Source organism: Oncorhynchus masou, chromosome 27 (genome assembly GCF_036934945.1).
Source record: "Oncorhynchus masou masou isolate Uvic2021 chromosome 27, UVic_Omas_1.1, whole genome shotgun sequence".
Taxonomy (NCBI): domain Eukaryota; kingdom Metazoa; phylum Chordata; class Actinopteri; order Salmoniformes; family Salmonidae; genus Oncorhynchus; species Oncorhynchus masou.
The window spans coordinates 39,468,969-39,613,147 of record NC_088238.1 but is presented as its reverse complement, the minus strand read 5'-3'; the positions used below and the strand labels follow the sequence as shown (position 1 = coordinate 39,613,147).

Genomic DNA, 144,179 nt, shown 5'->3' with positions numbered 1-144,179 from the left:
TTGCAAACCGTAGTCTGGCTTTTTTTATGGTGGTTTGGAGCAGTGTTTTCTTCCTTGCTGAGTGGCCTTTCAGGTTATGTCGATATAGGACTCGTTTTACTGTGGATGAAGATACATTTGTATCTGTTGATTTTCCCATGATGTCAAGCAAAGAGGCACTGAGTTTGAAGGTAGTCCTTGAAATACATCCACAGGTACACCTCCAATTGACTCAAATTATGTCAATTAGCCTATCAGAAGCTTCTAAAGCCATGAAGTTTTTTTGTCCAAGCTGTTTAAAGGCACAGTTAACTTAGTGTATGTAAACTTCTGACCCACTGGAATTGAGATACGGTGAATTATTAGTGAAATAATCTGTCTGTAAACAGTTGTTGGAAAAATGACTTGTGTCATGCACAAAGTAGATGTCCTAATCGACTTGCCAAAACCATAGTTTGTTAACAAGAAATTTGTGGAGTGGTTGAAAAACATGTTTTAATGACTCCAACCTAAGTGTATGTAAACTTCAGACTTCAACTGTATGTTACGAATTACAATTCGCATGATATGTTCTGAATTATGATTCGTACAATATGGTACATATTTGCCATATGTATGATATGTTACAAATTCCAATTTGTTGTTGCTAATGTTAGCTAGGTGGCTAGGTGCCTAACGCTAACGTTAACTAAGTAAGCTAGGCTAGGGGTTAGGGTTAGAGGTTAGGTTTAGGTTTAGGTTTAGGTTTAGGTTTAGGTTAGGGTTAGGGGTTAAGGTCAAGGTGAGGGCTGAGGTTAGAGTTAATGTTAAGGTTAGGAGTTAGGTTAACTAGATACAGCCGCTGGCTGAGCCCAATCAGACATAATATTTGACTAAAACATAATAATTTCCATCCTTGCTTACATTTGTATAGAATCACATACAGAACAAGTCAAAAGTTTGGACACCGACTCATTCAATGGTTTTTCTCTATTTTTACTATTTTCTACATTGTAGAATAATAGTGAAGATATCACAAATTGCAAATGACACATATGGAATCATGTAGTAACCAAAAATTGTTAAACAAATCAAAATACATTTTATATTTGAGATTCAACCACCCTTTGTCTTGATGACAGCTTTGCACACTCTTGGCATTCTCTCAACCAGCTTCATGAGGTAATCACCTGGAATGCATTTCAATTAACAGGTGGGCCTTGTTAATAAACGTTAATTTGTGGAATTTCTTTCCTTCTTAATGCGTTTTAGCCAATCAGTTGTGCTGTGACAAGGTAGGGGTGGTATACAGAAGATAGCTCTGTTAGGTAAAAGACCAAGTCCATATTATTTCAAGAACAGCTCAAATAAGTAAAGAGAAACGACAGTCCTTCATTACTTTAAGACATGAAGGTATTTCAATCATGAAAGTTTCTTCAAGTGCAGTCACAAAAACCATCAAGCACTATGATGAAACTGGCTCTCATGAGATCCTCTACAGGAAAGAAAGAGCCGGAGTTACCTCTGCTGCAGAGGATAAGTTCATTAGAGTTACCACCCTCAGAAATTGCAGCCCAAATAAATGCTTCACAGACAAGTAACAGACACATCTCAACATCAACTGTTCAAAGGAGATTGTGTGAATCAGGCCTTCATGGTCAAATTGCTGCAAAGAAACCACTACTAAAGGACACCAATAATAAGAAGAGGCTTGCTTGGGCCAAGAAACACGAGCAATGGACATTAGACCAGTGGAAATCTGTCCTTTGATCTGATGAGTCCAAATTTGAGATTTTTGGTTCCAACCGCCGTGTCTTTGTGAGACGCTGAGCAGGTGAATGGATTATCTCTGTGTGTGGAGTTCCCACCGTGATGCATGGAGGAGGAGGTGTGATGGTGTGGGGGTGCTTTGCTAGTGACACTGTGATTTATTTCGAATTCAAGGCACACTTAACCAGCATGGCTACCACAGCAATCTTCAGTAATATGCCATAACATTTGGTTTGCGCTTAGTGGGACAGTAATTTGTTTTTCAACAGGACAATGACCCTCATGGCTGTGTAAGGGCTATTTGACTAAGAAGGAGAGTGATGGAGTGCTGCATCAGATTACCTGGCCTCCACAATCAACCAACCTCAACCCAACTGAGATGGTTTTCAATGAGTTGGACCGCAGAGTGAAGGAAAAGCAGCCAACAAGTGCTCAGCATATGCAGGAACTCCTTCAAGACTGTTTGAAAAGCATTCCAGGTGAAGCTGGTTGAGAGAATTCCAAGAGTGTTCAAAGCTGTCATCAAGGCAAAGAGTGGCTACTTTGAAGAATATAAAATATATTTTGATTTGATTTGATTAACCCATTTAGGTTGATACATGATTTCATATGTGGTACTTGATATTTTTGATGTCTGCATTATTATTCTACAATGTAGAAAATAGTAAAAATAAATAAAAACCATTGAATGAGTAGATGTGTCCAAACTTTTGATTGGTGCTGTATATTTCTCTATGCGTGGGAATGCTTCCTAATTTGAAATCACTTGGAGCTGATTTGCTGGTGTTTTAAAGTCTTTGCTAGTGTTTTTACAGCCTTTGACGGGCCACCAGTTGGGGAACTCTGGGTTAAAGGGATTTATGGTTAGGATTAGGGGGTTAGCTAAACTTGGCTTTAGGGGTTAAGGTTAGGTTAGCTAACATGCTAATTATTTGCAAAGTAGCTAAAAAGTAGTAAGTAATTGCTGAAGTTGCTAATTAGCTGAAATGCTAAAGTTGTCCGTGATGAGAGTTGAACACACAACCTTTGGGTTGCTTGACATTCGCGTTACTTGCCTTAAGTAACCATCTGTCTTATGCAACCATACCAAATGTAACATCTCATCGGCCCCTAGTAATTTGAGTGTCCCCGCTTTTCATTTAGTATGTTACATTTTGTCTGTGAGACTAGGCTGTCTAATAACATCAGGAAGGGATTGAACTTTAGTCCCAATTGTGGCCTTCTGTGTAACCGTTATAAAAGTTGACTTTTCACCTGGACTTGGACCGGAAATGTCAGAAACCTGTACTGCAATATAGGTCATTGTAGCAAGCGCCACATGTGCCATTGTAGGCTACTGCTATTCCCGATTTAGGCTAGCCTATTTGTTTTGACTTATTTTCAAATGGTTTCTGGAAGAACTACAGTATCTAGTATCCATAATTAATATTATTTGCCTCTTTACACATTATTTTACAGGCATTAGTCTATCAGAACCACGTGAGTCTGCTGAGGGGAGAAAAACTCATAATAATGTCTGGAGCAGAACATATGGAATGGCATCAAACACCTGCAAACACTGACTGTCACGCCCTGGTCGAAGTATATTGTGTTTGTCTTCATTTATTTGGTCAGGCCAGGGTGTGACATGGGTTTATTGTGGTGTGTTTTGTCTTGGGGTTTTGTTAGGTATTCGGATTGTGGCTTAGTGGGGTTATCTAGCATAGTCTATGGCTGTCTGGAGTGGTTCTCAATCAGAGGCAGGTGTTTATCGTTGTCTCTGATTGGGAACCATATTTAGGCAGCCATATTCTTTGAGTGTTTCGTGGGTGATTGTTCCTGTCTCTGTGTTTGTTTGCACCAAAATAGGCTCGGTCACTTTGGTTTTTCTTTTTTCCTTGTTTTGGAAGAGAAGAGAAGAGAAGAGAAGAGAAGGGAAGGGAAGGGAAGGGAAGAGAAGGGAAGAGAAGGGAAGAGAACGTAAGACGGGTGCGCCATTCTCCTTGCGGAGATGGTGCAAAATACATCAACATGGGATTGGGCTGGCCAACACGATTCGGTTTGCTTGAAAGGAGAAGGAGTTGGAGCCTTTAGGACGGGAAACTTTTGGAAGGACAATCTTGATGGGGATTCTAAAGCTGACGGTGAAGGACGTATTTTGTTTCCAAGGCAACTCATTGGAGGGAGCATACGACGTGGCACTAAATACAGAGGAGAAACATGATGATATCCTGAGAAGAGCAAGAGCAATGGGAGGTGAGAGGCCGATGAGCCATTATGAAATAACAAGCCTGGCGAGGAACAACTTTAGGGTTGTAACTGTCAACATGTACAACCCATACGTTAAGGACGAAGAGGTGAGGGCCTTTCTGGGGAGATACATGGATAACGTCTCCTCAGCAAGGCACCTCGGGTTTTGGAATGGGAGGAGAGGCTTCCAGGCCCTCCTCAAGGAGGACCCAAAGGGACATGGTGGCTACCTCCATCCTCCTGCTATGTTCTCCCTAGGGGCTGACAGGGGGACGTTGTTTTATGCACGTCAGCCCCCATTTTGCAGGCGCTGTATGGCCTACGGCCACATCTTCGCCTCGTGCAGCACAAGAAAATGCAGATTTTGTGGATCTGGGGAGCACGAGGCGAAGGATTGTGACGAGCCTAAGACGTGCTATGGGTGTGGCTCGTCAGCACACCTGTGGCGGGGTTGCCCGGCTCGTCAGAGGTCATACGCGTCTGCGGCTGGTGGGGGAGCAGGAGCGGGGGATGGGGGAAGAAGAGGAGGGGAAGGAAGCACGCCTCATGACCAGAGTACAGGTCCAGAGGGGAAGGCGGCAAGGAAGGAGGAGGAGCAAGAAGCGGAGGATGGAAGAGAGAAGGAAACGGAAGGCACGGGAGTAGAAGAACCAGGAAAAGCGGTGGAAGAAGGCAACTGAGTGGAGGAGCATGAGAGAGAAGAAAGCGAGGGAGGGATGGTGGAGAAGGAGACGGCGGAAAAGCAAGTGGAGTGGGGGAAAGTGCCCTGGTGGAAGAGGGGTATGAGGGGTATGGTGGAGGAGCTGGCGGGGGGGAGGGTGGTATCTCTCCACTGCCGCCATCACCAAAGAAGAGAGTGAAGAGGAGGGTGCGATTGGCCGACAGTGAGAGAGAGGGGATGGCCAAGAGAGCGATGGGGGTGGGAGAAACCTCTGGGTTGCTGCTGGTTTCCCCAGGCCCTCAACTTCTGTTGGGTGGGGACACACCTAACAAGTCCCAGGACTGGGTACAGGAGGAGGTGGGGAGTTTTTTGTTTGGGGACTCAGCCTCCCCTATTTTTTTCCAAACTAGCTGCAGCGCTGGGGAGGGGGAGGGGTGTGGGAGTAGACCCAGGGTGCAGGGCACCCCGGGGCCAAAGACTATTCCTGCATCCTGGGTTGGCGAGATGCAGGAAGAGACATCGGGAGTACGGATGGTGTTATCACCGGTAGATATGGAGCAGAGGAGCATCGGGTGAGTCTCCTGGTTTTGTTTTTTTCTGTCTGGGTTTAGTATTTGAGTGTATTACATGTTTTTATTTTATTCTTTCATGGGGTCTAATTTTACTTTTGTTAGTTTAAATGTAAGGGGTTTAAGGGATTTTGTTAAGAGGAGGGCGGTTTTTAGTTATCTGGAGGGTGTGGGGTTTGATTTTTGTTTTTTTTACAGGAGGTTCACCTGAGGGATGGAGGGGATGTAGTAGGTTTAAGAGGGAGTGGGACAAGGGGGAGTCGGTTTGGGGTATTGGGGGGTGCACTCATCGGGCGTAGGGATTTTGTGTGGGCACAGGGAGGTAAAAGTGGAGGGTTCTTTTGTGGTGATGCAGGGGAGGGTTATAGGGGTGGATGTCACGATAAGGGATTGTAAATTTAGATTAGAGGTGGTGTATGGGCCACAGGTGGTGGCAGACAGGAGGGAGATGGTGGACTGTCTGGCGCCCCTGTGTGTCACAAATAGGAGATTAGTGATAGGGGGGACTTTAATACAGATTTAGGAATAGGGGGGATAGCAGTACAGGCGCCATCACCGGGCTAATGGCTTGCCATGGTCTGGTTGATGGTGGCCTGCACACTACTCCGAAAATGGCCGGTCCTACATGGCGCAACTCCAGGGGGGTTGCGCGGAGGCTCGACTATATTTTTGTATCCAGGTCTTTGGATAAGTTGTCTGGGCAGCTGTTGCCTGTTTTCTTTTCGGATCACGACGGGGTGCTCCTGCAGGTGGGTTCGCCAGTCTGCCTCTTTGGTAGGGGGTACTGGAAGTTAGATCAGGATGTACTGGAGGAGCAGGCTTTTGTTGACGGGTTTTTTGGTTTCTTTTGGAGGCTTGAAGGCCTCCGGTCCATGTGCGAGGGGGTGTTAGAGTGGTGGGAATTAGTTAAGGTGAGGATTAGGCCTTTTATAATAGGGTATTGCAAGAGGAAAAAAAGGGAGGAGAGGAGGGAGGTGGATCGTATCCAAAGGTTAATTAATATATAATAATAATAATATATCCCATTTAGCAGACGCTTTTGTCCAAAGCGACTTACAAGTCGGCTGGGGCCACTACTTTTTACATATGGGTGGCCCCAGCGGGAATCGAACCCACGACGCTTGGCGTTGCAAGCGCCATGCTCTACCGACTGAGCCACACAGGACCCAGGCAGGCAGGCAAGCTCGGCGGGTCGTTTGACAGGGAGAGATCCGCAACCCTAAAGGCGCAGCTCAGGGAGTTGCAGGAGCGGAAGGCTCGAGCTTTCCTGGAGCGTGTGCATAGTGGCTTTCTAGAACACAATGAGACTTGTTCTGCTATGTTCTTTAAGTCGGTTAGGGCCAGACAGAGTAGGAAGGTAATGCATGGTGTTAGGGAAGAAAATGGTAGTATAGTTAGAGAACCAGAGGATATGGTCAGGGTGACAACTGATCATTTCCAAGGTTTATTTAAGGAAAGGGAAATAGATGTAAAGCAGGGAAATGTGTTTTTAGAACACTTGTCCAGGCGGTTGACGGAGGACATTAGAGAAGTGATGAGGCCCAGATCTCACTAGAAGAGGTTGAGAGCGCTCTTAGGAGGATGGGAAAATGGAAGGTGCCTGGTATGGATGGGCTGCCGGCTGAGTTTTATCTCGAGTTTTGGGGTATACTTGGACCAGTGGACCTCGAAGTCTTGAAGGCCATCCTTGAGACGGGGGTCCCGGGGGGATCAATGGCTGTTGGTGTGCTGTCGCTTTTATATAAGAAGGGGGAAGTAACAGACCTTGGCAACTGGCGGCCGTTGACCATGCTGTGTGTAGATTACAAGCTACTTGCAAAGGTTTTAGCAGACCGGTTGCGCACAGCCCTTCCCTACGTCGTCCATGAGGATTAGACGTGCGGGGTAGAGGGCCGCTCTATTAGATGGAACCTACAGTTAATCAGGGACTCCATCGCTTGTGTTGAAGATAGAGGACTGCCTTTAATGGTAGCAGCGCTAGATCAGGCGAAAGCCTTTGATCGCGTGAATAGATCCTTTTTATTCAGAGTGTTAGGTCGATTAGGATTTGGGGAGAAGTTCATAGGATGGATTCGTACATTATATGTCGGAGCGGGGTGCCGAGTTAGTGTAAATAGTCACTTGGGTGACGTTTTTGACCTCTCGTCTGGGGTCAGGCAGGGGTGCCCACTCTCGGCTCTCCTTTTCGTTCTGTACATGGAGCCTCTGGGGGCTGCGATTAGGGCAGACACAGGGGTGGAAAGCTTGTTGATCCCTGGAAGTGGTGGGCTGCGTGTTAAGATGACGCAGTACGCCGACGACACTTCCTTGCTGCTGTGCAAGGACTCGTGCCTGACAAGGTCCCTTGCCATCTTTGGGGATTTCACCCGAGCGTCGGGAGCGGTTCTGAACCATGCAAAGCCTTCCGTCAAGTTTTTCGGAAGATGGCACGGTGGAACGGATGTGCCCGGGGGGTTATCTCTCTGTGAGGGGGCCCTGAGGATTCTCGGGGTCCATTTTGAGACCTCCAGCTCAGCGACGCTAAACTGGAACATGCGTATCGCAGTGGTACAGAGGAAGCTAGCAATGTGGAAGGCTACCTCCTGCGGGTGTTCTTCTCATATCAGGCGAGAAACGTAATGGTGTGGTCTAACACGGGTCCTCGGGCGGAACAGCTGCCGTGGCACTTTGGTCATGCGGCCAAGTGGCTGCGTGCGCACCCTTAGGTTGAAGTATGGCGAAGCCAGGTAGGAGACCTGCGTCAACTTCCTGTGGTTACCGGGGGGCTAGAGAGACCGGGCAGGCACCATGTTATGCTGTGGTGCGCACGGTGTCTCCAGTGCGGGTGCATAGCCCGGTGCGGTATATTCCAGCTCGGCGTATCGGCCGGGCTAGATTGAGCGTCGAGCCAAATGCCATGAAGCCGGCTCTACGCATCTGGTCCCCAGTGCATCTCCTTGGGCCGGCTTACATGGCACCAGCCTTGCGCTCGGTGTCTCCGGTTCACCTGCATAGCCCAGTGCGGGCTATTCCACCTCGCCGCACTGGCAGAGCGACCGGGAGTATTCAACCAGGGAAGTTTGGGCAGACTCGGTGCTCAAGAGCTCCAGTGCGCCTGCACGGTCCGGTCTACCCAGTACCACCTCCACGCACCAGCCCTCCGGTGGCAGCTCCCCGCACCAGGCTTCCTGTGCGTGTCCTCGGCCCAGTATCACCAGTGCCAGCACCACGCATCAGGCCTACAGTGCGCCTCACCTCTCCAGCTCTGCCCGAGCCTTCCTCTCCTGCGCTGCTGGAATCTCCCGCCTGTTTAGCGCTGTCAGAGCCTTCCTCCTCTCCTGCTCTGCCGGAGTCTCCCGCCTGTTTAGCGCTGCCAGAGCCTTCCTCCTCTACAGCGCTGCCGGAGTCTCCTGCCTGTTTAGCACAGCCAGAGCAGCCAGCCTGCATGGAGCAGCCAGAGCTGCCAGTCTGCATGGAGCAGCCAGAGCTGCCAGTCTGCATGGAGCAGCCAGAGCTGCCATTCTGCATGGAGCAGCCAGAGCTGCCAGTCTGCATGGAGCAGCCAGAGATGCCAGTCTGCATGGAGCAGCCAGAGCTGCCAATCTGCATGGAGCAGCTAGAGCTGCCAGTCTGCATGGAGGAGCCAGAGCTGTCCAGTCTGCATGGAGCAGCTAGAGCTGCCAGTCTGCATGGAGGAGCCAGAGCTGTCCGTCTGCATGGAGCAGCTAGAGCTGTCAATCTGCAAGGAGCTGCCAGTCTGCAAGGAGCTGCCAGTCTGCAAGGAGCTGCCAGTCTGCAAGGAGCTGCCAGAGCTGCCAGTCTGCATGGAGCTGCCAGAGCTGCCAGTCTGCATGGAGCAGCCAGAGCTGCCAGTCTGCATGGAGCAGCCAGAGCCGCCAGTCAGCATGGAGCAGCCAGAGCCGCCAGTCAGCATGGAGCAGCCAGAGCCGCCAGTCAGCATGGAGCAGCCAGAGCCGCCAGTCAGCATGGAGCAGCCAGAGCCGCCAGTCAGCATGGAGCAGCCAGAGCCGCCAGTTTGCCAGGATCCGCCAGTCGGCCAGACTCTTCCAGATCTGCCAGTTGGCCAGACTCTTCCAGATCTGCCAGTCGGCCAGACTCTTCCAGATCTGCCAGTCGGCCAGACTCAGATTCCAGTCGGCCAGACTCTTCCAGATCTGCCAGTCGGCCAGACTCAGATTCCAGATCAGATGCCAGTCAGCCAGGGACAGTCGGCCAGACTCTTCCAGATCCGCCAGTCAGCCAGACTCTTCCAGATCCGCCAGTCAGCCAGGATCCGCCAGTCAGCCAGACTCTTCCAGATCCGCCAGTCAGCCAGACTCTTCCAGACTCGCCAGTCAGCATGGAGCAGCCAGATCCGTCAGTCTGCCAGGATCCGTCAGTCTTCCAGATCCGCCAGTCAGCCAGACTCTTCCAGATCTGCCAGTCAGCCAGACTCTTCCAGATCTGCCAGTCGGCCAGACTCTTCCAGATCCAGCCAGATCCGTCGGCCAGACAGTCTTCCAGATCCAGCCAGACTCTTCCAGTCAGCCAGACTCTTCCTGCCAGTCGGCCAGACTCTTCCAGATCCGCCAGTCGGCCAGACTCTTCCAGACTCTTCCAGATCCGCCAGTCGGCCAGACTCTTCCAGATCCGCCAGCCGGCCAGACTCTTCCAGATCCGCCAGCCGGCCAGACTCTTCCAGATCCGCCAGCCGGCCAGGATCTGCCAGAACCGCCAGCCAGCCAGGATCTGCCAGATCCAACCACCTGCCTTAGCTTCCCCTCAGTTCCGAGCTTCCCCTCAGTTCCGAGCTACCCCTCAGTCCCGAGCTACCCCTCAGTCCCGAGCTGCCTCAGTCCCGAGCTGCCCCTCAGTCCCGAGCTGCCCCTCAGTCCAGTGGGGTTCTGGGTGAGGACTACTAGGCCATGGTCGATGGCGAGGGTGTACTATCCAAGGACGCGAGGAGGAGGGACTAAGACTTTGATAGAGTGGGGTCCACGTCCCGCGCCGGAGCCGCCACCATGGACAGATGCCCACCCGGACCCTCCCCTATGGTTTTTGGTTTGCGTCCGGGAGTCCGCACCTTAGGGGGGGGTTCTGACACGCCCTGGTCGAAGTATATTGTGTTTGTCTTCATTTATTTGGTCAGGCCAGGGTGTGACATGGGTTTATTGTGGTGTGTTTTGTCTTGGGGTTTTGTTAGGTATTGGGTTTGTGGCTTAGTGGGGGTGTCTGGCATAGTCTATGGCTGTCTGGAGTGGTTCTCAATCAGAGGCAGGTGTTTATCGTTGTCTCTGATTGGGAACCATATTTAGGCAGCCATATTCTTTGAGTGTTTTGTGGGTGATTGTTCCTGTCTCTGTGTTTGTTGTCATCAGATAGGCTGTTTAGGTTTTCACGTTACATTTGTTGTTTTGTATTATTCGTGTTTATTCGTTCATTAAACATGTATGAAAATTACCACGCCGCATGGTCCGATCCTTGCTAAGAAGAAAACCGTAACACTGACGTATTTGATACTATTCCACTGATTCCACTCCAGCCATTACCACAAGCCCGTTCTCCCCAATTAAGGTACCACTAACCTCCTGTGGTTAGAACTATCCCAACTTTACCCAGTTAGGTCACTCCCATAGAATTCTATGGTCACTCCCACTAAGGCCAACTATGAATCGTTGACGTATGCGTTGTGCTAAATTTCCTGGGACCGAGGTTAGTGAATAAATGGTCTTGTGTCGTCCCCCAGAGGCCCCCCCAAAAAAGCAGGCATATTCTAGATATCAAGTGTAGGACTCAAACACTTTTGCTCGTCTGATTTTTAATTGAAACAAAGGAATAAACATTATATACAGAAATTGCAATCATAAAACCAGATACACAAAATATAAATCACTCACTGTCTTGCCCCTTACAATAACAGATCAGTTGGCTATAACAGATCTTTTTTAGAATCTAAAGGTCATGCAACCCATTACTATATTTAAAAGCATAATGTTCTATTTACATCGCACATCATACAGTTACTGTATGCCACACTGTTGTGAGCTCAAATGTGAGAAACAGCTGAGCGATGGCCGAGACTTCAAACCCCATTGACCATTGTGTGTGTGGTGTGTGGTGTGCAGTATATACAGTCGGTCTGTCTCTTGTCTGTCTGTGTGTGTGTGTGTGTGTGTGTGTGTGAGAGAGAGAGAGAGAGAGAGAGAGAGAGAGAGAGAGAGAGAAACGTCTGAGTGATGGCCGAGACGTCTAACCACATGTACGATGTTCACAGTAAACGAAAAACCATGGCATTTCCCTGTGAGTTTAATTTTCACTACAAATTTCCCACTGGGGCAATAATTATTAATCGTATTGATTGACAGCTAACCTTAGGAGGTCAGGGTTATTCACCCAATGTCAACAGTGCATTATTCCTCCCAACACACACGTACACACGCACGGCCCGCACACACACACAACAACACAACACACCTTCCCTTCATGAACCTCCTCGCTGAAGGGTTAGTCTCTAGTTTCTTCAATTTCCTCTTTCTCTGTTCCTATGTCTGATTCCAGTTCCTCCCTCTGTGCAGAAAGGGTTGATGGGAAGTTGGGTTCTAGTTCTAAATTACATTCTGGTTCTTGAACCTCCATCTGTGTTCCAGGTTCCAGGGCTAATGGTTCAGGCTCAGTCTGTGGTTCCACGGTTCCTTCAAGGGTTGGTTGAGGGTCTTGTTCTTGTTCTAGATTAGGTTCTAGTTCTGGTTCTTCTGGTTCCTCTCTCTGTGACACCCGATGATCCCCCAGAAGAAAATAGACCTGATGACGATGATGACGTTATCAAATACTCTACAGTATGTGTGTGATTTCTGTGTTATTTGGCATGAGGGACAGGCTTCAACAAACATTACATAATCTTTTTCAATTTATTTGTTTTCAATTGACTGTTTTGTAAGGCAATGTGTCCTTGTGCTTATGCATATTCACTTTAAAAAACTTTCGAAAGAAAGATGTACCTTTTGTGGCCCTAGTTCTGCCCCTTGTTGTGGCCCTTGCTGGTGTGGTCCCTGCTGTGTTGTGGGGTTCCAGGCCTTAGCTGTCCCCTGGTAGGCCTTCCACAGTCGTCCATACAGCAGGTCCTGCTTGATCTTAGTGTACAGCTTAGAGGGGTCAAAACCCTGGAGCTGGAGGGGAGAAGGTGAGGGAAGTGGGGGTTGATGGGGTGGCTCCTCTGTGACCTCCTGGATGGTATATAGAGAGAGAGGGGGTGGGGCAAGAGAGACTAGGTCATATGCATGTTGTTTTGAAAATAATTGGTAAGTAATGTTTCAGTTGTCCTTTTATCCTATTCTATCATGTGTAAACACTATTCAAAATAATTGGTCCTGTCGTCCGGACCTCTGGCAGTCTCTATGGGGGTGCCACAGGATTCAATTCTCGGGCCGACTCTTTTCTCTGTACACATCAATGATGACGCTCTTGCGGCTGGTGATTCTCTGATCCACCTCTACACAGATGACACCATTCTATATACCTCTGGCCCTTCGATAGACACTGTGCTAACTAACCTCCAGACGAGCTTCAATGCCATACAACACTCCTTCCGTGGCCTCCAACTGCTCTTAAATGCAAGTAAAACTAAATGCATACTCTTCAACCGATCGCTGCCCGCACCTGCCACCCGTCCAGCATCACTACTCTGGACAGTTCTGACTTAGAATATGTGGACAACTACAAATATCTAGGTGTCTGGTTAGACTGTAAACTCTCCTTCCAGACTCAAATCTAGAATTGGCTTCCTATTTCGCAACAAAGCATCCTTCACTCATGCTGCCAAACATACCTTCGTAAAACTTACTATCCTACCGATCCTTAACTCCGGTGATGTCATTTACAAAATAGCCTCCAACACTCTACTCAACAAATTGGATGCAGTCTATCACAGTGCCATCCTTTTTGTCAACAAAGCCCCATATACTACCCACCACTGTGACCTGTATGCTCTCGTTGGCTGGCCCTCGCTTCATATTCGTCGCCAAACCCACTGGCTCCAGGTCATCTATAAGTCTTTGCTAGGTAAAGCCCCGCCTTATCTCAGCTCACTGGTCACCATAGCAGCACAAACCCGTAGCACGCACTCCAACAGGTATATTTCACTGGTCACCCCCAAAGCCAATTCCTCCTTTGGCTGACTTTCCTTCCAGTTCTCTGCTGCCAATGACTGGAACGAATTGCAAAAATCACTGAAGCTGGAGACTCATATCTCCCTCACTAACTTTAAACATCAGCTATCAGAGCAGCTTACAGATCATTGCATCTGTACATAGCCCATCTGTAAATAGCCCATCTAACTACCTCATCCCTATATTGTTATTTATTTTATTTATATATATATATTGTTGCTCCTTTGCACCCAAGTATCTCTACTTGCACTTTCATCTTCTGCACATCTATCACTCCAGTGTTTAATTGCTAAATTGTAATTATTTCGCCACTACGGCCTAATCTTACTTCATTTGCACACACTGTATATAGACTTTTCTATTGTGTTATTGACTGTACGTTTGTTTATTTAATTTGTAACTCTGTGTTGTTGTTTGTGTCGCACTGCTTTGCTTTATCTTAGCCAGGTTGCTGTTGTAAATGAGAACTTGTACTCAACTGGCCTACCTGGTTAAATAAAGGTGAAATAAAAATAAAATAAAAAATAAAACGTGTGGGAAACTTATGAGCCGAGACGTCAAACCACATTTACCAGTGTGTATTTGTGTGTGTGTGTGAGAGAGAGAAACGGCAGAGCGATGACCGAGACGTCTAACCACATGTACGTCATTTACAGTGAACAACAGGAAACCATGGCGATAACCGTGGTGGCAGTGCCCTGTGGGTTTTCATGGTAACGTAGGTTGCTATAGTTACAGGGGTCACTCTAGCCATAGAGAGAGGACATGCTTTATCTCTATGACTCTAGAAAGGCTTGTGATTAGGCAGCCTACATTAGATGAAGTTAGGCCAATGTATTTTGGCAATGGTCCAAGGTAGCCTACTTTCAGTTACATCAATGGCGTTAGAATTGCCTTGTGATACTTCATTTATTTTCCATTGTGTCAAAAAGGTATGTAGGGGATGTTGAGCTGGAAGAATAGCTGACAGAATAACTTTACCTCTGAGTCTGTGTGCTGGTCTGTCAGATAAGTCTCCACCTCGAACACTCGCCTCCTGGGAAAATAATAATATATATATATAACAGCAGATATCTGAGATCTGATGACTTTTGGTGTTATAGTCAGTGCTACTGGAAACTTTACTGAGAGACAGAGGCCCGTCGTTCCATGTGAGTGTGGGACAAAATAAGAGCGAAAAAGAAGAAGAAGAAGAAGAAGATAAAGCAAATGATATAGAGAGAGAGAGTGAGATGGAGATTTTTTTGAAAGGAAAATGGATTGCGAGAGAGAGTTATCTTGATAAAGAGACACAAAGAAGAGAGAGATACAGAGATGAATGATATTTATAGACATATATATATATATATATATATATATATATATATATATATATATATATATATATATACTGTATATATACTGTATATACAGTATATACACTGAGTGAACAAAACTAATATAGAGTTGCCGCCCCCTTTTGCCCTCAGAACAGCCCTGATTCGTTGAGGCATGGACTCTACAAGGTGTTGAAAGCGTTCCACAGGAATGCTGGCCCATGCTGACTCAAATGCTTCCCTCAGTTGTGTCAAGTTGGCAGGATGTCTTTTGGGTGGTGGACCATTCTTGATACACACAGGAAACTGTTGAGTGTGAAAAACCCTGCAGGGTTGCAGTTCTTGATGCACTCAAACCTGTGCGCCTGGCACTTACTACCATTCCCCATTCAAAGGCACTTCAAGCAATAAGGGATCATAGCTTTCACCTGGATTCACCTGGTCACTATGTGTCATGAAAATAGCATGTTTTTCACCTAATGTTTTGTACATTTATATACCAATCAAAAGTTTGGGCACACCTACTCATATAAGGGTTTTTCTTTATTTGTACTATTTGCTACATGGTGGAATAATAGTGAAGACATAAAAACGATGAAATAGCACATATGCAATCATAAAGTAACCAAAAAAGTATTAAGCAAATCAAAATATATTTATATTATATATCCTTAAATGTCGCCACCCTTTGCCTTGATGACAGCTTTGCACTCTCTTGGCATTCTCTCAACCAGCTTCACCTGGAATGCTTTTCCAACAGCCTTGAAGGAGTTCCCACATCTGCTGAGCACTTTTGGCTGCTTTTCCTTCACTCTGCAGTCCAACTCATTCCAAACCCTCTCAATTGGGTGGAGGTCGGATGATTGTGGAGGCCAGGTCATCTGATGCAGCGCTCCATCACTCTCCTTCTTGGTCAAATAGCCCTTACACAGCCTAGAGGTGTGCAGAGGAAACTCTGGGTCTTCATTTTCCTGTAGTGGTCCTCATGAGAGCCAGTTTCATCATAGCGCTTGATGGTTTTTGCTACTGCGCTTAAAGAAACGTTCAACGTTTTTGAAATCTTCAGTATTGACTGACATTCATGTCTTAAAGTAATGATGGACTGTTGTTTCTCATTGCTTATTTGAGCTGTTCCTGCCATAATATGGACTTGGTCTTTTACCAAATAGGGCTATATTCTGTATACCAACCCTACCTTGTCACAACACAAATGATAGACTCAAACGCATTAAGGAAAGAAATTCCACAAATGACCTTTTAAAAAGGCATGCCTGGAATGAGTAGGTGTGTCCAAACTTTTGAGAGAGAGAGAGAGAGAGAGAGAGAGAGAGAGAGAGAGAGAGAGAGAGAGAGAATGGGTTTGGTTGACGAGTAGGTACCTGCGGCAGCAGTGTCTGCAGCAATACTTCAAGCAGTAGTAGAGAGAGATTGCGATACTGAGGAGACAGATGGTAGGTCCCATTACTAGCAGAGCCCACTGCTCCACTTGTCTCTCCTCTAGTAAACCCTGTGGGCCTTCTGACACCTGGGCCTCCTCTGTGAGTAGACCATAGATAGACACACATTTAAACATGCTCACATAAATTCACACAAAATTGTGCATACAAGCACTACCTAACCCAAGTGGGTTGTAATGGCAAGGTTGAACTTGTGTTTTGGTAAATGTTGTGAAATAATATAATTTTAATGTTTTTTTTTATGGATAGTTGTGATCAAAAAAGAACAGGAACAGAAAATGAAAGAGGGGAAATACCAGGATGTGTGGGGATAGGAGAGAGAGAAACAGAGAGAGACAGACAAACAAGATAAAGGTACCTGTGCTTTCATTAATCCTGGTATTTGTACACTGCTCCAGCCCTCCAGAGGGAAAGGTCATGAACTTACAGCAGAACTGACTCTCCTCCAACACAGTGCTACCTCTCAGCCTGAGCGTGTAATGGCCGCTGGAGGCGTTACCCTGGATCTCCACAGTATCGTTGTACTCCGGGACCACGTAGGTACCTTAATGGCAAAATATTCTATTATTCATATATATTATATTATATATCTAAGTGTGTTATTCTTGTGGCATTTTGTGTTATGCAAATTCTGCCTTTCTTCAGTTTGTAAACTGGGACCAATAATCAATAGTCAAAGTAAAAGCGAGTAATATGCATTATTATGTATTACGTATTAATATGTATTATTATATTAAGTACCAAACACGGGGTGGAAGATGCCCAGTTTCAATCTGGTGGTGGTGTGGTTCGAACTGCCGGTCATCTCCCAGTTGATCTGAGAAACAGTGTCTTTGTCCCCCATGAGACGACAGGTGATAGATAGGTAATCTCCATGCCATTTGTGAGATACAGAAATCCCACTGTCTGTCATGCCTGTGGGAAGTAAGAAAGAAGACGTTGTTGCGGCAAGTTGTATCGGTGCTAGTAAAAACTAGCAGTGAAACTTCCAGTGAAATAAATGCTGAAACCATGTTTTTGTGGATCATACACTTAAAGACACTAGAACATGTATTCAGACAGTGGTGTAAAGTACTTAGGTAAAAAAGTACTGCTTAAGTAGTTTTTTTGAGGTATTTGTACTTTACTATTTATATTTTTGACAACTTTTACCTTTACCTCCACTACTTTCCCAAAAATACACTTGAGTATACAAAACATTAAGAACACCGTCCTAATATTGAAAGCGTTCCACAGGGATGCTGGCCCATGTTGATTCCAATGCTTTCCATGGTTGTGTCAAGTTGGCTGGATGTCCTTTGTGTGCTGGACCGTTCTTGATACACGCGGGAAACTGTTGAACTGAAGTGTTGCAGTTGTTGACACAAACCTGTGTGCCTGCCACCTACTACAATATCCTGTTCAAAGGCACTTCAATCTTTAGTCTTGCCCATTCACCCTCTGAATGGCACACACACACAATGAATGTCTCAATTGTCTCAAGGCTTAGCAATCCTTCTTTAACCTGTCTCTTCCCCTTCATCAACACTGATTGAAGTGGATTTAACAAGTGACATAAATAAGGGATCATAGCTTTCACCTGGATTTGCCTGGCCAGTCTACAGTATATCATGTAAAGTGTATGTATCCATAATGTTTTGTACACTCAGTGTATGTACTTTTTACTCCCATACATTTTCCTTGGCACCCAAAAGTACTTGTTACATTTCAAATGCTCAGGCAGGACCGCAACATGGTCCAATTCACGCATCTATCAGGTTAATGCGTTGTTATTCATAATGCCTCTGATCTGGCGGACTCAATAAACACAAATGCTGCATTTGTAAATTATGTCTGAGTGTTGGTGTGTGTAAATAAAATAAAACATTTAAAGAAAAGTGTGGCGTCTGGTTAGCGCAATATAAGGAATTTGATGTATAGCATTTACTTTTACCTTGTACTTTTACTCAATTATGACAATTGAGTACTTTCTCTACCTCTGTACTTAACTACATTTAAAACTAGATACTTTTGGACTTTTAATCACGTAGTATTTTATTGGGTGACTTTCATTTTTACTTGAGTCATTTTCTATTACGGTGTCTTTACTTTTACTCAAGTATGACAATTGAGTACTTTTCCCACAACTGCATTCAGACATGCATGCACACACACGCACAAACACAACGGTCAAAACCAGCAACATACTTTTCTTTTTGTCGAAACCTTGCACTTTTTAAATCAGCTGGATGTGTATTACCCTACATTCAACTGTTAAAATAGGTTTTAGTACTGCATAACCATAACAATGCAATATAATGAAACTTGGTTTTTGAAGACCACAACGGAAATATGTATTTTTTTTTTACATGCTCAATTAGTATGTTAATTCAGTTTTTGCTAAACTAAAACTTGAATCTTGTTCTAGACGAGTTAGTCTAACCAACCTGTCTGTATCAGCATGAGGACCAGAAGAGTGCCGACACAGCCTTTTCTCATATCCGACTCTGTCATCTGCCGCAATGTTCAGCCTTCTCCTTTCCTCTTCACTTGTTGTCTTTTTGTTGTGTTTTCCAGTTCAGTTTCATCCGTTGTTTTTTTTTATTTTTACCTCTGTCCTTTTTTCCACTCCACCATACTTACTCTAATTTGTTCATGCCTTGTTTCTCTGAGTGGATCTCTGTCTTCACACCAATTTCTTGTCTCTGACTCACAACTCTCAACTTCCTCTTTCCGAACACTTCCGGCCTTAGCACCTTTCATATGATTTTGCTGTATGTATCGCTGTATCTCCCCCTCTCTCTCTCCCTCGCTCTCTCTCTCTCTCACTCACTCGAAAGGACGAGGAAGAGGAAGTGAACAGAGTCACGATACAGCTTCTGACATGTTCATGGGTTACTTTGGTTTTCCCATTCTGCTTTCATTTGAACTACACACACACACACACACACACACTGACAACCACACACACACTGACTCAATGAAGCCTGAAACACAGACATTATAGAACCGTGAGGTTGGTGTGGTTGAATAGACAGTACCCTAAAGAACCCAGAACCCAATAACATATCCCATCACTAATATTAGGATGCAGCTTTGGATCTCTTGATGTGGTTTGCACAGCAGTCATGAGGCCTAATCTGTCATAAAGCCTAATCAGTCATCCCGGGGAAGGCCTAATCTGTCATAATGACCTAATCTGTCAGAAGGCCTAATCAGTCATAATGCCTAATCTGTCATAAGGCCTAATCCAGTCATAATGCCTAATCTGTCAGAAGGCCTAATCAGTCATAATGTCCTAATCTGTCAGAAGGCTGGGCTAATCAGTCATAATGCCTAATCTTTCAGAAGGCCTAATCAGTCATAAGGCCTAATCTGTCTCCACTGGCCTAATCAGTCATAATGCCTAATCTGTCAGAAGGCCTAATACCTAAAACAGTCATAATGCCTAATCTGTCAGAAGGCCTAATCAGTCATAATGCCTAATCTGTCATAAGGCCTAATCAGTCATAATGACACCTAATCTGTCTAGGAAGGCCTAATCAGTCATAATGCTGTTAATCTGTCAGAAGGCCTAATCAGTCATAATGCCTAATCTGTAAATGAAGGCCTAATCAGTCATAATGCCTAATCTGTCATAAAGCCTAATCAGTCATAAGGCCTAATCTGTCATAAAGCCTAATCAGTCATAATGCCTAATCTGTCATAAGGCCTAATCAGTCATAATGCCTAATCTGTCATAAGGCCTAATCAGTCATAATGCCTAATCTTTCAGAAGGCCTAATCAGTCATAATGCCTAATCTGTCAGAAGGCCTAATCAGTCATAATGCCTAATCTGTCAGAAGGCCTAATCAGTCATAATGCCTAATCTGTCAGAAGGCCTAATCAGTCATAATGCCTAATCTGTCAGAAGGCCTAATCAGTGATAATGCCTAATCTGTCAGAAGGCCTAATCAGTCATAATGCCTAATCTGTCATAAGGCCTAATCAGTCATAAGGCCTAATCTGGGATCTTTCCTGCTGTTCATGGTCATTTCAATTGTGACACTTACAGGGCCAGTTCCAAGCATAACCAACATAATTTTTGTGTGTGTGTGTGTGGGGGGGGGGGGCAGGACTCAGTCGGGGTCTCAACTTTCTATTGAGAGTAAGGACATTAGAATACACCAGGTACAATTTTGAAATCGGGTTGTGCATCAGCAGTTTTTCTCTTGTTATGTCAGTCACTGACAGTCACTCAATAAAAAATGTCAGCTAATCATTTTTAGATTATGACCTCAAAGAAATAGAGGACAAAACTCATTTTATCCTCTATTGCCCTTTCTACCGCGATATACACTTGCTCTTATTCCAGAAAGCACACCCTGGCATTATGTGGCTTAGTGATGAGGAGAAGTTGAAATGTTTTTTTTGGTCCATTGTGTATTTACGTTTGCGGAATATTTACATAAAGCCTGGAATAAAAGAAAAAGGGCTTCCTATAATTAAATAGTACAAATATGTATCTCCTTTCTGGTAAATGGTGTGTGTATATAGATTGTGTGTGGGCTTGTAAACTGTATGAATCTTCTCTTTGTGTCAGACGGGGCTCAAGTGACTTCTGTCAAAAACACTTTTTTTCAATTATTATTTTCTTTTCTTGTGTCTTTATTTATTTCATTTCTGTATTTATTTGTCTATTTATGGTATGTATGTATGTATGTACGTATGTCAAATCAAATCAAATTTTATTTGTCACATACACATGGTTAGCAGATGTTAATGCGAGTGTAGCGAAATGCTTGTGCTTCTTGTTCCGACAATGCAGTAATAACCAACAAGTAATCTAACTAACAGTGTAAGGGGATAAAGAATATGTACATAAAGATATGAATGAGTGATGGTGCAGAGCAGCATAGGCAAGATACAGTAGATGGTATCGAGTACAGTATATACATATGAGATGAGTATGTAAACAAAGTGGCATAGTTAAAGTGGCTAGTGATACATGTATTACATAAGGATGCAGTAGATGATAGAGTACAGTATATACGTATACATATGAGATGAATAATGTAGGGTATGTAAACATTATATTAGGTAGCATTGTTTAAAGTGGCTAGTGATATATTTTACATCATTTCCCATCAATTCCCATTATTAAAGTGGCTGGAGTTGAGTCAGTGTGTTGGCAGCAGCCACTCAATGTTAGTGGTTGCTGTTTAACAGTCTGATGGCCTTGAGATAGAAGCTGTTTTTCAGTCTCTCGGTCCCAGCTTTGATGCACCTGTACTGACCTCGCCTTCTGGATGATAGCGGGGTGAACAGGCAGTGGCTCGGGTGGGTGTTGTCCTTGATGATCTTTATGGCCTTCCTGTAACATGGTGTAGGTGTCCTGGAGGGCAGGTAGTTTGCCCCCGGTGATGCGTTGTGCAGACCTCACTACCCTCTGGAGAGCCTTACGGTTGTGGGCGTAGCAGTTGACGTACCAGGCGGTGATACAGCCCGCCAGGATGCTCTCGATTGTGCATCTGTAGAAGTTTGTGAGTGCTTTTGGTGACAAGCCAAATTTCTTCAGCCTCCTGAGGTTGAAGAGGCGCTGCTGCGTCTTCTTCACGATGCTGTCTGTGTGAGTGGACCAATTCAGTTTGTCTGTGATGTGTATGCCGAGGAACTTAAAACTTGCTACCCTCTCCACTACTGTTCCATCGATGTGGATAGGGGGGTGTTCCCTCTGCTGTTTCCGGAAGTCCACAATCATCTCCTTAGTTTTGTTGACGTTGAGTGTGAGGTTATTGTCCTGACACCACACTCCGAGGGCCCTCACCTCCTCCCTGTAGGCCGTCTCGTCGTTGTTGGTAATCAAGCCTACCACTGTTGTGTCGTCCGCAAACTTGATGATTGAGTTGGAGGCGTGCGTGGCCACGCAGTCGTGGGTGAACAGGGAGTACAGGAGAGGGCTCAGAACGCACCCTTGTGGGGCCCCAGTGTTGAGGATCAGCGGGGTGGAGATGTTGTTGCCTACCCTCACCACCTGGGGAGGCCCGTCAGGAAGTCCAGTACCCAGTTGCACAGGGCGGGGTCGAGACCCAGGGTTTCGAGCTTTATGATGAGCTTGGAGGGTACTATGGTGTTAAATGCCGAGCTGTAGTCGATGAACAGCATTCTCACATAGGTATTCCTCTTGTCCAGATGGGTTAGGGCAGTGTGCAGTGTGGTTGAGATTGCGTCGTCTGTGGACCTATTTGGGCGGTAAGCAAATTGGAGTGGGTCTGGGGTGTCAGGTAGAGTGGAGGTGATATGGTCCTTGACTAGTCTCTCAAAGCACTTCATGATGACAGAAGTGAGTGCTACGGGGCGGTAGTCGTTTAGCTCAGTTACCTTAGCTTTCTTGGGAACAGGAACAATGGTGGCCCTCTTGAAGCATGTGGGAACAGCAGACTGGTATAGGGATTGATTGAATATGTCCGTAAACACACCAGCCAGCTGGTCTGCGCATGCTCTGAGGGCGCGGCTGGGGATGCCGTCTGGGCCTGCAGCCTTGTGAGGGTTAACACGTTTAAATGTTTTACTCACCTCGGCTGCAGTGAAGGAGAGACCGCATGTTTTCGTTGCAGGCCGTGTCAGTGGCACTGTATTGTCCTCAAAGCGGGCAAAAAAGTTATTTAGTCTGCCTGGGAGCAAGACATCCTGGTCCGTGACTGGGCTGGATTTCTTCTTGTAGTCCGTGATTGACTGTAGACCCTGCCACATGCCTCTTGTGTCTGAGCCGTTGAATTGAGATTCTACTTTGTCTCTATACTGACGCTTAGCTTGTTTGATAGCCTTACGGAGGGAATAGCTGCACTGTTTGTATTCGGTCATGTTACCAGTCACCTTGCCCTGATTAAAAGCAGTGGTTCGCGCTTTCAGTTTCACGCGAATGCTGCCATCAATCCACGGTTTCTGCTTAGGGAATATTTTAATCGTTGCTATGGGAACAACATCTTCAATGCACGTTCTAATGAACTTGCACACCGAATCAGCGTATTCGTCAATGTTGTTGCCTGACGCAATACGAAACATGTCCCAGTCCACGTGATGGAAGCAGTCTTGGAGTGTGGAATCAGCTTGGTCAGACCAGCGTTGGACAGACCTCAGCGTAGGAGCTTCTTGTTTTAGTTTCTGTCTGTAGGCAGGGATCAGCAAAATGGAGTCGTGGTCAGCTTTTCCGAAAGGGGGGCGGGGCATGTATGTACTGTATGTATGTATGTATGTATGTATGTATGTATGTATGTATACTACCATTCAAAAGTTTGGGGTCACTTAGAAATGTCCTTGTTATTGGAAGAACATTTTAAAAAATGTGTCCATTAAAATAATATCAAATTGATCAGAAATAGAGATATTGTTAATGTTGTAATTGTCATGCCCTGGTCGAAATATATTATATTTATCTTCATTTATTTGGTCAGGCCAGGGTGTGACATGGGTTATTGTGGTGTGTTTTTGTCTTGGGGTTTTTGTGGGGCGTATTGTATAGTCTATGGCTGCCTGAGGCGGTTCTCAATCAGAGTCAGGTGATTATCGTTGTCTCTGATTGGGAACCATATTTAGGCAGCCATATTCTGTGAGTGTTTTCGTGGGTGATTGTTCCTGTCTCTGTGTCTTCACCAGATAGGACTGTTTAGGTTTTTTCATGTTCCGTTTGTTGTTTTTGTATTGTTCGTGTTTTTTTCGTCATTCAATAAATATGTCTCAAAAGTACCACGCTGCATTTTGGTCCGCTCCTCCTTCAACAGAAGAAAGCCGTTACAGTAATGTTGTAAATGACTATTGTAGCTGGAAACTGCTGATTTTTTTATGGAGTATCTAAATAGGCATAGAGGCCCATTATCAATAACCATCACTCCTGTGTTCCAAATGGCATGTTGTGTTAACTAATCCAAGTTTATAATTTTAAATGGCTAATTGATCATTAGAAAAACCTTTTGCAATTATGTTAGCACAGCTGAAAAATGTTGTTCTGATTAAAGAAGCAAAACAACTGGCCTTCTTTAGACTAGTTGAGTATCTGGAGCATCAGCATTTGTGGGTTCGATTGCAGGCTCAAAATGGCCAGAAACAAATATATTTTTCTGAAACTCATCAGTCTATTCTTGTTATGAGAAATGAAGGCTATGCGAGAAATTGCCAAGAAACTGAAGATCTTGTGAACACTGAACACTGTGTACTACTCCCTTCACAGAACTGTGCAAACTGGCTATAACCAGAATAGAAAGAGGAGTGGGAGGCCCCGGTGCACAACTGAGAAAGAGGACAAGTACATTAGAGTGTCTAGTTTGAGAAACAGATGCCTCACAAGTCCTCAACTGGCAGCTTCATTAAATAGTACCCGCAAAACACCCGTCTCAACGTCAACAGTGAAGAGGTGACTCCCAGATGCTGGCCTTCTAGGTAGAGTTGAAAAGAAAAATCCATAACTCAGACTGGCCGATACAAATAAAAAATTAAGATGGGCAAAAGAACACAGACACTGGACAGAGGAAGATAGGAAAAAGGTGTTATGAACAGACAAATCTAAGTTTGAGGTGTTCAGATCACAACGAAGAACATTCATGAGCCGCAGAAAAAATGGAAACATGCTGGAGGCCATCTGTCAAGCATGGTGGAGTCAATGTGATGGTCTGGGGGTGCTTTGGTGGTGGTAAAGTGGGAGATTTGTACAAGGTGAAAGGGATCTTGAAGAAGGAAGGCTATCGCTCCATTTTGCAACGCCATGCCATACCCTGTGGACGGTGCTTAATTGAAGACAATTTCCTCCTACAACAGGACAATGACCCAAAGAACAGCTCCAAACTATGCAATAACTATTTCGGGAAGAAGCAGTCAGCTGGCGTTCTGTCTATAATGGAGTGGCCAGCACAGGGTTGAGCTGTGTTGGCCACTCCATTTTGGGAGAAGCTTGACTGTATGGTACGTAAGAAGTGCCCATCAAGCCAATCCAACTTGTGGGAGGTGCTTCAGGAAGCATGGGGTGAAATCTATTTATGTATTTAATTTTTTTCACTCTTTATGTGATGCGCAATGCAGAGAAAGCCGGAAGAATTATTATAATTTACTTACCGTAGTGAATTATTGCAATGTTTGTTAATGCGTCAATTATTCCCATATGGGATAGGTTGCCAATTGTCAATTTGACACAAAAATAAAAGTTCATTAATTCTTTCAAATTTCATTCGGTAGCTAGTCTAGCCAGCTTTCTAAACTTTTAGTAATCACGGTTGAATACCGACCGGGGCACGTGCCTAGGTGCCCTGACGTCCAGGGGGCCCATTGACTTTTTTTGTGGCATAAGTAATTACAAATTTGCAGGAAATGAGTGGAGATAGAAAATGTTTCTCCACACCATAGCGACATGGATAGAATTGCATTAAATGTTTTTATAAAATTGCAACATTTTCTCTCCGCCTCATGGCAAAATGTGCTGAATTGCAGAACTGCAAACATTTTTTATCTCAATATCAAATAATTCCTGAGTAACAATTAAGTACCTTATGTGATTGTTTTCAATTAAAATTACAAAAAAAAAGAAACAAAAATAGCGTCTTGGCAAAGAGCCATTTCTCAAGCAAGAATTCTGCAAGGACTGTCTTAGAATGGTCTCAGTGGGGAGGGGGAAAATTAAAGTGAGCTGTTATTGGCAGAGAGGGTTGGAACTCTCTTTCTTAGTGGTCTATTACAGGACACACCAGTGAGTATAAACGAGTCAACAGTTGAGTCGTCTACTTCATGAAATTACAGCCTGATGCGCTGGCATCTGTGAATTCAACTTCAATTGCACTGCTTCCGTGTGTCCCGCGGCAGTGGAGGGAAAGTGTACAGACGCATGCCACAGTCCTAGCTTGGCTACTAAAATGTTGCAGTCTGGCTTTGATTTTTAAAGCTTGTCAATGAATAACCAAAAAACTAAACCTGCATCAAAACACCATCTAACGGAGAAACATGTAGAGCTATTAAAGTCATATTTGAGCAGTGGCCTCCGCTGGGCTACCCAACTCCAATGCATTTTGAGTGCACCATACATCAATACTGCGTTCACCTGCATCGGTGATCCATGCCGCGCAACAACAAAAAAACACGTTGAAAGTTTTAGAGGTTAAGTGTTACAACAACACACGGCTTCGTCTTTGTTATTTGGAGTTATTAAATACTTTTTGATCAGGGCTGCAGCATATAATGCACATCTGCGAGCAGCAAAGGCTGGTCACATTATTTATCTCTTATTTTGTTTTAATATGTTAACATGCTATATACGGCATCCTATGTACATACGTACATGTCTTTTTTTCTGATAAAAAACAATTGCCAGATTGGGTCGCAGTCGCAAGTTATTATTTTTTAAACAAGTAGGCTGTGTCTGGCCCAGCGAATTCATTGTGTCTTTTTTCAATGTGGTCCATGCCCTGATTTAGTTTGACACCCTTGTAGCTACCTATTTATTTAGCAAGCTAAAAACACGGAGCCTAGCATTAGCTAGCTGCTGGGAGGATGTCATGTCATTGGAGGACGGACTTTTTTTAAACCTCATATCATTTCTTTCGGTGGCTACAGCTAGAGGTGCAGGTGTCATTTAGTTAGACAGCAGAAATGTGAATTTTTTTATTTTACTAGGCAAGTCAGTTAAGAACAAATTCTTATTTTCAATGACGGCCTAGGAACAGTGGGTTAATTGCCTGTTCATGGGCAGATCGACAGATTTGTAACCTTGTCAGCTCAGGGGTTTGAACTTGCAACCTTCCGGTTACTAGTCCAACGCTCTAACCACTAGGCTACCCTGCCTAGTTAGTTAGTTCCCCTTCAGTTGTCTAAACGTGGAAAAGCATGCATTCGCAGGCAAGTTGCAAGAAGGACACGCTGGCGACCATCCCCCATTGTTTATCAGTGCAATTTCAACGTCCACCGAGCTGGAAAAGTTTCAGAGGGTTTATCTAATGTTCCCTCGTTAGATTTTAGCTCATCTCACTCTGGCTAGCATTCGTTGTTGACCTTGTTGTTGTTGATGTGCATAAGCACATTGAGGGAGAGATAGTCGACCTTTTCATGGTTGTTTGATCAATAGGACTCTGAAGTTCCAAAATGTAAGATGACTCCCGTGGTATTAACGTATTTGCAGAAATCCATTCGGGTGGATTTTGGCGAATGCGTTGTCATGATCTAAAATCGCGCTGTTGCTGCTGCCTGTAGACACACAGTCCAGTTCAAAGTGAATGGTGGCAGGCCAGTGTGGCAAATCGCTTATTTGCATATAGGCTTGGTGGTGCTCTGATTTTCTATGGCGCACCAGTCTGCGTAGACTCCGGTCCTGAACAAGACTGATGTTTTTATTAGGTTTTATTTACTGCAGTGTCTACTACTTGACCAAACGCACGGCCACTTTCCCACTCCATATTGCTTATGCCTTACATTCTATGAATTTGTGAAAACTTGAAAATAACCATGTCTAAGTGCTTGCTTGTCAGAAAATGTAACAATAATACATTTAAAAAGTAACATTCTTCCTCGGGATGTATATGAACAGATTTGAATAAGATTTCATATAACACTTAACGTTAACACACCATGATGTCACCATGGTGTGTGTGTGTGCCTGTTTGTGTTCTCCCACCGGGCTCTTCTATTAAATACTAACCACATGGAAATGTCAAACACGAACATCACAGCTCTCACCACCAGAGAGCATACTGAGCTGCACCATCACCACCAGCAGCAGCATGCATGCAGTATGTTTCCTCCATAGAGATAGATCGAGGACTCATCTATGTATCTGTGACTGAATTGGCAGCGCCATTGAGACAATCTCCCTATTGAATTAGTCCATTTTCTTCTACACGGTTGGCTGATCCCTCGTGATGTCTCGGGTGGACATGACTCCAACAGGGTCACCAGGAGGGATCAGCCAATGAAATTGGAAGTCTCACACAGTTGACTACATTAAAATGGTGGAAGCACTCAATGGCTTTGCCCATGCTCATATAGCCTTTTGGCCACTAGAGGACTCTATCACTCTTTATGGTTTCACCACACCAGACCTGAGACCAAATTGTATTTGTAATCTTTGAAATATGTTTAGCTTTTGCTCTATCCTTCTTGGAGTGACAGATGGAATGGGTTTGTAGTTTTGGGATATTTTATTGGTTCCATTAAGCCAGGCAAGTTAAGTCAAACACAGATCCATTTATTTGAAATTATTTAGAATACTATTTGAACCCTGCTTTTCGCCACAAACTCACATGGAGGAGTATTTTTAGTTCTGCACAGCACACTGCAGATAAATGCTAGATATAGATGTAGCCTTCCTACACACTGGAAGCCATGTAGGTCCTGGACAAAAGTAGTGCACTGTATAGGGCACAGGGTGCCATTTGGGACGTAACCCCAGTGGCTTTGGCCTTCATCTCCTGATGACTCTTTGTCTTCCTATGTTCTGTAGATTGATCTGAGCTGTGTGTGTGTGTGTGTGTGTGTGTGTGTGTGTGTGTGTGTGTGTGTGTGTGTGTGTGTGTGTGTGTGTGTGTGTGTGTGTGTGTGTGCGCGTGTGTGTGTGTGTGCGTATGTGGGATTCATCAGTCCATTACAGACAGAGGGGAGCTTCTGTGTGCCGCTGCCCACCGTTGTCCTCCAGGATCAGAGCAGATAATCAGATCGCAGGGCCGGGAAGCAGAAGCCAATCAGATCGCAGGGCTGGTATGTCAAGGTTATGTAACAATGGGGTGGAATTTTGAGCTGAGTGCTGTGCGGTCTGCAGTGAGTAAGGTGCTGGAACCTGTTCTAGAGCGCCGTCAAAGTTCTTTCTAGAAGCTAAAAGGTCCTTCAGCTGTCCACTTTAAGGAACCCTTTTTGGTTCCAGGTAGAACTATTTTGCGTTCCATGTAGAATCCTTTCCATTGAGGGTTCTACATGGAACCAAAAAGGGTTCTACCTGAAACCTTTTGGAATCCTTTTTTCTAAGAGTGTAGGATTGCTGTCCTAGAATCAGTTTTGCCTCTTAAATCATAGTGAATTAGAGGGGGGACCTGATCTTATATCAGACACTTAGTAAATAGGTCTCTGGGAAACTGTCTCTGCACAACTAGACAACCTACTGATAGATCTGCATCTGAAAGGCCCTTAGGAATGTGTGCCCATAAATAGGTCACTAATACACAGCCAAACCCAATGCTTTTACACTTTCTCTTTTTTATCCACTTATTGTTGCTCTGAGTATTCCCAAAATCTATAGGAGAATTTGGAAACACAAAACACAAGAAAATAAAGAAGGATTATTAAAAGCAGAACCATATGCACACTGACTATTCATAATAAGCACTCACGCTAATCATATACAACCTAATCGTATACGCCCTACCGCCTTTTTAACCCTTTCACCTACACTACATGACCAAAAGTATGTGGACACCTGCTCATCGAACATCTCATTCCAAAATGATGGGCATTAAGTTGGTACCCCTTTTGCTGCTATAACAGCCCCCAATCTTCTTGGAAGGCCTTCCACTGTTGGAACATTGCTGCGGGGACTTGCTTTCATTCAGCCACAAGAGCATTAGTGAGGTCAGGCACTGATGTTGGGCGATTAGGCCTGGCTCGCAGTCGGCGTTTCAATTCATCCCAAAGGTGTTCAATGGGGATTCAGGGCTCTGTGCAGGCCAGTCAAGTTCTTCCACACTGATCTCGGCAAACCATTTCTGTATGGACCTCGAAGTGCCTTCCCCAAACTGTTGCCACAAAGTTGTCATTGTATGCTGTAGAATTAAAATGTCCCTTCACTGGAACTAAGGGGCCTAGTCCGAACCACAAAAAACAGCCCCAGACCATTATTCCTCATCCACCAAACTTTACAGTTGGCACTATGCATTGGGGCAGGTAGCGTTCTCCTGGCATCCACCAAACTCAGATTCATCTGCCGGACTGCCAGATGGTGAAGTATGATTCATCACGCCAGAGAACACATTTCCACTGATCCAGAGTCCAATGGCGGCGAGCTTTACACTACTCCTGCCAATGCTTGGCATTGAGCATGGTGATCTTAGGCTTGTGTGTGGCTGCTCGGCCATGGAAACCCATTTCATGAAGCTCCCGGTGAACAATTATTGTACTGACGTTGCTTCCAGAGGCAGTTTGGAACTCGGTAGTGAGTGCTGCAACGTAGGACAGATGATGTTCACGCACTATGCGCTTCAGTACTCGGCTGTCCTGTTCTGTGAGCTTGTGTGACCTACGACTTCACGGCAAGCCGTTGTTGCTCCTAAATGTTTACACGTCACAATAACATCACTTACAGTTGACCGGGCAATTTGACGAACTGACGTGGAAAGGCATCCTATGACAGTGTCACGCTGAAAGTCATTGAACTCTTCCGCAAGGCCATTCTACTGCCAATGTTTGTCTATGGAGATTGCATGGCTGTGTGCTTGATTTTATATACCTGTCAGCAATGGGTGTGGCTGAAATAGCCAAATCCACTAATTTGAAGGGGTGTCCACATACAATATATATACAAAAGTATCTATCTAATAGCTGTAAGCTTCTCTAATGTTAAACATGTAAAGTGTGGTGTATGCAGGGCAGCTCTCTTGGTCCTCTAATCTTTTCTGTTTTAACCAATAACTTGCCACTGGCATTAAATAAAGTCTGTGTGTCCATGTACAGTTGAAGTCGGAAGTATACATACACTTAGGATGGTGTCATTAAAACTCATTTTTAAACCACTCCATAAATGTCTTGTTAAAACTTCTTAAGGTATAGGGGGCAGCATTTTCACTTTTGGATAAATAGCGTGCCCAATTTCAACTTCCTGCTACTCATGCCAATAATAGATTTGGATAGAAAACACTCTGAAGTTTCTAAAACTGTTTGAATCATGTCTGTGAGTATAACAGAACTTATGTAGCAGGCAAAACCCAGAGGACTAACCGTTCAGATTTTTTTTTAGATATCTGTCTGTTCAGTGAGTTCTCCTTGGCAAACGATATTTCTTAGGAACTTGTTTTCAGTTCCTACCGCTTCCACTGGATGTCACCAGTCTTTGGAATTTGGTTGAGGTTATTCATTTGTGCAATAAAGAAGTACGGCCATCTAGGAACTACGTAACACTGTTGAGAGATGCGCAAGACTTGAAAAGTAGCTTGCTTTGTTGTGTTCCTTTATTGAACACAGATAGACCCGTCTTCAATTTGATCGATTATTAACGTTTAAAAATACCTGAAGTTGTATTACAAAAGTAGTTTGAAATATTTTGACAAAGTTTATAGGCAACTTTTGAAATATTTTGTAGTGACGTTGTGCATTTTGGAAGCTGTTTTTTTTCTGGATCAAACACGTCAAATAAATTGACATTTTGGATATATATGGACGGAATTAATCGAACAAAAGGACCAATTGTGATGTTTATAGAACATATTGGAGTGCCAACAAAAGAAGCTCGTCAAAGGTAAGTCATGTTTTATATTTTATTTCTGCGTTTTGTGTATCGTCTGCAGGGTTGAAATATGCTACCCTCTTTGTTTACTGTTGTGCTATCATCAGCTTCTTATGCTTTCGCTGAAAATCCTTTTTAAAATCTGACATGTTAGCTGGATTCACAACGAGTGTAGCTTTAATTGAGTATCTTACATGTGTGATTTAATGAAAGTTTGATTTTTATATCATTTATTTGAATTTGCCACGCTGCATTTTCCCTGGCTTTTGGCAGAGTGGGATGCAAGCATACCATAAGAAGTTAACCAACTATAGTTTTGGCAGCTACTTTGTGCATGACACAAGTAATTTTTCAAACAATTGTTTATAGACAGATTATTTCACTTATAATTCACTGTATCACAATTCCAGTGTGTCAGAAGTTTACATACACTAAGTTGACTGTGCCTTTAAACAGCTTGGAGTATTCCAGAAAATTATGTCATGGCTTTAGAAGCTTCTGATGGGGTAATTTACATACTTTGAGTCAATTGGGCGTGTAACTGTGGATCTTTCCGTCGATCCTGAGTAGTCCCTGTTGCTGAAAAACATCCCCACAGAATGATGCTGCTGCCACCACCATGCTTCACCGTAGGAATGGTGTCAGGTTTCCTCCAGATGTAACGCTTGGAATTCAGGCCAAAGAGTTCAGTCTTGGTTTCATCAGACCAGAGAATCTTGTTTCTCATGGTCTGAGAGTCCTTTACGTGCCTTCTGGGAAACTCCAAGTGGGCTGCCATGTGCCTTTTACTGAGGAGTAGCTTCAGTTCCTGCAAGAGGAAGGCATTGATGCTATGGACTGGCCCGCCCGTTCCCCAGACCTGAATCTAATTGAGCACATCTGGGACATCATGTCTTGCTCCATCCACCATGAGGTGGTGGATGGTCTCCTGAGGGATCTCCTCCCAAACCTGGACTAAAGCATTCGCCAACTCCTGGACAGTCTGTGGTGCAACGTGGACCACAGACTGTCCAGGAGTTGGTGGATGCTTTTGTCCAGGTCTGGGAGGAGATCCCTCAGGAGACCATCCGCCACCTCATCAGGAGCATGCCCAGGCATTGTAGGGAGGTCATACAGGCACGTGGAGGCCACACACACTACTGAGCCTCATTTTGACTTGTTTTAAGGACATTACATAAAAGTTGGATCAGCCTGTAGTGTGGTTTTCCACTTTAATTTTGAGTGTGACTCCAAATCCAGACCTCCATGGGTTGATAAATATGATTTCCATTGATAATTTTTGTGTGATTTTGTTGTCAGCACATTCAACTATGTAAAGAAAAAAGTATTTAAAAATAATATTTCATTCATTCAGATCTAGGATGTGTTATTTTAGTGTTCCCTTTATTTTTTGAGCAGTGTATTTACCCTGAGCTGCGCTTCGATAGATGGGTTGAAGATGGAAGACTGGTTTGCCCAGCAGAGATCGGCCTTGTACTTTGTAGAATCTGTCTGGTCGTAGCGTGGTTATCGTCATTCCAGTGTGGTTATCGTCACCTCCATGTTGAAATGAGCCTTTTTAAACATATGGACACCAGTCCTTACGTCAACGAGAACTAAATGTTAATTTCGTTAGGTTGTAGATGAAATTAGCCCATTTAAACGCATGGACACCAGTCTTCATGTCATCGGGAACTAAGGTTTGACTCCTGTCCACAGGTTTTTGTAGTGGGGGAGAGAAGGGCGTGTTTCATAGTTCTCAACCAAGGTCTGTTCACTTGGGCGTGGCCACTGAGTGAGCATAGTTTACTTTATGAAAACAATTCTCTCATATAGAAGTTAAAATTACATTTAATCTTTTCACAAATAGTTTCATATTTAAACATTTAAATTGCACAGTTCCAAGTGAATCTGGCAACGTCATGACAATAGACAGGTGTGTGCCTTTCAAAATCATGTCCAATTAATTGAATTTACCACAGATGGACTCCAATCAAGTTGTAGAAACATATCAAGGATGATCAATGGAAACAGGATGCACCGGAGCTCTATTTCGAGTCTCATAGCAAAGGTTGTGAATAGTTATGTAAATAAGGTATTTCTGTTTTTTAAAAACCTGTTTTTGCCTTGTCATTGTGGAGTATTGTGCGTAGATTGATGAGGGGGAAAAACAATGTAATCCATTTTAAAATAAGGCTGTAACGTAACACAATGTGGAAAAAGGGAAGGGGTCAGAATCATTTCTGAATACACTTTTTATATTCTGGACTCTGACATTGCTCGTTCTAATACTTCTATATTTCTTCATTCCTTTCTTTTTTTGGATTTTCCTGTATTGTTTTGTATTGTTAGGTATTAATGGACTGTTCTCCAGGAACAGAAGCATTTTGCTTAACATCTTAAAATGATTTAGAATTGTATTGTATTTGTTCATTAATATGCATGCTAGTCCCTCTTGACTAAGAGTTGGGGAAAGACTGACTGCATCACTTCTTGTGGTTTGCATAGTCAACATAAACACAGCACTGACACACACTTACCCCAACAGACATGCCACCAGGGGTCTTTTCACAGTCCCCAAGTCCAGAACAAATTCAAGGAAATGTTTAGCCTTTTACAGAGCCATGATTGCATGGAACTCCTTTCTATCTCATATAGCTCAAGTGAACAGCAAACCTGGTTTCAAAAACAAATGGCACGATGCCTCTCCCCCACGTGACCTACTTGTTGTGTGCATACACCGACACGGATCTGTAACTGATAGGTGCAAACACACACTATATGTTCATGTTTTTAAATGTATGTAAATTGTAAACTCTTTTTTTCCCTGTAATGTCTTTCTTTGTTATGTGTCGGACCCCAGTAAGACTAGCTGTCGCCATTGGCATCGGCCAATGGGGATCCTAATCAAATAAAATCAATCACATACACACATAAGCACGCAAGACAAGGGTAAAGCCCTAAATCTTATTCTCCTTATTGCATAATGATTCCCCTTCTAAACACTTTGATCTGTTCTAGGTGACTGCCCTTGGAGTACATATATTCATCTCACTTCTATTATTACTACTTAGTGTTGATGATCACCCAAAATGTTCCAGGTTCTATTTAATCCTCCCTCTCCATCTGTCTGGTTCCCTCTCCCACTTCCTTTTCTCTCTGTCTACGTCCCTTCCTCCTTCCTTCCATCTCTCTCCTATCTCCATCTCTGTCCCGCCCTCTATTCCCCTCCCCCCTCCCCCCATCTGTCCATCCTGGTTCTATCCTCCGGTCTGGGAGGGAATATTATACTTGAAGAGACTTCAGTTTCAGCGTCATGACACACGCACGCACACACATTCAGCTTCACGACTGTGGGGAAGAGTCCTCTGCAGTGCTGTACAAACACACATGGTTCTTACATTGAAGTAGTGGAGCAGTGATACACTCACACATATACATAAACACACAGGCAATTAGTAACACATGCATACCCGCACATAGTCATGCAGGCACACATGCACACACACACACACACACTACACTGTGACCTCAGTTGGCACAGCATGACCATGTGTATTATAAACTATCTTGTTGCAGGAACTTATATATGTGTTTATTTAGTTTTGTTGTTATCGCTAAGATTACAAAGAAGGACCAGACAGACACAGATTGGGATATATACATTGTATACCTGCAGGTCTTAGGAAGTAATTAGCCACTAATATCTAATACATAGATATTCTATATAGATATGCCACCACTTAGTAAAGACTATGTAGGATGGTGTAATCCCTTGTCCCTCCCTATATGTTCTATCTGCCTCGCCTACAGTCTGCTCATAATGATTAAAGAGATATATGTGTGCGCGTGTATCGGGGGGATGAGGAGAGGGGAGGCTCGATGCACTGCGGGGCCGTTTGTTACATCAGCCTGTAGTCCTACAGTATCCTCCATCCCTCCTTTTCCGCTCCTCTTCTCTGATGCTGAGCCATGAGCTTGGCATGGACGCCCAGGGGCTCAGAGAGACACTGCCAGCTGGGATAACTGTGCCAGCGTGCCTCGTGCACACACATACACCACAAACTACATGCACGCGCACACACACACAACTCCCGTCCCACAGTTGCCCCAACTCTGTCCAATCAGAATTCCACTCCTCCCCCACAGTGCAATGGGGGGGGGGGGGTGTATAGGAGCGGGGGTGTAGAGGGGGAGGGAGAGGAGGAGAGGAAAATTCCACTGGGTTATTGTCTGGTCCACTGGCATTATATACACACACAGTGGCATTCAACCTTGGGGTGTCAGTGCCATGGTGGGATTATTGTGCGTTCAATGCCATCCGGTGTTTGCAGCAGCTAGAGGGCTGTAAATTCACGTGACACATTACTCACTCGGTGTGTACGGCTGTGTGTGTGTGTGTGTGTGTGTGTCTTTGCATACACATGATGTGTTACTGTCTGTGCAGAGCAGGGCTTCAATATGGCCCTGGATGGAAAAATACAACGTGTATGATACATGAATTAGATCTAAATGAAATGTCATATTGTTGGTAGACCATTTCAACGAGTTATTGACTATGGTTAGGAGGTATTCATACTATATCCTAAATTGATCTGCAAAATCGAAATAATAATGATAAGAGTGTGTGTGTGTGCGCATAAACACCATATCCTGCTACTATAAACCCTATATGCGCTACAGTTTAATGCATGGAAAGAAGTACATCATATGAGACAATATCCTGATAATGGATATATACAGCGGCATAGAACAACACTCATCCCATTGCAGAGCATTCGTGGTCATACTTGTGTCCGTCTGTGTTGAGTCCCACCCACAGTGCATGTGACTACTGTATACCTACAGTACATAATACATAAATGAACATTATCTGTAGCCTATAGGATATCTCGTACACAAAATGCAGCTCAAAGTGAAAACTGTTGTTGTTAACTGTACATGTGTGTGTGTGAATGTGTTTAACTATACTTATGGGGACCAGAAGTCCCCACAAGAAAAGTAAATAAACAGACATTTGACCAACTGGGGTCAAATGCTATTTTTGGGGAGTTTAGGGTTAAGGTTAGAATTAGTGTTAGAATTAGGTTTAGGGTAAGGGGCTAGGGTTAGGATTAAGGTTAGGTTTTGGGGTAAGGGTTAAGGTTAGGGGTTCGGGAAAATAGGATTTTGAATGGGACTGAATTGTGTGTCCCCAGAAGGTTAGTTATACAAGACTGCATGTGTGTGTGTGTGTGTGTTAACAGTACATGTTACTGGACCTGCCACCTTGTAAAGTGATGAGATCGTCACCTAAGATATTCATTGAGTGTAACTCTGTAAGAGTAACCGTCTGTGTGGTGTTGCTATGGCCAGGGGTTAGAACACTGTACAGTAGGTAGACTGGTGCTGTGTATCTTGAAGAAAGACACGTCTATGCTAAATCAATAAAATAAAAAACAAATAAAAGAGCAAGGTAGCTTGAAGACTCAAAAGGAGTATTTTTCTAAAGCGTTTTAAAATAACGCTCCACTAAATCAATTGGAAAAGATTTACAACTCTTCCCTGTCTTAACCACCCCTGGTCAACCACGTTTCCCCTCTGTAGGGCCCCAAATATCCCAACATGTCCTTGATTCTCTTCCCTGTCTTAACCACCCCTAGTCAACCACATTCCCCCTCTGTAGGGCCCCAAATGTCCCAAAATGTCCTTGATTCTCTTCCCAGTCTGAGTGCAGCTCTGAGTCTATCTATGTGTGTGTGTGTTTGTTTGTGCCTATCAGTGTCTCCTGTGTGGTCTGGCCCAATTAAAACCTCAAAAGGAATACTGAATGGCCGTTGCTAATTGCGGGCAGAAAACAACACACCCAACCGAACAAATATCAACCCCTCCACCCCTTCCATACACATACCAAATGGATCCATTTGTCCATCTGTCTGTCCCCAGTCTGAGTGTTAGCCGCACCCTGGTAGAGGTGGTTGGGTTTAGGTTCAGGGTTGTGGGAGGGTGCTGTCTGTCTGTCTCTCCCAGTGATGGGGCCACCATGTGGGGTCATGGAGCAGGTGGGGTCAGCTGGCACTGGTGGATCATCCCCGTCTAACCCCACCTGTCAAACATGGACACCATTTGTTGCTACCAGAAATAAACCCTAGTGGTGTTTATCCCCAACCGTAATAAAAGCCTCTCTCTTTCTGTTTCCTGTTCTCTGTTCCTATTTGTTGCCCAAAATTAACCATTGGGCTAGATTCAACCCAGATCGAGGAAAATCTGCGTTCTAGCGCGATTGAAATGAGGTCATTTCCGATTGAGCCAACATACGGCACGCAGCGTTTCAAGTAAATGTAGTCTCACGTCATAGCGCGGCTCTTCCGAGATCCAAATTGAATCTAGCCCTAAGCCCTAATCTGGTGGTTAGCCCTAAACTCTACTGTGTGATGTTTTTTCTTAAAAGCAATTTTGGCTCCCTCTCTTCCTGTTTCTAGCTTCCAACCCCCCCAATTTCTCTGTCGGTATTCCTCCCTTTCTTTCACTCGTTCTCCATCTCCCTCTCCAGGGGGTGTGATCTGGCTATTGCAGGTTGTCATTTAAAGCCATTTGTTGCCCCCCCCCTAAATTAACCCACAACCATGTCAGAGCAGATGAGAGACCATAGACACCATTGGAATCTTATACATTTCTATTACCATTTGCAGTTAAAGTTGTTAAAGTGCTCCCGTTATTAAACGGGTGCTGTGTTATTTAAAGGCCTATACAGCAGATAGCTTTTGATGGGTTGTTGTGTTTTAAATATAAAACAGACAGAGAGGAATAGATATGGGGAGAGAGAGAGAGAGAGAGAGAAAGAAATCCATGAGTCGTGTCACAGACGCATTGGTGAGAGCTCCCGCACGCACGCGTGCACACACACCCACCCACACACACCCACACTGGGCACCTGAAAATAAAATAAAAACAGAGGACCAAATGCAGTCCTCTTTCTACCCACAAAACTAGATCATCTCTGTGCTTTGTTTTTTGAGTGGGGGAGGGTGGAGGGGTTATTTGTTTATTTTCTTGGTCGCAGAGAGCACAACATACACACACACAGCCACGTACTCCCTCACTGATTTACTGTTGTATTCCAACCATCTACCCAAAGTAGGCTACTGGCAATTTTTTGTCGACAAGTACTTTACAACCCACGAGAAACAACAACCTTGACTTATAAAACCCTGATATTTAGTGGGCTAGTGTGTCATTTCAAACCATAAAGTCATGGAAAATCTGGTAACCTTTTATAACCTCTATATAGCCATCCTTTTTACCTCTATGTTAAGTGTGTCATTATATTGTTGAGTATTGAAAAACATAATGACATGAAAAATCATGTAACCTCTATATAACCTTTTATAATGTGTTATAACCGTTGAGATAAGTTCCAGCTTGTCCTTTATGCCATTGTATTGTTGTGTATTGACCAAGTCTTATTTTTGCATTTTGCATTAAACATTGAGTTCCAACAGAATGTGTCCCTGAGGCGTATATGCCACTGCTTGGCTATAGTGTTGTGTTGTTTAGTAATAGCTCCATCAAACCCAGTGTTGGGGCCAAGGCCATAACCCAAAAGTGTGTGTGTGTATATGTGTGTGTGCATGTGTGTGTGACCCAAAACTCCTTCTAATGGATGCCATTTTTATGGACAATTTAAATCAGATTGGTCTTCCATGCTCTCTCTCTCTCTCTCTCTGTGCCCTGCCAGACATCAACTACTTTGCCCATTGTCTATACCACTGAACCATTGCCTATACCACTGAACCATTGCCTATACCACTGAACCATTGCCTATACCACTGAACCATTGCCTATACCACTGAACCATTGCCTATACCACTGAACCATTGCCTATACCACTGAACCATTGCCTATACCACTGAACCATTGCCTATACCACTGAACCATTGCCTATACCACTGAACCATTGCCTATACCACTGAACCATTGCCTATACCACTGAACCATTGCCTATACCACTGAACCATTGCCTATACCACTGAACCATTGCCTATACCACTGAACCATTGCCTATACCACTGAACCATTGCCTATACCACTGCACCATTGCCTATACCACTGAACCATTGCCTATACCACTGAACCATTGCCTATACCACTGCACCATTGCCTATACCACTGCACCATTGCCTATACCACTGAACCATTGCCTATACCACTGAAATATAAATACAGTACATTTGAGATAGTTCTGATACTGTGGTGCCATTGAAAATGTCATAGTTATGTTGGTTGTCGAGTTAACACTATAAACAGATAACACTCTTGTTTTTAAATCTTCCACCCGTTAAGCCTTGTCCGGCATCACCATTTCAGACCATGCTTACAAATGTTTTCACCAAATTGTCAACTTAACTTTGATCTTTTCTTTTGGACCCCCACTACATTCTACTGTGTGTTTGTATGTTTGAGAGTGTGCGTGAAAGAAAGGAAGAAAGAATGAAAGAAAATGGTAAATGTAGCCCGAAGCCTCGTGGCTTTTTGTGTGATTTATGTTCAATGGGTGTGCTTATCTGTTTCATTGGTTTATGTTTGTGTGTGTTTGTACATTGTGGTGCATAATAACACTTGTGTTACACTCTCACATTGTTGTGGCGTTTTGTTTTGTTTGTTGTCTGTGCCCCTGTAAAACACACACATCTCACCACCCCACCTTTATTGTTCTTGTTTTCTTTTCTTCTTTTTTGTCCTTGTAAATATCTATCAGTCTAACACAAAAAGTGAGCTCTTTTAATATATAGAAAGAGCCTAACATTCTGGCATGCACTTGTTGTTTTCTCTTTTTTTTTCTTTTCGTGTTTCTTTTCTTTTTTACCTAACAACACCCAACAAAGGCAAATATCAAAACAGAGAAAGTTGAGGGGGGGGGGGAGACTAAGGAACAAAAAAATCATAAAGAAACAATCAACAAAGAACTTCTGAAAACGTCAGAGTCTGTAGTGCTGTGTTTCATTCTCGAACATTTCTAACATTTCTGTTCTGTTCCCTGTTAGTCTTGCATTGTTCGCTTATCCTATAAGAAACAAAATACCACTACAGATATACTACTCAAATACTACTTAAATACTACTCAAATACTACTACACACATAAGCAGCCCGGACTTCAGTTTGCTATTATCATCACAATGTTAGAATGGCTTCACAATGTTTCTACAGTTACACAACGTCTCTGTGTTTTACTGCTGTCTTTAACAATGTCACAATATCTACTGTTGCATTATACATGTAATAAGGTTTATATGTTTATAGATGTTAAAACGTCCTTGGTTAAACTACCTGTCCTAACAATGGAGAGAAAGGGAGGTATGTTGAAATGCACAATTTTCTTCACAGATTACTACTACTACTACAACAATATTATATAAACGCAAGCAAAAATTTAAAAAAGGAAAGAAATGTTACCAGTCAATACTACTTCCCCTTTTGTAGCCATCACTTTAAGATTATACAGCGTTTAAAAAATATATATTGTTTTACATGTAAGTATATGGCTAGGTTTACACCGAAAAAAAAATAATCATTTTGTGAGTGTGTGTGTGTGTGTGTAAAGTCATTAAACTTTAACTTCTACCTCTGTGTCCCATAATCTAAGCATATACTCACCCCCCAAATAATACTAGCTTCACTCCTTAGTAAAGAATAATGTGTTAAAAGAATGCATAACTCAATCACTTGGTCAATACAGAAACATACTGCCATAGACAAAGTCAAAATGCATATCTTAAGTATTGTCCTATGAGGTTTCTCAAGTATTTATCTTGTATGTTTGAACTTCGTCATTTTGCTCAGTGTAAACCTAGCCACGTTTCTGTGCCAAACCCATCGTCACTCCCCAACATTCACACATTTTGCATTCGAGGTGGATAAAAACAACACGTTCAATTAGACCTCTCGTCGATTGTAAAGTTTTTTTTTTTTAAATGATTGTATTTAAAATAGTTTTGCATCTGTCAGTCTCACAAATGGTTTTCTCTTCTGAAAACGGAATAATAATAATCAATAATAATAATAAATAAATAAACTAAATCGTTTTTTTTCAATCCGTTTTTTTTCTCTCCAAATCACCGCTTGAGAATAAGCAGGGAAAATTGGGTATATAAAAAAAACTATTAATAAGAGAAAAAAAAGAGAGAAAAAAGGAATACCTTTTTTTCAAATAACCAACTTGGCTTGATTATTGTATGTACCCCTCGGCAGACACACAGCTGTAAATCAAATAAGAAGTCTCACTAAAATGACTTTAAACTGTAAAGTTATTACACTAATAAATGTACAGTATATCCTGACTTTTATCACTCAGGATCCTATAATTACTAGCATGAATTGATCAGTATAACCTGATTGCAGGTTATATAACCTGTTATAACTGTTGAGTCAGTGGCATATAGGCTTCAACGCACAATATATTCCACACTATACTCTGCGTCCGTATATAATCGTGAGACTCGAGGTGAGACTCGACAGCTGCAGCCATATCAAGGAAGAGAGGGCTATATGAAAACTCCAGCACCGTAACCTTTGCTCTATGACCTTTGACCTTATGACCTTGGTGGTTCCGAGCAGGGGTCAAGGTCTTGGCACTTTCATGTAACCCAAGTCTACATAACATATGTATTTGTATGTTCATTCAGACATTGGTCATTTAGTTGGACCCCCTATAGGGAAAGTTTGGCAAGGTATGTGTGAATATTTTGCCGCTTTTCATTTTTTTTTGATGTTGAAAAACAAAAACAATCATGAACAGCAATGGCCATGTCTTTGACCAAAGCTGTCTATTTGTTTACATTTACATTTAAGTCATTTAGCAGACGCTCTTATCCAGAGCGACTTACAAATTGGTGAATTCACCTTCTGACATCCAGATTTGTTAACTTTAAAGGCGTCTCCAGATACATCTAATCTTGAAATCTCCAAATATCTCTTATTATTTCTAATAAAGGAGATTGTTGAGTCACTTTCAGGCACAGCAGTAATTGCCATCATTCAATTTCTGTACATGTACATTTACAGTGATTTTTTTTCCTTTCGTTTTTTTTACAGTAGGTCATACAGAGAAGCTGTGTTTCGACCTTAACATTATAGATAATCAATTCTGATTGTGACGTTATAACAATAGTATAGTTTGACAGATGGGGCTGTGTTGTGTTGCCTGGGAGACCATCTGAGAAGACTTTGGTTTGACTTTAACTGACATTTGGACCCAGAACACCCCAGTATTCGGGTGGGATTATTCCACTTAATAGGGAGAATAATATCATAGTATGCTGTTTCTTTGCTTTACATCTTTGGATGTAAATAAGAAAGAAAGAAGGAAAGGGAGTAAGTAAGAGTATTCACTCAAGATTACCTGAGGAATGAATGTGGTGGTGGACCATTTGATCAGGAAGCTCTGAGACCTTTGAAGTGAATTGAATGAAACCCCACTGAATGACCACGTCTGGTGTTACACAGAAATCCCCCCACCCCGGTCTGGTGTTACAGAAAAATCAATCCCACTTAACATTTTTCCAGAACTTGGGTATGGATACGCAACCGGAAACTGTTTTCGTGTTTGTTTTAATCTTAAAGTGCATATAGCATCTAAAACCTCTTTTTAAACTGTTCAAACATACAAAATTACAATATGGTGTGTCTTGTCTTCTTCTAAAAGTCCATATTCAGACTTCCTTTCAGATAGATAGATTTTTAGGCTATTTACAATGTACACATGAATGTATGCAACAAGGGCACATACTGCATTTCATGTGTAAGAGAGTCAGTGCTACTTTGGGTTGGATAACATGCACATAGCACGGTTCGCACGATTAGTTATCACAACACAGAGGCTATATGCATGGTCACAGATAAATGGGGTAGAGGGTCCAGTTGCGTTTCACCCATAGAGATAGAATACCTAGAATGGCCATCCCCATTCAAATCAATGGTAACGGCCACCATGTTTCTATTCCTAGGGTTTCTTCCACTCCCATGTTCCTTACAGTATTTTTCATCAACAGTCATAACATATAAATGCACAAAAGCACAATACAGTAGTTGTTCACAGTTTGAAGAGACATTGGCATGGGGCGGTATGGTCAAGTAGTCACTTTATATCATTTTCTTTTATCTCCCCCTCGGAAAGGAAATGAAGAGGAAAAGACTTGAAACCTCTTAGTTCTGCTTGTGGTTTCAGTTGAAAGTTTTTTGTTTGAATGACTGTTTCAGTTGAATTTATCATTTGCAAACATGAAACTTTCATTTGTGCTTCTCGTCTTAATTACTTTTCACAGGCATGGACAACATTTTGACACAAACTTACGCCTGCATTTCTGTCTTTGACTGAGATGACGATTTGTCTTAAATGAACCTTGAGTTGAATGAGGAGATGTAAGACTCTTTCAGGGTTCAGAGAAAGAGGAATAAACGTAAAGAAGAAGGGGATGAAAAAAAAACAAAGGAAAACAAAACAAATGTAAAAACCACTTTCCCAGGACAGGGCGATGATCAAACACACATTATGCGTAGGTGCTTTCATCCATTTAGAAAATATAGAAAAATGGGATTATGATCAATTTGACATGTTACAGTATGTGCTTGTGTGTGTATTACATATGTTACATGTGTGCATTACATATGTTACATGTGTGTATTACATATGTTACACGTGTGTATTACATATGTTACATGTGTGTATTACATGTGCATGTCTGTGTACAACTACGCTACTCCTGGCTACTCGATATCAATGGCAGCACTGTCTGAATCCATTCCAAGCCTAGCTATAATTTACCCATTAATGACTATTATCCTGTCATTATACCCTCGACACAGAGTCCATTCCAACATCCAGAGCTTCACGCAATTGAGCCAAAACCACATCCACCAGCAGCGGCTTCCAACAGCCATAAAAGTAGACAGTAGGTACCCGTCTGGCTCTCTCCAAGACCCACGACAAGCATCTGAAAAACTCTCTCCCTTCCTAACCTCTCCCCCCGTTCCCTCTTCTCCCCTTCCAAACTCCAGATAAGCGTCCGAAAAACCCTACACATCTCTCTTTCCTAACCTCCCCCCCCTCCTCCTCTTATTCCCCTTCTCCTGTTCTCTCTTTACAGAGACATTGTCCTAAATGGAACCATATTCCCTACATAGTGCACTACTTTTGATCAGAGCCCTATGGGGGCCCTGGTCAAAAGCAGTGTACTACAGAGGGATTAGGGTGCCAATTGGGACGGAGGAGGAGTCTTTCCATTCACAACCCGCTGAGACAGTAGCGGATCAGGTGGTTCGGTAAGGAGACCATTGCCCTGTTTGACTGAAAAGGGTCTCTGTCTCTCTCCCCGTGCAACCAGACACTGCGACACATTGACAGATTACGCACACACACGGGGAGAAAGTCTGGCTGAAACTCTAGCTAACTGTCGCGGAGCCTCTTCAGTGTCGCTGGGTAAGCAGTAAGCAGTTCAGGAGAGGAATAGACATTCCTGCCTGTGTTCACGTCGACGCATGTAAAGTGTGTGTGTGTGTGTGTGTGTGTGTTTAGGGCCCCTTACTGTATCATTTATCCTGCCATCAGCAGGCGATGGGCCTTCAACTCCATCTCCATGTGGAGTTAGTCTATATATATATATAAATACAAACCTTGCTGGTTCTTACCTCCCCATAGGGGATTCAAAATATTTTAGTCTTGAAAGGAAACCCTGACCGTGTGTCTGAAATGGCATCCTATTCCCTATATCAGGGATGGGCAACTTTGATGGGGTTGGGGACACAAAAAAACAGAACTCGTCATGAGGGACCACAGTTACTCGTGGGTCTCCGTACCCATATGTGCGTACCCCCCACCACATTGGTAGCAAATTATTTTAGCAGCCCCCCTCTTGACAGCTGAGAGAACAGTTTAGAATTTTTTAGAGGCACTTTTTTGCAATTCTACACATTTTGCCATGGGGTGGAGAGAAATGTTTGCATAGCTGCGGGAAGTAGGGGTGCTGAGAGTACTTCAACACCCCATGAAAAATCTAATTTAAATGTTTATATATTAAAATACATTTTCTCCATCAAATTAGTACACTAGCCCTTTATTACTTGTGTATGAGCGGAGATAAATACTGGCCAGCAGAGCAGAGAACCTTGTGTATTCTACTATTCTATCTTGCAACAATAAGTTAAGATCCCAACTGAATTGATCTGAGGGCCATCAAAAGGAGGCGTCCCATGGGCCACCAGTTGCCCATCCTTGCCCTATATAGTGCACTACTTTTGATAAGGGCTCTGGTCAAAACTAGTGCACTATGTAGGGAATAGTGTCATTCCGGACACAGCCTCACACTGCATACAGAACAGCATAGCGCTTTCACTTGACTTCCTGGTTCTCTAGTTGCCCTGGATAGCAGATGTGAACACAACACTGGTTGTGTGAAAAATGTAACCCAGTCGAAATAACTTGTGACCAGAAAAGACAACCTATCACTCACAACACTGCCAATGAGACACAGGCTGTACACCTGCTCCTGGAGAGCTACCGTCCTGTGGGTTTTCACTCCCAACCCTAAAATAGCGCACCTGATTCTAATCACTGGCTGATAAGCCGAATCAGGTTAGTTACAACTGGGGTTGGAGCGAAAACCTACGTGAGGATAGCTCTTCAGGAACCAGGTTGGAGAGCCATGCAGAAGTGTCTACAAGGACACATAGTGTGGATACATATCAATGGTAGTATGTATGTATAAATAGTTTGACTGGCCTCGTCCTCAGTTGTCATTCACCTCTTCCTCTCTGTTGCTATCTCTGTCGTCGTCCCCCCACCCCCCACCCACCACCCCACGTTTTTGCCTGAACTTTTACCCACAAACATGTGGGTAAAAGTTGAGACTCTACAGTATGGAACCTCATAGAGTGGTTATAAAGCACCTTAGTGTGGCTACAAAGCTTCACGGAATGTTTTCAGGGTGCCTGGGGTACAGTAGAGTCTACAGTTCCTGCTGTAACCATCCGCCCCTGTTTTTTCCAACCTCTTACGCCCTTTAATTACCAAAGTGGTGATGCAATAATAAAGAGAGAGAGCGCGACTCCTGTTACTCTACTCGAATCTCCTCTTCCACAACCCCCACACCATCCCTCCTTCGCCTCCTGCTCTCCCTGACCTCTCCTTCCCTCAACCACATATTCTCTATGACCTCCCTCCATCTCTCCTTCTCTCGTCTGTCTTTGCGACCAGGCCAAGAAAAAAAAGAAGTGAAAAGCCATTTCCTAAACGAGGGACGAGGGGTTCGTTTTACCCTCTCCTTCTCCACCACTAAACATAGCTACCACTAGCCACTAGACTGGTCCCAGATCAGTATGTGTTTTAATCAACTTTCTCTGACTGTCATAGACAGAGGAGATGGCTGAAACGCATACAGATCTGGGACCAAGCAATGTTACCAATACAGGTTCGAGACAATACATCTTCCCTGTGTTTGAAACACATCCCATGGCACCTTTCATGCTTCCCTATCAGACAAAATTCTAACAACTGTAACACGTCTCTGCCCTATCTACTTCCTGACAGCTCAGGCTTTTAATAACAACCGTCTCTGCATTCAAAATGACCAAATCTAGATTTAAAGAGATTAAATGTTGAGTGGTTTTAAGAACAAGGTGAACATGGGTGAGGAATTCAAATGAAAAAAAAATGGGATGGTGGAAAAATACTGGTTAGATAAGAGAAAATAATTAGTAGAAGATAAAATCATTTTTACAAACTAAAGAATCTCAGACAAAATTAACAATTTGTACAATTGGAGAACACAAACCCACAGCAAGATGATAACCAGCCATCAACAGTCACCAGAATTGTAAATCAAAGCACTGTTTGTCCATCAAATGAGATCAATAATGAGTATGTATGACTATTATGTTTAATCAACAAATTAAGCATCTAATCAGATTCATAACGAGAAAGAATTCATTCACAACGGAGATCTTATCTTTGCTCTGAGTTGCGTAACCGTGGCGATTGTAACCATGGCTGATTAACATCGCCGTTGACGACAGCGAGACAGAAAACATTAGAACACTATCGAGTGTTCCCGTTCATCTTTCCATTCCATTCCCAACACTCCATCAATCATTTTGAACAGACCCCCGTTTCATTCGCTGCCCTGCTGCCCTCCCCAACAGAATCACAGCGGCAGAGGGCGAATGAATCGGCTGAACAAAATGCTTACTTTACCATCATTAGACCGAGATCCGACTCAATGGTAGCACAGTAACAGTAACCTCGCTGTATAAAAAAAAACCAGAATCAAATCAGCGCTATCAGGGATGGTTAGAGTATGAAGTACCCTCTTCTTGGTTTAGTACATATCCATACAGTAGCTTTCACATGTAAAGTGCATGTCACATACTACTACACAGTGCTTTAGGAAACCCTAAAAGATAGACCGTATCTATTTCCAAGGCTGTTGGTTAAACACCATTCATTCTCTTTGCTGTGTTTGCGTGCTCTGGGGGACAAGGGAGGGAGGAGAGTTTGTTTAGAATGTTTCAGAACAGTGGATGACTTGTACTTCTCTAGAGAATATCTCTGAGTACAAGGATAGATCAGAGTGGATTATCTGCTATAGAGTCTTTTGATCAATCGGAATTATCTGATGGGAGACAAATTCATTGTGAAGCAGTCTAGAACCAATCCAATCTCTTTAGATCTCTACCAAACTTTGTCCTTCCAGCTTTCCCTCAAACACACAACCCAACATACCTTTACAAATAATCAAATAAGTCCCAAGACAAAATATACCTACTGAATCCAACATCCCTCTGAAATACTGTGCACATATCTGTAGGTCAAATATATATAAATATACCAGACGACACAGACAAACCACCAATTCACCAGACAACCGTTTGTATAGTCTAAGTGAAGATGGAGAACATGGGTATAGACAGTCTTTCCTGGATGGGTATGTTGGGCACTGAGGAAGTTTGTATGACAACAACCTTGTCTCTGTGGTAGTAGATACAACATAGATTAGGGCATGTTGTTGCGGGGGTAAGTGGGCATTTGGGCAATAGATTGCATGGGCGTGATAGGGCTGAGGGGTAGTATTTTTGGGAAGGTGCAATTTCCTTTTGTGTGGATTTGATGCGTGTATGTGTGTGTGTGTGTGTGTGCGTGTGCGTGCGTGCGTATCATATCAGATATAGTAAGTTTACCTAGCGTGTTCACCCTCCAACCAAATACGTCCTCCCTGTCGTATCCTTGGGCCGTGCTGTGGTATCCAATTTAGCCATATGGTCTTGGTTTGCAAGGTATTATGGGTATACAATACAACACGGTCTATCTGAGACCACTCAACGTCCACCAGCGTCCCACTACCATGCCACTGTGTTACTATAAGGTAGCTATATCACACTCCTCACTGTCACTTCGGATGCTTTTAAGAACGGAGAGCTCCGTTGTTATGGAGACCAGGAAGGAACAATAGAACTGCTTCCCATTTGCCAGTTGTGCAGACAGACCGACAGGCAGACAAAAAGACAGATATGGGGTGTGGAACTGGACTGGAGGGAAAAGAGGATCGTTTTCTAATGTCAAACAGGGATACACTCTTCCGTCTTATCAGAGAGACAAATGAGCTCCTCCGCTCCCATCTCAATGGCTTTCCCGTAAATACACGGATCTCTACTCATGAACGTCCAACACCAACTAAAAACTATTACTCACTTGTGTATCCTACGGAGCCACAAGCAACTCGGCGGTTTTCTGAATAGGTTTTCTGAACAAGAAGCCAAGTAATGTTTATATCAGGTTAATAACATTTTACTTAAGTTTCATGAATAGTAAAAACCCTCATCATCTGGTCCTCTGTTCACACACTAGCAGCAGGAAAGCAGGCTCTCCAAGACCATTTACATACACCAGATGGCCAGCATGGATATGACAGTACAACCAGGGCCCCTTACCTTTGACCAGCCAAGAGTTGACGATAATCTACATAATGATGTTTTAAACTCAGTGGCTTTTAATTGGTCTTGAATCTATTCATGAAGAACGAGAGAATGAGAGAGGGGTTGTTCTTGATTGTGAGGAAAAGCTCGACCTTCCCATATCATGGAGAATTTCTCAGAAATTATTTGTCTGGGGGGGGGGGGGGGGTTCATGTGGGGTTTCGTATGTGGGGTAGGGGTAAGACTTTAGAGACGGGTGGGGGTGGAGTGTATGCATTGGGTAGATGTAAATGGGCTAGAATGTGAATGCCAATCTTGTTAAAAAATACATCTATGTGGGATTGCTTGTGTACTACTCTTCACCACTGGATTCGGGTTGCTAAAAATCTTTATCTTCCTCTTCCTCATGACTTGCTGCAGCAAAAAAAGGGGAGTCAGTCCAGCTTTGCTTCTTCAATGGGTGGAAAAAAATAGAAAGTGCTTCTCAAAGAACTGAGAAAATCATCATCAGCCTTTACAAAGCATTGTTTCGTTGTTTCTGTTTTGCTTTGACGAATATGGAATCCGGTATGACATTTGCTTCATTCTTCATTCCACTTTCTCCAGGCATCTTGTCCATCCGTCGTCCGATATCGATCCAGTCCAATCCTTCAGTTCATCATGTGTGAGTGTGTTTAACCTTTCGTCTCGGAAAGACAGGAGGATGACAGATGGGGTGTCCAGACAAGGGTCAGTGTCCCAAAAAAAGATATTCTATTCCGCCGTCCAATTCATCCCTTACAACAAGGTCCCTTTTACAACGAGGGCAGGTTGGAGAGTCCATAGAATGGCCAGTCTCTCTTCTGTAGTGGTTTTAGATGGCTTCAGTCTCAATTTGGGGGTTGCAATGTATGCTCGTTCAGTGCTACGTCATGTCAAAAGCATCACTTCTTAAAGGGAACGTTCAAGAGCAAAGAGCCAAAAGCTTATAAAGCTTAGTAGAGTGGCTATGAAGCTTTGTAGAGTGGTTATGAGGCCTTTGAGAGCAAACTGTGTCCCATTTGCTTTGCTGAGCTCTTACCACGTGCCAAAGCTTATGAAGCTTCTTAGGGTGGCTACGCAGCTTCGTAGAGTGGATATGAAGTGTCTTAGAGTGACTGTAGTATCTATGTTGATGTTTTCAACAACCACGAGGGACTAGAATTGAACCTTTACAAAGGCTGTCAGATAATGTTTGTGATGGCGACGTTTACCGTTGAAATATGTCTCTAGCTACCGAACAATGTTGTTAATGCTAAGTCAATCTCAACTATATTAGTTCAATTGTTTGAGTCTTTGCGGAATACTGTATAGTACATCTACCTTTTTTTCACATGGTTAGCAATCTACTATAGAGTTAGCTTAGATTGCACATTGTTATACGACAGCCTCCAGAAAGCTTCTGCTGTTAATATATTACCTATTTACGTACTACTGACGCATTCAAGTACGCGTGGAAAAGTAGCAATACATTAGCAATATGGTTACGTGCTTAAAAAAACAAAACAACTGAGTGACTGTTTTAAAAAAAACAACGAAGACAACTAAATTGCTTTAAAAGTTAACTGGCCAGGTTTCAGTGTTATGAGCTAAGTGTGTTTCTAGCTGTTCCGTTTCAGCCATTTAGTGTGAATTATAAGCGTGCAAATGCTCTGTAAGATTCACTGAAGGGTTATTGTTTGTTCGACAGTATTTGGGGATTTGGTGTTAGATAGAATAAGTCCAAAAGGATTTATACCATGATTATGGATGGGAGTGATGCGTTCTAAATCAGTTAAATTCAGTCATCTCTAAAAGTAAACCAACTCCTCTCTTCCTCACTTCATCACTCGCACTTTAGCACAACAGCTCATATGGTTTAATAAAGTGCCTCAAGAGTTGTGCAGACTTATTTGCAATTCAGAATGTGTACATATTTATACTTTATATTTACAAAAAAAAAGGGTTAAACGGCATAAAATACCATAAACTAGCTTGCATTTTCTACTTTATTAAAGGAGTAACGTTAGCATGAAGTTACTACTGTTGTTAAGAGTTAGATTTTTGCGATGACTGAATGGTAAAAGACTGAGAAATTAATTGAAACTAATTTGTCAAAAGGTATTTCGAATAACTGCCTTTTTTCCCAAAAATATTTTTGTTAGCGGTAGTGTTAATATCAAATATATTGCAAATCTAATGCGGCTTCTAAGTTGTTTCACTATAGACTTGCTTAGGGAGGTTGTTGCTAATCGTTCCGGAGTTTCTTTGGGAACTTTCCCATTTCATTTTCTAAAGAGAATGTGGTTTGTTCATTCGTTGGGTCTCTGAAACATTTTCTGAATTCGTCAACTTTTCCCATTTTATCCTTCATATTGTTTTTCCTCTTCCTCTTCCTCCTTCCTCTTCTGCCAGCTACATGACATCCGACTCGACCACGCACTGCTCTGTATATTCCTTAACCAGCTCCACCTTCAGTGTCTGGCGACAGAATTCGACCATGGGTTTCCACATGGGGGGATCCAGAAACATCTGACACATGACGTAGCCCTTCAGGGTGGCTGTGTGGCGCCGGAGGTGACTCAGGAACTGCTGGAGCACCAGGCCTATGTCCTTACCGAACACGTCGATGTTGAGGTAGTACGTGTCGTCACCAACTCGGTAAGGACCTCCAGGCACCCGGAAGGGGTGGGTGCAGAGGCTGGCCACGGCGGGGACGTCGCGGTCGTCCACCATCCAGTCGATGTCCTTGAATGAATTAATTCATTTTATTTGAGAAATGTGAAATACGTATAGAGTTGCTTCAGCCATGGGAGTAGAGCAATACATTGAAAATAATCAAGGATTTTTACAACGTTTGGGTTTCAAAATTAGAGTAACTTCCCAAGTTTTACAGATGCTTATTTTCCCCTGATTCCGAGAGTCTTCCAACCGAGATTTCTGGGAAACCTGGGAATTTGGGGAAAGTTACAGGAATTTTGCAACCCCAAACACGATAAAGTCAATCAACTTATTTCCACAGAGGTTCTCATTATGATATAATATTTTACCTTCTTCAGAAGAATGGCCATGTTGCTGGGTAGGGGCTTGAATGGCTGCCAGTCCTGGACGATGGTAGCGTTAGGGAGTACGTTGGACATCAGGCCAGAGTCGAGGAACATTTGGTGGGCCTCGTTGAGGTCCAGAAGGACCGGGGGAACCAGGGGGGTGTCAGAACCCTGGGAGGTACCCTCAGAGGAGGGAGGGAGGGTCACATGCAGCCCCAGTTCGGAGAGCCGGAGCTTGAGGTCTTCGGCATTGAAGCGAACTAGCAGGATGCCCTTTCGGAGAGAGGCGGTGGTGAAGGGACGTAGGGTAAAGAGAAGGTTGTGTGGTTGGTTAATAGACTGTTGTGAAAGGGGAATGTGTCATTTTGGTAGAACATGATTTCCTGACACAATGGACTAGAGTTATAATGGTTTCTCGTCAGAAATAGGACGACTAGAAATAACTTGGAAAATGTTGGAAATTTGGAAGGTTTAACAATACGAATCAATCAATTAGCCAATCAGGCAAGCAACAAATGAACCAATTAAACAATACCTACCTGTTTGGTGATGAGGCGGTACTTTTGAAAGTCCTTGGGCCCCAGCTGGTCGTCGCGGGTCAGCCTGGTCACCTTCACCTCAGGCCACTTGGACTTGACCAGCTGAGAGCAGAACCGCAGAAGCACCCCTGCCACGCCCTTCCCCCTCTCCTGCGGGGCCACACGTAGCCCCTCCACCAGCATGGTGTCACCGTCATCTATAACACACACTGACTCCAGGGCAATCTGGTGGGGGGGGGGGGATAAAGGAGAAGGGGATGGGGAAGAAAGGAGAGGGGGAGAGAAAGACATAGGGAGATTATGAACAGCTGAAGAGATACACATTGTGTGAACATTATCTGTAATTCTCTTGTTATTTCTAGGTAATATACATTTGAAGTCTGAAGTTTACATACACCTTAGCCAAATACAATCAAACTCAGTTTCACAATTCCTGACATTTAACCCAAGTAAAAATTCACTGTCTTCGGTCAGTTAGAATAACCACTTTATTTTAAGAATGTGAAATATCAGAATAATAGTAGAGAGAATGATTTATTTCAGTTTTCATTTCTTTCAACACGTTCCCAGTGGGTCAGAAGTTTACATACACTAAATTAGAATTTGGTAGCATTGCCTTTAAATTGTTTAACTTGGGTCAAACGTTTTGGGTAGCCTTCCAAAAGCTTCCCACAATAAGTTGGGTGAATTTTGGTCCATTCCTCCTGACAGAGCTGGTGTAACTGAGTCAGGTTTGTAGGCCTCCTTGCTCACACACACTTTTTCAGTTCTGCCCACAACTTTTCTATAGGATTGAGGTCAGGGCTTTGTGACGGCCACTCCAATACCTTGACTTTGTTGTCCTTAAGCCATTTTGCCACAACTTTGGAAGAATGATTGGGGTCATTGTCCATTTGGAAGATTCATTTGCGACCAAGCTTTAACTTCCTGACTGATGTATTGAGATGTTGCTTCAATATATCCAAATAATTTTCCTTCCCACATGATGGCATCTATTTTGTGAAGTGCACCAGTCACTCCTGCAGCAAAGCACCCCCACAACATGATGCTGACACCCCCGTGCTTCACGGTTGGGATGGTGCTCTTCGGCTTACAAGCCTCCCCCATTTTCCTCCAAACATAACGATGGTCATTATGGCAAACAGTTCTATTTTTGTTTCATCAGACCAGAGGACATTTTGAAGCAGTGGCTTCTTCCTTGCGGAGCGGCCTTTCAGTTTATCTCTAGGAGACAGAACGCGTCTCCTTCCTGAGCGGTATGACGGCTATGTGGTCCCATGGTGTTTATACTGCGTACTGTTATTTGTACAGATGAACGTGGTAACTTCAGGCGTTTGAAAATTGCTCACAAGGATGACCCAGACTTGTGGAGGTCTACAATTTTTTTCTGAGGTCTTGGCTGATTTCTTTTGATTTTCTCATAATGTCAAGCGAAGAGGCACTGAGTTTGAAGGTAGGCCTTGAAATACATCCACAGGTACACCTCCAATTGACTCAAACGATGTCAATTAGCTATCAGAAGCTTCTACAGCCACATAATTTTCTGTAATTTTCCAAGCTGTTTAAAGGCACAGTCAACTTAGTGTATGTAAACATCTGACCCACTGGTATTGTGATACAGTGAATAAGTGAAATAATCTGTCTGTGAACAATTGTTGGAAAAATTACTTGCGTCATGCACCCAGTAGATGTCCTAACCGACTTGCCAAAACTATAGTTTGTTAACAAGAAATTTTATGGAGTGGTTGAAAAACCAGTTTTAATGACTCCAACCTAAGTGTATGTAAACGTCTGACTTCAACTGTAATTCTCAATTGTTCCAAAGTAGGCCACTCCTAATCTCCAGGGTTCCTTTAGGACTCTAACATGGATTCTATTTCTCTGGTATCACCCTTGAAGACTCTTGTAACTCCTCACACCACTTTGCCCTGCTTGTTTGCAAAGCATTAGTATGACAGTGTGGTTGGTCTCGAACAGCCAGGCAGTGTAGTGCGTGGGCAGGTACTGGTAGTTCCTAATACAGCCCTTTTTACAGCTTAATAACCCCCTTAAAAACAACCTATAACATGTTTATATTACCCTTATAACACTGTTTATAGCCTTTTCTCCCCACTTTTCCCTCTTTGCACTCCAGTACAACGGTACAGTTGGTCTCCTGTTGCCAGGCCTGGTAGCGTTCCTCGCACTCTTACAACACCTTAATAACACATCTTTGTAAACATGCTACAACATGTTTATGACACACTTTATAACCTTTTCTCACCACTTTGCCCTGCTTGCGGGCCAGTATGACCGTGCGGTTGGACTCGGACAGCCAGGCGGTGTAGCGGGTCGGCAGGTAGTCCAGCCCTCCATAGATGTCCTGGCTCATCGCCATGATCTCTTCAAAGTCCTCCTCTGTCGCCACGGTGAACTGGAGGCCCGTCTGGGGAGGGGTCTCGGGGAGCTGGGGGCGGGGCAGGCTGTTCTCAATCTTCATCTTTACAGCTGGAAACAGGAAGAAGGGATGGAGGGGGAGAGATATGGGACAGAGAGGGAGGAAGGCCAGAAGAAGGGAGTGAGAAAGGGGGGAATGGAGGAGAGGAAAGAATATTGGAGAAAGTAGAGAGGAAGAGAAGAAGAAGAAGATGGAGGTGAGTAGGAGAGTGAGAGAGAAGGGTGGAAAAGGTCAAATAAGAGAGAGAGGAATAGATAAATGAAGAGATCGGGTAGAAATGGTGAAGGTGGGAGAGAGAAGGGATTGGAGGGATATAGATTGATATAAAGAGAATGAGAGGAGGGAGTGAGGGAGTGAGGGAGAGAGATCAATAGAGATCAGGAAGAGGAAGAAAGAGAAAGGGCGAGAGAGTGCAAAAATCTGATTAGGGACCAGGAGCAGGCCTATAAAGCAAATGGACAGGAAGCACATCCGTTGCTGTAATTGAGAATGTGATCTGATTTAACTCCAGTAAAGTAAAGCTACAGTATATACTCTAGAGATAAATAGATAAATAACATCCCATCTTAAAGGGCCAGTGCAGTCAAAATTCTGTTTTGTATCATGTTGTACAACAGCTTATGAAAGTGTGACACATTTGTATCTGTGTTATTTCCTGATTGTTGCTGGTTGAAAATACAATCTACACATGACCTTGTAATCCGCAGGTTTTGCGTGGGTGGAGTTTCGGTATGCCTGATGACATCGTCAAGTGATAAATTAGTTAATAGGCCAATAAAATCGCTAAAAAGCGATTTGTGTTTCTTTTTGACAATTTTAATGGAAAACTATTATAGTAAGGTACTTAATTGTTACCCAGAAATAATTTGATATTGCTATAAAAATTTCTGCATTGGGCCTTTAAGGAGAAATACTGAACAGCAGGTTCGACAGAAGGGAAATATGCTGCAGAACTCACATCCAGCATTTCTCCAAAGCTGCTAGGTACACACAGTATTCTTCAAAAATACAGATGACAAATACCCAATTTAATGGGGAAATGTAGTTTAGTGTGAATAGCACAATGTTTAGCATATTTATACACTCAGTGGCCAGCTTATTAGGTACAACACCTCGTTCACGAAAATGGTTCGCTCCTACAGACAGTGAGTCATGTGGTCGTGGCTTTCTATATAAAGCAGGCAAACAGGCATAGGCGCATTCAGTTATCGTTCGATTGAACGTTAGAATGGGCAAAATCGAGTGACCTCGTCGTTGCCAGGCGCGCCGAAATGGACGGCCTCCTGGTCTTTTCACGCACAACAGTGTCTTTCTAGGGTTCACCGAGAATGGAGAGACAAACAGAAAACAGTCAGTGGCAGTCCTTTGGGTGAAAACAGCTCGTTGATGACAGAGGTCGAAGGAGAACGGCAAGAATCGTGCAAGCTACAGTAACAAACAGGCAAATAACGGCACAGTACAACAGTGGTGTGCAGAATGGCATCTGGGAGCCCACAACTCGTCTGTCATTATCACGGATGGGCTATTGCAGCAGACGACCACAACGGGTTGTGTCATGCTGATGGCAGAGTCAGGATTTGGCAAAAGCAGCATAAGTCTATGGCTCCATCCTGCCTAGTGTCAATGGCACACATTAGGTCCTTTGATACCAATTGAGCAGCATTTCCATTCCCTTTAGAATTCAGGCTGTTCTGGAGGCTGACCCTGTACTAGATGGGTGTACCTAAAAAAATGTATATTTTCCATTGAACCTTTCTTTAAGTAGGCAAGTAAGAACACATTCTTATTTACAACGACGGACTAGGAACAGTGAGTTAACGGCCTTGTTCAGGGGCAGAACGACAGATTTGACCTTGTCAGCTCGGGGGATTCGATCTAGCAACCTTTTGGTTACACGGCCCAACGCTCTGACGACTAGGCTACCTGTCACCCCAATGTATGACACATGATTTCCAGTGTTCTGTTTGTGACACTCAAGGTGCTGGATGATGGTCACAAGACTTGACACTGAATGTTATGGGATTATTCTCATATCTGTTGATAAGTGATTGATGCCAGACTGAGGGTACAAGGACCGAGGACACACTGATTATTCACTGGTCTATTCGCAGTCTGGCGTCAATAACTATCAAAAGACATAAACATAATCCATAACATTCAGTATGAAGTCTAGTGACTGTCAACCCACACCTTGAGTATCACAAATTGAACACTGGAAATCATGTGTAGTAGATCATATATGAATATGCTAAACATTGTGTTAATCACTATAGACTAAATATTATGCGCCCTGTATAATACCATATTGTCACGATCGTCGTATGGAGTAGACCAAAGCGCAGCGTGGTTAGAATACATTCTTCTTTATTTAATGAAGAACACGAAGAACACTTAAACAAAAATAACAAACCGAATAAGACGAACGTGACCGCTATATAAACAATGTGCTAACGTGCAACATAACATAGACAATAACCCACGAAATACCCAAAGAAGATGGCTGCCTAAATATGGTTCCCAATCAGAGACAACGATAAACCCCTGCCTCTAATTGAGAACCAATCTAGGCAACCATAGACCAACATAAACACCTCGATGAAAACAACCCCATAAATCTACAAAAAACCCTAGACAGCACCCTAGAATAAGACAAAAACACATATCACCCATGTCACACCCTGACCTAATCAAAATAATAAAGAAAACAAAGAATACTAAGGTCAGGGCGTGACACATATAAATATATGCATATATGCAAATATATGCAACTTTAGTGACCTTACATTTCCCCATTACAGTCCTGGCAATTCCTATTACACCCATACACTAGATGCCTTTATACTTTATGCTTCACAACACTTCAACCATATCCCTGTAATTCACATCAATGGGTAAACTTTAACATCAATGGGCATTGGTCAGACAGAGTAAGTAGCTTCAAAACACATCAACCTCAAAGGGTCTTGGTCAGGCAGTCTACACAACCATAACCTCTTAACTTACTACCGCATCCCAATGTTTTGACCAGAGTGGACGGGGTCTTGGTCAGGAAAAACACAGACAACACAACCCCTAACCACACAGACGGCACTAATGTGACTTCTGGTCATCGCCAGGACGCCAGCCCAGTTTGCCTGTCCAGTTTGGCAACAGTTTGTATGTGGCACAGAGAGAGGCGACTGGCATCCGTCCCTGTGGCGCGCCCCCCTCTGCCAACCCCCTATCCCCCTAATCCCTTCGGTAATTCCCCCTCACCCGCTTCCCTGGATTCCTCGGAAAACACTGGCTCACTCGGAAAACAATCACATTTTTCTGAGCTTGGGAAAAGCATGGGGCGAAACGAGCGAGAGAGGAGGAGGGCTCAGGTCGTTGGAAAGGGATTCCGGAAAGGTGCAGAGATTATTGAGTGGTTAAAGACTGTGTTGTGTGTGTGTCCATGTGTGTATGCATCCGTATGTGTGTGTGTCCATGTGTGTATGCATCCGTATGTGTGTGTGTGTCCATGTGTATATGCATCCGTATGTGTGTGTGTGTCCATGTGTCCATATGCATCCGTATGTGTGTGTGTGTCCATGTGTGTATGTATGTGTGTGTGTGTCCATGTGCGTATGCATCCATCCGTGCATCCGTGTGTGTGTGTCCATGTGTATATGCATCCGTATGTGTGTGTGTGTCCATGTGTATATGCATCCGTATGTGTGTGTGTCCATGTGTATGCATCCGTATGTGTGTGTGTGTCCATGTGTGTATGCATCCGTATGTGTGTGTGTGTCCATGTGCGTATGCATCCGTATGTGTGTGTGTGTCCATGTGTGTATGCGTCCGTATGTGTGTGTGTGTCCATGTCCGTATGTGTGTGTGTGTCCATGTGTGTGTGTTTCCCCCGTCCGTGTGTAACGTGTGTACATTTTACATTTACATTTTAGTCATTTAGCTGACACTCGTATCGAGAGTAACTAACAGCAGCGAGTGCATACAATTTCAGACTTTTTTGTGTGTATTTCTATGTGTAAGAGTCTATCTCTGTCTCCATCTGTGTGTGTGTTCTCTGTCCCATGCATGCATGGACAGCTAGTGTTAGTTGGCCCCAGGGGGAATGAGGCTTCTAGCTGAAGCAGTGAGGCAGGGCCAGACATTTCCGATAATCTGTCGATGGGAGATGTGTCTGGGCTGGAAGGGAGGGAGGGAGGGAGGCCGCCTGCCTGGGACAGAGAAAACACTGTCTGGCCCCAGCAGACCTAACACACTCCCCTGTCTCTAACTGGTACTTTTCCATCAACTGGCATGCATAGGCACGGTGCCATAAACACACTGGGGGAGGAGGGGGAGGGGGGGCAGTGTCAAACACACAAACCTGCACACACAATGAATCACTAACTGCCACATGAACGTTAGCATGGCATCAATACACACCTCAGCAGCGCCCTTCCAACCAATCGACCGTCCACATATACACACGCGCGCGCACACACCACTGTCTACGACCCGCGTTAACGCTTCACTCGTTTCTCTACAACCTAATGTACTATCTAGAACCTAAGAGGGTTCTTCTGGCTGTCCCCATGGGAGAACACTTTTTGGTTCCAGGTTAGAACCCTTTTGGTTTTAGGTAGAACCCTTTTGGGTTCAATATAGAACCCTTTCCACAGAGGGTTCTACATGGAACCCGAACCAAACCTGGAACCAAAAATGGTTCTCCTATGGGGACAGCCGAAGAACACTTTCGGAACACTTTTTTCTACGAGTGTAAACAGACACCTGTCCATTACAGAAACACAAAAGCCTATCAGAGGTGCATGGTGTAAGGAGGAGTAGAGAGGATAGGAAGGTTGTTTCTGCATGATGTTCTTGCTGACGTTTGGTTGGCAGGCAAGCAAACATGCTGAACAAAGAGGCACCAAGTGACACACTACATGACCAAAAGTATGTGGACAACTGCTTGTTGAACGTCTCATTCCAGAACCATGGGCATTAATATGGAGTTGGTCACCCCTTTGCTACTACAACAGCCTCCACTCTTCTGGGGAGGCTTTCCACTAGATGTTGGAACATTGCTTTGGGGACATGCTTCCGTTCTGCCACAACAGCATTAATGAGGTTGGGCACTGATGTTGGGCGATTAGGCCTGGCTTGAGGCCGGCGTTCCAATTCATCCCAAAGGTGTTTGATGGGGTTGAGGTCAGGGCTCTGCACAAGCCAGTCAAGTTCTTCCACACCGATCTCGACAAGCCATTTCTGTATGCACCTTGCTTTTTGCACGGGGGCATTGTCATGCTGAAACAGGAAAGTGCCTTCCCCAAACTGTTGCCACAAAGTTGGAAGCACAGAATCGTCTAGAATGTAATTGTATGTTGTAGAGTTAAGATTTCCCTTCACTGGAACTAAGAGGCCTAGCCCGAACCATGAAAAACAGCCCCAGACCATTATTCCTCCTCCATCAAACTTTACAGTTGGAACTATGCATTCGGGCAAGTAGCGTTCTCCTGGCATCCGCCAAACCCAGATATGTACATTGGACTGCCAAGATGGTGAAGCGTGATTCATTACTCCAGAGAACGTGTTTCCACTGCTCCAGAGTCCAATGGTGGTGAAATTTACAACACTCCAGCCGACGCTTGGCATTGCTTATAGTGATCTTAGGCTGTTGCTTCCAGAGGCAGTTTGGAACTCGGGAGGTGAGTATTGCAACCAAAATCAGACGATTTTTACACGCTTCAGCACTCGGCGGTCCTGTTCTGTGAGCTTGTGTGGCTGAGCCGTTGTTGCTCCACTTCACAATAACAGCACTTACAGTTGACCGGGGCAGCTCTAGCAGGGAAGAAATTTGATGAACTGACTTGTTGGAAAGGTGGCATCCTATAACGGTGCCACGTTTAAAGTCACTGAGCTCTTCCGTAAGGCCATTCTACTGCCAATGTTTGTCTATGGAGATTGCATGACAATGTGCTCAATTGTATACACTTGTCAGCAACGGGTGTGGCTGAAATCATCAAATTTACTTATTTGAAGGGGTGTCCATATACTATTGTATATATAGTGTATGTTCAAACCACATGATGTATACAGTAAGCCTATATGCATAAATGAAATAGATTGGAATCCATTTCTTCTTTCTTCCCATCTCTTAGAAACAGTGTGTCAAAAATCAAAACAAATCAAATTGTATTTGTCACATACACATGTTTAGCAGATGTTATTGCAGGTATAGTGAAATGCTTGTGTTTCTAGCTCTAACAGTGCAGTAATATCTAACAGTAATATCTAACAATTTCACAACAATATAGAATAGGATAGAATAGAATAGAATAGAATAGAATAGGATAGAATAGAATAGGGTAGAATAGAGTAGTATGAAATAGAATAGGATAGAATAGGATGGAATAGGATAGGATAGGATAGAATAGAATAGGAGATAATAGAATAGGACAGAATAGGATGGAATAGGATCAAATATGATGAAATAGAATAGGATGGAATAGGATAGGATCGAATAGGATTGAATAGGATGGAAAAGGATGGAATAGGATGGAATAGAATAGAATAGAATAGGATGGAATAGGATAAGATATAATAGGATAGAATATAATAGGATGGAATAGGACAATATAATGGAATAGGATAGGATAGAATAGGGTAGAATAGAATAGTATGAAATAGAATAGGATAGAATAGGATGGAATAGGATGGAATAGGGTAGGATAGAATAGGATATAATAGAATAGAACATAATAGGATGGAATAGGATAAAATATGATGAAATAGAATAGGATGGAATAGGATAGGATAGAATATGATTGAATAGGATGGAATAGGATAGAATAGGGTGGAATAGAATATAATAGGAGGGAATAGGATAGGATAGAATAGGATAGAATATAATAGGACGGAATAGGACAATAGAATGGAATGGAATAGAATATGATAGAATAGGATGGGATAGGATAGAATAGGATAGAAAAGGATGGAATAGGATAGGATAGAATAGGATGGAAATAAATAGGATGGAATAGGATAGGATAGAATATCATATAATATAATAGGACAGAAGAGGATGGAATAGGATAAAATATGATGAAATAGAATAGGTTGGAATAGGATAGAATAGAATAGGATGGAATAGGATGGAATAGGATAGAATAGGATGGAATAGAATAGAATAGGGTGGAATAGGATAGGATAGAATATGATAGAATATAATAGGGTGGAATAGGACAATAGAATGGAATGGAATAAAATAGGATAGATTAGGATCGAAAATGATGGAATAGGATAGGATAGAATAGGATGGAATAGATTAGGATGGAATAGGATAGGATAGAATAGGATATACTAGAATAGGACATAATAGGTGGAATGGGAAAAATATGAATAAATAGAATAGGATAGGATAAAGTAGAATAGGATGGAATAGGATATAATAGGATGGAATAGAATATAATAGAATAGGATGGAATAGGATAGGATAGGATAGAATAGGATAGAATATAATAGGATGGAATAAGACAATAGAATGGAATATAATATAATAGGATAGAATAGGGTAGAATAGTATAGTATGAAATAGAATAGGATAGAATAGTATGAAATATAATAGGATATGATAGGATGGAATAGGATAGGATAGGATAGAATAGGATATAATAGAATAGGATGGAATAGGATAAAATATGATGAAATAGAATAGGAAGGAATAGGATAGGATAGAATAGAATAGGATTGAATAGGATAGAATAGGATGGAATATAATAGAATAGAATAGGATGGGATAGGATAGAATAGCATGTAATATAATAGGATGGAATAGAACAATATAATGGAATGGAATAGAATAGGATAGAATAGAATAGGATAGGATAGAATATGATAGAATAGGATAGGATGGAATAGGATGGAATATGATAGGATAGAATAGAATAGGATAGAAAAGGATGGAATAGGATAGAATAGAATAGGATAGGCTAGAATAGGATGGAATATGATAGGATAGAATAGGATAGAAAAGGATGGAATATGATATAATAGAATAGGATAGGATAGAATAGGATGGAATATGATAGGATAGAATAGGATAAAATAGGATGGAATATGATAGGATAGAATAGGATAGGATAAAATAGGATGGAATATGATAGGATAGAATAGGATAGAAAAGGATGGAATAGGATAGAATAGAATATAATAAGAAAGCATAGAATAAAGTCAAATCCATTTACCCGGATATTGTCTTTCTTCCTATCCATTTGAAACAACAGTGACACTGACTAAACTGGATCACATGTCAACAGACGATGACAGCGAAGAGGAGGATTTAGGCAATACAGTGCTGCTGTCACAGTGTTGTGGTGATGATACTCTAGACTACACACACACACACACACACGTGCACAAACACACACATAGACAAGCACATACTTGTACATGTGCACAAACACACACACACACACATACACACACTGTCAGACACACCATCACACACACATGCGCTACTGTCCTGACTCTTTTACTAAACACAGAGGATTGGAGCGATAGGCCTGCAGGCCAAGTTATTACGAGTTTTAGAGAGCCAAAACAAAGAGAGGTACGCAATAAGTGTGACCTCAGAACTTCACGCTATTGCAGTTTAAGTCCAATATCAACACAATGACCTATCCTATTACTCAGGTGCGTGGTGTGTGTGACTGTGTGTGTGTGTGTGTGACTGTGTGTGTGTGTGTGTGGGGGGAGTTTGAGATTTCCATTTGATTTTGTCAATTTTATCCCGTGGGCCACACAAGGGACAAAGAAACGACAGATCACACCTTTAGGTGACGACGAAATTACAGATCACACCTTTAATTAACCTATTACACATAACACTCTTCACATCATCTATTTCTGGATCAAATACTCACCTATGACCTTCCTTGTTCTCTATCTCGAAGACCTTATGGGGTAAGATTGAGGATTCTCTATCTTTCTCTCTCTCTCTCTTTCACACACACACACACACACACACACACACGCACACACACACGCACACACGCACACACACAGAGATACACACACACACAGACAAACACAGACACTCACAGACACGCAAACACACATCCCTTCTAATCTTGGATGATTTATTCAGCGAGCAGTGTCTGCCGATCCGTGTGAGGTAAAATGCCACGTCGATACGTCCCATCGTCATCGAGCACACGAGACGTGTGTGTGTGTGTGTGTGTGTGCGTGATCATTTTGCATCGGCACGATACAATTCTCCGTCCTCTCATCTGAATAGGGAGAACACATCAACACAATCTACAACTGGAGATTACGTTTAATTTTCACAAAGCAGGTACTGAACATCCGTCGTGATTCCTGAATTAGGCTACACTAGAGAAGGCTTTTGCTGCAGTGTTTCAAGGTGATTGTAAAAGGATAACCCCCTGGTTTCAGTTCGCTTTTGTCTGTAAATACGTCACAATAGGCAGTGCAACGTGAGGGTAGTAGCCTCTATCTCTTTCTATCGTTCTTTGTCACGAACACACACACACACATACACGCAAGCGTGCTTGCACAAGCACACAACAAACGCACGTGGCAGCAGATCCTCTCTCTCTCTCTCTCTCTCTCTCTCTCCCTTGCTCTTTGTCTCTTTCCTCTGACTCCCTCCCTCTGGATCTAGTCCATGTGCTTATGCTTGTGTGTTTACATAACTCTCTGTGGTAAAATCCCATGACGTATTTATACACTGTATTTCTCCTGTACAGTATTTCCCTCCCAGAGCAGCTGATCTGAAGTCGGTTTTGACATTGCCCCTATGATGGTTGGGGTTAGGATTTGGGGATTGCCTGAGCTGATCCTAGATATGTGCCTAAGGGCAGCTTCTAATCAGTTAGATGATTTTTGCGTTAGAGGACGTCACGCACGTTATGGAACATGACGTTCACATGTAATCAAAATGCCATATGTGGCCTGTTTTAACAGTTGTCTGAGGGCATCATCATCAAGCATGAGTACCTTACTTCCTCTCGTTTGTATAAATCTGCCACTCCCCCTCTTTTTACTCCCATCTTCATCAGCCCATCATTTTACAGAACAACTCCTTGTTTATATAAATGTATCATTCTCTAATGTCCTGCTCTCTCTCTCTCTCTGTGTCTCTCTCTATTTCTCTCTCTATCTGTCTCTCATGCTATAGTTTTTGTCAAAATCGCAAACTTACTATCCTGATATATGGAAGTTTTACATTGCATAATTTCAAAAGGCTAATTTCCTTTTCCAATCTCTCTGGTTATATACGTTTTTTTAAGGAGAATTACATACAATATCCTTGGGTTAGGATTGGAAATCATTCTAGAGCTGCAGAAAAAGACATTTACATCCTGCAGAAAATATATATGTATTAGAGCATACTAGAGTAGTACAGTATGTGTAGAAAACAGTGGTTTTCTACACATGGTCCGCGGGAGTACTGCAGCTGGTCTGCAAATTCTTTTACATATATTTTCTATGTCTAAAATAATAATAATAATAATATTTGGGAGTATTAATAGCATTGTAAGCAATTTTACATTATTTTTCACAATACAAATTTTTTATAATAATATTAGGCCTTTCATTTGTTACATTCACTGTTAAAATGGACGAAATGTGATCGCAAATATATTTCATGCTTAAAAGATTGTGCGTCTCTGTGGATGGTGGTCCTCAACAGCTTTTGAAGGTTTTTGGTCGTCCCCGGAACAGAAAAGGCTGGGAACCACTGATATAGATATATTAGAACATACTAGCAGAGCTGCAGTAATAGGGACCTACAGGTAACTGCCAAAATAAAGGAAACACTAACATAAAGTGTCTTAATAGGGAATTGAGCCACCACAAGCTGTCAGAACAGCTTCAATGCGCCTTGTCTGGAACTCTTTTGGAGGGATACGACACCGTTCTTCCACGAGAAATTCTATAATTTGGTGGTTTTCTCAGGCGCCACTCCAGAATCTCCCATAAGTGTTCAATTGGGTTGAGACCTGGTGACTGAGACACACACACACACTCACACACCTTTTAAACCCTCTATGTTCCTTTGACACCCCTCTTTCAAAGTCACTGAGATCTCTTCTTCTAGCCATGGTACGAAGAATAATGAGCAACTGGGCATTTTCTTACATGACCCTATGGCTAATGGGATGTTTTAATCGCTTAATTAACTCAGGAACCGCACCTGTGTGAAGCACCTACTTTAAACATAGCTTGTATTCCTCATTTACTCAAGTGTTTCCTTTATTTTGGCAGTTACCTGTACATCATACTAGAACTGCAGAAATGTAGACGCACATAATTCTAGAGCTGCAGAAACATAGACATCCATCATACTAGAGCTTCAGAAATATAGCCATACATTGGAGCTGCGCTGGACCAAACAAACACTAACACACTAACATGTGACAAATAACATTTGAATTGATAAACCTAAACAAAAACGGGCATCCATTTGATGCAATGTGCTGGGATGGGATAGTAGAAAAATTAGAGTTGCGACCAAAACATGACCCTTTTTCGTATCTCTATGTTAAGAAAATGTCTTAGAAAACACTTATGAAACAAACATGCTATTCTTATCCAGCTGTGAATGACGAAGGAATGAGTTGGTTCCCTTGAGGTCCATTATACTAATGTGAGTGACACATGACAAATGCCCTGGCATGCATCACCATGATCATTAGGACACACAATGAAAATTAAATTAACATCTCTTATTGGAAAAGTACAGGTCCCTACCTGTTTCAGTCTGTTTTCTTCCGTTTTGTTCCTAATGAACAAGACCCAGATTGGCATCACAAGCAAGCAAATGCAGCAACAGACTAACAAGACTGAATAGCTGACGATGACGCTGTTGCACTGAACTCATCAACACTCTTACCTTCCCATAACTCTATTTGTCACTCACTCCGGTAAGAGAGTTAGCCAATCCACACAGATCTAGGATCAGCTTTACCTCCCCCACTCCTAACCCCCCCACTCCTAACCTTAGGGTGGAAAAACACAGAATTATCTCAGATCAGTGTGTAGGCAATACATGAGGAACTTCAACCAACTATTTTTATTTTATTTAACTAGGCAAGTCAGTTAAGAACAAATTCTTATTTACAATGACAGCCTACCGGGGAACAGTGGGTTCAGGGGCAGAACGGCAGATATTTACCTTATCAGCTCAGGGATTTGATCGAGCAGCCTTTCGGTTACTGGCCCAACACTCTAACCACTAGGCTACCTGCCACCCCAAAATATATATGTTTGTGTGTGTGTGTGCGTGCGCGTGTGCGCGCGCGTGTGTGCGTGCGCGCGTGTGTGTGGTTGTGTTGTTAAGCCAGTATAAACTGCATGGCCAGTACTCAGTCCTGTGTGGGTATAGAGGACACCTCAGTGAGTCTGAATAAATTAACTTCACCAGAATTGCTTTTGGGTTAAGAGGGATGGGAGGGTGGAGGGTTGGGGGGGGGGTTGATGAATGTGATGGGGGAGGGGGGGCGGGGGTCAAATGAGTGTGTATAGAGCGTATAGGGTGTGTGTGTGCCATGGCCACGTGTGTGTGCATGTGTGTGTATACAGTAGAAGGAATGAGGGGTGAATGGATAAAAAGGAGAGCAGATGCAGAGGGGTGGGGTGGGGGGGTAGGGGGAGGGGGTGCGTGGGGGGGCTCTTATCCTTTCATGGTACCTCCTAAGTGTGTCATTTTTTATGGGCCTGATAGTAAAAGACATGAAATTTAAAGGCAAAAAAGAATGACCTTTTAATGTGGCATGAACACAACCAGACATTATGTTTTCATCTGATTGTCAAACAAACCACTTCAAAATGCAGGCTACCTGTGCATATTTGTCCACTTCGAAATAATTCCAGCTACCAAACAGCCAATACATTGTTTAAACCATGACAGATAGGTGGGGGTCTTCGTTTCATTTAGAATAAGCTTTCATTTTCATGCCCAGGCAAATTGCATTTCAAACAAAAAGGAGAATGGTTAAATTAGCATTATTTAGAGACCCCCCAAAATTTGACTGCTGTTGCATTTAGGGAAGAGACCACCCCCCCCCCACACACACACACACTGTAATTCGCACACTGAAAATTGCATACGTACCTCATTTGTGGGATATGTAACAATTATTTACTTAACTAACAGTAAAACATTACTGTCCTAGTAGTGTCTGTGTTTTTATGGTCTCCACTCTAGTTCCCTGCAGCTAATCTGGGCGTATGGTCACTAGAGATGGCTTGAGCTGACAGATGAGTTAAAGACTGCATTACATATACAAGATGTGGTCGGTGTAACCAAGATAGACCACTTCCCCGTGCGGATAACGGCAGGATGAACCCAGAGTGACTTATGATGCTCCTGTATGAAGTGGTTGAACCAACCACGATGAATCATTCTTAGTGTCAGCTATATACAGGACTCTGCACTTGTGTAATGGTTAGGTTACTCAGTCCAACACTCAAGAGTGGGAGGGTCGACCACCCTCATTATTGTAATAATTAATTGATATTAAATAAAGAGGATTGTTTGAAAAAAATGACCAAGTTTCTCTCAGTACTGAATTTCCACGACAGCCCTTCATGATAAAACATATAACTGCTCAACCCCCCAAATGGCAACCTTTTCCTTATGTATTTCCCTCCTTTTGACCAGAACCCTACAGAGCCTAGTCAAAAGTAGTGCACCACATAGGGAACAGGGTGTCATGTGGGACGCACAGCAAGTCCTTCGGGCATGTCCTTTGAAAATGCTGCGACACTCACTCACTTCACTCCATCCCAAATCTATCTAGAGTGAGAAGAGTGAGACACAGAGAGACAGTGAAAGAGAGAGAGCGAGACCGAGGGATGAGAGCGAGAGACAGACAGACCAGAAATCAAAGAGTAGGATGAGAAAGAGAGAACTGTCTGTATATCTATAAAAGGTTGGACAGTTTGCAGGCCTTCATGCCCTGAATCTGTTCTACTCAATGTTGTGATTTCCCATCTTTCTCCCTCATCAACTGTCTCTGGATACATCTAATCATGAGGACACAGTCATGTCTCTCTTCTTTCATTCCCGGATTCCAAACTGCCAAGTGGAATCAGATCACAAAGTATGCATGCATTCCCTCTTCATTCCCGAAGAGAGGAGCAAAAACGGGAGCGCACGCACACGCGCTCCTTGGCGCACGGCACGCGCACTGTATGGGCACGTTGGTTCGAAGAGCAGGTTGGTTAGAAGTCTCACTCCATCTCCCACAGCTCCTCATGCCGAATGTGAGCGAGTTTCCCAACCCAGGCTAAATGTGGAGAAATAGATCAGGCTTTGATCTACGGTGGATCTGTCCCAGGCTAGGAAATAACCATAGCCTAGAATGCATGCATAGCATGTGTGCTTATACATAATGTATTTCCTTTACATGTTAAATTAATCCTATACCTAGAATTACAGGAATTGCTGTTATAGCTAAATTCTGAGAAATAGCCTATAACCTAAATTGCGCCACACGTGCACCAACGTATAGAGAACCTAAGAATTCCAGCTGTCACGACTCTATCCAAGCACGTGCTGTACGTACACATACCGGAGGCGCGCGCACCGCTCAGCAGCTCCCTCACTGGTGCCATAGCATTGCAGCCGCAGATGCGTATTTATGCAACATAGCCTATGTTGTGAATAAAGGAATTATTCATCGTAGCTTGCCATCTCCTGCCCTCTAAATCTCCCGCTTCCACCCGCCCACACACATCATCTATCTGTCCTTTATGCCTAAATGTATGCGACTCCTTTTCCAAGGGCTTTCAGCATTCCATGCTGACTGCAACTGCATAGCTTATCTTTGGATAGAGCCTAACAAATAAATATATCGCAAAAGTGATGCCGAAAGGTGATATCTGAGAAACATGTTTGTTATCTTTATTGTTTCGTATGACTATATTCATTTATTATATTCGGCTGAGGGTGATGGTGGTGACAGCGCCAGGATTGCATCCTCAACGGTGATTGGATGAATCTTTGATCATGTCCATATTCGATTAGATCGGCTATCGGCATCATTCATCCGCATTGCCTATACTATAGTACATACAGACAGACACACCGTCCCATAATGCTATAGGCCCACAGTAGACTATAAAAACTGCATTGTAGCCTATGGACTAGTTTCGGGGTAGTCTTATACATCGTTTCATTGCTTTATCATTACCATCTCCTCCGCTGTAACTAAATCTCTCGGGCAAATTCCTTAAATTTGGCCACACAAAATGGCCGATAAGAATAGGATGGGGATAGTGGAATAATCGGATCGGGAATATGAGAAAAGGTTTAGGTAGGCTACAGAGACATGATAGAAAGGCAATGCAGAATAACTGATCACACGTAGCCTTCTATGAAAATATAATTTGGCCTAGAAATAAAATATGATTTCAAATATGACAACAAATACCACAAAATCATAATGATCGATCATGGATGGATACCGTTATCGTGAGTGATCGATCATCTTGACTATGCTCACCAATGTGCTCCAAATGTCTGCCACTGCCGGTGAAATGTATTCATTCCCTCTTACCGTTAGTGAAGCCCGGAGGTCTCGTGCAAGTGTTGTCGGTAACGGCAGGTGTATTGCCAGGTGCAAGAGGTGGATGGATGGTTAACAGCAGCTACTGTTCAAATTCAGGATAAAATACAAATTCTCCCAGCCACCGGCTCGAGATCTCAATATAAGAGATTACCGTTTAGGCCCCTCCTACAAACCCTGCATGCTCGGCTCTCTCTCTTCGTAGTAGGCTAGGCTATCCTAACCCCTGCCTACCATCATCACCAAAATATCCCCCACCATGCCACCCATCAATATCTCTCTCTCTCTCTCTCTCTCTCTCTCTCTCTCTTTATTGGCATGGGAAACAAGTTCACATAAAAATACTTTTTTTTAGATGCATGCCAGCAAAGCCACAATGCAACACTACAGTAAACAATACATTAATGGCATTATAACGGTGACAAACAGTGTCCACAAGCTGTCCCAACAGCAGAGTCTCAACAGCAGTTCCCAGCACCTTACCACTGCTACACCTGGCTATCAGCGGAGCCTTGTCTGGCAGTGAAACAGTTCATTCAGCCTCATTTACTGCCTTTTAAAAAAACTTGCCGTGTTCCGTTCAAATTGGACCAATTTACAAGTTTTCTCTCTGAAAAATGTAGTTAATTTAATCTGGTTGTCTTAAACTTCCATGACTTTGTCCGCACAGGGCATCGCAAAGCACAAAATACATTTTGATGATTTTCATTACATTTGGGTGTTTTATTTATTTAACTTTTGTACACCTGTGGTGTTCCCTGTCAAAAATGTGAAATGAATGGGTGAGACTACAATGAAATGAAAATTGATTTCAGGCATATGCCCATTCATCAAATGGACACACTTTCTCTCCCAGACCCCCACATGCATCTGTGTTTGAGCACACACACACACCTCACTCCCCTTCTTGACTTCCATGGCACCCCCCACGGGAACCTTTCCCCAATAGAATCTTTCCCCCACAGGAACCACACCTGTTGGCATTCTCACAAACAATCGCAACATTGTTTCAATAATATATAGAACTTTTCTTGCAGATCTGGTATATAAATCTTTTTTGAGACATTGCTCACAATTCATTCTGTGGCAGCTCAATGAAACAAACGATATACTATATGTGAGGCTCTTGGTCATATCTTTGATCATGACACTGGTGAGGAGGAGAGAGTCTTTGTTAAACTTTGTCACAAAGTAGTCTGTGATCAGTAGCACAATATGTTTCATCTGAGTATTCGTTATAGTCAAAATAATCCATACATTATGCTTTTTTTAAACTCAAAAACGAGTTGTGTGAGCTCAGGTCAATGAGGCCTACAGGCCATAAATAGCAAATAGAAGTTCAAAACTTCTAATGTTCACAAGAATATAAGTTGATAAAAACATCTAACACAACATTAGGTGATAATATATGTATTATTATGGATTTATAATCAGTTATAATGGGGTGGTCATTTTGGACCGGGAACACAGAATTCATTAACATGAAACAAACACAACAGGAGGGTTAAACAAATGTGGTTTCTACAGACAATTGAGATATACAAACTATGACATAAGGGGACGACAAGTCGATAAGAGGCAATCCGTAATTTCGATTAAGACATTAATGAGCGAGCTGGGACGGACGTAGTCAATATAACTATTTGTTCAGCACTTTTTACAGCGACAGAATTCAGAACATGGGCCGTTTTTACAGTATTCTCCCAGTATGCCAAGTCAGAACTATAGGATTAATAAAGGGGGCATATAAGCAGGCAATGAAAGCTCTTACAATATCCGGTGATTACATTTCTCTAAAACAGGCTATATAGGCTACATGTGCACCACCAAGTCAGAACAGTAGGCAAAATGATGAGGGGGAAAAGGGACCAAATTATTAGGATGAGGCACATGGGCTACTAACAGCTTACCACACAACATACACTTAGTATTACTTTCTTAGCTACAGCATTCGTATCGCCCTGGCATATGACATGACTTATGAAGCAGCATACAAGGCATTTTTTCGACTCACCTTGTGGTGCTTTGCTCACTTGAACAGGAAGGTGTCACGACGGTCCTGTGTGGGAAAATTTTGTCTGCAAGCTTTGTCATCAAAGTCGGGCATTCTCTGGATTTATGGTGCTTTCAAGACAACTGGGATCTCGGGGGGAAAAACAAGGTCGAATCATGGTGATGTCAGTGATCTTCAGGTCGGAGCTCTAGAAAGAGGCCTGAGTTCCCGACTTGCAATTCAAAGTTGGATGACAGTTTAAAACGTATTTTCCCAGTCGGAGCTCGTTTCCCTCAGAGTTCCCAGTTGTCTCGAACTCACTGAAGTCTGAGATTTCCCAGTTCCGGGTTTCCAGTTGTTTTGAGCATGGCAGAGGTCATGCTGGATTGGCAGCATGGCCAATGTTGAATGTTTGTCCTTTTCAGCTTGGTAAAGAGACCCTTTAAACCCAGACCACACACCCACTCCACTGAAAAGCAGGCTAGGGATTGCATTTGCACCGCTTGCAGTTAGCCACTGATTCCTTCCGAACCACTCATTGTTGAATTTGCGATTTCCAACTTGTTGTGTAATGTTTATGGCCAATGGCCGACGAGCGCCGATACGATTTATCACTCACCCGCTATTTAAAACAGCTTCGCGAGGAGAGGAGGGACAATGGATGGAGAATCCTGCTTCTCTCCTCAGGTGCTGCCTTTCTGGGAGGGTGTACTGAGTGGAAACAATTGCTGGTCATACGCCTGACACTCAGACAATAGATTGTGTCGAGTCACTGCACCCTTTTCACGGATCCGATTTCTTCTCTTCCACCGCGTGTTAAATATGCTTGGAAACTATACTGCAAAGAAAAGGAAATAAGAATAATATCATGAAGTTAGATACGATAGATACAATCTAGGCCTAAATTTAATCCAACTCCAGATAACATTTTAATTGTATTTTTGCTGATTCTATGATTCCAGGTAAATAACTGTGTCATTCAGATCTGGCTCAGTTTGATTGAGCGTTCAACCTCACACAGTGGAGGGCAGTCTTTTAAGTACAGTCTTGATTGTAATCAAGTGGCCAAAGGGTAAAACACCAGTTATGGTGAGGCAAAAATGCTGGCTTTCCTTTCAATGGCCCAAATGAATACATTTAATTTGTCGGAAGATGACAGAAGTTTATATATGGGACCACCCATACATAAAATGTATGCACTCTTAGGATTAAAGGGTCTGCTAAATGACATATATTAACAAGCCAGAAAAAGAAAGTGCAATATTGTGAACTTAGTTATGTGTGTATTATAAAATAACCTACTCGTTTCAGATATACAGTGACTTCGGAAAGTATTCAGACCCCTTGACTCTTTTCACATTTAGTTACGTTACAGTCTTATTCTAAACTGGACTAAATATGAGTATTTTCTCAGCAATCTACACACAATACCCCATAATGACAAAGCGAAAAACAGGTTTTTAGAATTTTTGCAAATGCATTAAAACTAGATCTGGGAAAGGGTACCAAAACATTTCTGCTGCATTGAAGGTCCCCAAGAACACAGTGGCCTCCATCATTCTTAAATGGAAGACGTTCCTCCTCACAACCCCCCAACTAAGCTTTAGTCGCTGTATTTAACTGTCATTAGAGTAGAAGAATATAGACATGGTAAATTGAGTGGTTCAAGGTGTCCTTGTTGCAACCAATAGACAGAGACATTAAATTCCACAGACCAGACAGACAGAGAGGGCATACTATAACTTTAAAGAACTTGAATTAAACATTTTTTTTAAATATATGGTCTCTTATATTATTACATCATCAAACATGACTCATTGCTCAATATCACTTCATTCTCCAAAACGTATCATACGATCATATCAACATCTTATCTAAAGTGAACTGGAATGTCACATCAGTAACGTGCATGCCTACCTAAGATATGCATTGTGTCTCTCATGTGTCACTTCCTATAAGCAGGTGATTGACTCCCTTGACAATCTGATGTGAGTAGTTGTGCAAGTGTTGTAATATAAAGAAAGCGAAGTGATTTCAACGCTATTAAGAATGAAAGGACACTGTTACAGACAACAGAGGCAATCACAGCAAGTATCAGTAATTCACTGTAAGTAGCGTTAAGAAATCTTTCCACGCCCATACTGTACTATTCCACTTCTATTACAGCTGGCATGGCAATATGGTACTGTGCTGACTTTTAATCTGCTATTGTGACATCCATATACTGAACAGTAGTCGCGTACACTCACATGTGATACAGTACGTACACGCTTACAAACAAACGAATGTGCACACAAAAATGTGGACTTTTAATCTGCTATTGCAACATAAATTGTGTTGTGTGTACAGGCGCACAAACTCACTGATACGTACGTACACATTATCATAGTGTACACACACTTAACAGAGACCACGCACATACACTGAGTGTACAAACATTATGAACACCTGCTCTTTCCATGACATAGCAATCCAGACTAAAGCTATGATTCCTTATTGATGACGCTTGTTAAATCCACTTCAATCAGTGTAAATTAGTTTTTTTACCTTTATTTAACTAGGCAAGTCAGTTAAAGAACAAATTTTTATTTTCAATGACAATCTCGGAACAGTGGGTTAACTGCCTTGTTCAGGGGCAGAACAACAGATTTTTACCTTGTCAGCTCAAGTATTTGATCTTGCAACCTTTCGGTTACTCGTCCAACACTCTAACCACTAGGCTACCTGCCACCCCACTAGGCTACCTGCCACCCCACTAGGCTACCTGCCACCCCACTAGGCTACCTGCCACCCCACTAGGCTACCTGCCACCCCACTAGGCTACCTGCCACCCCACTAGTCTACCTGCCACATGTGGAATACTTGTGCAACTCAATATTAAGAAGGTGACCCTAATGTGTTGTACACTCAGAGTATATGCTGGCAAACACCAACACCATCGCATGCTCACTTCCACTTCCATACCATGGCATACTCTGTCCAAGTATGTTATTAGACGTGACTGTATGACTGTGTGTGATAGTATGACAGAGCTGTGATGTAATGTCTATGTGGTAAAGAGATCTACATGGGAAGGTAAGGCCAAATAGGGAGGGAACCACTGCACAAAACCAGTCCATACAATAGGAACCCCAACACTAGTTCAAATACCGACCTGAAAGGGTTTGGGTTTGTAAAAGCAAAACGTTTTGCCTCAAACGTGTCATTGGCAAGTAATCAGTCTGAGATTCTGTTGACTGTATGCTTGTTGACTAGGGGACCGTTTGTGTTTGTTTGTGTCTTTCGGATCGTTCCATGTAGTCCTACAACCATTTAATTCCTATGTATGTCTGTCTGTCTGACTTCCATATAGCATACGTATTAGCCTATACCGGAGAGCTATGCGTGGGTATGCCTGTGCACCAAGCTTTCTTTCTTTTTTAAATTTACTGCCATTTTATGTGTTCTGATTCTATATAAAATGTATTCTGAGGTTTATAGATGGGTTGGTTGTTGACACGTGCACAACTATGGGACAAAACAGACAGGGTTGACATCAGTCATAACACCTCAACACAAGACATGGTATCAAGAACAAGATAAAACTAGTTGAAATTATCCACCTACGATTCACCCAGCAGCTTTTTGCCATAGCTGCTAGCTGTCTGGCCATTCAGAATCACAATAACGCACAGAATGCTGCCCCATTGAATCGCGCTCATCATTTTAGTGATACTAACCCGTCTATTACTCAGTCCCTAAACCTAACACTTACTTTGCTTATTATCCACAAGCCGACTTAACCCTAACCCTAACCCTAACCCTAACCCTAGCCATTGCCCTTACCCTAGCTTCATCTCCACTTCCCAGTTCAACCCTAACCCTATAGCCTCAACCCTAACCCTAAACCCTAAAAGGGTTCTTTGGCCATCCCCATAGGAGAACCCTTTGTAGAACCCTTTCCACAAACTTGAAACTTTCACTTAAACAATGGTAGGAACCAGAAAGATCAGTGTTAGGTTACTCAAATTCTTTGCAGATGGTTGTTTTCATAAAAAAATCACCAGCCCGATGGGGCAACCGCAGAGCAGGCTCTCCCCAAAACTATCTTTTGGTATTTGTTTAATTAGTCCATTGTTGACATAGTCCAAAACTTTTTGAGCTTTTCAGCAATCACGTTTTCAAGATATGTGCCTTTCTAAACACAGAAATCATTTTGTATTTTGAAATTTACATATCTTGAAAACTTGATTGCTGACAAGCAAACATTTTGGGGACTATATCAACAATGGACTAATGAAACAAATACCAAAATATAGTTTTTGGGTAGAGGTTTCCTTTAAGGAAGTCTCAAGGTTCTGCTTGCCCGAGTTAGAATACCTCATGACAAGCTGTAGACCATAGTATTTACCAAGAGTTTACATTTATATTTTTCGTAGCTGTCTATTTACCACCTCAAACTGATGCTGGCACTAAGACAGCACTCAATGAGCTGTATAGGTTCATAAGCAAACACGAAAATTCTCATCTAGAGGTGGCGCTCCTAGTGGCCAGTGATTTTAATTCTGGAAAACTGAAATCTGTCATACCTAATCGTACCTCATTTCTACCAGCATGTCACAGGTGCAAATAGAGTCGCGAAAACTCTAGCTCACCTTTACTCAACACACAGAGATGCATACAAAGCTCTCCCTCGCCCTCCATTTATCAAATCTGGCCATAACTCTATCCCTCTGATTCCTGCTGACAAGCAAAAAACTCAAACAGGAAGTACCAGTGACGTGCTCAATATGGAAGAGGGCCGATGAAGCGGATGCTAATGTACAGGACTGTTTCGCGAGCTCAGACTGCAATATATTCCGGGACTCGGTTTTGGCATCAGGACCCACTCCAATTCGCACACTGCCCCAACTGATCCACATATTACGCAATCTCTATTGTATTCCACACTGCCCTTTCCCACTTGGGAAAAAGGAACCCCTACGTGAGACTGAACACCTCCCTCTGATCCGTGGGAGGTGTACTTATTTTCCACCATAATTTGCAAATAAATTCATAAAAAATCATACAATGTGATTTTCTGGATTTCTTTTCTAATTTTGTCTGTCATAGTTGAACTGTACCTATGATGATAATTACAGTCCTCTCTCATCTTTTTAAGTGGGAGAACTTGCACAATTGATGGCTGACTAAATACTTTTTTGCCCCACTGTATATAGCTACCTCAATGACCTCGTACCCCTGCACATTGACTCTGTACTGGTACCCCTTGTATATATAGCCAAGTTATCGTTACTCATTGTGTATCTATTATTACTTTTATTATTATGGATGCATGACCATCCATGATATCAAAATTATAGTTTTAACCATGTTTTGTGGCTATAATAGTGTTTGTTTACAAATACTGGACTCAAACAAGCTTATACATTGAGTTCTGATGGGGTATGAGAGTTGAACTAAGTACACAAGGCATTTCTAAGTTATATTTTTCAAGAATCAATAGGTACATCCTTACGTTTTCATTCCAAAAATGGATGTAGCAACTCCTTTAATGTCAATCCCTGTGTTGGTATGTATATGTGTGTATTTTTGGCCACATTGGCATGGAAGAACAACATTATGACACGAATCTACCTCCCGCTACTACAAGATTCCTTTTCACACGATAGTTTACAATCTAACACACAGCAGAGATGTACAACCAATTGACTGTTTTTGCTATCAGTCTTTGCGACAATTAGCAACCGCGGCCAGTAGCCTAGTGGTTAGGGTGTTGGGCCGGTAGTCAAAAGGTCGTTATTCGAATCCCTGAGGTGAAACATCTGTTCATTTGTCATTTAGCAAGGCGCTGAACTATAATTGCTTCAGGGTTGTTGTCCTTGGTAGCTCAAGGATATGTGTAGTGGGTTTGATTCCTGGGACCACCCATACAGTCTTTGTCATGGAAAGCACAAGTGTTTAATGTGTTGTAGACTCTGTGTATACATTCATTTTAAATCGATGTAGATGTCATCTTGAACCTGCAACATCTAAGTCTGACATTTTCATCAATCACTCTCAATCAAACCCCATACCTGTAAAGAAACACCGCCCTCTTCCTGTGACAGAGAGAAACTCATCGTCTGCATACTGTAGGTTAATTGGTACGTTCCTTGCTGCTCAGATTACTTTGACTCAAACAACAACTGTCCCTCTAGAGGTTTTAAATAATAACACATCCTTTTATCCTCTACAAATTCAACGGAACACATTGCAGCGTTAATATTCTTTGCGAAGGATCACAACTCAAAATAAGCACCCAATATTCTGGTCTGACAAAAATTAAAATGAAGTGAGGAATCCTTTATTACCAAGTTGGGAAAAATACTTCATTTTTCCTAGTCCCAATCATATCTATTGGTCCTACTACATGTATGAATAAAACCTATCACATTTAATCTACAATATTACAATACAAATAAATCATTTAAAATGTATTACTATTTAACTAAATTACTATTCAACTAAAACTAAAAACCTATATATTTCACAGTAGGGTTAGTTGTGCCACCCCTTGTTTCTAGGACACCATACACAAAACAAATAATGTGACAAAATAACACATGGAATCAGGTAGTAACTAAAAAAGTGTTAAAGAAATCTGGAGGTGTCTTGGGTCATTGTCCTGTTTAAAAACAAATGATAGTCCCACCAAGCGCAAACCAGATGGTATGGCGTATCGCTGCACAATGCTGTGGTATCCATGCTGGTTAAGTGTGCCTTGAATTCTAAACAAATCCCTGACAGTGTCACCAGCAAAGCACCCTCACACCATCACACCTCCTCCTTAATGCTTCACGGTGGGAACCACTCATGCAGAGGATCATCCATTCACCTACCCTGTGTCTCACAAAGACACTCTCCTCTCTGCACAGACCATACAAACGCTCCACACCGCGTGGCCGCGGCCACCCTAATCTGGTGGTCCCAGCGCGCACGACCCACGTGGAGTTCCAGGTCTCCGGTAGCCTCTGGAACTGCCGATCTGCGGCCAACAAGGCAGAGTTAATCTCAGCCTATGCCTCCCTCCAGTCCCTCGACTTCTTGGCACTGACGGAAACATGGATCACCACAGATAACACTGCTACTCCTACTGCTCTCTCTTCGTCCGCCCACGTGTTCTCGCTCTTCTGGTCAGCGGGGTGGTGGCACCGGGATCCTCATCTCTCCCAAGTGGTCATTCTCTATTTCTCCCCTTACCCATCTGTCTATCGCCTCCTTTGAATTCCATGCTGTCACAGTTACCAGCCCTTTCAAGCTTAACATCCTTATCATTTATCGCCCTCCAGGTTCCCTCGGAGAGTTCATCAATGAGCTTGATGCCTTGATAAGCTCCTTTCCTGAGGACGGCTCACCTCTCACAGTCCTGGGCGACTTTAACCTCCCCACGTCTACCTTTGACTCATTCCTCTCTGCCTCCTTCTTTCCACTCCTCTCCTCTTTTGACCTCACCCTCTCACCTTCCCCCCCTACTCACAAGGCAGGCAAAACGCTCGACCTCATCTTTACTAGATGCTGTTCTTCCACTAACCACATTGCAAATCCCCTCAAAGTCTCTGACCACTAACTTGTATCCTTTTCCCTCTCGCTCTCAACAAAACCTTTACCACACTGCCCCTACTCGGATGGTATCGCGCCGTCCCTACCTTCGCACTCTCTCCCCCGCTATTCTCTCCTCTTCCATCCTATCATCTCTTCCCTCTGCTCATACCTTCTCCAACCTATCTCCTGATTCTGCCTCCTCAACCCTCCTCTCTTCCCTTTCTGCATCCTTTGACTCTCTATGTCCCCTATCCTCCAGGCCGGCTCGGTCCTCCCCTCCCGCTCCGTGGCTCGACGACTCATTGCGAGCTCACAGAACAGAGCTCCGGGCAGCCGAGCGGAAATGGAGGAAAACTCGCCTCCCTGCGGACCTGGCATCCTTTCACTCCCTCCTCTCTACATTTTCCTCCTCTGTCTCTGCTGCTAAAGCCACTTTCTACCACTCTAAATTCCAAGCATCTGCCTCTAACCCTAGGAAGCTCTTTGCCACCTTCTCCTCCCTCCTGAATCCTCCTCCCCCCCCCTCCTCCCTCTCTGCAGATGACTTCGTCAACCATTTTGAAAAGAAGGTCGACGACATCCGATCCTCGTTTGCTAAGTCAAACGACACCGCTGGTTCTGCTCACACTGCCCTACCCTGTGCTCTGACCTCTTTCTCCCCTCTCTCTCCAGATGAAATCTCGCTTCTTGTGACGGCCGGCCGCCCAACAACCTGCCCGCTTGACCCTATCCCCTCCTCTCTTCTCCATACCATTTCCGGAGACCTTCTCCCTTACCTCACCTCGCTCATCAACTCATCCCTGACCGCTGGCTACGTCCCTTCCGTCTTCAAGAGAGCGAGAGTTGCACCCCTTCTGAAAAAACCTACACTCGATCCCTCCGATGTCAACAACTACAGACCAGTATCCCTTCTTTCTTTTCTCTCCAAAACTCTTGAACGTGCCGTCCTTGGCCAGCTCTCCCGCTATCTCTCTCAGAATGACCTTCTTGATCCAAATCAGTCAGGTTTCAAGACTAGTCATTCAACTGAGACTGCTCTTCTCTGTATCACGGAGGCGCTCCGCACTGCTAAAGCTAACTCTCTCTCCTCTGCTCTCATCCTTCTAGACCTATCGGCTGCCTTCGATACTGTGAACCATCAGATCCTCCTCTCCACCCTCTCCGAGTTGGGCATCTCCGGCGCGGCCCACGCTTGGATTGCGTCCTACCTGACAGGTCGCTCCTACCAGGTGGCGTGGCGAGAATCTGTCTCCTCGCCACGCGCTCTCACCACTGGTGTCCCCCAGGGCTCTGTTCTAGGCCCTCTCCTATTCTCGCTATACACCAAGTCACTTGGCTCTGTCATAACCTCACATGGTCTCTCCTATCATTGCTATGCAGACGACACACAATTAATCTTCTCCTTTCCCCCCTTCTGATGACCAGGTGGCGAATCGCATCTCTGCATGTCTGGCAGACATATCAGTGTGGATGACGGATCACCACCTCAAGCTGAACCTCGGCAAGACGGAGCTGCTCTTCCTCCCGGGGAAGGACTGCCCGTTCCATGATCTCGCCATCACGGTTGACAACTCCATTGTGTCCTCCTCCCAGAGCGCTAAGAACCTTGGCGTGATCCTGGACAACACCATGTCGTTCTCAACCAACATCATGGCGGTGGCCCGTTCCTGTAGGTTCATGCTCTACAACATCCGCAGAGTACGACCCTGCCTCACACAGGAAGCGGCGCAGGTCCTAATCCAGGCACTTGTCATCTCCCGTCTGGATTACTGCAACTCGCTGTTGGCTGGGCTCCCTGCCTGTGCCATTAAACCCCTACAACTCATCCAGAACGCCGCAGCCCGTCTGGTGTTCAACCTTCCCAAGTTCTCTCACGTCACCCCGCTCCTCCGCTCTCTCCACTCTCTCCACTGGCTTCCAGTTGAAGCTCGCATCCGCTACAAGACCATGGTGCTTGCCTACGGAGCTGTGAGGGGAACGGCACCGCAGTACCTCCAGGCTCTGATCAGGCCCTACACCCAAACAAGGGCACTGCGTTCATCCACCTCTGGCCTGCTCGCCTCCCTACCACTGAGGAAGTACAGTTCCCGCTCAGCCCAGTCAAAACTGTTCGCTGCTCTGGCCCCCCAATGGTGGAACAAACTCCCTCACGACGCCAGGACAGCAGAGTCAATCACCACCTTCCGGAGACACCTGAAACCCCACCTCTTCAAGGAATACCTAGGATAGGATAAGTAATCCTTCTCACCCCCCCCCCTTAAATGATTTAGATGCACTATTGTAAGTGGCTGTTCCACTGGATGTCAGAAGGTGAATTCACCAATTTGTAAGTCGCTCTGGATAAGAGCGTCTGCTAAATAACTTAAATGTAAATGTTAAATGATTGGAACCAAACATCTCAAATTTGAACTCATCAGACCAAAGGACAGCTTTCCACCGGTCTAATGTCCATTGTTTGTGTTTCTTGGCCCAAGCAAGTATCTTCCTCGTATTGGTGTCCTTTAGTAGTGGTTTCTTTGCAGCAATTCGATCATGAAGGCCTGATTCCTCTGAACAGTTGATGTTGAGATGTGTCTGTTACTTGCCTATGTGAAGCATTTATTTGGGATGCAATCTGAGGTGCAGTTAACTCTCATGAACTTATCCTCCGCAGCAGAGGTAACTCTGGGTCTTCCTTTTCTCTGTCGGTCATCATGAGAGCCAGTTTCATCATAGCGCTTGATGGTTTATGTGACTACACTTGAAGAAATGTAAAAAATTCTTGACATTTTCACGATTGACTGACCTTCATGTCTTAAAGTAACGATGTACTTTAGTTTCTCTTTGCTTATTTGAGCTGTTCTTGCCATAATAGGGACTTGGTCTTTTACCAAATAGGGCTATCTTCTGTATACCACCCGTAACTTGTCACAACACAACTGATTGGCTCAAACGCATTAATTAATTAGTGAACCCTCACTCATAAAAGGATTGATCGCTGACCTCAGCAGCGATATCAAACCTAACTATGCCATTAGCTGAAAACCAGCAGATATTGCGACAAACGCCCTCCAAATTAAACCATTGGGTGCAGGACTTGTATAGGTTCTCTCCAGTTTAGCCCTGATGTGTCACCATCAGAGATTGGCATCAGTCCAGTACCACAGTGTACAGCAGAAGCACATGCAAGAAACTGCTGATATAAAGGGAAAGTTGGAGAGAACCAGGAAACTAATGACAAAAGCGGAAGAGGAAAACATTCTGCTAGCCGAGGAACTGCGTTTGAAAACGGAACAATTAAAAGATGGAAAAACGTATGACGATGAACGAGCACAAACTCTTCAACAAAATCCTTTTCTACAGGAACAACTCAATTTAGCCAAAACTAAATACGACGAGGCCCTCGCCAAACTAGATAAATCTGATGAGTTATCTACAAGCAGGAGCGCGCAACTTGATAACATGCATGCAGTTTTGATGAACGTTACTCAAAGCAATAATGTTCTAGTACAAATGCTGCAGGCCAGAGACAATCAGTTAATGAACACAGTGGCCAGGTTGGATGACAAATCAGTGGAACTCATTGAAGTCGCTGACCAAATAAATTATGAGAGAAATCAGGTGATGAAGATGGAAATATTGATTTCTAAGCAAGCGGAGGAAATCTCATCACTGAATCTCTCGCTACGCACTCAAGACCTCTCTACCTGCAAACCATGACAGATAAGGGTGAGGCCGAACGGAGCAAGTGTGACACTCATGTGTATAAAATAAGTACTCTAAGCCCCCAAGTGGACTCTGCTATGCAGCAAACATTGCTGGGTTGCTGCTGGCGTGTAAAATGGTCGGTAGCTGAACCCTGAATAATTCCTTTATGCCAGAAGACGTGTGACCGTGATCCACACGTTGAAATGGTTGGAAACTCTCAATCTCTACATGAGGTGAAGAAGATAAACCTACCAGACCAGAAACAACGGCAGTTTGCAGCTGCGTGTGTAAAGTGATTTGGGACTTTGACTCTCTAACCGAGGAAGAAAAGAGACGAGAAGCTCACTTCAGACAGTCACTTGTGCAGCTAAGTAGCTGCTGCGAGGAAACAGTCATTGGAGACAGGACAACTAAGAAGAAGGACATTGTGACCTCAAGTAGACAACCAGAACCTTACACCCATCGAGCCATTCCCCATAGTAGGATTGATTGGTTTCAACACAGAGCAGACGAACAAAGACATCTACATGTAAATACATTGCGTTTCTTACACAAATGGGCGGCAGCTCATGATGTGCAAGATATATGGTTACTGTGAGCGTAGTTTCCAAATACAGTGCCTTGCGAAAGTATTCGGCCCCCTTGAACTTTGCGAACTTTTGCCACATTTCAGGCTTCAAACATAAAAGATATAACATTGTCTTTTTTTGTGAAGAATCAACAACAAGTTGGACACAATCATGAAGTGGAACGACATTTATTGGATATTTCAAACTTTTTTAACAAATCAAAAACTGAAAAATTGGGCGTGCAAAATTATTCAGCCCCCTTAAGTTAATACTTTGTAGCGCCACATTTTGCTGCGATTACAGCTGTAAGTCGCTTGGGGTATGTCTCTATCAGTTTTGCACATCGAGAGACTGAACATTTTTCCCATTCCTCCTTGCAAAACAGCTCGAGCTCAGTGAGGTTGGATGGAGAGCATTTGTGAACAGCAGTTTTCAGTTCTTTCCACAGATTCTCGATTGGATTCAGGTCTGGACTTTGACTTGGCCATTCTAACACCTGGATATGTTTATTTTTGAACCATTCCATTGTAGATTTTGCTTTATGTTTTGGATCATTGTCTTGTTGGAAGACAAATCTCCGTCCCAGTCTCAGGTCTTTTGCAGACTCCATCAGGTTTTCTTCCAGAATGGTCCTGTATTTGGCTCCATCCATCTTCCCATCAATTTTAACAATCTTCCCTGTCCCTGCTGAAGAAAAGCAGGCCCAAACCATGATGCTGCCACCACCATGTTTGACAGTGGGGGTGGTGTGTTCACGGAGATGAGCTGTGTTGCTTTTACGCCAAACATAACGTTTTGCATTGTTGCCAAAAAGTTCAATTTTGGTTTCATCTGACCAGAGCACCTTCTTCCACATGTTTGGTGTGTCTCCCAGGTGGCTTGTGGCAAACTTTAAACAACACTTTTTATGGATATCTTTAAGAAATGGCTTTCTTCTTGCCACTCTTCCATAAAGGCCAGATTTGTGCAATATACGACTGATTGTTGTCCTATGGACAGAGTCTCCCACCTCAGCTGTAGATCTCTGCAGTTCATCCAGAGTGATCATGGGCCTCTTGGCTGCATCTCTGATCAGTCTTCTCCTTGTATGAGCTGAAAGTTTAGAGGGACGGCCAGGTCTTGGTAGATTTGCAGTGGTCTGATACTCCTTCCATTTCAATTTTATCGCTTGCATAGTGCTCCTTGGGATGTTTAAAGCTTGGGAAATCTTTTTGTATCCAAATCCGGCTTTAAACTTCTTCACAACAGTATCTCGGACCTGCCTGGTGTGTTCCTTGTTCTTCATGATGCTCTCTGCGCTTTTAACGGACCTCTGAGACTATCACAGTGCAGGTGCATTTATACGGAGACTTGATTACACACAGGTGGATTGTATTTATCATCATTAGTCATTTAGGTCAACATTGGCTCATTCAGAGATCCTCACTGAACTTCTGGAGAGAGTTTGCTGCACTGAAAGTAAAGGGGCTGAATAATTTTGCACGCCCAATTTTTCAGTTTTTGATTTGTTAAAAAGGTTTGAAATATCCAATAAATGTTGTTCCACTTCATGATTGTGTCCCACTTGTTGTTGATTCTTCACAAAAAAAATACAGTTTTATATCTTTATGTTTGAAGCCTGAAAGGTGGCAAAAGGTGGCAAAGTTCAAGGGGGCAGTATACTTTCGCAAGGCACTGTATATGATACATCTCCCTTTTTCCCTATCTCTCTATTGGACCCACATCTCCATCTCTGCGTCATAAGCCCTAATATCTTGTCAGTTCACTAGGGACCTTTGTCTCATGTAAGTGCGTATGTGTATTCTTTGTTATTATTTAGTTAGTTATTAAACACATAATTCAATCAATTTGTGTAGAACTGAATAATCAGAAAATACTGGGGATCTTGCAGATTCAAGAGGTCTGCTATGTTTACAATTGGCTCGTTCATCCCCCCCTCTCCCCTGTAACTATTCCCCAAGTCGTTGCTGTAAATGAGAATGTGTTCTCAGTCAACTTACCAGGTAAAATAACGGATAAATAAAAAGTAAAAAATGTAAAAAATTCAGAATGAGACTGATATGAGGTAATGATTAATTAATGACTGTTATCGATATATCTTATGTATATATCATCTAGCGTTTAATTCAGGAGATGGTAACTCGTTAAGCAACTTCTTCCGTGGTGCCCCAAATCCTAATGGGTTAATTGTTACATGGTTCATTTAATCGAGTAACAGTTAACAGTTGGTTAGTTGATTCGATAAATAACAGTCATCACATGAATGAAGTCATGTCATGATAGAACCAAGTACAAGAGAGTCCTACTCTAGCCAAGACAAACAGTAGCTGCCAGCCAGACATGTGTAACCTTCTGATGGAACTAGGAGCCGCGGAAGCCAGACTGACAGGTAGGTAGAAGAACTGAGGAACATGGAAGCTACTGTTGCTCTCAGAGAGACTGAATGTAATCTAAGGCAAACTGAAAACCAATAAAAAAAATGTGTGAAGCTCAATGGAGTCACTTATAGATGTTTTGAACATGATGTGAGTAAAATGCTCAAATCGGTCCCATGACTAGTATGGGATTTGTGCCACAAACGCTAAAAAATATGCATGTGGAAACCATGCCAGGGAAACTAAACCAAAGCATCGATTGCTGTCATACCTTGTCCATAGACTGCTTACAGTGTAAGGAAAACAATATGTATTTTGTAATTTGGGTGAACTATCCCTTTAAGTGGAAAAAATGATTATGTTACCCTTTCAACATTTTATTGCGTTATCTGCCAAGTTATTACATTAACCGGCTTTATTACATAAAAAATCTAAAGGTTAATACGTTTAGAAAAGTTATCACATTAACCAGAGTTATTACATTAACCATCGTTACAGGGCGAATAAGAGCGACTCATCTTGGAAGTAGTGGGGATAACAGCTGTCACAGTGATATGAAAGCATACTGCAGCAGTTATCCCAGGTAGAGCTCAAAATGTGCACTACATTTGACCAGGACTCATAGAGCTCCAGTCAGAAGTAGTGCAGTATACAGGTAGTAGGGTGCCATTTGTGATGCACAGGGCCAGAAATCTCTTTTATCTTCTGAGCTTTGGGGAAGTCATCTCGTTTCCGCTGTCCCTAAAATACAGCATGTTCTAGTTAGACAAGATTAAAGTGAGGTTTTGATTGAAATGGGGAATGGGAAAGGGGGTCAGTCTTGGTCGTTCACAGTCACTTTATAAGTAACTGAATATTGTCCCATATTTTGTCTCTCATGACACCATATGTGATAGATACAGATGAATGCTTTTATCAGTGGAGTGGGATATAGCAGTAGCCTACTTACCAACCCTGATCCTGGTCAAGGCAGTGCAGGCATTTAATCCATGCCAGCATTAATAGAACAAGTCGAATGTGTTCTATTCCAATCTGTCTGGAACTAAAGCCTACAACCTTTAGTCCTGGGCAAGAGTTGGTGACCACTGTTGTGGCTGTTAATCTAGAGATGTAGGATCTTAATGTGATCACCCTGTTGCAGGAGAACTTTCCTGCAATGCAGGAAATATCAAACTTGCAGTGTATTTGAAGTTTGTAATTTCCACTTCGATGTTTCCTCTCTCTATAAACCCCTACAAAAATGTCCATTAATTATAATCCACATAATAATAAATGTTGTGTTGCTACAGTATTATTTTCCTGCTGTATTAAACTGTCTAAAATTGAAATCCTATATCTGCAGGATACCCAATAGGTTGTCAGGGTCATTTGGGATGAGCAGTTAGGCCTATCTAACCGAAGTAGTACAGAGTGAACCTTTGTAACCAAAGTGCCCCTCGGGTCATCAAACCAATATGTGCATGTTTGTGGCTGTGTGTGTGTGTGTGTGTGTTTTTTCACCTTTATTTAACCAGGTAGGCTAGTTGAGAACAAGTTCTCATTTACAACCGCGACCTGGCCAAGATAAAGCATAGCAGTGTGAACAGACAACAACACAGAGTTACACATGGAGTAAACAATTAACAAGTCAATAAAGCACAGTAGAAAAAAAAAGAAAAAAAGTGTCTATATACATTGTGTGCAAAAGGCATGAGGAGGTAGGCGAATAATTGCAATTTTGCAGATTAACACTGGAGTGATACATGATCAGATGGTCATGTACAGGTAGAGATACTGGTGTGCAAAAGAGCAGAAAAGTAAATAAATATAAACAGTATGGGGATGAGGTAGGGAAATTGGGTGGGCTATTTACAGATAGACTATGTACAGCTGCAGCGATCGGTCAGCTGCTCAGATAGCAGATGTTTGAAGTTGGTGAGGGAGATAAAAGTCTCCAACTTCAGCGATTTTTGCAATTCGTTCCAGTCACAGGCAGCAGAGAACTGGAACGAAAGGCATCTGTGTGTGTGTGTGTGTGTGTGTGTGTGTGTGTGCGTGTGTGCGTGTGTGTGTGTGTGTGTGTGTGTGTGTGTGTGTGTGTGTGTGTGTGTGTGTGTGTGTGTGTGTGTGTGTGTGTGTGAGTGTGTGTGGCACCGCCATATGAGGCCACCTTTCCAACAAGTCAGTTTGTCATGGCCGAGCAGCCACACAAGCCTAAGATCACCATGCGTTGGCTGGAGTGGTGTAAAGCTTGCTGCCATTGAACTTTGGAGCAGTGAAAACACATTCTCTGGAGTGATGAATCACGCTTCACCATCTGGCAGTCCGACAGATAAATCTGGGTTTGGCGGATACCAGGAGAAAGCTACCTGTCCCAATGCATAGTGCCAAAGTTTGGTGGAGGAGGAATAATGGTCTGGGGTTGTTTTTCAAGGTTCGTGCTAGCCCCCTTAGTTCCAGTGAAGGGAAATCTTAATGCTACAGCATACAATTACATTATAGACGATTCTGTGCTTTCAACTTTGTGGCAACAGTTTGGGGAAGGCCCTTTCCTGTTTCAGCATGACAATGCCCCCGTGCACAAAACAAGGCCCATACAGAAATGGTTTGTGGGGATCGGTGTAGAAGAACTTGACTGGCCTGCACCAGAGCCCTGACCACAACCCCATTGAACATCTTTGGGATGAATTGGAACGCCGACTGGCTGCCAGGCCTAATCGCCCAACATCAGTGCCAACTATATATTCATTTTGGAAAGAGATGTTCGACAAGCACGTGTCCACATACTTTTTGTCATGTAGTATGTCGGAAACAATGAGGTTATCAAATTCCTCTTCACCCCATGTTGTGTTTTATTTTAAATTCAGCAAATTCCATTTCCTCACTTTAAAATAACTCCCCTCCCATTGAATAAATCCAAATGAATAAATTATGACACCAACCTACGTGGGGGAATGTTTGGGTGAACTGTATATACATATGTAGGATCTTAATTTGAGCCAGTTTGCTACGGCAGGAAAATAATCCAAAATGTTTATTATTATATGGATTATATAATTGTTGGACATTTTTTGTGGGGGTTGATACATTTTTGTAAGGGAAAATCAAGGTTGAATTTTCAAAGTGGAAAATACGAACTTCAGAAGCTTTTTTTAACCTAAAAAACAATACAAGTTTAACATTTCATGCATTGTAGAAAAGTTATCCTGCAACATGGTGATGAAATTTAGATCCTACATCTGTAGAATCGTCATGCAGCAGTGGCTTAAGGTCATCACTAGTTACCACAGCCACAAATGATTAAACCCTGCCTATTTCTAAAATGTATCTTCTTACAATCTGATTTCAATCCTAACCCTAAACTTAACCCTAACCCAAATGAGTGACTAAAATATTCATCAAACACCTATATTTCAGTGGCAATTGATGAGACTACAAGTAAACAAAAATGATTTTTCATTTCAGTTGAGTACAGCGAGATGAGACAAAATTATCTCTCTGACTAAAATCTGACTACTAAGTGGACTGAACAAGAGATTTTGGAGCGATTTAGATCTTTTCAGTGATAAGCACAATTAATATCTGTTCAGCAGTGGGAAGGACACATGCCAGCACACACAGCCAGCCTACATAAGCTGGTTAGCTGCGGGGGAGCAAGCAAGGAGTGTGGGCAGGCAGACAGGCTCCATTCTGGCTCAGGCTCCGCCTCCGATTATACAAGTTGCGCAGGCGACTCTCTTGCTTCCGTGTACCTAACCAGTCATCACCAGCCAGTTAAGTGTCACAAGCTGCTTTACGGAATTTTAAACAATAGCAGCATTGAGTTTAATAGTAAAACAACAGCTTAACTCCGTTTTTCTCTCCCTTGAGCATAGAAAAGTAGGCTGTCTTTGAATTTGTAGTCTCGCTCAACCCTCCCACTGTCACCACTGCATTTCATAGCCAGGGACTGTAGCCGTCGTAGCAAAGTCTCCATTTTTTTCCCCTCAGAGGAAACAGCTTGATTATAGCCCTTATCATTCAAATGATATGACCCATAATACCATCGCTACGTAATTTTCTTTCCATCATACATTCGTGGGCCGTTCTAAAACTGGGCTACTTGAGGACCTGGCCTTTAACTGTTTGTTTAGGCTACACCTTGTTCAGTCATGTCACCGCCCCTGGTCAAATGTAGTGTACTGTATAGGGAATAGGAGGTCAGGGAATGTCACCCCTGACCTCCGACCCCGCACCTTGACCCTGTTGAGGTCAAGCTTAAACTCGAGGAGCAAGGCACTGCAAAAAAGAATCCTGTCCAAATTAAAACTGTGACCCTCTCAATCCCCCCCTCTTTCTTTCTCTCTTTTCATCTCTCCCCTCTATCATTCTCGCCATTACATCCCATTACTTCTTGACAATATATTCTTCTATTTGTCATTCCATACGACCTAGTCGTTCACACGTAACGTATATTATTTACAAACATAATTTCTTTATCAATGTGTTCCTTACCATGTCTGTAACATATTTGCTTTTACATTCTCGTCAGGACTCTCTGTCCCGAAAGGAGAGGCTTCAGTGCCCTAATGTGTGTCATTGAAGTTATTTTGGATACACAGTAGGGAGGCTGTGTGGGCTAAATATAGACGCCGGGCAGGGGGTGGTGGTATGGAGAAGAGAGGGGGGGAGAGGTAGAGGTTGTGGCGAGGAGGAAAAGAAGAAAGGGTTAGCTATTTAAATATAACTGCTTATCATAACAGGCAGTCTGTAAGACTTCCGGATAGGATAGGCTTCAGGATTAAAACGCCCTTATCTCTCCATTACAGCAGCAATTCACCACTATCTGTTGTAGCTGTGCAGATAGAGAGAAGTTGAGACAGTACCGACGGAGTGAAAATGACACAAATCACAACTAGGCTGCATCATTGTGCACTATCGTAGGCTCAGGCTGCAGAGAAAGCATTATGTTTATCCTAATTGTAATACAAAACTGATTGTGTCACAAATATTTCATCACAACTACTACATCAGTATCATATTATCTGTTTATGCTGCAGATAAAAAAACGATCTTGTTTTCCTAATCCGGAGTTGTTGTGTTGTTAGTTGACATCGTTTTTGTTTGGGCAATAAGAGGTAACTTGAATAAAATACACTTGGACATCATCAAGTTGTCCAAGTGGGTTGGCAGGTAGCCTAGTGGTTAGAGCATTGGGCCGGTAACCAAAAGATCGCTAGATTGAATACCTTAGCTGACGAGGTAAAAATCTGTTGTTCTACTCCTGAACAAAACAGTTAACCCACTGTTCCTAAACTGTCATTGTAAATAAGAATTTGTTCTTGCCTAGTTAAATAAAAAAAAGATGACCTTGTCCAAGTGTAATAGTTATTGCACTCTACAACCAGTAGGGGGTACTATTGTACACGGCTGTTGCACCAACGCTCTGAATCAACACTGCCATAATCCACATCTTTGGCACCCGGGGAACAGTGGGTGCTTTGCCTTGCTCAGGGGCAAAACAAAATATCTTTATCTTGTCAGCTCGGGGATTCAATCCAGCAACCTTTTGGTTACTGGCCCAATGCACTAACCACTAGGCTACATTAGGGAGATACACTATGTATACAAAAGTATGTGGACACAACTTCAAATCAGTGGATTCTGCTATTGCAGCCACACCTGTTCCTGACAAGTGTATAAAATTGTGCACACAGCCATGCAATCTCCATAGAGAAACATTGGCTGTAGAATGGCCTTACTGAAGACCTCAGTGACTTTTAACGTGGCACCGTCATAGGATGTCACTTATCCAACAAGTCAGTTCATCAAATTTCTGCCCTGCTAGAGCTGACCCGGTTAACTGTAAGTGCAGTTATTGTGAAGTGGAAATGTCTAGGAGCAACAACAGCTCAGCCATGAACTGGTAGGCCACACAAGCTCACAGAATGGAACTGCTGAGTGCTGAAGAGTGTAGCACGTAAAAAATAATCTGACTTCTCTAGAAGCAACATCAGCACAATAACTGTTTGTTGGGAACTTCATGAAGGCTGAACAGCCGCACACAAGCCTAAGATTACCATGTGCGATGCCAAACGTCGGCTGAAGGGGTGTTGATTCTGTGCTTCCAATTTTGTCGCAACAGTTTGGGAAGGCCCTTTCCTGTTTCAGCATGACAATGCCCCCGTGCCAGTGGCGTGTATTCATGGCTGCCAAGGGAAGCCAGGCTTCCACCCCAAAAAAACATAAAACTATATTTTGTCTCTCTGTGTTTCATAAATTTCCTTCAATTCACAAGAGGCTGAATGTATCTCAGAGGAGAAAGCATCTGAGCGAGCAAAACAGCGCCCCTCTGTCTCTCTCATTGTGGGCCCTCTATCCGTGGCTGTCTGGTCCAAACGAGTATGACATTGTTGCCGCACATAACATTGAAGGCAAGGGAAGCCAGCAAGTTTTTGGCCTCCCTTGATAAAAAATTATATAACAGTTAGCCAATCAGCATTGAGCTGAACTGAGCGAGCTCAACTGTGAATGGTCCTGGTGCACCAAAAGAAGTCTCAGGGGAAGCCAGCTTTGATTCTGACATCACTCCCATCAAATCCCATTGAGAGCATTCATCACTGACAGAAAAAGTTCATTTGTTGCATCTGGTTGTATTGTTGTCCTCCGGTGGCTAGCTCGCTAGCTAAAATGGGCCCTTTCCTAAATTAGCCATGGATGGAGATAGAGATTTGGACTTGTGATTGTACGTAATTCTCTGTACTGAGCAATGATTAGAACGGCAATTCTGATCCAACCATTAATTCATACATTGTTGTGCCCCTGGCCCGAGAGGAAGGAAGTTCAATATGTAGCTAGATGCAGAAGGCTAATGTTAACTAGCTAACTTTGCCCATGAATGGTAATTAGGCTAGTGAGCAAGCATTTTAGCCAGATAGATACAACAAAAAATAAAAGTGTGTACTCTATGACAGATGAGCGCTCACACACACACACTAACAGGCACACACAGAAATCAGAACCATTGCACAGCCACATCATATTTAGCTTACGTTGATTGGACTAAATCGTTTTTGGTATCTTTTAGTTGTCACTGTATTAGACTAAGCAGAGGTGATTTTGTATTTATTATGGATCCCCATCAGCTGCTGCCGAGGCAGCAGCTACTCCTCCAGTAAAATTAAGGCAGTTATACAATTTAAAAAACATTACAACACATTCACAACACATTTCAAAGCACATTTACAACAGATTTCACAATAGACCAAGTGTGTGCCCTTGGGCGCCTACTCCACTACCACATATCTACAACACAAAATCCATGTGTATGTGTGTGTATGCATGTGTCAGTGCTTGTGTGTGTGTCACTTCAAAGCCCCTGCTGTTCCATAAGTTGTATTATTGGTATTTAAATCAATTATTACTGCTTGCATGAGTTATTTGATGTGAAATAGAGTTCCAAGTAGTCATGGTTCTATGTCGTACTGTGTGCCTCCCATAGTCTGTTCTGGACTTGGGGACTTTGAAGAGACCTCCAGAAGGCATGTCTTGTGGGGTATGCATGTGTGTCCGAGCTGTGTGCCAGTGGTTCAAACAGACAGCTCGGTGCATTCGACATGTCAATACCTCTCACAAATACAAGTAGTGATGAAGTCCATCTGTCCTCCACTTTGAGCCAGGAGAGATAGACATACATATTCATGTTAGCTCTCTGTGTACATCCGAGGGCCAGCTGTGCTGCCCTGTTCTGAGCCAATTGCAATTTTCCTAAGTCCCTCTTTGGAGGCACCTGACCACACGACTGAACAGTAGTCCAGGTGCGACCAAACTAGGGCCTGTAGGACCTGCCTTGTTGATAGTGCTGTGAAAAAAGCAGGGCAGAGCTTTATTATGGACAGATTTCTCCCCATCTTCGCTACTGTTGTCTTAATATGTTTTGACCATGACAGTTTACAATCCAGGGTTACTCCAAGCTGTTTAGTCACCTCAAATTGCTCAATTTCCACATTAGGGTCTATTCATTACAATATTTAGTCGAGGTTAAGGATTTAGTGAATGATTTGTCCCAAATGCAATGCTTTTCGTTTTTGAAATATTTAAAATGAACATATTCCTTGCCACCCATTCTGAAACTAACTGCAGCCCTTTGTTAAGATTTGATGATGTGGAAGTTGAAATAGTGCTGGAATCGTGGAGGCAGCTCCTGTTTTCTTTGACGGTAATGACTTAGCATTGTGGTAATGACAGAGTGTGGTGGAAATTACATTTCATATTCAACAACTGACTAAAAATAATGTTTAAGATTTTAATGTCACAGTTGTACATGTTTCATTTTATTGAAGATATAGAACAGACTATTAGTTCCAATTCAAAGGTGTTCGATGGGTTTGAGGTCAGGGCTCTGTGCAGGCCAGTCAATTTCTTCCACACCGATCTCAATAAACCATTTTTGTATGCTCCTCGCTTTGTGCACAGGAGCATTGTCATGATGAAACAGGAAAGGGCCTTCCCCAAACTGTTGCCACAAAGTTGGAAGCACAGAATCATCTAGAATGTCATTGCATGCTGTAGCGTTAAGATTTCCCTTCACTGCAACTAAGGGGCCTAGCCCAAAGCATGAAAAACAGCCTCAGACCATTATTCCTCATCCACCAAACTTTACAGTTGGCATTCTGCATTGGGGCAGGTAGCGTTCTCCTGGCATCCTCCAAACCCAGATTTCTCCATCGGACTGCCAGATGGTGAAGTGTGATTGTGCATGGTGATCTTATGCTTGTGTGCGGTTGCTTGTCTCTGGAAACCTATTTCAGGAAGCTCCCGGCGAACAGTTATTTTGCTGACGTTGCTTCCAGAGGCAGTTTGGAACTCTGTAGTCAGTGTTACAATGTAGGAGAGATGATTTTTACGCGCTACGCGCTTCAGCACTTGGCGGTTTCGTCCTGTGAGCTTGTGTGGCCTACCACTTTGCGAATGAGCCGTTGTTGCTCCTAGACATTTCCACTTCACAATAACAGCACTTACAGTTGATCAGGGCAGCTCTAGCAGGGCAGAAATTTGACAAACTGACTTGAAGGAACGGTGGCATCCTACAGTATGACGGTTCCATGTTGAAAGTCACTGAGCTCTTCAGTATGGACTATTCTACTGCCAATGTTTGTCTATGGAGATTGCATGGCTGAGTGCTCAATTGTATACACCTTTCAGCAACAGGTGTGGCTGAAAAAGCCGAATCCACTAATTTGATCCACTTATTTGAAGGCATGAACACATACTTATGTATATATAGGGTATGTCCTTGTCCTCTCCTTGGTTGATTTAGAGGGCATCTTACAGAAACATTTTAAATAAATAAATAAATTCAGTAATAACCATAGTAGGTCACATAAATAGACATCAAAAGCACTCAATCGTCCTATCCTAATACAACATGTAATGGTCTTATTTTGCAAATAGGTGTCCAATTTCAACTTAACCATAATCATATATGTAATTTGTTTGTCTTTTCAGGTCTTAAGGTAAGTAAAATGTATGAACTTATTACGACCATTATCACCACTCATTACCACCACATTCTGTCCTTACCATCACAGTTATATGGTGGTAATGACGTGTGGTGGGAATGACATCTTTACAGTATTTGGTCATACTGTAAATTGCAGGGATTCTAGAATGCTAACTCCAGTTGAACAGCTAGCATACAATGTATCCTAACTACACACAATTAAAACATTATTTCAAAAATCGAACATAATTTGATAAAATTATAGCCTATTTGGTAATGATGTTTAAAGTCATATTTACCTTTATTTTCTATAATTTCCTGGCATCTAAATTGGAATTCACCTCCATGACATCCATGTTACTATTCATATTCATGCTAACCAAGTACACAAAATGTTGAAAGAAGGTTATTATCATGTAATTTGCTCTTCGTGGTGATGACACAATACTTAGAGATATCTTAGAGGTATCTTGTGTAAAAAAAGTATAAAATGGCTTATGCATATCTAATATATACGTAGTTTCCATTTATTTGACTCTTTTTTTAACCACTACGGGGTGTCCCTATACCGGAATGTTTGTTGCTAACCTGCGCTAATGTGACTAGAATGACATTAGAAGTAACAGCAAACTTTCCTGGACATAGACATGTCTTATATGGGCAGAAAGCTTAAATTCCTGTTAGTCTAACGGCACTGTCCAATTTACAGTAACTATTACAGTGAAAAAATACCATGCTATTGTTTGAGGAGAGTGCACAACAACAAAACACTTTTATCACGGCAACTGGTTTGATACATTCCCCTCTAAAGGTAAATAATGTATTTACATTCAATAATCTTGCTCTGATTTGTCATCCTGAGGGACCCAGAAATAAAATGTAGCATAGACTTGTTTGATAAAATATTTTTTTATATTCAAATGTAGGAACTGGGTTCTACAGTTTGAACCCCTGCTGTCTCTGGCTCCACACCCACCACGCCCGGCCATCTAGATGTGTGAAAGTTAGTGAATGAGCTAATGATCCATCACGTATGACATTCCTGGGAGTGTGTAAACTTAAATTTTGTATTACCATATAATTTTTGTATGTTCTCTATAGTTATGTTCTCTATAGTTACGTACCAATTCTGCACATTTGGGCAGACTTGATACAAAATATTGTGCAGTATTGCAACGCTTCATTGGATCAATCTGAAACTTTGCACACCATCTAGTGCCAAAATCTAAATTGCGCCTAAACTCCAATATTATATTATAGCATTTCTCTTGCATTTCAAAGATGGTTTTTAAAAAATATTGAATATTGAAAAATATTGTTTTTTTTGTTTGTATTGTCTTTTACCAGATCTAATGTGTTATATTCTCCTACATTAATTTCACATTTCTACAAACTTCAAAGTGTTTCCTTTCAAATGGTATCAAGAATATGCATATCCTTGCTTCAGGTCCTGAACGACAGGCAGTTAGATTTGGGTATGTCATTTAAGGCGAAAATTTAAAAAAAAGGGTCCGATCCTAAATACAAGTGCATTAAAAAATTTATAATTATCAAGACTTTTATAAGTGTAGTACATACAGAATGTAAAGTGTCTGGGTGTGAGACAGGACAAAAATAGTGCAAAACAGTGAAATACAGACATTAAATACTTTAGAAAATAAAATAAAAAACATTTTGAAAGCTGAAAAATTTAAGGTTATTTTAGTCTCTACTTAATGTGAAATAAACAAATCTAAATTAAAATGTTGTATTAAAGATCTAACCCTGAGACACATAAAGCCCCGTATTTGATAAAATCACCCACATGCAATATGCTTTGTGGACTTTTTGTGATCAAATAAAGGTGCAGTGAATTTATTCTGCCACTGTGTCTTCTTATTGTCTCGGTCTCTAGGCCAATATCACATTCGCAAGGCATTTGAATAAATTATTGAACTATTACAACACATAGCAAGTAATATGGGGGGGGGTTGGCTTCCCCAGTGATTTTACCCACACACAGCTACTGCCTGGGGCACAAAGTGAGAAAAATACAGAAATGGTTTGTGGAGATTGGTGTGGAAGAACTTGACTGGCCAGCATAGAACCCTGACCTCAACCCCATCGAACACCTTTGGGATGAATTGGAACGTTGACTGGCTGCCAGGCCTAATCGTCCAACGTCAGTGCCCGACCTCACTAACGCTCTTGTGACTGAATGGAAACAAGTCCCTGGAGTAATGTTCCAACATCTAATGGAAAGCGTTCCCAGAAGAGTGGAGGTTGTTATATCAGCAAAGGTGTCCACATGCATTTGGTTATGTAGTGTAAATGTAGTATACAGTTCATGCTGTGCGCAACGGTAGCGTGGCCGAGCGGTCTAAGGCGCTGGATTAAGGCTCCAGTCTCTTCGGGGGCGTGGGTTCGAATCCCACCGCTGCCAATGTTCTTTTCTTTGTTTAAATTTTCTGAAATAATTATATTTCATATACAACTATAATCTATGATATATTTCCTTTAATGTGCAAAAGTCACTCACATTACAAAATGTAGTTTGTATTTCCAGAACGCGTTTCTCGAGTGGTACATTGTTCGTACTTTTTTTTAACCTGCGGCAGCCCGTAGTGTATTGATTCTTGAGCAGTAAACGTGTTGTCAAGATTAGGTATAGAAACAGAACAGGATTCACTCTTTCCGGATAAAACTCAACATTTACAGGTATCTACTTGCACTTTATCACGTCGATAACAAACTATAATTTAGGGACTGTGACAAGGATAGCTTTGTTGTTAGCAAGCTAACTCTGGTCTTTCGCGCGACGACAACGAGTTGCCTCTGCACTCTTTTGTCGCGTTCCATTTTACTATATCCTTTCATCAAAACAAATGTGTTGCTGGATAAGTTGTCTCTGTCTGTACAGGGTGCCATTACTCCAAAATAGGAAAACGACTTGAGCACTTTGTATACCGCGAGACTCGCTCTGGTCCACGCGAATACGTCAGCGCGTAACGCTAATTGGAAATCCGACGCATGCGCGTGGACCAGTGCTAGCTACGATAGCTCCTGTCTAATTGTTTGTCTTCCATTCAACTAAACGTTGCTACCTAGCTAACACAATGAAGCCACCCTCTCGTTCTCGAATACAACCGACGCGCTATGTGAACAAGAAGACCGAAAAGACTGTCTCGAAGCGAAAACCAAAGTTCGCGTGCACGGGATGGAGTCGGACGGAGCAGCAGGTCCTGCTGCGGTGCCTCAACAAGCAGAACAAGATGACTGGCGGGATTCACGGGGCAATAGACCTAGAGGCCCTGCACGAAAAACTTCCCAAGCAGTCCAGAGAAGAAGTAAGTTAGCTCGAAGTGCATTTCAAATTGAGGTCACGATCATTCATTGTTCATGTGAGAGATGTATTTCTCTGTCTCTCTCTCTCTCTGTGTCTCGCTCTCTAAAAGAATTGTAAACAAACATTTGACAACTGGGGACATTATGTTGGTTCCCATAAGGTTAAATGCTATTTCTAGGGGGGTTAAGGTATGTTTTTGGATTAAGGTTCGATTTAGGGTTAGGGAAAATAGGATGTTGAATGGGACTGAATTGTATGTCCCCACAATGTTAGCTGCGCATGACTGTGTGTGTCCCAGTTCTGTATCGTATGGTTCATACACAACACACCAATTAGTGTTTCTCTTCCATCCACTCTCCCTCCCAGATCCAGTCCCAGTTGGAGTCTCTGATGATGCGTGTGCTGAGAGCGGTGGTGGGCCAGGTGAAGAAGCAGAGGTCTGAGCAGAAGGCAGCCCTGAAGCCCATCCAGCTGTGGGCTGAACTGGCCCATGATATGGCTGGAGCTCTGGAGGAACCCATTACCTCAGCCTTCGCTCAGGTCTGTTCATTTATATATATTACACAATACCACGTCTTTCAAGGGAAGGTGAAAGTATCTCAAAAGGGGCAATTATGTTCGAAAACAATGCAAACATATGACCTAAAATATCACTAGCTGGTTACTCAACCCTGCTGCCCTATATACATGGAATCACTGGCCACTTTAATAATGTTTACATAGTGCTTTACTCATTTCATATGTATTTTTTTATCCATTATTTTACCAGGTAAGTTGACTGAGAACAAGTTCTCATTTGCAGCAACGACCTGGGGAATAGTTACAGGGGATGAATGAGCCAATTGTAAACTGGGGATTATTAGGTGACCGTGATGGTTTGAGGGCAAGATTGGGAATTTAGCCAGGACACCGGGGTTAACACCCCTCCTCTTACGATAAGTGCCATGGGATCTTTAATGACCTCAGAGAGTCCCATCCGAAAGACAGTACCCTACACAGGGCAGTGGGATATTTTTTTTTTAGACCAGAGGAAAGAGTGCCTCCTACTTGCCATCCAACAGCATCTGGTCTCCCATCCAGGAACTGACCAGGACCAACCCTGCTTAGATTCAGAAGCAAGCCAGCAGTGGTATGCAGGGTGGTATGCTGCTGGCAATATATACTGTACTCGATTCTACTGTCAATGTCACTCTGACATTGCTCGTCCTAATATTTATATATTTCTTAATTCCATTATTTGACTTTTAGATTTGTGTATATTTTTGAATTGTTAGATACTACTGCACTGTTGGAGCTAGGAACACAAGCATTTCGCTACACCCACAATAACATCTGCTTAAATATGTGTATGCTACCAATAACATTTGATTTGACTAGGCTTAAATATTTAGATGATAGTCTAGACATATTCAAGATTGAAAGTTACAAACTCTCCCTCTCTCTCATCTCCCCTCTATCGCTCTCTTCCCTTCTCCTTCAATCTTCTCTCCAGATGCTAGTCATCTCAGCCACAGAGCCCGGCAGCCTGACCAACTCGGACCCGCCTCGAGAAGACTACCTCCCTAAGCAACAACGCTCCAACTTCAAGACCATCCCACCTAGACCCATACCCACCCCTACCTCCCAAAAAAAACCAGCCCCCTCAGGGGTATCTAACAGCCCTATAGTGTTTAACATTGCTTCTACACCCCAACCACCACCTGCAGTCTCTGTACCAGTCTCTGGTGTTCCCGCCACCCAGCCGTCCACAATGAACCCCGGTTCTGGCGCGTCCAAACAGAGAGGCAGGACCACTACACCAGCCTCAACGGTTGGAGCCCTACCCCAGCCTGGTTGCTCTAACTCCAGCATCCTCAGTCAGATTCAAGAAGGGTCTGCCATTTCCACTCTGCTTACAGTACCAATGCCTGTACAGTCCCTTTCTGCCTTATCGTCTGGTCCTACTACAACACTGCAGTCCCAGTCGGTGGCACAAGGTGGTGCGCATGGGCAGACCATGTCCAACGTCCCTTCCACTCAGCTGGCAGGGATGTCCTCTCCTGCCCCTGCCGATGTGTCAAAACAACAACAGCCCTCTGCTGCAGCCTCCTCAATTAGGCCGCAGCCTCAGCATCCCGGGGCTGGGCCAAGGAAAAGTAAACATGCGGATGAGAACACACCTAGATACACAGGCCTGGGGAGCATTGTGGACTTTGAGAAGATCTATCGGTTCTTAAGTACGGTCCATGTGCAGAGTGAATGCTTCAAACTGACTCCTATGGGTGAGATGATAGCTATTGTTGGGTTGGGTTGTAAGTTATACACTTTTTACCTTATGACAGTCGATAATCTGGTTTCTTTCTTTCTACATGTCTTACCAGGGTTGGGGTCAATTCCATTTTAAATTCCAGTCAATTCATTCTAATTGTTCATATTCCCATTTGAAAAGCGTTGAAGATAATTGGAATTTCTGTGTAGTTCTGGAATATACCGGGATTGAAATGGAATTGACCCCAACCCTGCTTGTTATACAACCAATTGCTTGTAAAGATGCATTTGGGTCAAGAGGATAACACATTAGAGCACTAGGCTATTTCCAATGTGGTCAACATGCTCTGTCACATTCATATGTTGCCAAGAGATTGGCCAGTCTGTCCCATTTCCTCATCATAATCTTCTTGTTCCTGTTCTTCTTCTTTTTCCCCAGAAAGTGCTATAATACTGGACCTGCTGATGTCTCTGCCTGAAGAGCTCCCCCTCCTGGACTGTGCCAGACTGCAGCACCACCTGCTCCAGGTACTGTACACTCAACTACAGATCTATGATCAGATTGCCCAGCTGATCTAGGATCAGTTTAGCTTTTTAATTTAGCAAGGAATAAGAGTTGGGACCTGATCCTAGATCAGCACTCCAACTTTGAGACCCTTTGTGAGTGCGGGCCCAGGCCTAGAATTGCGGATGGGTCATAGATCTCCACCTCACTCATTTCTGTGTGGGAGTTTGCCCTTTTGCTAGTCAGACCTCTCCACCATCTAACGTTTTCTCTTTTTAATATATTCTTTCCATAATCTCTCCCTTTTGAGATATATTTGACAACATTACTCTGTTTTCTTCTCACCCCTAGGTCCATGAACGGTTCTCAGCCCCGGTTCCCAAAGTGACCCAGGAGGGCACCGGTACTGGGAGGCCCTGGTCCTCAGCAGCGGGAGATCAAAGAAGACAAGATGGAGCAACAGATGGAGGAGCAATACTTGTTGCTGTGACAACACCCCCAAGTCTAGATGCTGGTGACAAGGTGGGGGCCCCACTTCAAGTACAACAGGGGAGTCAGGTAGAAGGAGGAAAAGGTGTGGCTATTAGTGGAATCCCAGATGGTCTGGGAAGTGATGGGATGGTATGCACCTCAACCAATCAGGGTGTGGCTGCAACGGTGGTGCCTGCCAACCTGGTCGCCGGGTGTTCCAATTCCGTTGCTAAGGATGGGGCTGTGCCATTGCAGGGGAGTACAGAGGAAAGAGCGGGAACTGAGACTGTCGCGCCTTCACAGGACAATGGACAAGCCCAGGGACAAACGCCCTCGACCAATGACACGTCAGCAAAGTCAGGGACGTCTAGGCAAAGAAAATCTGTCTGGGAGAAGGCGGGACTCTGTCCCCTTAACCCCTTCATGGTGCCTTTGAAACTGTTGGCACGGAAACAGATCCAGTCGCTGGACGAGGTTGTGTTACAGTAGCCCCCATTTTGTTTTATATTTTGAGACGGAAAAAATGAAATAGCTGACAACTTGAGGATTTCATAGAATGTTCTAAAGCCTTAGATTAGTACAGCAGTACTTAAGTTCTTTAATTAGAAATGTCTCACTTTAACCTTCATTCATGGTTCATTTGATTGTGGTTTGTCATTTTTGGTTGCTTTGATATTATGCAGTTTACAAATATGAGTCAGGAAATAAATCTTTGTTTTTATTACACATTTCAAAGATGTTTTGAGTGTTCAATATCTGTTTTCTGTATACAGACACGTTGTTAGGCCATGTTATTATATACATGTGATATTACAACATTATTCATTAGCTTTAGTACCAATGTTAAAAATGAGTACCTCTAATTGTCAAACTGGCATAAGTTGCATCATATCATTGGTAAAACAGTTTTTGCTGTTTCATTCAGTCTTCGCTCCCAAAGAGGAGACCTTCCAATACAGATCTTGTTCCAGTCTGTTTTTTTCCCGGTGGTCGATGAAACACTGATTTAAAGGATGATCCAAGACATCTCAGAGTGACTTTATCTCCGGTCTGCTGATCATAAACTCAGGGAATATTGAAAAAAGGTATTTAAGTATGGAATAGGTTTTTAAAGTCAACATTAGCTCCTCCATAGTATCCCTATGTAGTAATTTACCATGAAAGTACACCAGTTTATAAAGTGCAACCACAGTATAACGTACTTTACAGCTTTTTTTAACCGGTTGAATGACAATGTAGCCCACTTGTCAATCTCAAGGCCCGCGAGCCTATACAATCTGAATTGTTTTTTTTTTGTCGCAGCAGAACAATGTCAATCGACATTGAAATTACTAAAACCAAATCAAAAGTTTGTAGAAATTATATTGGACCTTCATTTATAGTCTCTTCACTTTTGTCCAGCTTGCTAACAGTCATCGAAATGAAAGCTAGACATTCTGGGAGCATCAGAAATTCCAAAAGCGCTAGACTAATTTTTGCAAATTTTGACGACAATGAAATACAGTATATAATACATTTTAAATGCAGCATTCTGTCCTTCTTTCCGCTTTTGATTGGCTGCCAGGGTCACTCAATGCAAAACGTTGCCCTGAAGAGGTCGGTCGGTTCAGGTGTCTGTATGTCTTGTATGGCGTCCCTATCAGCCCCCAGGAACTGGTAGATGGTCTCAAACCTCTCCCCGGACACCTTTTATAGGAGAAGAAAGTAAGAACAAAGCTATACTGTCCAATTTTATTTATCATGTTTTTGTTGCTTTTTAACCCCTTGAGAAAGTGTTTAAGTGACTTGCTCAAGGGGCACAACGTCAGGAGATGGCATCTAGTATAGCTTGAATAGAATCCCCAACTGCCTGTGTTCCATGGTAAGGAGACGTTGGAGGAGTCTGCCTCGTACTGCAAGCCCACTCGGCCACCATAAGGTGGGTTAGCGTTATTCTCTATGATAGGGGAGAAAAATTACATTTACAAATGGTCCCACAAGCTAATCATGTTTTAAACCAGGCCAAGTACTCTACTGATGAGGATAATTAATTTTTTTTTTAAATGGGTGAAGGTGTTATGCCACACTTTTAAAGTCAAATACTTTGTATAACAATGGCATATTGTCAATGTCCGCGCCCACACGGGATATAATTTTTTTTTTTTTAAATACACATAAAAATCTGCAAGCTAGAGATATCTTTTTTTGTTGTTGCATGGGCTGCATCTCAACACTGCTGGCCTTCTGCACTTGCGGTGAAAGGTGGCAGCGCTACAGCTGTGTTTGTCTGACCATGAGACATCCTGAAAAATCGGTCTTCACAAAAACGTCTGTAGCGTCCGAATGTCCTACAAACTATTATGACCCCTCTGTGGAAAGATGACACTCACACACACGATGGTGTTCTCCGTTTTGCTCTACGACCCCCACAAGTGTCAGACTCGTCTGAATTCGGTACTGCCAACTTCTGTCTGTAGCATCCGAACAGTTTGGGCCACACACTAATATGAACCCTGTTTGGAAAGGTGAGACTCTCACCAACACGTACATGTCGGTCCAGGACGCTCACAAGACTCGTTTGAAAGTAGCCCGGTACGAGTTTATAAAAATGAATGCCCCTTTTTGCCCTCAGAACAGCCTCAGCTCAGGGCATGGATTCTCAGAGCATGGATTCTACAAGGTGTCAACATGCTGGCCCATGTTGGCTCCAATGCTTCCCACAGTTGTGTCAAGTTGGCTGGATGTCGTTTGGGCGGTGGACCATTCTTGACACACGGAAAACTGTTGAGTGTGAAAAACCCAGCAGCATTGCAGTTTGTGACACACTCAAACCGGTGCACCTGGCACCTACTACCATACCCTGTTCAAAGGCACATAAATATTTTGTCTTGCCCATTGACCCTCTGAATGGCACACACAAGTAATCCAAGGCTTAAAAATCCTTATTTAACCTGCCTCCTCCCTTTCATCAACACTGTTTGAAGTGGATTTAACAAGTAATTTCAATTAGGGAATCACAGCTTTCACCTGGTCAGTCTATGTCATGGAAAAAGCAGCTGTTCCTAATGTTTTGTACACTGTGTATATGGAAATAGTTTAGTGGCAAAAAGAAAATGTGTTACAATAAAAACATCCTGATCTTATGTTTCTCAGATATATATGTCTCAATTTAAAAACAATTTCTGGGGACTATCTGTTTTTCCATGTATGAATCTATTATTCAATACATTTCTAGGGGCTAATAGCATTGTGTCAAATTCAATGTTTCGTCCAATAATTTGACTCCAGGGGTTTAAAACACAATTATAGCAACAACCTATGATAGCAGAGCAAGCTTAAGACAGTTTACCTGTTAGGACCGTGGTACTACTTGAACCAACCGCCACTCGTAGTTGGCCTGTCGGGCCACTCAAAGTCGTCCTCCAGCCACTGGTTCAGTATGGATGTCTTTAGCCCTGATATGAAGGAAAGGGAAGAGTGGGGACTTAGTTAACTGAAATAACTTATTTACATAAGCATCCAGACCCTTTGTTATGAGACTCGAAATTGAGCTCCGGTGCATCCTGTTTCCATTGATCATCCTTGAGATGTTTCTACAGTACAACTTGATTGGAGTCCACCTGTGGTAAATTCAATTGATTGGACATGATTTGGAAAAGCACGCACCTGTCAGTGACAATGCATGTCAGAGCAAAACCCCTGTCATGAGGTCGAAGGAATTGTCCGTAGAGCTCAGAGACAGGACTATGTCAAAGCACAAATCTGGGGAAGAGTACCAAAACATTTCTGCGGCATTGAAGGTCCCCAAGAACAGTGGCCTCCATCATTCTTAAATAGAAGAAGTTTGGAACCACCAAGACTCTTCCTAACGCTGGCCGCCCGGCCAAACTGAGCAATTGGGGGAGAAGGACCTTGGTCATGGAGGTGACCAAGAACCCGATGGTCACTCTGACAACGCTCCAGAGTTCCTTCGTGGAGATGGGAGAACCTTCTTGAAGGACAACCATCTCTGCAGCACTCTACCAATCAGGCTTTTATTGTAGAGTGGCCAGACGGAAGCCACTCCTCAGTAAAAGGCACATTGACAGCCCTCTTGGAGTATGCCAAAAGGCACCTAAAGGACACTTAGACCATGAGAAACAAGATTCTCTGGTCTGATGAAAACAAGATTGAACTCTTTGGCCTGAAAGCCAAGCATCACATCTGGAGAAGACCTGGCACCATCCCCATGGTGAAGCATGGTGGTGGCAGCATCATGCTGTGTGGATGTTTTTCTGTGGCAGGGACTGGGAGAATGTTCAGGATCGAGGGAAAGATTAACTAATAAAATTGCAGAGAGATCCTTAATGAAGACCTGCCCCAGAGCGCTCAGGGTCTCAGAAGGTTCACCTTCTAACAGGACAACGACCCTAAGCACACAGCCAAGACAATGCAGGAGTTGCTTCGGGACAAGTCTCTGAATGTCCTTGAGTGGCCCAGCCAGAGCCCGGACTTGAACCTGATCGAACATTTCTGGAGAGACCTGAAACCAGCTGTTCAGCAACGCTCCCCATCCAACCTGTTAGAACTTGAAGAATGGGAGAAACTCCCCAAATACAGGTGTGCCAAGCTCGTAGCGTCATACCCAAGAAGACTCAAGGCTGTTATCGCTGCCAGGTGCTTCAACAAATTACTGAGTAAAGCATCTGAATACTTTTATAAATGTGATATTTCAGTTTTTATTTTTTACAAATTAGCAAACAATTATTAAAACCTGTTTTTGCTTTGTCATTATGGGGTATTGTGTGTAGATTGAAAAACAATTTAATACATTTTAGAATAAGGCTGTAAAATAACAAAATGTGGAAAAAGTCAAGGGGTCTGAATACTTTCTGAAGGCACTGTAGATCAACTGTATCTGTTTATACTTCAATGGTCTCTGTAGTTAATTGACAGGAAAAAGAACAACAACTTGACATTTTAATTATTATTATTTATTGTTTACATTTAAGGCAATGTGGTTACATACCGTGGGGAAAACAAGTATTTGATACACTGCCGATTTTGCAGGTTTCCTGCTTACAAAGCATGTAGAGGTCTGTAATTTTTATCATAGGTACACTTCAACTGTGAGAGACGGAATCTGAAAGAAAAATCCAGAAAATCACATTGTATGATTTTTAAGTAATTAATTTACATTTTATTGCATGACATAAGTATTTGATCACCTACCAACCAGTTAGAATTCCGTCTCTCACAGACCTGTTAGTTTTTCTTTAAGAAGCCCTCCTGTTCTCCACTCATTACCTGTATTAATTGCACCTGTTTGAACTTGTTACCTGTATAAAAGACACCTGTCCACACACTCAATCAAACAGACTCCAACCTCTCCACAATGGCCAAGACCAGAGAGCTGTGTAAGGACATCAGGGATAAAATTGCAGACCTGCACAAGGCTGGGATGGGCTCCAGGACGATAGGCAAGCAGCTTGGTGAGAAGGCAACAACTGTTGGCGCAATTATTAGAAAATGGAAGAAGTTCAAGATGACGGTCAATCACCCTCGGTCTGGGGCTCCATGCAAGATCTCACCTCGTGGGGCATCAATGATCATGAGGAAGGTGAGGGATCAGCCCAGAACTACATGGCAGGACCTGGTCAATGACCTGAAGAGAGCTGGGAACACAGTCTCAAAGAAAACCATTAAGTAACACACTACAGCATCATGGATTAAAATCCTGCAGCTCACGCAAAGTTCCCCTTCTCAAGCCAGCGCATGTCCAGGCCCGTCTGAAGTTTGCCAATGACCATCTGGATGATCCAGAGGAGGAATGGGAGAAGGTCATGTGGTCTGATAGGAAAAAAATAGTTTTTTGGTCAAAACTCCACTCGCTGTGTTTGGTGGAAGAAGAAGGATGAGTACAACCCCAAGAACACCATCCCAATCGTGAAGCATGGAGGTGGAAACATCATTCTTTGGGGATGCTTTTCTGCGAAGGGGACAGGACGACTGCACCGTGTTGAGGGGAGGATGGACGGGTCCATGTATCGCGAGATCTTGGCCAACAACCTCCTTCCCTCAGTAAGAGCATTGAAGATGGGTCATGGCTGGGTCTTCCAGCATGACAACGACCCGAAACACACAGCCAGGGCAACTAAGGAGTGGCTCCGTAAGAAGCATCTCAAGGTCCTGGAGTGGCCTAGCCAGTCTCCTGACCTGAACCCAATAGAAAATCTTTGGAGGGAGCTGAAAGTCCGTATTGCCCAGCGACAGCCCCGAAACCTGAAGGATCTGGAGAAGGTATGTATGGAGGAGTGGGCCAAAATCCCTGCTGCAGTGTGTGCAAACCTGGTCAAGAACTACAGGAAACGTATGATCTCTCTAATTGCAAACAAAGGTTTCTGTACCAAATATTAAGTTCTGCTTTGCTGATGTATCAAATACTTATGTCATGCAATAAAATGCAAATTAATTGCTTAAAAATCATACAATGTGATTTTCTGGATTTTTGTTTTAGATTCCATCTCTCACAGTTGAAGTGTACCTATGATAAAAAATTACAGACCTCAACATGCTTTGTAAGTAGGATAACCTGCAAAATCAGCAGTGTATCATAAACTTGTTCTCCCCACTGTAGATCAAACAGGACAGTGGTTAAGTAGGAGAGGTCAATGGAGGATGTAGTTGGATTGGATGTAGTAGATGGGGTAGATGGAGAAGGTGTTGTAGATGGGGTAGTTGGAAGAGGTGTGGTAAACGGCGTGGTCGGAATGGTTAGAGAGTGTGTTGTGGTTATTGCTTCAGTTGTTGTTGATGCCTCACTATGTGTTGAGGTGCCAGCAGTTTCAGTTAGACTCACTTGCATCCTCAGGTGTCCCTATTGTGTGACCAGGAGTGATTGTGGGAGTTGTCAGTCTCTGGGCTTGCTGATTGTTCTTGTGTGACTGGTTGTTATTGCTTCAGCGGGAGTTGTTGTCATTTCTGCCTTTGTTTGCTCATCAGGGATTGTTCCAGGTCCTGCTGCAGTTGAGGTGTCAGTTGGCTTTGTAGATATACCGTCAGCTCCCCGAGTAGATGAGAGTCCAACTGTTGTGCCCGGTAATTGTCCTTCTGTGGCTGCTGACGTTTGTTCATTTGTGGTGACAGGCTCACTGGTGACGGTAGACAGTTGTGAAGGACTTGTTTCTGGCCCCATTCATTCTTTTCCTTTACAGAGGTCCGTTTGCAGAAGAACAGCCCCAAGCATGATGTTTCCACTTTCCCCCATGCTTCACAGTAGGTATGGTGTTCTTTGGATGCAACTCAGCATTCTTTGTCCTCCAAACACGACGAGTTGAGTTTCTACCAAAAAGTTCTATTTTAGTTTCATCTGACCATATGACATTCTCCCAATCTTCTTCTGGATCATCCAAATGCTCTCTAGCAAACTTCAGACGGGCCTGGACATGTACTGACTTAAGCAGGGGGACACGTCTGGCACTGCAGGATTTGAGTCCCTGGCGGCGTAGTGTGTTACTGATGGTAGGCTTTGTTACTTTGGTGCCAGCTCTCTGCAGGTCATTCACTAGGTCCCCCCATGTGGTTCTGGGATTTTTGCTCACCGTTCTTGTGATCATTTTGACCCCACTGGGTGAGATCTTGCGTGGAGCCCCAGATTGAGGGAGATTATCAGTGGTCTTGTATGTCTTCCATTTCCTAATAATTGCTCCCACAGTTGATTTCTTCAAACCAAGCTGCTTACCTATTGCAGATTCAGTCTTCCCAGCCTGGTGCAGGTCTACAATTTTGTTTCTGGTGTCCTTTGACAGCTCTTTGGTCTTGGCCATAGTGGAGTTTGGAGTGTGACTGTTTGAGGTTGTGGACAGGTGTCTTTTATACTGATAACAAGTTCAAACAGGTGCCATTAATACAGGTAACGAGTGGAGGACAGAGGAGCCTCTTAAAGAAGAAGTTACAGGTCTGTGAGAGCCAGAAATCTTGCTTGTTTGTAGGTGACCAAATACTTATTTTCTACCATAATTTGCAAATAAATTCATTGAAAATCCTACAATGTGATTTTCTGGATTTCTTTCTCACATTTTGTCTGTCATAGTTGAAGTGTACCTATGATGAGAATTACAGGCCTCTCATCTTTTTAAGTGGGAGAACTTGCACAATTGATGGCTGACTAAATACTTTTTTTGCCCCACTGTATGCCTGTCCTGAAAAGCCCCAGAGTCTGCAACACCACTAAGCAAGGGGCACCACCAAGCAAATGGCACCATGAAGACCAAGGAGCTCTCCAAACAGGTCAAGGACAAAGATGTGGAGAAGTACAGATCAGGGTTGGGTTATAAAAATATCAGAAACTTTGAACATCCCACGGAGCACCATTAATTCCATTATTAAAATTTGAAAGAATTTGGCACCACAACAAACCTGCAAAGAGAGGGCCGCCCATCAAATCTCACAGACCAGGCAAGGAGGGCATTAATCAGAGAGGCACAAAGAGAGCAAAGTTAACCCTGAAGGAGCTGCAAATCTCCACAGCAGAGATTGGAGTATCTGTCCGTAGGAACACTTTAAGCCGTACATTCTACAGAGCTGGGCTTTATGGAAGAGTGGCCAGAAAAAATACATTGCTTAAAGAAAACAATAAGCAAACATGTTTGGTGTTTGCCAAAAGGCATGTGGGAGACTCCCCAAATATATGGAAGAAGGTACTCTGGTCAGATGATACTAAAATTGAGCTTTTTGGCCATCAAGGAAAACGCTATGTCTGGCGCAAACCCAACACCTCTCATCACCCTGACAACACGATCCCCACAGTGAAGCATGGTGGTGGCAGGGATGTTTTTCATCGGCAGGGACTGGGAAACTGGTCAGAATTAAAGGAATTTCAGTCTTGTTTCAGTCTTCCATAGATTTGAGACTAGGCCGGATTTTCACATTTCAGCGGGACAATGACCCTAAGTATACTGCTAAAGCAACACTTGAGTGGTTTAAGGGGAAACATTTGAATGTCTTGGAATGGCCTAGTCAAAGCCCAGACCTCAATCCAATTGAGATTCTGTGTTATGACTTAAAGATTTCTGTACACCAGTGGAACCTATCCAACTTGAAGGAGATGGAGCAGTTTTGCCTTGAAGAATGGGCAAAAATTCCAGTGGCTAGATGTTCCAAGCTTATAGAGACATACCCCAATATACTTGCAGCTGTAATTGCTGCAAAAGGTGGCTCTACAAAGTATTGACTTTTGGGGTGTGAATAGTTATGCACACTCAAGTTCTGTTTTTTTGTCTTCATGTTTGTTTCAAAATAAAATAAAATATTTTGCATCTTCAAAGTGGTAGGCATGTTGTGTAAATCAAATGACACAAACCCCCTCAAAAATCTATTTTTATTCCAGGTTGTAAGGCAACCAAATAGGAAAAATGCCAAGGGGGTTGAATACTTTCGCAAGCCACTGTATGCTCACAGCATTGGATGTAGCACAGCTGTCTTAAGTCTTTCTCCATGTACACATCTATGGTTACTCTGCAGAAACAGCCGTTCCTGACCTATGGGCTGTTCTGGTTTTGACAAACGCTTACTTTTTATGTTTATTGTATGTTTGCCTATAGTTTGACCAGTGCTTAATTTGTAAACCGTGAGTTGCCGGAACAAAAAGTTAGGCCAGAGACTGGTAACCTGGGGGTATCTTAGGTACCAGAACACAGGAGTTTTTTCTCGACCTTTATAATAAATCATTGCATAATGGCATAAAGCTGTAGAGTTGAGGCGCTTACAGAAGTTGCACGGATGGGAAAACATTTTTGAATTTCATGCAATTCTACGTAATTTGACATGACTGGAGACACACAAATGATCGAAATGACAGGCTATTTTGACATTGAGAATCTGAGATCAATTAAAACGACATTGTCTTGAATCCATCAATAGCCTAGGCATAGGTGTGTAGAGACACACATATTGTACAATATGGAGAGGAAATTATAGTCCTAAAAAACTATCCAGTTTCACTAGCTCACGCAATGATTCGCATCTCACTCGCTGCCGATGTCCAATGCGCTCCTGCCAAAAGCATATCTCTCTCTTGTTTTGTTTTGTAAAACAATGTTCGCTAAATAGGCCTATTTGGAAGTTGATCAAATATTTTGCTCTCGTGGGGCAGATAGATTAGAGTCTTCTGTTTTCCGCAGGAGCCCTTTGCTTTCCAACCTGTGTTTTCCCAAGATTGTACTTGAAATATTTCGAAAGGCCTGTTTTGTCTGCATGCTGTTCGGCAAGTTTTCGACTGTAGGCTATGTCTTATAATTGGCTACACATATCCATAACTAGGCTATAAAAATAGCTACTGATGGTATAATAGGCTATTCTGGATTATTTCATTTCTTTCTGAACAGACAGCAGTAATTCTAGAACTTTGGCAAATGTTTTTCAATTTATCAGGAGTGCCCGCAGCTCTGATTCTATAAGGATATAAATGATTAAGTGCAACGCTGGAGAGATGAGTTGCAGGCTCATGTCTAGCAGAGCAGAGAGATATAGCAAGTGAATCTCATTCTAGTTCTGGTAGAGATACAGACGTGCATCCCTCACTCACCCACAGCAGAAGCCACGCATTGGTCTTTAGGTTACAATGTAGCGCAAAGCATAGAACCGGCCGACCCAACCCAAATAAATTCTTAGCATATCAGGCGTGGGCTGAACATCTACGCTATCACATTACGTGTTTTGAAGTGGGAGGAGATTAATGAAGCGGCAATTTAAGTGAAGTTTGATTGCTTTATTTCAAATTTTTACATTGCAAAGAGTGCAAATCATTTTTCATGCCATGAGAGGTCCCGGGTACGGGAAAATAGGTTCCGGAATGAAACAGAGAGGTGCCGGATATTCGATCCAGTTCGAATTAAGCTCCGAGATTGACTATACAGGAGTATGACTACAATTTTATTATACACATAGAAAGTTTTCCCAAGTTCTAAGGTCTAATTGTCATTGCCATAATTTCACAGTTCACTCACTGATACTTTAAAAATTCGTAATTAATATAATGCATGCATTTTTTTTTTCGGAGGTTCAATCAGTGCCTCCGGAGGTTTAAAAAAATTGCCTGATAAATCCTCAAAAGTGGTACAGTATATTGTATTGCTGACTATAACTTCACCAGCAGCCAAATGCAGTTTAAAACCACACACATCATTAGAGAATCTAATACATTTTCCATTAAACTTAATTAAAATAAATTAAGTATACCTCATTTACATAAGTATTGTATTGCTGATGACTAACACCTTTGGTCTTTCAGCTGTTAAGTCCCTAAAGAGGCAATGGATTGTATAATTTTTCCCATTTTTTTTTAATTCTTCTGTCAAATTTTGGAACTTTGTCAAGACTAGTTACCATTTTATTTTCCATATATTTTCCATGATTATCAAAAACTGGAACTCTGCCATAGGATCATTAACATGATTTCTGTGTTTACCATCCAAATAGATTAAAGCACCGAATTTTAGGAATTTGGCACAAGGTGAATTCATCTCCCTGAAAAGATATCGATATGGAGCCAGTCAGATTAGGCCTGTGTTCTGTGAGGGCATGAAAGCCGCTATAACTAAAAATGATCCCTTGACTTATTCCACATTTTTTTGCATTGGGAGTTCTGAATTCAAAATGGATTAAATATTTTTTTCTCACAATCTACTGACACAATACCCCATAATGATAAAGTGAAAACAGGTTTTTGACATTTTAGTAAATTTATTGAAAATAAAATAGAAAAATATCTCATTTATCGTTAGCCATGAAAGTATTCACAGCCCCTGAGTCAATACATTTGAATTTTGGTCTTTTTAAGTCTCTAAAGCTTTGCACACCTGGATTGTACAATATTTCCCCATTTATTATTTTCAAATTCTTCAAGCACTGGTCAAATTGGTTGATTGATCATTGGATCCACCATTTTAGTCTTGCCATATATTTTCAAGTAGATTTAACCTCTTAAAACTGGAATATCTACTCAGGATCATTCATAATCTTCTTGTAAATAAATACTCACCTTGTAGATTTGTCCTGGTTTCTTTTAGGTTATTGTTGAAAAAAGGTGATTCATCTCCCAGTGTCTGGTGGAAAGCAGACTGAATAAGATTTTCCTGTAGCATTTAGCCTGTGCTTAGCTCCATTCCATTTTCTTTTTTTTTATCCTGAAAAACAATGTCCCAGTTCTTAACAATTACAAGCATACCCATAACATCATGCGTCCACCACTATGCTTGAAAATATGGAGAGTGGTACTCAGTAATGTGTTGTATTGGGTTTTCCAAAAACATAACACCTTGTATTCAGGACAAGAATTTAATTATGCTTTGCCACATTTTTTGCAGTATTTCTTTAGTGTCTTGTTGCAAACAGGATGCATGTTTTGGAATATTTTCATTCTGTATTAGGCTTCCTTCTTTTCACTCTGTCAATTAGGTTAGTGTTGTGGAGTAACTACAATGTTGATCAATTGTCCGTTTTCTCCTATCACAGCCACTAAACTCTGTAACTGTTTTAAAGTCACCTGTGGCCTTATGGTGAAATCTTTAAAACGGTTTCCTTCCTCTCCAGCAACTCAGTTAAGAAGGACCGCTGTATTGATATACCATCCAAAGTGTAATTAATAACCTCACCATGCTCAAAGGGATATTCAATGTCTGCTTTTGTTTGTACCCATCTACCAATAGGTGCCCTTCTTTGCGAGGCATTGGAAAACCTGCCTGGGGCCTGTTGCACAAAAGTAGAATTAAGACATCCGGGATAAATGACTCAGCTGAGCTCAATGAAGCCAAAACATGTGCGTCCAGGCTTAATTGGTTGCACAAAGACCAAGCCAGGATGAGCAGACACGGATTCATTAAACCAGGTGAAACCAATCCTGGATAGGTGCGCGCTCACGGCTCACTCAAATAGACCCCGCCACAGATCACAGATTAACTGATTTACCATGGCAACTAGAGCCGCGTACTTTTCCCCGTCGGAAGCACAAATCCTCATGGAGGCATACGAGGAGGTAAAAGATATAATTAAGAAGAAAGGCAACACCGCCACAGTGATAAAGCAAAGAGAAAAAGCGTGGCAAAGTATTGCAGACCGCCTGAATGCGTAAGTAGTGCACAATTACACACTCACCGCTCCGCTGAAACATCACAATTACAATTCAAATATTTAATTCACATCTCCAAAAATGCAGTTGTACTGTAATTATGAAACGGTTAAATTTTTAATTGAAATGCACTGCAGATATGAGTGAAATTGTGTAAAGTAACTCCATCACACTGTATAAAGCTATGATAAATTTTTTGATATTTTTACTGAAAACAAGACAAAAATACCAAGTAATTTTTTGCAGTGTGACTCCATTAAATGTGTGTGTGTGTGTGTGTGTGTGTGTGTGTGTGTGTGTGTGTGTGTGTGTAGATTAAACATGAACGGGCCAAAACGGCCATGGCAGCAGGTCAAAATCCAATACAAGAACATTCTGCAGAATGGTATGGTCCCTGACTAATATTTAACAAAGCACAAGCATATATTGTACCCAGAAGGTGCCTGCTCACACATTGTCTGTACTGTTTTAGCAGTGAAAAAGAATACCCACAGACAAGGCACGGGTGGTGGGTCACCAAAGGCTGACCTTACCCCAGCAGAGGACATGGCCTTGGAGCTAAATAAAGGCAGGCCCGTCTTAGAGGGGATCCCTGGGGGAAAGAGACGAGCATAGGTTCCTCCCAAGATGCCACCCGCTTCATTCAAGGTATGTCCTTCCATCTCTACATGGGATACAACCACATTCATATTGAATCAATTTGGACTGTCTGACTTTGGTTTACCTATTGCCTTGCAGTGTCTGGCAGCACTGTGTTCCTGTTAGAGCCACCAGCACAAGCACCAGACGATGCTGATCCAGTGAGTACTCCATCAAAGGCATACTGTAGGCCTGGCATGTCTTGTCTACTAGCTTCAATATGAATCCGATTAAATGTGATAGGGTGAAGGCCCCAGTGCAGCAGCAACAGCACATGATGGAGACGATGATGAGGAGGAGACCATCTCTCTGGATTCCAGAATGCATGAGGTATCATGTTAAGACTGTGAAAGTACTATTTACTCTACAATGGTGAGGAGTCCTCATCAAAATCAAAAAATCTAATTTATTTTACAGGACCCAGATGCTATACAGTGGGAAAACCAGCCTGGCAACATAGTGCGTATTAATAAAAGGACACCACATCCTGCCAAATTCCAGCTGCGCTAATTGTATTGTGTTCACAGAGCTCACAAGCTATCAGAAAGTTGTATGGCAACCACCTCCGGCGCCAAATAGAACTGGCAGACATAGACATTCAGTACAAGAAGAAAAAGATGGAAAATCTTGCACTGGAGTCCGAAATAAAAAAGAGGACAATTAGGAAACTGGACCTTGAAATAAAAAAACTTGAGAGGGAGGTGAGATATGCCTTCAATGTACACTGTATGCTAACTGTAACACAAATGTATTAATCATTATTTTTCTTTCCTCCCCAGCTCCAAGAAGATGACACAGCTCAAAATAAAAATTAGGTATATTCTCATAAAGTCAAGTGAGCCATGACATATGAGCTCTTATTGTGAGCACACAGGACGGTGGCATCTTTCTAAGGTTTTTTTATTTTCCCAGCAATCAGTACAACCAAGTCATCGTTATAAGGCATCGCCCTCTTTTGCCCACCCCCCCAGCACCAGGTGTGGCCACTAGCCTATATGAAGGCCCAAAATTGTGTGTTCCTTTCTGCTCTGACAATGGCATGCCCATTCGTGCGAGATGTGGTGGATGAAGAAGCACTTGTGCTGAGGAGAGCCTTCAGGCGAGAAAGGGTCTTCAGGGACCGGTTGGACCCACTGGCCTTCCCTGATGACCATCTATATGAAAGATACAGGTTTTCTGCAGATGGCATCAGGTATCTATGCAGACTACTGGGTCCCAGGATTAAGCACCGCACTGCACGGAGCCATGCACTGAGTGTGGAGCAAATGGTTTGTGTGGCCTTGCGCTTTTTGCTAGTGGAGCCTTCCTGTACTCAGTGGGGGATGCAGAACAGCTGAACAAGGCCACAATTTGCCGCACAATAAGGAGTGTGTGTCTGGCTATCAAAGCATTAGCAGATGTCTTCATCTCCTTCCCTGACCACAGAAGACTGTGACATCAAAGAGGAGTTCTATAGGATTGCAGGAAAGAGGATCTACAAATTACAGGACAACTGTTAACACATAGTAGGATACTCATTACTTTGTGTGACAGGTTTCCCCAATGTCATTGGTGCAGTGGACTGCACACACATAAGGATAAAAGCCCCTCAGGTGCCCATGAGGCCGATTTTGTGAATAGGAAATCCTTTCACAGCATTAATGTTCAGGTGAACATAACTTTTTGATATTGTCCATTGACGAACACTCTGCATTGCCAGTGATGTGCATTGATTGGTGTAATATTCCTCATCTTATGATTTCAGATGGTCTGCAATGCTGACTGTGTGATCAGCAATGTTGTGGCAAAATGGCCTGGCTCAGTCCATGACTCCAGAATCTTTCGAGGCACTGATAGATTTCAGAGGCCCATCACAAGGTAAGCCACACAACCCCTATTTATAACCATCATGGCTGTGTCAAGAATATCACTGTGTTTATGAGGTAGTAATGATGAGATTTTGTGTTGACAGGTGAATTCTCTGGTGTGTTGCTGGGAGACAGGGGGTATGGCTGCCAGCCTTTTCTCCTGACACCTTTCACAGACCCCCAGGAAGCACAGCAGGCCTACAACCATGCCCATGCCAGGGCCAGAGTTGAAATGACCTTTGGCCTCCTGAAGGCACGCTTTCACTGCCTTCACAAATTAAGGGTCAGCCCTGTTAGGGCATGTGATATTACTGTGGCTTGTGCTGTCCTCCACAATGTGGCCTGCCTGAGGAAGGAGAGGGCCCCCAGAGTGCCACCAGCCATGGACTGGGACAATCCGGCAATCTTCCCTGATGACGACAGTGGTCGGCTGCTGAGGGACCAATATGTGTTGAATTATTTTAGTTAGTATGTGTGCTTTCAATTTTGGTTAAATATGTCCTGCGGTGGCAGAGGAATTTGGGTTTTTTTGGGTTCGTTTTTGACGAATTTGGCCTCTTATGATGTTTGTGCGGTATACTGTGTGTAATACAAGGCTGCAGGGAGGCTACTGCATCCATTCATTTGTCTGTTCAGTTGATGTGTATGGATTTGTCCTGCATTTATTTTAGTGTGCAGACATGCAGGGTGTGTTATATACAGACCTTTGAATGTGTATGTATCATTTTGTATAATATGCTTGGATTCTGTGCTTTCCATCTTGTAGAGTCACTGTGACTTCAGTTTCGAAAGGAGCTGATGGTTTACCTGCTTTGTTTTGTCCTTATTCAATAAAGGAACATAATGTTACACATTGTTTTTATATTCATATGGAATGTGTATTTGTTTATATGACAGAGTACTAGGGCCACACTGAAGAAAAAGGATAAAGTCATACATTTATGAGGCTGGTTCTTTCTGCAGAAAAGCTACATATTGTTTTTACAGTTTTGATACTTATGACAATGTGATACTTAATATTCTGGCACATCAGCATGTCTTTGTTTATGAAACCATACTGAAGTACAATTTCACGAAATACCCCACATCTGTCATTTTAACAACTGTCCTCCTTTAAAACAACTGGTTACAATATTATGACTTGTGTTTTTTTCCCCTCTGTGGCCCTAATATTCTATCATTTTATATATAGCCTTATAGTCTATGGGAAACTGTAAATTATCTAATGATAGCAACATCATCTAAAAATCATTTTTTATCCAAAATCATTGAAATTAATGATCACAAACGTTTAAATAATAACAGTGGGTCTAGTTATATGTGATAACAATGTATAGTGAGCAGTGAAATAACTATTGGTTTCCATTTGTGGTGACTGCTGACTGACATTAGGGATGAGATTAAATAGATCCTGGAATTTAGCCTGGTCTGGAGCAGGCTAGCTCCACAGAATAAATCTCCATGGTAATTTATACCATAACATATCCTCCTGCCCCTATCCATCTTTAGTGCAACCGGATTACGGATCAATTGAGCCAGGATCACCAAGATATCCTGGCTTAATCCCTTATCCTAGTTTTGTGCAACAGGCCCCTGGTCTTTGTGATTGAATCTGTGTTTTAAATGCACTGCTCGACTGAGGGACCTTATAGATAATTGTATGTGTGGGGTACAGAGATGGGGTATTAATATAAATAATCATGTTATACACTATTATTGCACACAGGGTGAGTTCATGCAACTTATTATGTGACTTGTTAAGCAACTTTTGACTCTTGAACTTATTTAGGCATACCAAAGAGGTTGAATACTGTACTCATTGACTCAAGATATTTCATATTTTAATTTTAATTTAATAATTTGTAAACATTTCAAAAAACATAATTCAACTTTGACATGATGGGTTATTGTCTGTAGGCCAGTGACAAAAAAAAATCTCAATTTTAATTCAGGCTGTAACACAACAAAATGTGGAACATGTCAAGGGGTGTGAATACTTTCTAAAGGCACTGTACATATTTAGCTTCCAGTCAATGTATTTATACCAGGTTGAGAGTCTCATCTTTCAGATACAAATAGAACTGAGTTGGTTAGTTAATAGACCAATAAAACAGAGTTCCAAATAGCTAATTTTCCCCTACCCACTCAGACCAACTCCCAGGCAGTCCTAGCAAAATTCTTGCTTGAGAAATTGCTCTTTGCTGAGAAGCTATTTTTGTTTCTTTTTCACCATTCTAATTGGGGGGAAACACACAGTAATGTACCTAACTGTTACCCAAAAACATCTGTATTGGACTTTTAAGCTCAAAATATGTTTGCACTTTTTGGGTTAAATGTAATTTAAAATCACACGAAGCATAGAAAAGGTAAAGCATTTTCCATTCAAATGCATTCAGTATGGGATCTTACCTATAACTGCCATCAATAGTAGAAAACACCAGAGTATATCCATAGCATGGGTTCTCTTGAGACCCACGATTGCTCAGCGGCAACCGCTATGTTAACATGACATTCAACAAGAGCTGAGGTGCATATTACGCTATATATACAATGACTTAGAAGTGACTAAAGTGAGGTGGTCTGTGTCAAACGAGCTGTTGCTTCAATATTTAACCATCACCTCTCTTTGATCTCTAAATATGATTTATTATAGCCTTGGTGTGAGGACAGGAGGGAAGTGATGCGATGGCAAGGCAATACATAAGAGATATGTAGCTCCAATGGAGCTACCATTGTAGAAGATAACAAAGGGTTGTAAATTGTATAGCTTGTTATTCACATGCGGCAATAAATGTTCTTCGTACCTTATTTTTATTTTTTAATTCTCTGCAACCAACCAACCGATCAACGCTCTAGATGCAAGGACTGACAGTCCATGACAACCACATGATTTCTTTAACCATGTTTTGAAGCTATACCTTGTTTGTTTACAATGGAATGGTTGGACAAATGCATTAATGAATGAATGAATGTGTCTTGTTTTGGATTCAAGGTTTCCAGCAAGACAATAACCCCAAGTACTAATCAAAATCCACCCCAAAAATGGTTAATTGACCACATAATCAACATTTTGCAATGGCCATCTCAGTTTCCAGGCTTGAAACCCATTGAAAACCTGTGGTTTGAATTGAAGGGGGCAGTCCATAAGGAATTGTGTAAGATCCATCCCAACGTGTTCTCCAATCTCATAAAACATTTGAAGACAAGGCTCAGTGTTGTTATCCTCGCAAGGGGAGGTTGCTAGAGTATTGAACATTTTGACCCCTATCTTCCTGAGACATTTTTTGTATTACTTGTTAAACATCTCTTTCTCTGAGCAATTGTATTAGTATAATTAGCATAGAATATAGCTCAGTATTTGCATTCTTTATTTTTATCAGGGGTGCCAATAATTATGGACCTGACTGTATATGACTCTGCAACACTACAGCACAAGAGGGTTCCAATGCAATCCAACACATTTATACTACCTTATAAATTAACTTAATTTTTATCAACGGTTTTGCAGTAATTGAATGGAATCAGCTGTGAATTGGTCAAGTGTCCATGAGAAAGTTCACTGTGACTTCTGTTGATCCTGCAGTTACTGCAAGCCGTCCTTTGCCAGATCCATCTACAGGAAACACTTGCTCGCACTCTCAATTGTATCTCTGTTGAATGGTTTATCACGCTCCCAATCTCTGATAAGAAGCGGAATGTGATACTCAACTCATGCGATTCCTCCATGGAAAACTCGCTGACAATGTCTTTTCAACACAAGTAATTATTTCACACAGGTCAATTCCGTCTGTTAAAGTTTTACAACACTGACATGAGATAGTACTAGGGCTGTTACGGTGACCATATTACCGCCACACCGGCAGTCACGAGTCATGAGCGCAGTCACATTCCATGTGACCGTTTAGACACGGTAACGAGGCTACTCCACTCTCTGAATGCTGCTGATGGTCATTAGTAGCCTCACAAACTTGCTGACTGCCTGGCACTCAGCACTCTATTGTCCCTCAAATCACTCTGACATCATTGCAAATGTTTTCGAAGAAATCTAGTCAAACACCCCATGAGGTCATGCTGCGCAACATTTGTATAGGCTATGCGTGAGAAAACAGAGTTTTGATGGCCTCTATTTAAAAAAGAGGATCCTATCAGCTTTCTATAGACTAGGCCTACTATATTTATTTATTTATCAGATTTACTAATGTAAGCACATTGCTTTGTTTTACCTGGCATGAATGTGAACCACAGGAAAAGCGTACTCCATTTCCTATATAAATGCATAGATGACATGTTCTTTTAATTCCCATGTACCTGTTCCGAGACGGGTGGGGGGGGGGGGATAACCTGGCAGGGGGTCTGCCCTCAGAATTTTGGGGGGCGTCTATAGCTCATTTCCTTCATTTCTAGGACTGGCCCCAACTAAAAAAAAAATACTGTCCCAGAGTATGTTTGGAATATTTATTTATTGCACAGAAGGACAAGTTGACCAATAGAATATGTCAACTTTTGTACTATGGGGGAATAGTAGATTGACATGTTTTTGCTGTTCGTTAGGCCTGCTCATCTTGTTGGCTCACTAAAAGTAGGCTAAATGTTGACAGTTCTAACATCTTCAATATGAGAATTCAATAGAGGGACATGCATTTGCATCCCCGATGTGTTTGTCTTCACTTGTAGCGTACTTCTTAGCTGAGATGTCTGTGAGAAGGACCCGATCACGTGATGGGCATTGACTAATAAGAATTGAGATATCTGAGAGATCCATGTGAGTGAGAGGTGCTTCGGAGCACAGCAGCTAGAGGGGAATTATAATTATTATATTCAGCCCAAGGGCATAACGGCCACTTTGATTGCAAAAGGCATGGTTTTTTAGGTTACATTGCGGCCACACTAGGGGCATGCCGCTGGGATATTTGAAGCCTGGTGAGAATATTATCAAGTGCTTGTGCACAAGAAACAAATCAGAGCTCATGCCTTTCATGCAACTTTTTCAAATCATCATTAGAATTAGAATGTATTAAAAATCTAAACATATATCCCAACGTTTGTATCACAACTAAAGTTGCATGAATTAAGCCTATAGGAGGACCTGTTTATTTTTTTAACCACTCAACACAGAATAGCCGCGCGCGCGTGTGTGTGTGTGCGTGCGTGCGTGTGTGCGTGTGTGTGTGTGTGTGTGACGATCGGTGCTGCTTAAGACTATGGAGGATTTTTTTTAAATGTTATGAGCATGTTCTTATTTCTATTACAGCATATTGGGTGACTGTCATTCATATTCCATTCACCCAGCTCAATATTACATCAATAGTTTTAGGCTCCTACATGATATTCGATTTTTCCCTATACCTATCATGAGGTTGCTTCAACCTAGTCTACAAAATGGCGCCACTTTGGTTTTAGAAGTGGGGGGACATAACCTGGTGGGGGGGGGGCCGCCTCCATATAGAAGGTTTTCAGCCAGACCGACCAGACAGCCCAAGCCCCCTGCACGCCCGACCCCCATCAGTCTAGTCGTAACTTAACTCTCTCCCAATACAATTTCCTTCCCAGTTCATCTCTTTAGTGTTTTTAATTCCCAAGGGAAAGGTTTGGAAACAACAACAAAAAACACCTCAAATGTACATTAATACACAGAAATAGCACATCCTCCATAGGACTGAGCAGCCCAGCCTCTAGGGATTGCCTAAATAGGAATCTCCCCTGACTTGGGCATGTTTTCAATACAGACTCCTTTAGTCGGACTGAAATTCCATATAAGGCATCCAGACCTTATGAAAGTTGCTCAGTATACCCTTAATCTTGTAATAAATCAAATCTAGTGACACATAACTTGACATTGTGGGAGGATAACCAACCTTCCAATTAATGGCAATGCTTTTCTTAGCTGCTATAAATGCTTGGTTACACAGTTTCTTCAGATAACCGTCCCCAGTATCAACATTTCCACGCAAACAAAAACAGGGTGATTTCACCTCCTGATGATTATTATGACTGACCATGTTAGAACAAAAAAAAACAATGAATCATGCTTTCTTTCTATCCATCTGTCTCTCGTCTGCAGGTATGTCTTGATGTGAGAGAGGAAGCCAGTCCCGACATCGCCACCTCACCCACTCTTAAGATAACCTTCAGGCCAACTGGGGGCCCAAGGCTGGTTAGGAGACACCGCTAGAGACACTGTAATTGTGTTGAACTGAGAGAATATTAGGGTAGCACTGTAATTCATGAAACATATGCTGTTTGCCTCTGTTCTTACCTCTTTCCCTTTCTCTCTTCTACACCTCTCTCTCCACCTTGTCTTTCTTCCTCGTTTTATAATGCACACCATATGTGCATTGAAGTATAGATTGAACTTGTATTTATAATATAATATTACAATTATCATAATTAGAATGCATGTATTATGTATTTATAACACCTGGATAATTAACGTATTTCAATAAAGTGTTTCACATTCTCCACTGGTTGAAATTAAGTATCACATTGAAATACTATTCTGTGTCCTCAGATTAATGCAGATGAAGGGAGTTAGATATGCATAGTTTTTTTTCTGTATATTTGAATTACAAACCAGCCTTTACTTAAATCATGTTTCTAGTCTATTGTATAGTTACAATGTGTAACCATTGATGTCCCAGGAGCAGGAGTGGTAAACACTGTTGAAGTGTATAATTGTCAGTCATACATGCAGACACAGCATCATTCAAAGAATGGAGATTGATACACCTGGTATTGGATGTGACTGAAAAAGAATGTCTCACAGAGATTCATATGCAGTAAATGCTTTAGCTAGCTTGATTCTTTACATCCACTGTTACCCAGATGATAGCCTGGTTAGCTGGTTTTCTCAGGAGTCCCTAAAACACGAAACAACATGAATTACAATGTCATACTGTACTCATGTCATAACACATAACACATAATGTTAGCTAGTCAGTGACCTTGCTAAATCGCGATTGTCGGAAATTAACTTTCTAACTCCCCCTTGTGGTGGTCTAGAGCAATGAAGCCGTGACACTGGGTACCTCTAAGTCCCGTGGTGTAAGCTCGCAACTTTTAAAGGAGGAACCACTGTACGTGCGAGATCAGGTGTGCATGTGGTCTCAATGAAATAGTCGGCTATAGTCTATCCACGGGCGGGGAAGCACGGGGCAGTAATCTTTCCCAGGAAAAGTACTTCCTAAATTGGCCTATGATTAGGCTATAGTTTACTACATTGCCTAGAAATGGGCCTAAATATTGATCACCCGTAATTCTCAGTCTGAAAATCTATAATCTATAAACTTAGATTTAGAGAAAGTGCAAGTCTCTCCAACTTTGCTCTGTTCAAACTACATCTAGGAAAATTGTTGGGACCATGGCTATCAAGTGGGCTGCATCACATACGCCTAAAATGACATTGCGGGACAGCAGTTGGGTTTGGGACCAGTTCTTGCTGTAGCGGGTGGGAGTCAGACAGAAAGCCAGCGGGTGTGACAGGAGCAGGATGAAGAAATCGGTTGTGTGCAGACCTCTACTATGCACCATGACAGTGAAACCTGTAACGTTAGAGCTGTTTACTACTGTGTCTGTGAAAAGTAGGGAATTAGCTTGGGAAACTGACAGATCAATAACTTTACATTGTCAGATTGACTAATATAACTCAAATTGCACTGAGAAAATGTCAGAATAACAATCTTTAATTGTTTGGCCTATGGTTTCATTTTTCAGATTCAGGTCTAGTGTGATTGAGACAAAAGAATAGCTAATGCTGCCTCCCGAGTGGCGCAGCGTTCTAAGGCACTGCATCATGTCACTACAGATCTGGGTTCGATGCTGTGTTGCAGCCGTCCGCTACCAGGGAACCCATGAGGCAGCGCACAAGTCCCGTCGTCCGGCTTAGGGGAGAGTTTGGCCGGCAGGGATGTCCTATCACGCTCTAGTGATTCCTTGTGGCATCCGGGTGCCAGCTTCCTCCGACACATTGGTGAGGCTGGCTTCCGGGTTAACACAAGCAGTTGTTGCAGCGATGGGACGAGACTTGTAACTACCAGTTGGATATCTACAAAATCGGCAGGTTAAAAGTCAGGTGAAAAAAATATGAAATGCCCTGGCGTTGATGACTTTTTGCAAATCTAATGAGTTTCCCACGTTGATGTTTTGGTGGAAACAATGTTGATACCGCCTTGCACACGTTTGACTGCATCTAGCTGATCTGGGGTGTAATCATTAGTACAAAAATTAGAGTTTTTATTGGACAAATTTAGGTAAGTCCATCCCCGTTTGGTTCCGTTTGCTTCTGTCCAAGAAACGCTTTGCAACAGAATCGGCAGGATGAATTCACCCCTGATCCCCCTCACACAAAGTTCACTTTCATAGAAAACACGTAGACCATCATCACTGTGCTCGTTGTATAATTCCTTCTCTCATCTACAGTGCCTTCGGAAAGTATTCAGACCCCTTGACTTTTTCCACATTTTGTTAGGTTACAGCCTTGTTCTAAAATAGATTAAATATGTATTTTTCCCCCTCATTAATCTACACACAATACCCCATAATTATGAAGCAAAAACAGGTTTTTAGAATTTTTTGCAATTTTATTTCAAATAAAAACAGAAATATCATATTTTAAATAAATATTCAGACCCTTTACTCAGTACTTTGTTGAACTTTTGGCAGCGATTACAGCCTCGAGTCTTCTTGGGTCTCTCCAGAGATGTTCGATTGGGTTCAAGTCCGGGCTCTGGCTGGGCCACTCAAGCACATTCAGAAACTTGTCCCAAAGCCACTCCTGCGTTGTTTTGGCTGTGTGCTCAGGGTGTGCTCATTGTCCTGTTTGAAGGTGAACCTTCGCCCCAGTATGATGTCATGAGCGTTCTGGAGCAGGTTGTCATCAAGGATCTCTCTGTACTTTGCACCGGTCATCTTTGCCTCAATCCTGACTAGTCTCCCAGTCCCTGCTGCTGAAAAACATCCCCACAGCATGATGCTGGCACCACCATGCTTCACTGTAGGGATGGTGCCAGGTTTCCTCCAGACGTGACACTTGACATTCAGGCCAAAAAGTTCAATCTTGGTTTCATCAGACCAGAGAAACTTGTTTCTCATGGTCTGTGTCACGCCCTGGTCGTAGTATATTGTGTTTGTCTTTATTTATTTGGTCAGGCCGGGGTGTGACATGGGTTTATTGTGGTGTGTTTTGTCTTGGGGTGTTGTTAGGTGTTGGGTGTGTGGCTTAGTGGGGGTATCTAGCATAGTCTATGGCTGTCTGGAGTGGTTCTCAATCAGAGGCAGGTGTTTATTGTTGTCTCTGATTGGGAACCATATTTAGGCAGCCATATTCTTTGAGTATTTCGTGGGTGATTGTTCCTGTCTCTGTGTTTGCTGTCACCAGATAGGCTGTATAGGTTTTTCGTTCCGTTTGTTGTTTTTGTATTGTTAGTTATTTCAAGTCGAGTTCCTTTTCATTAAAGAACATGAATAACCACCACGCTGCATTTTGGTCCGTTTCTCCTTCGACAGACGAGAACCGTTACAGAATCACCCACCACAACAGGACCAAGCGGCGTGTCAACAGGCAGGAGCTGCAGGAGAAGCAACAGCGGCAGCAGGAGCAACAAAATGAGGAATGGACATGGGAGGATGTTTTAGATGGCAAGGGCTGCTACACATGGGAGGAAATACTGTCTGGAAGAGATCGCCTCCCATGGGAACAGGTGGAGGCACTTAGGAGAGCAGAGGCAGCCGGAGAGAGGAGCCGGCGTTATGAGGGAACACGGTTGGCAAGGAAGCCCGGGAGTCAACCCCAAACATTTCTTGGGGTGGGGCTCACAGGGAGTATGGCGACGCTAGGTAGAAGACCTACGCCAACTTCCTGTGGTTACTGGGGGCTAGAGAGACCGGGCAGGCACCGTGTTATGCTGTGGTGCGCACAGTGTCTCCAGTGCGGGTGCATAGCCCGGTGCGGTATATTCCAGCTCCGCGTATCGGCCGGGCTAGATTGAGCGTCGAGCCAAATGCCATGAAGCCGGCTCTACGCATCTGGTCCCCAGTGCGTCTCCTTGGGCCGGCTTACATGGCACCAGCCTTGCGCATGGTGTCCCCGGTTCGCCTACATAGCCCAGTGCGGGCTATTCCACCAGAGCGACCGGGAGTATTCAACCAGGTAAGGTTGGGCAGGCTCGGTGCTCAAGAGCTCCAGTGCGCCTGCACGATCCGGTCTACCCAGTACCACCTCCACGCACCAGCCCTCCGGTGGCAGCTCCCCGCACCAGGCTGCCTGTGCGTGTCCTCGGCCCAGTACCACCAGTGCCAGCACCACGCATCAGGCCTACAGTGCACCTCGCCTCTCCAGCGCTGCCGGAGCCTTCCTCCTCTCCTGCGCTGCCGGAGTCTCCCGCCTGTTCAGCACAGCCAGAGCCATCCTCCTCTACAGCGCTGCCAGAGTCTCCCGCCTGTTCAGCGCAGCCAGAGCCTTCCTCCTCTCCTGCGCTGCTGGAGTCTCCCGCCTGTTTAGCGCATCCAGAGCTGCCAGCCTGCATGGAGCAGCCAGAGCTGCCAGTCTGCATGGAGCAGCCAGAGCTGTCAGTCTGCATGGAGCAGCCAGAGCTGTCAGTCTTTATGGAACAGCCAGAGCTGCCAGTCTGCATGGAGCAGCCAGAGCTGTCAGTCTGCATGGAGCAGCAAGAGCTGCCAGTCTGCAAGGAGCTGCAAGTCTGCAAGGAGCTGCCAGTCTGCAAGGAGCTACCAGTCTGCAAGGAGCTGCCAGAGCTGCCAGTCTGCAAGAAGCCGCCAGAGATGCCAGTCTGCATGGAGCAGCCAGAGCTGTCAGTCTGCATGGAGCAGCCAGAGCTGCCAGTCTGCAAGGAGCTGCATGTCTGCAAGGAGCTGCCAGTCTGCAAGGAGCTGCCAGTCTGCAAGGAGCTGCCAGTCTGCAAGGAGCTGCCAGAGCTGCCAGTCTGCAAGAAGCCGCCAGAGCTGCCAGTCTGCAAGAAGCTGCCAGAGCTGCCAGTCTGCAAGAAGCCGCCAGAGCTGCCAGTCTGCATGGAGCAGCCAGAGCCGCCAGTCAGCATGGAGCAGCCAGAGCTGCCAGTCAGCATGGAGCAGCCAGAGCCATCAGTCTGCCAGGATCCGCCAGTCAGCCAGACTCTTCCAGATCCGCCAGTCAGCCAGACTCTTCCAGATCTGCCAGCCAGCCAGATCTTCCAGATCCGCCAGTCAGCCAGACTCTTCCAGATCTGCCAGTCAGCCAGAATCCGCCAGTCAGCCAGACTCTTCCAGATCTGCCAGTCAGCCAGACTCTTCCAGATCTGCCAGTCAGCCAGACTCTTCCAGATCTGCCAGTCAACCAGACTCTTCCAGACCCGCCAGTCAGCCAGACTCTTCCAGATCCGCCAACAGCACAACAGCTGCCTGTGACCACGCGAAAAAACCTCTCTAAGCCAAACCTTCATACCATCTGCCAGTCAGCCAGGATCCGCCAGTCAACCAGACTATTCCAGATCTGCCAGTCAGCCAGACTCTTCCAGATCTGCCAGTCAACCAGACTATTCCAGATCTGCCAGTCAACCAGACTCTTCCAGATCCGCCAGTCAGCCAGACTCTTCCAGATCCGCCAACAGCACAACAGCTGCCTGTGACCACGCGAAAAAACCTCTCTAAGCCAAACCTTCATACCATCTGCCAGTCAGCCAGGATCCGCCAGTCAACCAGACTATTCCAGATCTGCCAGTCAGCCAGACTCTTCCAGATCTGCCAGTCAACCAGACTATTCCAGATCTGCCAGTCAACCAGACTCTTCCAGATCCGCCAGTCAGCCAGACTCTTCCAGATCTGCCAACAGCACAACAGCTGCCCGTGACCACGCGAAAAAACCTCTCTAAGCCAAACCTTCATACCATAACCGATACACAGCCTACATCATTGTCACTGTATTAGCTAACGTCATAGTCAACATAGCTACCAGAACTAACGCTTTAGTAAACCCACAATTCAATCCATGTGTACAATCACGCAGTAAAATGTACAGAAAGGAGTTTAGCAGTTACACCGGCAGTCCTCGGTGGCAATAAATCAATAAAAACAAATGTTTAGCTCGATTTGAGTTGCAGTGTTGGATAGCCTTGGCCAGCTAGCTAACATAAATATCAGTCCTCTCTGAGTCAGGTTGTAGAGTAGGCTAAATTAGCTGCATTAGTTAGCGTGAAAGGTATACAAAAATAAATAAAATACTACAAAATATATCTCTGCTGCTTCTCCTTAATTTGAGAAAATAAATATTTGTTTTAAACTGTTCAACTATTGTCTTTCTCTCTCTTTGAGTCAACTACTCACCACACTTTGTGCACTGCAGTGCTAGCTAGCTGTACCTTGTGCTTTCAGTACTAGATTAATTCTCTGATCCTGTGATTGGATGGACAACATGTCAGTTCATTCTGCAAGAGCTCTGATAGGTTGGTGGACGTCCTCCAGAAGTAATATTAATTACCGTGTAAATCTATGGAAAGGGGTGAGAACGATAAGCCTCCTATGTTTTGAAAATAGCTGTTGAGGCTACTGTAGACCTTCATTGCAAAACAGTGTGTATTAATCAGTTATTTGGTGACGTTACCATGTTTTCTACAGTTGTATCTAGAAATAAACTTTAATATTTCACAATTTAAATTTTTATGAAATTCGCTGAGTAGGATGGTCCTCCCCTTCCTCCTCTGAAAGGGCCTCCACTGGGTGTGTGTCCTGAATTATAAATGAGGCCAACTCTGATGCCACCTACCTTTCGTTAATATTTTAGTGTGCACCTGGAAGCACCATCAGAAACACACACACAAATGGAAGCACCATCAGCTGGGGTTTGAGAGTATGGTGGAAAAATTGCAAGATTATGTTATAATGCTTTTATTGCATCAAATGGTTGTTTTATTCAACAGAATAGAGTATTCTGTTAACTATTGTGTGGGGATTCTACTGAGGATGGGCCTCTGGGAAATAACACTGACATGAGATCTACGATGTCTTTTGGGTGATAAAACCTAAAGAGCATTCCAGAGCATGAATTAATGTTTCTGTTCTATACTGTACCAGGCCGACATGGTTCTAGTTTGGAGTTGGAGGGCCAGACACTGGTCTCTACACAATGAAAACTGTTGACACAGCAGATACTGTCTGCCATGTATTATAGGTGTCACATGGAGGACATTGGAGAGTCGAAGCAGGTACTGGGAGTAAAACATTTAATAAAGTACAGACATGGCACGAGACAGGAACAGTGTGAGAAAACTAATAACACAGACAAAATAATTAATGCAGCAGCAGGGAACAGAGCTGGGGAACTGACAAATATAGGGGAGGAAATAAACAGGTGATTAATGAGTCCAGGTGAGTCCAATATCGCTGATGCGCGTACGAGGGAAGGCAGGTGTGCATAATGGATGGCAGGAGTGCGTGATGCAGGGCAACCTGGCGCCCTCAAGCGCCAGGGAGAGGGAAGAGCGGGAGCAGATGTGACAATAGGTATATTTCATACAGATCTTAACCTTGTGACCCATTCTATATATCTGTTGTTCGTCATGTAGGTTGAAAGGGGTGTATCTTGGCTATAAAATACCTTTGTACTTTTGTCCCTCAACGAATCATCTGAGCGTGAATCGTCGACCAGCCATGACCAGCCATCCTTATCGTAAAGCACTCAAAGATTTAGTTTAAGTATAACTCTGACTTGTGTGATAAGTTAAATGTACCGCCCTTGCCCGGAAATTTGTCACTCTTTCATCCCGCAATGATTATGTGTTCAGCCACCGGTAGGTGGGTGCTTTATATGTGCTACAGTCAATTATAATTGCATGTCTACTTATATTAACTGTATAATTATCAATATACGCCTACCGCTAGCTAACTAGCTACTTCTGAAGAAGGAAAATGTTTTATTTCTACCATTTCCAAAAGCTAACCAAACAAAAACATAATTACTTTTATGAGATGTGTTTATGCATTAGTAGCACAATTTCTAACTTATTTACATTATTTTTTACTTACACTTGTATGTTGATTTCATATTGATGTTGAGGTTTTAAGTTTTGGTGGACTTTTCTTAGCGGATGAACAATCATTGTGAATTTAATTATGGGGCGTTTCAGTCCCTGAGGTGAACTTAATTGTACACTCTCAAACAAAATTATAAACGAGGGCTGAAGGGGTTGCAAACTTCCCTTGCTTGGCTAATCATTTGGACCGACGACAAATATGGCCGTGGGGATTCCCCCAAGGGCATAGGGCTGAGGGCCGAGGGCCGTTTACTTTGAGTTTGAACCACAGCCAGAATAACAGCAGCTGTTCCCAGCTGATAACATCATACAGGCATCTGAATAGAGGGGGTCAAAGCTGGTGTACTGGGCTTGCAAGTTTTCGTTCCAACCCTGCTCAAACACACCGGATGCTACTAATCGGCTGCTCTTCAGGGCCTTAGCCAATTGAGGTGTGGTGTGTGGTCACTAGTGATGCGCGGGTCAGCTGTTTGTTCACCCGCACCTGCCTGCAATTGCTAATAACTTGAAAATAAAAGAGAGCCGCACACTCTAGGAGCTCAGATGCAACATTTAATTACCAACGTTTCGACAGCCAAATTGTCTTCATCAGGGTATAATCACAAACACTGCGGGATGACTCGTTTATGTATAAACGTTTATGTAGTTTTCTACTCCGCTAGCCAGCACCTCGCCTAAATAGGTGTGCATTTCTTTTTCTTCTAGATCGCAATTGCTAATAACCCATAAAGTGAAAATCTAAGGCCCATGTTTTTTTTAAAGCCTCATGTAGATAGGCCTATGTTTCTGCATATAATTTCCGACATTTTGGTAGGCTATTTGTTGGTCAACTTGTCTATAATTACACTGAACAAAAATATAAATATAATTTTCGATAAGATTTCAGTTCGGCTTGGATGCATATTTTGTGGTTGAAATTCTATCAGCTGATAAAGATAGCACCTTTACAGACGGTCCCTAACTGCACATTTATTCTCTCAACATTCTGAAAGAAATAAATCATGTTTTCTCCACTCCTGTTCCCCGGTCAGAATTGACATTTGATTTGGTGTATCATTTTACAGCAAGAACTGCTTAATTCTGTAGGAGTTCATATTATATTAGGCTATGTGAGAGACCTACAATCAGTGTCCAGATTTCAGTTACTACTCCAATTAACTCTGACAGTACAGCCCCTTGACGTCCTGTGTTGTGACTGTCGAATATGTATTGCGCCTCACAATAATCACAAATCTTTACCAAACATTAGGCTACTGCTCTGACCCTCCCTTCTCTTTATTTTCAACTCTGCATTTCACAGCTTTTCTCTTAATGAATTAAGCCTTTTTGACTCAGTGGATCAACATGAACTTTTTTCTGTCCGAGTTCCCAAAAGCATTTGGAAATTGGGGTGCGTACAGTTAGGCTTATAATTTAAAAAATATATATATATATATGTAATCTTTATTTAACTAGGCAAGTCAGTTAAGAACAAATTCTTATTTACAATGACGGCCTACCCCGACAACACTGGGCCAGTTGTGCGCCGCCCTATGGGACTCCCAATCACCGGCCGGATGTGATGCAGCCTGGATTTATAAGTTTAGGCTTATGCTCTAACACCAGATAAAATTTATGAAAGAAAAAACCTCAATGTGGCCTATAGATATGAATTGCACAAGAAATAGACATCTATGGATTTGTATGCCTTGTTTTCTCTTTGTTCAACCTGCCTGTCCTTCATCCACACATTATTTCATGGCCCTAAACACTATAACAGCTGCTGGTGACAGACAGGATTGATTGCTAGGAGCAATATGTGATGGAGGGAGGGAGGGATAGATGGAAGGGTGGAGGGATGGAATGATATCGGATGGAGAAGGAGGAGGTGGGGAATGATATTAGAAGGAGGAAGAGAGTGATGAGAGAGAGGATAGGTCACGTGACATGATTGGAAAAAAAACTCCTGACCTTACCTCTAGATGTAGGCTGCTGGGTGCACCGTCAACTATTGGCCATGGAGTGGCAGTGTAACGCTGTTAATATTACAGTATTAAACCACAGAGTGCAACATACAGTACAGTAGATTCCACTCCGGGCCCTATAGCCAGCCACAGATGTTCACTGCACGTGTGGCTGCTGAACTACAATAGAAGATACCAATATGAAAGCTTGGAGTGTTAGAGAAAGGTGGAATGATGCTAAAAAATGTCTGCCCGAATTCAATGGCAGAGACGTTAAGTGAAATCTATGTAGCAATGTCAGAGTCTGGAATATAAATATATATGTATATGATGGTGTGTATAGACATTATGGGCAGTAAAGGAATAGAAGAGGTACAGTGGCAAGAAAAGGTATGTGAACCCTTTGGAATGACCTGGACTTCTGCATAGATTGGTCATAACATTTTATCTGATCTTCATCTAAGTCACAACAATGGACAAACACGGTGTGCTTAAACTAATAACACACAACTTATTGTCTTTTTCTTGTCTATATTGAATACCTCATTAAAACGTTCACAGTGCAGGTTGGAAAGAGTATGTGAACCCCTTGGCTAATGACTTCTCCAAAAGCTAATTGGAGTCAGGAGTCAGCTAACCTGGAGTCCAATTAATGAGATGAGATTGGAGATGTTGGTGCTGTCTCTGCCTTGCCCTATAAAAATACAATCACACATTTGAGTTTGCTATTCACAAGAAGCGTTGCCTGATGTGATGCCTCAAACAAAAGAGATCTCAGAAGACCTAAGATTAAGAATTGTTGACTTGCATAAAGCTGGAAAGGGTTACTAAAGTATCTCTAAAAGCCTTGATGTTCATCAGTCCACGGAAAGACAAATTGTCTATAAATGGAGAAAGTTTTGCACTGTTGCTACTCTCCCTAGGAATGGCCATCCTGCAAAGATGAATGCAAGAGCACAGCGCAAGAATGCTCAGTGAGGTTAAGAAGAATCCTGGAGTGTCAGCTAAAGACTTACGGAAATCTCTGGAACATGCTAACATCTCTGTTGAGAAGTCTACGATATGAAAAACACTAAACAAGAATGGTGTTCATGGGAGGACACCACAGAAGAAGCCTCTGCTGTCCCAAAAAAACATCGCTACATGTCAGAAGTTAGCAAAAGAGCACCTGGATGTTCCACAGCGCTACTGGCTAAATATTCTGTGGACAGATGAAACTACAATTGAGTTGTTTGGAAGGAACACACAACACTGTGTGGAGCAAAAAAGGCATAGCACACCAACATCAAAACCTCATCCCAACTGTAAAGTATGATAAAGGAAGCGTCATGGTTTGGGACTGCTTTGCTGCCTCAGGGCCTGGACAGCTTGCTATCACCGACCGAAAAATGAATTCCCAAGTTCATCAAGACATTTTGCAGGAGAATGTAAGGCTATCTGTCTGCCAATTGTAGCTCAACAGAAGTTGGGTGATGCAACAGGACAATGACCCAAAACACAGAAATATATCAACAACAGAATGGCTTCAACAGAAGAAAATTCGCCTTCTGGATTGGCTCAATCAGAGTCCTGACCTCAACCCGATTGAGATGCTGTGGCATGACCTCAAGAGGGCAGTTCACACCAGACATCCCAACAATATGGCTGAACTGAAACAGTTTTGTAAAGAGGAATGGTCCAAAATTCCACCTGACCTTTGTGCAGGTCTGATCCGCAACTATAGAAAACGTTTGGTTGAGGTTATTGCTGCCAAAGGAGGGTCAACCAGTTATTAAATCCAAGGGTTCACATACTTTTTCCATCCTGCACTGTGAATGTTTACACAGTGTCTTCAATAAAGACATGAAAACGTATGATTGTTTGTGTGTTATTAGTTTAAGAAGACTGTTTGTCTATTGTTGTGACTTAGATGAAAATCAGAAGAAATGTTATGACCAATTTATGCAGAAATCTAGGTAATTCCAAAGGGTTCACATACTTTATCTTGCCACTGTATGTACAGCAGTAGTTATATAGGATGAGCCTTGAATACAGAATATATGAAGTGGGTAAAACAGTATACAAACATGATTAAAGTGACCAGTGTTCCATGACTACATATGTAGGGCAACAGTCTAAGGTGCAGGGTTGAGTACCGGGTGATGGCCGGCGAGTAACAGACTAAAGTTCAGGGCAGGGTATCCTGGGTATCAGGGCAGTCCTGGCGGGCTGTATCACCGCCTGGTACGGCAACTGCTCCGCCCACAACCGTAAGGCTCTCCAGAGGGTAGTGAGGTCTGCACAACGCATCATCGGGGGCAAACTACCTGCCCTCCAGGACACCCACACCACCCGATGTTACAGGAAGGCCATAAAGATCATCAAGGACATCAACCACCTGAGCCACTGCCTGTTCACCCCGCTATCATCCAGAAGGCGAGGTCAGTACAGGTGCATCAAAGCTGGGACCGAGAGACTGCAAAGCAGCTTCTATCTCAAGGCCATCAGACTGTTAAACAGCCACCACTAACATTGAGTGGCTGCTGCCAACACACTGACACTGACTCAACTCCAGCCACTTTAATAATGGGAATTGATGGGAAATGATGTAAATATATCACTAGCCACTTTAAACAATGCTACCTTATATAATGTTACTTACCCTACATTATTCATCTCATATGCATACGTATATACTGTACTCTATATCATCGACTGCATCCTTATGTAATACATGTATCACTAGCCACTTTAACTATGCCACTTTGTTTACATACTCATCTCATATGTATATACTGTACTCGATACCATCTACTGTATCTTGCCTATGCTGCTCTGTACCATCACTCATTCATATATCCTTATGTACATATTCTTTATCCCCTTACACTGTGTATAAGACAGTAGTTTAGGAATTGTTAGTTAGATTACTTGTTGGTTATTACTGCATTGTCGGAACTAGAAGCACAAGCATTTTGCTACACTCGCATTAACATCTGCTAACCATGTGTATGTGACAAATAAAATTTGATTTGATTTGATTTGATTTAGTAACAGACTAAAGTTCGGGGCAGGGCACTGGGTGGAGGCCGGCGAGTAACAGACTAAAGTTCAGGGCAGGGTACTGGGTGGAGGCCGGCGAGTAACAGACTAAAGTTCAGGGCAGGGCACTGGGCAGAGGCCGGATAGTAACAGACTAAAGTTCAGGGCAGGGTACTGGGTGGAGGCCGGCGAGTAACAGACTAAAGTTCAGGGCAGGGCACTGGGCAGAGGCCGGATAGTAACAGACTAAAGTTCAGGGCAGGGCACTGGGCAGAGGCCGGATAGTAACAGACTAAAGTTCAGGGCAGGGCACTGGGCAGAGGCCGGATAGTAACAGACTAAAGTTCAGGGCAGTGTACTGGGTGGAGGCCGGCGAGTAACAGACTAAAGTTCAGGGCAGGGTACTGGGCGGAGGCCGGCGAGTAACAGACTAAAGTTCAGGGCAGGGTACTGGGCGGAGGCCGGATAGTAACAGACTAAAGTTCAGGGCAGGGTACTGGGCGGAGGCCGGCGAGTAACATACTAAAGTTCAGGGCAGGGCACTGGGCAGAGGCCGGATAGTAACAGACTAAAGTTCAGGGCAGGGTACTGGGTGGAGGCCGGATAGTAACAGACTAAAGTTCAGGGCAGTGTACTGGGTGGAGGCCGGCGAGTAACAGACTAAAGTTCAGGGCAGGGTACTGGGCGGAGGCCGGCGAGTAACAGACTAAAGTTCAGGGCAGGGTACTGGGCGGAGGCCGGATAGTAACAGACTAAAGTTCAGGGCAGGGTACTGGGCGGAGGCCGGATAGTAACAGACTAAAGTTCAGGGCAGGGTACTGGGCGGAGGCCGGCGAGTAACAGACTAAAGTTCAGGGCAGGGTACTGGGTGGAGGCCCGATAGTAACAGACTAAAGTTCAGGGCAGGGTACTGGGTGGAGGCCGGATAGTAACAGACTAAAGTTCAGGGCAGGGTACTGGGCGGAGGCCGGATAGTTACAGACTAAAGTTCAGGGCAGGGTACTGGGCGGAGGCCGGCGAGTGGTGACTGTTTAACAGTCTGATGGCCTGGAGATAGAAGCTGTTTTTCAGTCTCTCAGCTCCCAGTGTTGATGCACCTGTACTGTCTCCACCTTCTAGATGGTAGCGGGGTGAACCGGCTCAGATGGCTGAGTTCCTTAATCATCTTCTTGGCCTTCCTGTGACACCGGGTGCCGGTTCCTGTGACACCGGGTGCTGTTTATTTACCTACCTATCTCTCCTCCTTCTGACTATGGAGTTTATAGTGATTTTATGTCATAAGATTCCCAGGTCCCCCATAACAAGGCAACATCATCATCCTTCATTTGCAGTAGTTTTGTCAAGAACGAACAAAAAAAGGAGACAAGAGGACAAGTGGTGCTGTAGCAGTGAGAAGGGGAGGGAGAGTAGGGTGGCCATGAAGACTCATATGTTCCTCAGATTACACAGACTCAGAAATGATTCAAAAACAAATCCAATTTTGATAAACTCCCACATCTTTTAGAGAGATAGAGAGAGAGAGAGTGAGTGCAACATCGGGAGATGGGTGAGCCAGCCAGCAGGAGCCAGCGAGAGAGATTGATGTGTTCAGCCAATCAGCAATGCAGCAGCAATTAGATAATAGCTCTGAATCAGCACACTGATGCTTTTAACCGCCCCATTATAGATTAGCCTGAGAAAGCTCTTTCTCTCTCTCCCCCTCCTCTCCTTCCCACCCTCCATCCTTCCATCCCTTCCTCCACCTCTCTCCCTGCCTCTGGTAAAGCTCTTTCTCTCTCTCCCCCTCCTCTCCTTCCCACCCTCCATCCTTCCATCCCTTCCTCCACCTCTCTCCCTGCCTCTGGTAAAGCTCTTTCTCTCCCCCGGCCTTTTTCTCTCTTTCCCTCTTCAGCCTCAAGGAGCTCTTTCTGTCTCTTTCCCTCCTCTCTCCCTCCATCCCTCACTCTCTCGCTCCAGGCCACCACTCTAAGAGCTACCTAAGGGCTGTAGTTAGATGGATCCCATGGTGCTGATGGGGCCGGGATGAAGCTCGCTTATTAGGACAGAACCACTTAACGTTCAGCCAGAGTAGTTCTCTGCCTGGGACACAGAGGGCAGAAATAGGATCTCTTTATCCAAATAATGCCTTCCCTTCCTCCTTCTAACCAGTGTATTTCTCTCCCTGGGAGAGAGAGAGAGCAGTAATAGGGCCTCCTTGTGGGTTCATGTGGGGCTATAGAGCCTAACCTACTGATTAAATACATGGGTGAAATTGGCTTCGGGTGTTATGTTTTTTGTAGTAAACTTTTTGATGGTGTTTAAAGTGAGAGGTGGCCGGGGTGGTTCCATCTCCAGCTCTACTAATCGTAGAAAATGATTATTTGACGATCCGTTTTATTTTTGATTTACCTTGGCTCGTTTGTCTTGTTACTGTATGTAGCCTGCGGGGTTACAGAGACAGAGATCTTACGTGGAGTCTTGTATGAGAGAGTATGTATGGAGTTTTGTTGGCGGTTTCTAAGGTCCATTTTCATTATTTTAGTTTCTTGTCTCAGTTGCACTGTTACTGTGTGTAGTCAGGCAATGCAGCTCGTCACAATGACACTGACATTAGAGATAGTGTAGTGTAACAGGACCTCCTGTTGTGTGTTCTGTGGAGCTGAATACTAAAAACTGTGTGACATAGTCAGTGTGTCCTACAGTGGGATACAAAATAGCCCGCCTAGGTCAGCAGTACAAAGTCAGAAGGCTGGAGAGTGGGATGGAGAATGGTCATTTCCAAAATCACACACTCTCTCTCTCTCACACACACACACGCACGCACGCACGCACACATGTAAGCATGTGAGGACACACATGCATGACCATGAACACTCATCTTATAATTTCTCTCACGTTTTCCCCTCTTTCCCTTTCTCTACCCTAATTTTCTCCATTTCTGTTTCCTACTCCTCTCCAACCTCTCCCTCCCGCTTTTCACTGCTCTCTTTTCCCCTTCCCTCTTTCCCGCACTTTTCCCTCCCTCCTTTTATCCCTGCCCTCTCCACCTTTAGTGCATTGCGTATACTTCTCACCAACCTGAATCTCTTCTCTCTCTCTCCTCCCTTCCCTTCTGCCTCTCTCCCCCTTTCTTTATCTGTACAGACTCCATCTCTGTTGCCTATTCCTCTCCAACCTGAATGTCTCCTCCTCTCTGTCTGTGTTTGTGTAATGGGTAATAGTTGTGATTGAGTTAGGCTGAATTAATAGCTGGGCTGTGGGAGAGGCTGTATATTTCAGCCTCCAAGGAGACAGATAATCAATGACAACTGCATTAGAAAAACCCAGGAAGCATTCACGGTCGTTCACCTTGCACGGCTTCCCTTTTGCTCTACCTCTTACACTCATAGACACACACACCGGCCAGTTTATTAAGTACACCCATCTAGTACTGGGCCAGGCCCCTTTGCCCCCAGAACAGCCTGAATTCTCCGGGGTACGGATTCTACAAGGTGTCGGAAATGTTCATTGTTCAATTGGTATCAAGGGACCTAACGTGTGCCAGGAAAGCATTCCCCACATCAGTACACCACCGCCACCAGCCTGTAACGGGCAGGATGGGTCCATGGACTCATGCTGTTTACGCCAACTCCTGACTCTGCCATCAACATGACGCAACAGGAACCTGGGATTCGTTGGACCAGGTGATGTTTTTCCAACCTTCAATTGTCCGTGACAAGGATCGACGAGTTGCGCATTCCAAGATGCCCTTCTACACACCACTGTTGTACTGCACCATTATTTGCCTTTTTGTTGCCAGCCTGTTAGCCTGCACGGTTCTTGCCTTTCTCCTTTGACTTCTCTCATCAACAAGCTGTTTTTCGCCCAAAGAACTGCCGCTGACTGGATGTTTTTTGTTTGTCGCACCATTCTCGGTAAACCCTAGACACTGTTGTGTGTGAAAAGCCCAGGAGGGCAGCCGCTTCTGGGATACTGGATGCAGCGCGCCTGGCACTGACGATCACACCACGCTCAAAGTCGCTTAGGTCACTCGTTTTGCCCTTCCAACGTTTAACCGAACAGTTACCGAATGCCTCGATCCATTTTTGTGAACAGGGGGGTGTACCTTCTGCACAACCTCTACGTCTCTATCATTGCCAGCAGCCACATCAAACCTTCAATGTCCCACAGAACATTCCAGATTACAAAGTTCTGGAATGTGGATTACCAAGTGTATATATATATATATATATATATATATATATATATATATATTAATATTATTATGCGCCAAATACAACAAGTTTAAAGCCTTTGTCCAAAGGAGTTTTTCCTGGTCAGGTCCAAACGTTGTCAGGTATAACTCCTGGCCCTAGTAGCAGTAGCATATCTGCAGTATGAGAGGAAAGGCAGGGTTTAATTTCCCCTCTCGTCCATTAAACAGACAAACAGCCAGTAATGTTTTATTACACAATTGATCAGACCGGGTATAAATTATCTCCACTGGTGCCGCCGCTGGCATTTATAGGTTACCTCCCAAATGGCACCCTATTCCCTTTTAGTGCACTGCTTTTGACCAAAGCCCTATGCGGGATAGGGTACCATTGAAGACGCAGCCTTGGTGCAGTCTCTGTCCCATACTGATGATGTCATACAATACTGTACAGTAAGGGAAGAGCAAAGCAGTGTGAAATAAGAGAGAGCGCAGAGTCAGTCAAATAAAATACTGATTAAATGTAGCCTTTTAAGTTGGTGATTTGGCTAAAAGGAAATGTATTGAGGACCAGTTATAGCCCTCTCTTGTCATGTTTATAATATGTATCTTGCCAGTTGGCGTGAGATGTGTGTATGTGCATGTGTGTGTGTGTGTGTCTGAGCCCGTGCAAGGCTGTGTGTGCATGTGTGTGTGTCTCTGAAGGACAAGAATGTCAAAGTATTTTAGCGACGTGTTTCACGACGTGCCCTCAGAAGAAATGAGAGGCTGGGCAGTCGAGAATGCGTGTGTGTGTGTGTGTGTGTGTGTGTGTGTGTGTGTGTGTGTGTGTGTGTGTGTGTGTGTGTGTGTGTGTGAGAGAGTGTGAGAGAGAGTGAGAGAGAGAGAGAGAGAGAGAGAGAGAGAGAGGCTGACCAGACGAGTCTAGGCACTCTCCTTAATTAGCAAGTACTTCTCTGCCCTCCCTGAACTCAGCAGTATTGACCAACCTCGTCCATCTCTCTCACACACCCATTTCTCATCATCGGTGTGCCCCTCCTTCTCTTGTCCAGTCTCAATATTTCTCAAGATTGACTAGAGGAAAGGAGGAAATTCATTGCGTGCACACAGAGGGAGAGAGCGTGAGTGCGGGAAGAGATTGTGAGAGATACTACTCCTATTCTTACTGACAGTAACAATCAGTAACAGTCTAGTGCAGGCCACAGAGGGCAGAGAGGAAAACATGCATGAGCAAGGAGCCATTCTGAACAAATGTACACTTACACATGCTTGGCCCTCCTCTGGCTGTAGGTCACCTGTGGCTGGGTGTGCCGTGGTCCCGGTGATAGCATTGGTGGCAGTCTTCCTCCTCTAGGAGCCACCCCAGAGTTCTTCTTCTCTGAGGTTTATTGGCAGACTACACTCATAAGGTGTATTGCCGCCACTGTGCGGGGTAGTAAAAAAATACCCCCCCCCCACACACACACACACACACACACACACACACACACACACACACACACACACACACACACACACACACACACACACACACAAAAAATGGTTTGGATGGAAAAAATATATTAAAACATAAATAAAATTCATGCCACTACCCTGAATTTCAAACAAAATCTGTACTATTCAGATAGTACAGGCTCAGGAACCAGGAACCTGGGAGGGAGGGGACCTCTTCATTCAGTACTCCCTGTAACATTTCAGCTGTAGAGTTCTGGAGATCCAGAAATGTATTTGCCGCCTTCGCAATAATGTCTAGCTTCTTTTATTTTTTTGATTAGTTTGACTAGTGGAATTGATCACTTGCACTACAAACGCCACCTTCTTCACTATTCGTACGTCAGGATACTTGTCATTCACTGCAGACTGTGGGACATTCACTACCATCTCCTCTCTACTCACTCCTTCAGCTATTTTCACTGTCTCCACATAGAAGACCTGCTAGATGGCCCTGATCCTAGCTACTGCGACCTCCTTCATCTATACAGAGCACTCCGGGTGCTTGGGAACGTGGTTCCCATCACAATTACAACAACATTCTTCATCTGACTCTTCAACTACTACATATGTATTCCTTCAACAAACACTCGCCACATGTCCAGACTTTTTACACTTGTAACAATGCAACGGTTTCTGTACATACGATCTCACCGCATATCTCACCTACCCAAGTTTTACATAAGTTGGGAGAACCACTTCACCGAACGACAGTAAAAAAAAAAGATTCCTTCCATCTTTCAT

The 144,179-nt window shown here is 43.2% G+C and overlaps 3 protein-coding genes, 1 long non-coding RNA gene and 1 other non-coding gene across 7 annotated transcripts; 3 read left to right on the top strand and 2 right to left on the bottom strand.

Moving 5' to 3' along the window:
* Nucleotides 1–10,967: 10,967 nt before the first annotated feature.
* Nucleotides 10,968–18,854, bottom strand: LOC135516122 (uncharacterized). Of its 2 annotated transcripts, none has more exons than XM_064940178.1 (7): nucleotides 18,531–18,854; nucleotides 16,846–17,019; nucleotides 16,463–16,648; nucleotides 16,027–16,183; nucleotides 14,313–14,367; nucleotides 12,165–12,389; nucleotides 10,968–11,931 (listed from the first exon to the last, which is right to left on the bottom strand). In XM_064940178.1, exons 1-7 carry the CDS (start codon nucleotides 18,595–18,597, stop codon nucleotides 11,671–11,673), a joined length of 1,125 nt encoding a protein of 374 aa, XP_064796250.1. In that variant the 5' UTR covers nucleotides 18,598–18,854; the 3' UTR covers nucleotides 10,968–11,670. The 2 variants fall into 2 exon arrangements, with proteins under 2 accessions (XP_064796250.1, XP_064796249.1); XM_064940177.1 differs by having other exon boundaries at nucleotides 10,968–11,967; nucleotides 18,531–18,852.
* A 21,327-nt stretch (nucleotides 18,855–40,181) lies between these two features.
* On the bottom strand, nucleotides 40,182–71,125 carry nat16 (N-acetyltransferase 16). 2 transcript variants are annotated; one of them, XM_064940175.1, is made up of 5 exons: nucleotides 71,018–71,125; nucleotides 55,287–55,510; nucleotides 53,024–53,248; nucleotides 52,488–52,757; nucleotides 40,182–52,185 (listed from the first exon to the last, which is right to left on the bottom strand). In XM_064940175.1, exons 2-5 carry the CDS (start codon nucleotides 55,500–55,502, stop codon nucleotides 51,853–51,855), a joined length of 1,044 nt encoding a protein of 347 aa, XP_064796247.1. In that variant the 5' UTR covers nucleotides 55,503–55,510; nucleotides 71,018–71,125; the 3' UTR covers nucleotides 40,182–51,852. The 2 variants fall into 2 exon arrangements, with proteins under 2 accessions (XP_064796247.1, XP_064796248.1); XM_064940176.1 differs by lacking the exon at nucleotides 71,018–71,125 and adding an exon at nucleotides 70,964–71,013.
* Nucleotides 71,126–99,013: 27,888 nt separating this feature from the next.
* Nucleotides 99,014–99,095, top strand: trnal-aag (transfer RNA leucine (anticodon AAG)). The gene has a single exon. It is a non-coding gene; the product is annotated as a tRNA-Leu (tRNA).
* Nucleotides 99,096–99,135: 40 nt separating this feature from the next.
* Nucleotides 99,136–103,958, top strand: snapc2 (small nuclear RNA activating complex, polypeptide 2). The gene is made up of 6 exons (XM_064940174.1): nucleotides 99,136–99,370; nucleotides 99,761–99,999; nucleotides 100,365–100,538; nucleotides 101,491–102,259; nucleotides 102,685–102,773; nucleotides 103,102–103,958. Exons 2-6 carry the CDS (start codon nucleotides 99,769–99,771, stop codon nucleotides 103,708–103,710), a joined length of 1,872 nt encoding a protein of 623 aa, XP_064796246.1. The 5' UTR covers nucleotides 99,136–99,370; nucleotides 99,761–99,768; the 3' UTR covers nucleotides 103,711–103,958.
* Nucleotides 103,959–115,924: 11,966 nt separating this feature from the next.
* LOC135515348 (uncharacterized) lies at nucleotides 115,925–116,872 on the top strand. Its single transcript, XR_010451795.1, has 3 exons — nucleotides 115,925–116,304; nucleotides 116,620–116,690; nucleotides 116,778–116,872. It is a non-coding gene; the product is annotated as an uncharacterized LOC135515348 (long non-coding RNA).
* The last annotated feature ends 27,307 nt before the right edge of the window (nucleotides 116,873–144,179 follow it).

Coding starts and splice junctions, on each gene's coding strand:
- nat16 (XM_064940175.1), bottom strand. CDS start 55,502: ATGAAGATTGAGAACAGCCTGCCCCGCCCCCAGCTCCCCGAGACCCCT. Junction 52,758..53,023: donor ACCGCCTCATCACCAAACAG/GTAGGTATTGTT, acceptor TCTCTCCGAAAG/GGCATCCTGCTAGTTCGCTT. Junction 52,186..52,487: donor TGGCCATTCTTCTGAAGAAG/GTAAAATATTAT, acceptor AATTCATTCAAG/GACATCGACTGGATGGTGGA.
- LOC135516122 (XM_064940177.1), bottom strand. CDS start 18,597: ATGACAGAGTCGGATATGAGAAAAGGCTGTGTCGGCACTCTTCTGGTC. Junction 17,020..18,530: donor CCTCATGCTGATACAGACAG/GTTGGTTAGACT, acceptor TACTTCCCACAG/GCATGACAGACAGTGGGATT. Junction 16,184..16,462: donor CAGGATTAATGAAAGCACAG/GTACCTTTATCT, acceptor GTCTACTCACAG/AGGAGGCCCAGGTGTCAGAA.
- snapc2 (XM_064940174.1), top strand. CDS start 99,769: ATGAAGCCACCCTCTCGTTCTCGAATACAACCGACGCGCTATGTGAAC. Junction 100,539..101,490: donor TTACCTCAGCCTTCGCTCAG/GTCTGTTCATTT, acceptor TCTTCTCTCCAG/ATGCTAGTCATCTCAGCCAC. Junction 102,774..103,101: donor TGCAGCACCACCTGCTCCAG/GTACTGTACACT, acceptor TCTCACCCCTAG/GTCCATGAACGGTTCTCAGC.